The 144,179-nt window shown below is 33.5% G+C and overlaps 5 protein-coding genes across 7 annotated transcripts; 2 read left to right on the forward strand and 3 right to left on the reverse strand.

The window, feature by feature from the left end:
• Positions 1 to 351: 351 nt before the first annotated feature.
• LOC133174127 (leucine-rich repeat-containing protein 15-like) lies at positions 352 to 4,636 on the forward strand. Of its 2 annotated transcripts, none has more exons than XM_061309171.1 (3): positions 352 to 458; positions 937 to 1,015; positions 2,831 to 4,636. In XM_061309171.1, exon 3 carries the CDS (start codon positions 2,865 to 2,867, stop codon positions 4,611 to 4,613), a length of 1,749 nt encoding a protein of 582 aa, XP_061165155.1. In that variant the 5' UTR covers positions 352 to 458; positions 937 to 1,015; positions 2,831 to 2,864; the 3' UTR covers positions 4,614 to 4,636. The 2 variants fall into 2 exon arrangements, with proteins under 2 accessions (XP_061165155.1, XP_061165156.1); XM_061309172.1 differs by lacking the exon at positions 352 to 458 and adding an exon at positions 757 to 811.
• Positions 4,637 to 5,792: 1,156 nt separating this feature from the next.
• LOC133174124 (uncharacterized) lies at positions 5,793 to 78,681 on the reverse strand. Of its 2 annotated transcripts, none has more exons than XM_061309167.1 (63): positions 78,255 to 78,681; positions 77,481 to 77,522; positions 75,875 to 76,058; positions 73,349 to 73,725; positions 73,152 to 73,187; positions 73,030 to 73,068; positions 72,040 to 72,087; positions 71,159 to 71,194; positions 68,431 to 68,994; positions 68,138 to 68,188; positions 66,635 to 67,204; positions 66,099 to 66,140; positions 65,708 to 65,734; positions 57,870 to 58,439; positions 53,775 to 54,353; positions 53,410 to 53,466; positions 52,500 to 53,084; positions 52,198 to 52,293; positions 50,661 to 51,227; positions 49,978 to 50,562; positions 48,812 to 48,868; positions 47,731 to 48,312; positions 47,440 to 47,529; positions 46,191 to 46,757; positions 45,507 to 46,091; positions 45,283 to 45,339; positions 44,476 to 45,060; positions 43,614 to 43,703; positions 40,323 to 40,889; positions 39,640 to 40,224; positions 39,472 to 39,528; positions 38,658 to 39,245; positions 38,378 to 38,452; positions 31,504 to 32,070; positions 30,821 to 31,405; positions 30,567 to 30,623; positions 29,766 to 30,353; positions 28,882 to 28,965; positions 28,065 to 28,631; positions 27,260 to 27,841; positions 27,069 to 27,128; positions 24,919 to 25,485; positions 22,664 to 22,699; positions 21,617 to 22,183; positions 21,478 to 21,504; positions 20,712 to 21,347; positions 19,609 to 20,244; positions 18,614 to 19,243; positions 18,420 to 18,503; positions 17,890 to 18,076; positions 17,551 to 17,681; positions 17,176 to 17,424; positions 16,486 to 16,599; positions 14,225 to 14,782; positions 13,955 to 14,068; positions 13,610 to 13,841; positions 13,319 to 13,509; positions 13,040 to 13,177; positions 12,769 to 12,885; positions 12,204 to 12,536; positions 11,737 to 11,979; positions 10,239 to 10,370; positions 5,793 to 6,885 (listed from the first exon to the last, which is right to left on the reverse strand). In XM_061309167.1, exons 1-63 carry the CDS (start codon positions 78,664 to 78,666, stop codon positions 6,290 to 6,292), a joined length of 19,560 nt encoding a protein of 6,519 aa, XP_061165151.1. In that variant the 5' UTR covers positions 78,667 to 78,681; the 3' UTR covers positions 5,793 to 6,289. The 2 variants fall into 2 exon arrangements, with proteins under 2 accessions (XP_061165151.1, XP_061165150.1); XM_061309166.1 differs by lacking the exon at positions 22,664 to 22,699 and adding an exon at positions 67,435 to 68,001.
• On the forward strand, positions 60,829 to 66,549 carry LOC133174133 (uncharacterized). Its single transcript, XM_061309185.1, has one exon. The coding sequence runs from the start codon at positions 60,831 to 60,833 to the stop codon at positions 61,788 to 61,790; it is 960 nt and encodes a 319-aa protein (XP_061165169.1). The 5' UTR covers positions 60,829 to 60,830; the 3' UTR covers positions 61,791 to 66,549.
• A 2-nt stretch (positions 78,682 to 78,683) lies between the features above and the next one.
• On the reverse strand, positions 78,684 to 104,842 carry LOC133174036 (collagen alpha-6(VI) chain-like). Its single transcript, XM_061309078.1, has 15 exons — positions 104,455 to 104,842; positions 89,375 to 89,443; positions 87,515 to 87,526; positions 86,710 to 87,288; positions 86,469 to 86,528; positions 85,130 to 85,696; positions 84,927 to 84,968; positions 84,789 to 84,830; positions 82,400 to 82,987; positions 82,220 to 82,279; positions 80,667 to 81,239; positions 80,318 to 80,374; positions 79,658 to 80,227; positions 78,818 to 78,935; positions 78,684 to 78,720 (listed from the first exon to the last, which is right to left on the reverse strand). The coding sequence occupies exons 2-15, from the start codon at positions 89,439 to 89,441 to the stop codon at positions 78,684 to 78,686; spliced, it is 3,372 nt and encodes a 1,123-aa protein (XP_061165062.1). The 5' UTR covers positions 89,442 to 89,443; positions 104,455 to 104,842.
• A 27,381-nt stretch (positions 104,843 to 132,223) lies between these two features.
• LOC133174038 (matrilin-2-like) lies at positions 132,224 to 142,789 on the reverse strand. The gene is made up of 3 exons (XM_061309079.1): positions 142,280 to 142,789; positions 133,579 to 133,794; positions 132,224 to 132,354 (listed from the first exon to the last, which is right to left on the reverse strand). The coding sequence occupies exons 1-3, from the start codon at positions 142,767 to 142,769 to the stop codon at positions 132,224 to 132,226; spliced, it is 837 nt and encodes a 278-aa protein (XP_061165063.1). The 5' UTR covers positions 142,770 to 142,789.
• Between the last annotated feature and the right edge of the window lie 1,390 nt (positions 142,790 to 144,179).

Raw genomic sequence — 144,179 nt, forward strand, 5'->3', positions numbered from 1 at the left:
GACCATCCAAAATTTAAGCCTCATTCAGGGTAAGTGCTAGAAGATGTAAAAGTTAATACGTAATCATATTAAAACTTTTATGGGCCCATATAGAGAGATTTACATCACAAAGTCACAGTTAAAGTCAAAAGGATTAGCCAGATTAGTTGATTTGTATATATGTAAATATTGGGCGAAATAGATATTTAAATGAGAGACGTGGATATACTACACACAAAGATGGAAAGTCAAATATTGTTGGATTATAGCAGCGCAAGTGTTTACCATGCTTAAAACCCTGTACAGGTATGATCACTATTTATAGTTCAGTCGGAAATCATCGGCCAGCCTTTGAGGCCGCATTGGATGAAGTTTCTTGATTCACAACACGACTGAATGTAATGTAACATTGTTAAAAGTGTAGGAGGACATTTTTACTGCATAGATCGACAGCCACATTCACCTTACGGCGTTCACAGGTAATTTTTCTAAAACTTTTTTTCCCTTCTCCTTTTTTGTGCATGTTTCCAGGTAAGTTTACAGTTGGGGTACTTTTATGGCATGCAATGACAAACCTATGGTTATAAACAAAGCCATAAAGTATGGACTGGCTTGATTAAAACTTGATTTTTTACCGAACATCTGAGAGTAAAATACCTCCTGAGGTAAAACATAAATTAATACATATCGTCTGCTAGGTACGTGTGCATGTCACACTCTTTCTAAAGGGTGAAGAGACACCATATTTGATATAGATTTTCACACCTAGGAATCATTTTGTCAATAAACTTGTCAGCCGGATCGAAAGAAGGAATAATGACCCAAAGTGATTGTAAATAAACCGTGTTTAATATTGTCTTATCCATTAACCGAATCATAAATTAAAATTTTATTATATATTTGACCAGTTTCTATAGAGGGGGTTAATATTTATATAGTGTGTTTGTTTCATTGCAGTGTACTTCGTGCAACTTGACAAAGCAACTGAAAAATATCTCCAGGAGTCCAGGGGTTTTTCTTCTATGTCACAATCAAGGTTAGTTACAAAAGATTTTATGACTAATTTATACATACTTTAAGGTTTTTAAAAATACTTTGATTTGCATAAAGGAAACATTTGAGTTAAATTATCGAATCTTATTTCGTCATGCATGCACGGCTCCTAGAACACCCCACTTTTGTTGTGCAATGCTCCGCTGCCGCAGTCTTTTACAATTGAAACCATTACACCTCCAAATGTTTTTTTTTTCGTTTTGCTGTATATAAATGGTAATATCGGAATGTGAAAGCCTTGAACACGACCCCCGAAAGCCTAGTCAAAGTTTGACATATGAATATTGTCTAATGCTTCTATCTCAAAATGATATTGAAGGTTGTTATACAAGAGCTGCGATAGAAAAAGACCGCTCTCAGAATTGTTAAAGAGAAGAAATCACAATAGAATTTCCTTTCTTAACGGGATGGAGTGGCCTTTCACTTTAAAGCTAAAATCCTTGCAAAACATAATGAGAGAAAACTCGGTTTGTGAAAATGAATGGTACCATACTAAATCGTACGAATTTGATAAGCAATTGGTGCATCAAACTTGTCAAAATCCGAGATGAAATACCATATTGTTTAAATGTGATCTTTAAAAGTGATATTAATCACGCTGTGGTAGATTGGGATCAAGCGATTATCTTGTCACGCTCGAGTAAATCTTTTTTCTCAGATTTCATTGGCAATTGACACCATCTGATATGACCAAAGATAGTCATCACGAATTTGTTTCCACCAAAATGTCTCTTGTATTTGTGATTTATGACCAGATAAAGATATTGGACCTCTCTGGTTCCATGTCTTGTGTACGGGTAGACGATTTTCGGATTAAATATTTAAACGTATCTGGTAATTAAACCCCTACCTTTGGGTGACCCTCGAGGGCCCATTAACGACATACTTACACCTTTACCCCATTAATCAATAAACTTAATTGTTATTTATTGCACACTGTGTCATCGCCCAATAGCACTTTAAAATTCGAAACATGTTTTTCTCATAATTATAAGGTGGCAGGATCCCAGAACATTTCTGAATTATTCATTATAGTGCAAAATGTTTGTATACAATGGTATACATAAACTATTTCCTCTTATTTGACGAGGCTACAGACTGTTTCCTGATAGGTGGGTCAGGTAAAAACCGTTTGAAACTTCTGTTATTGTCGTCGTTTCTAATACTGCCAATTAATTTTAACCAAAATGTTGTCTCTTGTCTACACAGGTATAAAAACATATGGTCAATTAATTTGAAAATTGAGTAAAGAAAGTTGTTAAAAGATATCAATGGATCCAGTGTTAAATGCTTCGTCTCAAACAGAAAAGGTTTCGCTTTTAGAAGAAATTATCAATTACCTGTGATATTTAGCAGATTTTTTCTTGATGAAAGACCCTGTTTTGTCATGTCCTTTGTCACCTCGTAAATCTGTAATCTTATTATCTGTTAATGTTCTGTAGAAAAAAGTTAGGAGGGTTTATTTTATCTTGCCATTTTTTGTTCTTAATGGGAAGATTCCAGTCGAACATTGTTCGTGCAGCATTATACAACCTAAACCTCTTGAATTGTAAGTTAACACTAATATTTAACTATTATTCGCCAGGATGTCCCTATGAAACAAATTTTTGCATTATTTTTCGATTAAGATTTATGCCTTTAAATACTGAGCTTATCTTACGCCATAAAATCATTTCTTTCATTGCACAAACGTGTCCGCGCATTAATGTTAGTTTTTTAATCTCTATAGCTGTAAAAAAAGACAGGTGTAATTTTGTTTTTTGTATCTATACTAAAGGAAGTTATTCTGTTCTTGTAGGTGAAACGAAAAATGCCCAGACCATCCACAGAAGATGAAGGTGTGCTATTTTGACGTTATTTTTGCTGCTATTTTGTACTGCATTGTTGCCAAGACGGCATCTTGCCCTCCGCCATGCCGATGCCATCAGAAGATGTACACTTATTGTGACAATGCCGCTCTAACCGCCAACCAGTTGGAGGGGGTTTTACAGAGTACCCCAACAACAACGACATACTTAGATTTGAGTCAAAACAGTATTTCATACCTGCCAGACAAAATTTTTGATAACCACCCTCAATTGACCAATGTAAATTTTGCCAGGAATAGCATAGGAAGCATATCCCCAAAGGTTTTCGTGCCGTTAACACACTTGAGAAAGTTGTTTCTAGAAGAGAATAAATTAGTTGTTATCAATTCTGGATTATTTTCGTCACTTAGAGAACTGGAAATTCTTAGACTGGACAAGAATAAAATTGAGGATATTCATAATACCAGCTTTGAAAATCTCACTTATCTGGAGGAAGTTTATCTCAATGACAACCATTTGTTTGAAATCCCTTCATTGTTATTCTCAAAGACGACGAAATTACGGGTATTAGATCTATCTAATAATCTCATAGAATACATTCACGATGGAACTTTTACGTATCTGAATAATTTGGAAGTTTTAACTCTAACAAGTAACAGAATTCGCACGTTACAGTCCTTCACTTTACGTGGACTAGTAAATCTCAAACAGCTGAGTGTTCGTGACAACAGACTCTCACTTTTGCGGGCATCTGATCTGGATCCTGTGCGAAGCAGTTTAAAGGAATTGGATTTATCATCTAATTTACTCTCAGCTCTGAAGAGCAATGTGTTCAGGGATATGGCACACTTACTAAATTTGAACGTCAGCGAAAATAATATTGAGTTTATCAACGACAGTGCGTTTTTTGGGTTATCTCTAGACAAGTTGCTTCTGAATGGCAACAAGTTAACCCAACTCTGGAGGTCTTCCTTTCGTGGAGTGCAGAGGATTGCTTATTTGGATTTAAGCGCTAATGAAATAGCACGCATAGAAACGGGAGCATTTGATAGTTTCAATGAATTTATATTTGTACTGGATCTTTCCAAAAATAAACTTACAAAAGTACAACATGGTATGGTGCGAGACATGATATATCTACAAGTATTAAACTTAGCCCAGAATCAAATAGACGAAATAGTTAATACTGCAATGAAAGACCTAACAAACCTACAGGAACTCGATATTAGTGAAAATAAATTTACTGTAGTTGATTCAAAGGATTTCATAGGACCTCTCAATTCTTTAAGACGTTTTTCTTTAGAGTGTAATAAATTGTCAAAATTTAAGAATTTTAATTTCAACAGGGAAATTTATGTTTCAATGAATCTAACACTCTCTCAAGTTCAGTCACGGTCTGTGAATGTTTCTTGGCCGTATGAAAAGGGACTTCAAATGTACTGGTCTTTGATTATTAAGTGTGTTGATTCGAATACATGTTCGTTCGACTCACAGCCCATATTTTTACCAGCCTATCAGGAAAGTCATGTAATAGACAACCTACAGCCAATATCGCAGTACTATGTGTGTATTAACCCAGTATTTGTTGAGAAAAACGTCCATGTTGAACAGTGTCTCTTCATCATGACGTCAGAGGAAATAGTGACCACTACAAAGACGCCCTCAACGGTGATAAATTCACTGGCCACGTCTGGTGCTTCATCAAGGACTAAATTTTGTGCAATTTTGTCATTGACATATTTAATGATTTTTTTGTATGAATCAATAATGTAAATATACAGGAACTATAATATCTTGTCATCTTTAGTTTCTTTTCACAAAATGTTTACGAAAGTTCATGCGAAGGTCTCATATAAAAAGTAAGTCTTTCTTTGCTGTGGTGTCCTAAATATTCTCTACATTGAACTTGAAATGCATCTAAATCAAAACATCTAGGCAATAAATACGGGCTTATTTTCCTGGTAACACTCATAATGTTTTTCAATTCAGAAATAATTTTATGAGATGAACCACGTCAATAGGATTTGTTGGTAAAAGGCCTTCAGAATTTCCAATGATAAGAAAATTCGTGTTAAATTTACGAAATGTTTAGGTGCTGTACTTTACATCGGCCTAGGCAAGCTCGTAAAATACTTTCTGTATTGATTTTGGGATATCATTTTAAAGATGGAACCAGAGTCCACGGCAGTAAGCTTTTCTCCAGATCTAAACACACAACGTGCACAAGGGGCGGATGTCGCGGGGGTTCTGAACTTCAAGTTTTGTTTTAAGCATTTGTCTTCTCTGCGCCATTGCAAATATTTACCATTGAATGACGACCAAAATATTGGCCCTTTCTTGTTTCACATTATGGCCCAACTGTTAATGCATAATCGTGTTTGGATAAATTCAAGAATGAAAAGTTATGATTTAAGTGGTCTATTCAAGTGACAGCTAAGGAATTTTAAGTAAACATCACAGGCCTGAGGTATAGGTAAGCAATTTACCTCCCAATAATCGAAAGTGCACGTTGCATTAAAACAAACAGAAACTTCTGTTTAGTGACAGGGTTTTCTATTGATATAGAGAGCAAAACGTGCAAATTATTGAAGATTTTGACAAATTGTGCCAATTTATAACTCCGGATGCAGTTGCAGGCAAATGTTCAAAAACGGATTAGAAAAGGTTTTAATCATGGTTCATCTAACGGCTATAACAGGACATCCCACCTCTTTAACGGCATAGAGTCTGTCAAATTCCAGCCACCAATTAGAACTTTTTCTACTTTGATGTACCTTAATTGACGCTTTGATGTGCCGACAGGTCTTTGTCACCTTTTGTTGGCCCGATCCAGGTGACCAACCGTTCAGGCGACTATTCATGCCCAACAGGGTCTAAATCGTTTCCTGATTTTCAAATATAAAGCAGTCTTTTATTCTAGACACTAAAGCGAATTTAAATGGAAAATACAAGTCATAAAAAATATTTTTTATTACAAAGCTATATAGTGCAAAGTTGAACACTTTTGCAAAACTTGATTTCTCTATCATTCGTTAGACTCAAAAACATTTTTCTTTATGATACAAAACAATAAACAAAAATCCCACTCTTATATCATGCATTCTTTAATACTGTTTGTTAGTCAGTAAATAAAAAAATATATATATGTGACAATATTAAAAGAATATATTTGATGTAACCAAACCACTGTCCACAAACACTTGTTAACCACTAAAAAGACTACCAAATGGCACTTCAGATAAATACAACTAGGTATATATAAAGAGTTCATTGATATAAATATGAGTTGAAATACATGTACACTGTATATTTTGACTTGGTATGGTACATTATATTACAACCACGTAAAATATGCTGCAAAACATCTGCTGCTTAGATTCATATTTTACAAAACATATGTAATTTGTTAAAGTTACCCTACATGGAATGAAATTAAACAATTTATAATGCTAGTTTCCATCATCTTCACCGAATTCGCACATTTGATTAATGACGTCACTCTCGATTCCTCTCAAGGCACTGTAACTGTTCAGTTTTATCAGATCTTTATCGTCTGCGGACGCGATGTCCTTGATTTCTTGTGCTGCCAGCTGTCCAGCTGTGTCCAAACCGATTCCTATAGCGATGACGTGGGTGCCGTCATCCTTTAATTCCCTCGCTGCCGGGAGGGTCTCAGTTGCGTTAATATTTGACCCTTCGTCCGTTATTAGGATCACCACGTTCTTTGCTGACCGTCTGGCGCCAAAGTCATTCTGCAGCAGACCGTGAGCGGTCCTTAAAGCCAGCGCCGTATTGGTACCTCCGGGTTTGTACCTCACACCTTCTATCGCAGTAGTCATCGCAGACAGAGCAGAATAACGACTAAAACTGAACACAATCTTGACCTCCTGATTAAAGGTAATCATGGCGAACCTGTTGTTTCTGGAAATTTTGTGCATCTTTTCCACGACAGAACTGGTGAAATTCTTGATCAGTCGGAAGTTTTCTGGCCCAACACTCGAAGAGGAATCAACAACAATGGCAATATCGAAGCTGTTTGAGCATGCTACAAAAGACAACATACCCAATATTAGGAAATACATAGTATGCAAAACAGAATGTAATTAAAAAAATACATTTAACATGCATATTTAGAATGAGCAACAAATGAAATACGCGCTTTTATAATTAGTAGACATGGATGCAACACAAAACACATTTCCCAGATAAGTTAGAAAAAATACGTTAAAAGTTTGTTTTAATTTATAGATATTGAGACAACTTCTTTTTATGTATATAATTTTTGCAACTTAACATTACACCTCACATGGACACCTGTAAAGAATTTTGAAATTGATATAACACAATCACATTGATTACACGTGCCATAAAGGTATTTTATATATAAAACTTGATTAAAATAAAATTTAAAAAAAAACTTCCTACGTCTATTTAAACGATAGAATCTGAGAAAATGTGCAAACACCTGCATCAGGTTATTTTGAACATAAAACCTCTTGGTATTTATTACACGATTCTGTAAGCAGATACACTATACAAACTGGTACGAATAGTTGCCAAGGTATTTAGTACCCAAGATGTAAAATACATTCCTTCATAATCCAGGTATTGTTATAAAAATATAAAAATATTAAGAGTATATATATATATATATATATATATATATATATATATATATATATATATATATATATATATATATATATATATATATTCTTCGTTTCTTAGTGATTAATACTGCAAGGTAAAAATATTAAACGTTCTTGAAGACATATTACATATCTTACAAGGAAATAATATTATTATGAACGATTAGTGAAAAAAAAAAATCACGACATAATAGAGAAATAATTCAGGCGATTCTGAAAACTGTATAAACTCGACAGATTAGAAACATACAATTTAAGATAACCAAAACCCCTTTTAATTCGACTTCATAGCCGCATTAAACCCGTTTATCACATTTTCCGGACCATTGAATAAAGGGAAAAAATTAAACAGCAAGGTACTCTCTATATACGGTGTCTTAATGTGTTCATTCCCAATATGTTTTTGTGAGAAAGAAATCGATTTATTTGTTAGATATAGAATGGTCGACATTGCGCACCTTAAGAATGGAAATATCTTAAACATTTTAATGAGAAAAATTATTACATATAAAAATTTGAAAGTGTGACTTCCTTTGAAACGAGAAATTGGATATTTGAGCTTGAATGAATTTTAAATGGTGACACAAATTGATTTTGTTTGTTGAAGATATTTTAAAGGAATCTAGATAAAGGGAAATAATGCATTTTAATTTTTAATTCACAATAGTATATTTAAAAAAAAAAAATGTTTACTTATTGGATATATTTATATTTATAACAACGTAATGTCATCTTTTTAGGTTGTTTTATAAATGCCAGTTTGCATCATTCATATTACGGTATATTAAGTCCTATAGAGGATATGCAATTTAAGTTGGGCATGTAATAATTTCAGAGGGGGATCAATAGAATTTTTGTATGCGTGCGAAGCACATGTGAAATATGTAAAAAAAAAAAATCCCGTCTCATTCGTGGAATGGATTATATATTCAACTAAAATACAGAATTTTTCTGTTTATTAGATTTTCTTCGGTTTTCCTTTTGGTTTTCCTTTTGCCCCTATTAGCTCTCTTTTCTGGAATTCAAAACAATATTTCGTTGTGAATATATATAGGTCCATATGAAAAAGGTTGATACATTTTATTATCAATAATAAGGTAAGTTTAATTCTCTCCTGAGTAAAGTAGAATTAGTGTTTGATAAGTAACCCCCCCCCCATCCGTTGCCAAAAGTCATTTTTCATATAATTTTGATTTTTCCCTCTTTTACCACTAGAGTGATTTCAGCCAACTTATTAAAAAGCATATTTGGATTAGGGGATCCAACTTGGGTCATTAATAAAATGATACTCCCCCCTTTCCAAGGTAAAAATGAAATAAGAGGAGATAAAAGATGTGGTCATTAAAAGTTTTTGGAAACAAAATTAATGATAACTGTATTAAGGTCTCACGACACGTTTTCAAATATCTGTTTTGTTTCTCCTTGAAATATATAAGAAATATATAAGATATTAACATTATCTTGTGATTTCTAAACTGTTTTCAAAATGTCTCAGAAAAATAAATACAAAAACATTGTGGTTGACCATTTAAGTGATTTCAAATAGGATTATATAGGAAACATGATCCTTTGGTATCTTACACAAATGCCTGGTAAGGTACCTCAATTTTCTGTGGGGAAACTTGTTAAAATAGAAGTACTTCAATGGCACATTCTTGTGAAAATTATACGTATTATTGAGGAACGTGTCATCTGACCTTAAGACTAGTACCTTAGGTTCAAGGCTTTTACGTCATGACCATCTTGCCATATAACTCCAAATTATAGCATGAAAGATGTTTTAAGGTTAACATTTTCATAATGACTGTTTTGAGATGAGAGTGTGTAAGAGGTTGGGGTTTGAAGAGGGTGCTTAAGACATGTTCCATCAGGGGTCCGTTTTACAAATTTTGCCAAATACATGTAAATGTTTCTGTTAAAAATTGCAAACATATAAAAACATTGCTCTAAATTTTGAAGGTTTTGTAAGGGTAATGTAAATTCAAAATATTTAAAAAAAAAAAAAAAAAAAAAAAAAATTCATTTTATAAAATCAAAAACCTGTGACCTTTGATGCAGGACAGGTTTCGCTTCAAAGATTACTAGAGATACTGAGAGTGAGCTTATACTAAATGATGCATCCCAATACTCTTCATTTTCTGTTCATGTACAATATTATCAACCGGACAAGTTAGCACAGACCACGGAAATTAGGTCATTATTGTCAAACACTAGTCGTTATTTCCAGAGATGTATCAGAGTGTGACATAAAATTTAATCCGAACGTCATCTTTGACGGCGAGCAACGCAGATGGATTCCCTTCAATCGCATTCTGAAAAAAAAAAGCTGCCGTGTCACTACACTAGTTGAACTCGAGGGGTCCTAACAAAATATTCTGAATCATGCACAGGTACCAAGTATCGAGAAGGGGGGAGGTAGGGGGGGGGGCTGTCCCTTCAAAGGCCGGTTGCCCCCTTTTTTGTTTCAGTATCATGAGTAAGGTCCGTCAAATAGTTCCATGCTATTAAATGTATCTAAATTTTTTTTGTCGAAATAATTGTAACCGCCCCATTTTTTTACTTGACATTTCTTTAGGTAAGTTAGAAGTTCTTTATCCGGAAGGCCCTTACTTTCAAAAACGATGCTACGTGCCTGATGCATGCAGTAATTTAATTTGTGATATTTTATCCCCCTCCCCCATATACAAATCTAATTTGTAGGGCGTAAGAAATTGGTAGAATATCTCTCAATAAGAGAATCAGTACTCACCAATCTCACAAAGAGCTCCAGTGAATCCTGGGATGCATTCACACCTGTAAGTTCCGGTTACAGCAGCAGACACACAACGACCGCCATGTTTACATTTTATTTCATTGGTGTCACATATGTCTTTGTTCATGTCTAAAAGTACATAAAACGATATTAATTTATTTTTCCATGCTACAGAATTGAGTACATAGAGTGATCTAGTAGAAGACATGAAGTTAGACTATGAAAAATGAATTGTGAAAGTTCAGTTTTTCTATTGATTCTGCATTTATTTATCAACAATGCCGATATCGATCAAAACTTGAAAATAGTTTTCATCTCCAAAGTACATTATACGGTATATATTTTATAAAATTAATTTGAATTGAATAAATCCGAATCTGCTTATTGCGTCCGTACAAATATTATCAAAATGTGGAAAACTGAATTTAGTTGTAAGCAACCATGCCATTTCAAGACACATATGTATATGTACAAGAATCGAATTACTTGGTGCTAACTATTATGGTGTCCGGATAGGGCCATTTGCAAAAGCTCAACAGCGCGTTCAGAAAAAACACGCCATCGCCCTAACACACAACACGCTAACATGCTTTCAAGCAACACGCCGTCGCTAACACACAACACGCCGTCGCCCCAACACGCTTTCAAACAACACCCTGTTGCGCTAACACAACTTTACACAACACGCCGTCGCGCTGTCACACAACTCGCTAACACAACTTTGTGACAGCGCGACGGCGAGTTGTGTGTTAGCGCAACGGAGTGTTGTGCGAACTTGTGTTGGTGTGACGGCGTGTTGTTCAATGAAGTGTTAGCGCGATGGCGTGTTGTGTGTTAGCGCGACGGCGTGTTTTTTCTGAACGCGCTGTTGAGCATTTGCAAATGGCCCTATCCGGACACCATAAACTATTGATAAAACTTTGTCATGGAAAAGTCCTACTGAAACAATTGTGAACAAGATATTCAAGAGAAATGGCATTTTAAGAAGAATAAGATATTTCATGTCAAAGGATGCGCTGTTGAAGATTTTTAACACTATGAATTTTCCTCATTTTTCAATTTTGATATTACTGTTGTTGTACTATATGGAGCAATCCAAGAAATGCTGAAAATGTGAAGAAAAAAACTTTTTAATATTACAAAAACGTGCTACCAAGGTCATTCTGAACATCAGAAATTTTCAAATTTCATCAGATCTTCTGTCATGTTTACACAACAAAACTGTACCTGCCTCTATCAGATTACAATATCTATAGTAAATTCATTTTATTTATAAAGTATTACATGGGTTAATGCCAGATTATTCAAATGTTTAAATATGTATCAGAAATTAACCAGAGGTAAACAATTAAGATGTACTTATGTACACAGGACAAAGAACTGAGTATTATAAAAGATCTTTCAGTGTTTCAGGAATGCCTTGAGTGAAAGCATATCATTATATTTTGTTATATTCATTGAAAACTTCAAGAAAAAGAAAACAAAAATAATCTACCTGGTGAACACATTTTGTTGAAAATAGCGCCCCCTACACCCGGAAGTGCAGAATAATCATTGACCCAAAAAACGTTTTCAGACGCAGGCTGAGAGGCAATGTCGTCAATTTCCTGTCTCTCCATATCTCCAGAAAAGTCGACGGCGACAACAAATACATGAACTCCTTGTTCCCTCAATCGAAGAGCCTCAGGTACAGTGTCGTCAGCATTAATATTAGAGTTACCGTCCGTGATCAAAATTACTGACAAATAAATAAATAAATAAATCTATTTATCGTAAACAATTTTAAATCACACAACAGGTCTTGGAAGAAATAATTTTGCTACTAAAATATATCTTATATTAATGATCTTACTGGTGATTGGCGAACGTTCAGAATCAGCCACAATTGGCAAATTATGTACTGTGAAATGTAATTTGCTTTTAATAATATGACAAGTTTGAAAGCATACGCAATATACATACAAGTGTTTGGAGCGCTAGGTCTGTCACCATTGTTAAGGTTAAATATTTCTTGTCGAATCATTCTCAGTCCAGCGGCTGTATTTGTACTCCCGTATCTGTACTGCATGGCCGATATTGCGTTCATAACTTCCTTTTTGGTGAAGAAGCTGTTAAGATAGAATCCCATTTGAGGCTCTGAGCTGTAGGAGACAAGGGCAACATGATTGTCTGTTTGACCGATAGATATTTTTTCCACCAATGAGTAAACGAATTCTTTCATTCGGTCAACATTGTCTATTCCAACGCTCCCGGAAGCATCCACGAGGAAGGCGATATCGGCAACATTATCATTAACTAAAGCAAGAAAATTATACAGTGCATAAAAGTAAGAAATTGCTGATCAATCTGACAGTGAGTGCATTCTCTATTAGATATTAATTACCATCTTGTGCGAAATGTTTTCCATACAAAAAAAAAAAAAAAAAAAAAAAAACTGATTTATTTACTTAAATTATCATAAGCCTTGATTACGTGCTATTTCCCAGCTCCTTATTAAGAAATATACATTCATATTTACTGAACTTACTTTCTTCACAGTTCTTTCCAGCGAATCCTTTGGTACATGTACATGTGTATTCCGTACTCGATAAACTTGTACATGTTCCATTGTTCTGACAAGGATTGTCACTACAGGCAGTGTTCTCTTTTAAGTGAATTGAAAAGAAATATACATATGCAATTATATATACTAGTATTATAAACTTCTAAAGATTATTTAATATAGCATTAACATCTAGGGAATAAACCCCAAATATCTGTGTTTAAAAGTTGCATTTAATTAAGAATCTTAGAAGTACCATTGCAAAGATACGTCATAATAGTATCAGTAAGACTTGTCAAGCTATCGCCATTTGAAAGGAAATGTGCGTTGGCCAGCATCGGTGGCGATACAGCAGTCTTAAGGAACTTTTTATCCGATTCTGAAAGGTCAATTCCTAGAAAGGAAAATACACAATAAATGCATATATTTCCGGATATTCCAAAAATGAAGAACAGGAAAAAAAATAGTTACTCAGCATCAGCTAATTTTAAAATATTCAAAGTTAACTCTAGTTAGTCTTATGTATCCTCCATACCAATTCCAATAATATTAGTTCCCTCCATTTTTAGTTTTCCAGCCTCTCTAATGAGTTCATTCTCTTTGCGCATGCTCTTTGTAATAAAGATAATGGTATTTTGTACATTGGAACGGTCAGAAGGTGTTCCGAAAATCCTTATTCGTGCTTTACGAAGAGCTTCCATTGGCACAGGGTCTGAACCTTGACGTCTTCAAACGAAAGAGATTTGTATTATTTGAGAATATTGGATGTAAATTGAATTTTAATACCATTATGCAAATGGCAAATGTACAACGGAACACAACCTACCGTATTCCAGATACTGCTGAATTTACATTTCTCTTCTTCAAACCCTCCCTTAAATCAACTCGCACCATAGCACTTCCGGCGAACTGCACAATTCCGACGCGGAAACCAGTTCTACGGAAAGCCATTCTTCTTACGAGCTGCTTAATGAACTTTTTCATATCCCTGAGCTCTTTTCGACTTACATATCTAGATGCATCAACAGCAAAAACAATGTCTCCCGTAGATGGACATCCTTAAATAGAAAAAAATTAATTACATAGCTGAACTAAAAATTTTATGGAAATAATAAAATTATGCGCGATAAGAAAACTACATATTATATAAGGTAATAATGTTTATTCATACTCTTTTGGCAGAGATCTCCGGAAAAGCCAGGTTTACATTCACAAAGAAATCCTCCATTGTTGTTTCTGCATTGTCCTCCGTTTCTGCAAGGACTGTCAGCGCAGTAGTCATTGCCTTTGATTAAAAACTCCAAAGTAAGTGACAGTTTTGGTACATATATAATTTGACAAGTCATTCCTATCTGTGTGTACTAGCATTAAAGTTTACGCGAAAGTGAAAAAAATACATGGCATGAAATGAAATAGCTAAAAATAAAAAAAAATATCTTACTATCGTAGATTGGATCCAAAACCTCATCTCGCATTTCATAAAGCTTGGCATCGTCTTCAATTTCCATCGCTTTTATCCCTTGAGCCAGCGCGATGCTTTCCACCTCATCTCGCCTCTGCATGTCTACTGTTAAGGGAACAATCTGAATATCAGATCCAATGGTCAATTCTGCCTCCTGCATTGTTGTATCCTCGTTAACTTCTACAGACCCGTCTGTTATGAGATAGGCAACGTTCTTCACATTTGGTCGGTCTCCGTTACCATTGAACATATTCGTGCGGAGGCTTCTCAATGCACCCGCCATGTTTGCTTTTCCTCTGGTGTAACCAATATGGTCGACCATTCTTGTAATAGTGTTGGTGTCTCTATACTGACCAATGCCAAATTGTATCATGGGGGACGAACTGTATTTCATGGCACCGACCCTAATGTCACATTCTTCAATGTTCATTTCTCGAACAAGGTAGTCAACATACCCTTTAATACGCCTAAAAGTATATTCTCCGATACCATCCGAAGAATCCATGACAAACACGACATCTGCTGGATTTCCACATTCTTAGAAGGAAAAAAAATGAAAAAAAATTACGGATTTTTAAGCAGAAATTTAATTTTTAAAAAGTTTCTTTTGAACAATTAAACAATAAATGCACCAATTTAGTTTTTAAACAGCTTCTTGAGAACATAAGAAGAGTAATTAAAAATATTAGTATTAACAACTGTAGTTTAAAATTCAAAATAGTTACAAAATATTCATCTTTGTGCAAGTACTTTGGTTTGTCAGCTTGAATATGGAAATAACGAACAGTATTCAAGTTCAAAGTCCATTTAGACAATACAAATTGGAAGCAGAGCAAACACGGACCTCCAAAAGCATTAGAGGTGGGATCAGGTGCCATAAAGTAGTGAGCATCCCCTGCCGACCGGTTACATCCGCCGTGTGCTCCTTGTCATGATCGGGAAAACGGAAAAAAAATCCGTAGATAATTCAATTGTTTAAATAATGGCCTAACAATAGGACATGAAAAACGTCAGTCCGCATTTGACATAATGATAGGTTGTATTTGCTGACAAGGTCATTGTATCGACCATAAAATTTGCAAAATGATGACTTAAAACAAGACTGTTGATATCCTTGTTTCATGAACTTCTTGTCAATAGCTTGCCTCGTTTTAGAAATTGTTCATACGAGGGGTGATCAAAAAGTTCGCGAACCATCTCTATTTTTACAAAACCACAATTCAAATCAGAATGAAATTTGGCACACATATAGTCATACACATATTCTATAAATAGCAGGTGTTATATAATGTTTTGCTCGTGTTTGTGACGTCACAAAGTGAAAATGACGTCAATATGTAGGTGACTTGTGACAAAAAATGGTTGACTCAGTCGTACTCGAGCAACGAACGGCTGTAAAGTTTATAAACAATAACTTGCATGGTAAGAAATATAGGACTCGGAAAAAATCTTTTAGCTTCTGTGAACAGAACGTCACGGAGCATGTCACGTGACCGCCTGGATCACGTGATTCGCTAATGGGCAGAACAATGGCAGATGTGCATTATAATCGGAGAGGACTACTTTAACAAAATAATGAGCACTGAAACCTCATTTTATATCTTTTAAGGAAGTAATTCAATTAGTTTGCGAACTTTTTTATCACCCCTCGTAGAGCATGCTCTTGCGTATCGAATGTGCAGAACTGTATTGTTATGGATTTATAATTTAGTCTTTGACCATAACGCTACAGATCCCGTAAAGCAAATATGGTGCAATTTACGGCACAAAATTTTCTGCGTACTTTGGGGATGTATTTCGCCACTTTCCAGCATTGGTCAATCAATTGCCTTTCATTCCCTAATTCTAGCCATATTCTATAACCAAACTGTATATTTTATCCACCTCCTTACCCTTTCTAGTCGTCTTTACAGACCAATAAACTCGCTTGTTGTGAATTTGTTGTCGGAATAAAATTTACAACAAGCGAGTTTTTGGTCTGTAGTTCTGCAGCTAGTATCGAATCAACTGGGGAACATAAACCTCATATATGCAGGTGATAAGGGTATATTGCTACATTAGTAAAAGAAGCTGACGATTGAAAAATTGAAGTCATTACTTTATCATAAAACTTTGTTGTTAGGTAACCATTAAAGTCTTTTTCTAGTATAATATCCAAATATGAAACAGATGTGTCAGACTATGTAATATTGTGATTTTTATGGTCTGTTTAAGTGTTATTAATATAGAATAATCCTTACTTTGGTCACAGTTTTTCCCATGGTAGCCATTTGTACACACACACTGATACGATCCAATGCCGTCTATACAGAAGGCGCCGTTTTGACAAGGCTTAGTGGCACAAGTGTTTGCATCTATAAGTAAGTGTTACAATTATGCACAATATCTTACAATGCATCAATTAAAAGAGAAAAAAAAAGATTGGAGACCTACCTGTTATATTTTTAAAAGAAATAGTTACAGGAAATAAACTGGAAAGGAAAGGAAACGAAAGATCCATGTTCACGATACGACATAACGGAAAATGCCCTATCAAATTGTGTTCTTTTAAACATTACACGTGATATAACAGTTGCAATATTGCAGAAAAAAATACATAACATGCGTTAGCAGATTATGTAATTTTTTCTATTGTGATTAAATTGAACAGCTATACCCTGTAAAACACCAAAAAAAAAAAGACATTTATTGTTGATAAATTATTGTATTATCGATCCATATATGACATAGAAGGAAGAGGCATAAAACAGTTGATCTGTTACATTTCTTCCATATTTGGAGTTAACGATGACTTTAAAGAGACTGGATTTGTTATTGTTGCTATTGATAACAGCCAGATGCTTTTCAGGAAAAAGGAGAAAATATACAGTGAATGTAAAAATAATTTTGTAAAACTACTGAAAACAATTTCACATTTTCCCGTCACCTACCATTGCACAGTGGGTTGACCAGTGTAGAACTGAAACTATGCAGGGCATCAAAGTTTTCTACACGGAGTAGGTTTTCTTTAACAGGAGGTGTTGTCAGACCTATCAGTTCTTCTTCACGGTGTGTGTATCCAACTGCCACCGTTAACAAGGTGGCTCCGGTTCTCTTTAACAGTAAGGCCTCTGGGATCGTATCCTCGGGATTAATATTAGATTCACCATCAGTAATGGTGATTACAACATTCGGAACATCTGTAACAAAATCAAAGATTACATTTGGAGAAAAAAAATGGGTGTATTCAGTTAAGCTTGATCTCTTCCAATACCAAGTATTTTTCTAAACCATTGAAACGTTTGAAGGAACTGAGATCCACATACCAACTCGGTCTCCTGCTGTCGATATAAATACCCGTTCCCTGGCAAGGCGGAGAGCAGAGGAGGTGTGTGTTGACCCATAGACGTAATCCACTCGTTGTAACGCACTTTCTACCTCTGCCCTTGTACTATACCTGGAAGACATCAAAATATGGTATCAAACTTTTTTTCATGTCTAACCAATTTAATACCCTTATTTCATTATAATTTATTATTAATACTTCATTTAAAAATTTTTAAGACTGAACGAAGAAAGCCAAGGGATGAGACACTTTCATGCTACGAACGTACAAATGAAATATTTATTACGTTTAAAGTATTTGTAATAAATTATATTCGTACTCAGAGAGGTCAAACTCCAAGTTTGGCCAATCGCTAAATGTTATAACAGCTACCCGGAAATTTCCACTGTCAATGTCAAGGTCAGAAATAACTGTATAGGTAAAGTTCAAAACTTTCTGGAATCCGTCTTGGCCAACACTACCGGAAGTGTCCAGAATAAAAACAATATCTCCCTGTCCTCTGCAATCTAAGTAAATTATGTATTAATGTGTATTAAAAACAACCTGTATAATCTGTTTGAAGATCATATTTGAGAGCATTAATGTGAATATTTCAATCGTCTAAAGTCATGAATAGAACAAAGTAAATATTTCTATTAAACATACAAATGAAAGCTAAAGAAATTTTCTTAAAGACAATTTTGCTTAAATATGGAAACATACTTTTGAAAAATCACAATAATCAAATTATTGCCATTAAGTCTGAATTTGGACGAAAGCTACATGGATGAGCTAAAATTCTTTATTAAAAGAGTATTTTTCGATTTCCTTTAAGCATTTACATGTATTAAATTATGTAAATATTCTTACCACCAGGTCTTCTTGTTGTAGTGGGTGGGGGCAAAGTAGTAGGTCTTTGAGGTCGTCTGCGTGCGCGTTCTGGGGCGTCTCCCACTAAAAGTTTAAAACAACAAATCAGGTTTGCAAACACTATAGGATCAGAATGTTTGGTCATATAACAGTATGTTTTGCAGCTTAAAAGTTGAAAAAATTCAAGAACTTACTGTCTTTCAGTGCAAATTGTAATATTCCAGGAACTTCCAGAAGATCGCTCTCTCGAGTTGCCAAATGACGGTATGTTCGTAGAGGATAGGTAGCAATTTCGCTTACTTCTGTGGTATCATCCAGATAATACCCGACTGTAAATAAGTTGATACCATCTCTTTCTGCCTGATATGCGGCTTCGTAAGCATCGTATCGATCGGTGCTCTCTTTTTCACCAGTTAGAAGAATGATGAAGTTTCTTGCGAAACTTCGGTCTCCATTCCTCCTGGTGAACATGTAGTTTTTGGCTTCGTTTATTGCCCTAGCAGTGTTTCTATCCCCGGCTCTGTAACCTATTCTATCCACTGCGCGAATAATTTTGTCTTTTTTATCGTAAGCATTTAACTGCCATTGAACACTTGGTCGCGTGCTGTAGCTCATAACTCCAATACGAACTTCACCGCTATCAACGTTTACATTTTCCGCCAGATATTTGACAAAGTTTTTGAATGACCGGAACTGCTCGGGTTTTACAGAGGAATCCATGATAACCACGATATCTTGTCCTCTCTTCAGTGGCTCTGGAGTAGTTACTGGTGGTGGTGTTGTCGGTTTTGGTCGAGGTCTTGGTGGTTCGATATCCTCATCAACTGAAGCGTGAAATAGACACAATCCACATTTACTTCGTGCATTAAAGGGGAAGCAAACTTAAACCAAACTTCATTGTTTTCTTTAAGAACGGTAGAAATTTGTAATGACAAATATTCTTAAATTGCAAAACTAATAACGTAGCCTATTTTTCCAATTAGCTTTATGAAAACCTCAGTTAACCCTACTTTTATTTCTTGTTTAGATGTTGTATGTTACCTCATGTATCATTCATATGGTTCTGAGTGAATAACCTGAACGCATTTCTTAGAGTCCTTTTTCAGTGACCATGCTTTGAAACAAAACTGTCATTTTGTTTAAAGTTACGTATTACTCTAAACTACAAACTTTCCTCGAACTATCTTACCTAGTCCCAAAACTCTGTTAACGGAATCGTTCACCTGTCTGTCATTCATATCAGTGTTAACGAGATGCCTGTATGTCGACAAAGGATGCGTGGATAGCTCGTCAATTTCTGTGGTGTCATTTAAGTTAATGCCGACAGTAAAAAAATTGATCCCTGATTTCTCCGCCGTCTCTGCTGCGGCCCAGGTACGATACGTATCAGCACTCTTGTCGTTTGATGTGAGTAGTACAACAATATTTCTAGCAAAGTTTCGATCGCCTCTATAAGGTACAAACATACTTTGGCGGACATAATTAATGGCTCTATCTGTATTTGTTCTTCCTGGGGTGTATCCAATACGTTTCACTGCTCTCAACACACTATCCTTATCCTTATATCGGTTAAGATGCGCTTCTAGGCTAGGATTGGTACCGAATTTCATCAACCCTACTCTGTATTCTTCATTGTCTATATTCATGTCCTGAACCATATTAGCCACATATGATTGCATCCACTTAAAGATCTCTGGAGGGACCGAGGAGTCTAACATAAAAATCAAGTCTTTTCCTGTGGTCCTTGGAGTTGTTGTTGTGGTAGTTGTAGAGGTTGTTGTTGTCGGTTTGGGTCGCGGTCTCCAGGGTTCGACATCTTCATCGACTGTAAAGGTAATAAATATAGGATCTCCCATGATTTGTAGTTGGATATGATTTTTATCCAACGAGTTGTGTGTTTTTTTTTATCCCCGAGCCTTGGCAAGGGGATAAAAACACACAACGAGTTGGATAAAAGTCATATCTAACTACAAATCATGGGAGATTCTTTTTATCCCATGTTTAATAGGACTCCACTTTCTTTTACTTCATCACTCTAACGCAAAAACCATTGTGACGTCACAACTGCACTTAACTGTGGGTTATGATAAAAAATATCCAATGAGTCATATCCGCGGGATAAAGGGGTAAACATGGGATAAATGTTAATATATAAGGTTTTCATATTTTAGTATACGACAATAGAAAATGTAAGTACTCTGTTGACATTTGGAAACCTCATTTTACTTGAAGCATGGAATTTAATGAACATGTAAATTTATATTAAATAAAAATTAAAAATAAGCGTCATACTTGTTCGAATAAGACTAGTAAGTGATCTATCCACTTGAGGCTGGTCCATGCTGGTGTCTATCAGTGTTCTATATGTGTCTAACGGATAGGAGGATAATTCATTTATTTCCGTCAAGTCCTGAAGGTTGATGCCAACAGTATAAATGTTGATGTCGTCTTTCTCTGCACGCTCTGCTGCAGCCCAAGTGTCATATATATCAGAACTTCTATCATTGCCTGTTATATGAACTATCAAATTTCTAGCAAAACCCCTGTCTCCATTTCTGGGCGTAAACATCCTCTGCCTTGCTGCATCAAATGCTCTGTCCGTGTTTGTGCGACCGCGCCGATATTGGATTCTGTTAATACGATTCTTGATGGAAGCTTTATTATCATATCTGTTAAGCTCAAACTGTACATCGGGGTTAGTGCTATATCTCAGAACACCAACTTTGTATTCTTCATCATCAACGCTTAGTTTATCTACAAGATTACTAGCATATTTTTTCATGAAATCGAATGTGCGTCGATCGACAGAAGAATCAAGCAATATTACAACATCATATCCGGTGGATCTCTCTGTTGTTGTTGGAATCGGAGTTGTTGTTGTTCTTCTAGTAAAAGTTGTAGTGGGTTCGATGGTGGTGACCTTTGTGGCTAAAACAAGGACTTGTATATATGTGAAAAATGTTTATGAAACCAAGATATTATTCGCTAGTTCTGAACTTTACTGAATTTTAAATATTATTAAAATGTTAGAAAAAGCAATATATTGTTTTAATCTTACTTCTTCTGGTTGGCCTAGGTGATGATACTGGAAAAATATAAAGCAAATTATTAAACTAAAATTTCGTCAATTGGTGAATATCAATAGTCGTTTTAAACGTTGGTATTTAATGAAAATCTATTGCAACCTTTATACTAACCAGGGCACAAAGATCTAAAGATCCGCTCATCCAAGTCTTTCAGTTCATCAAAGTTATTTACAATAAATGTGTTTTCAGAGGCAGGTACGGACGCTATTTGATTTAATTCAGTTACATCACTCAATCCAATGCCTATTGCATAAATATGTATGCCATCGTCCCTGGCCTGTGAAGCCTCATCTTGCAATCTATACGCATTGATATTAGATACACCATCAGTAAGAATAACAGCAATGTTTCGCGCGTCCCATCTATCACCATTTGCGAATGAGAAATACTTCAGTCTCATATCTCTGATTGCGTCAGCTGTATTAGTACTTCCAAAAATCCAAGGAATATTGTCAATAGCATTGAAAATGTCTGTAGAAGTGTTATAAGCATTTAAAAAGAAGTGATCGTGCACCGCTGTGCTGTAGCTAAGAATTCCTACTCGAACACTCCCAGAATCGATGTCAGAATTTTTCAGGAAATCTTTGCAGAAATCCAGCATTTTCTGGAAGTTGTCTTGACCGACACTCGTTGAGGAATCCAGAATGATGACCAAATCCACCTTCTCAAAGCCACAAGCTGATGTAGAAAACAAATGGTAACGTCATCTTTGGAGTTAAAATACTAGTGCATTGTACTTGAAACAATTAAAAATTGACGTAGAATTTTTGTAAATTTTTGTAAATTAATTTTCTTCAAATGAATTCAGATGTGGCCAGGAGTAAGTGAATGACTATCCACATATCTCTTGTGAAAAATTAAATTTGTTTATATATTCTCCAGGATGTTCCCCCCCCCCCCCACCACACACACACAAACACCAATACATAATAAAAAAAAATAATAAAATGCCCGCCGTGTCATGGTCCCATTGAATATTCTAGGGGGAAATATGATTTGATAGAGCTATGAAATTCACGAACCATTAGATGTAAAAGAGAGATCGATGAACAAATTGCTATGCACGGAATAGACACTTGCACGTCAAGAATATACATCAATTTGAAGGTTTTTTTTAAAGATAATTTATTAGTAACATAAGTTTAAACAAGTACTTACAAGTTAAAGTCGTCGAAGGCGTAGCAACAGTTGTAACTTTGAAAATAAAAACAATTCAGATAAGAAAAAATAAATCTTATAAAGCATAAAATTTATGAGCAGTTAGATGAAAAAAATGACGATCAAATGGCTACACACGGGTTAGAAAATGTTAAACGTGAAGTTCAAGTATTGTATCTAGGTGATAAATTCTGAGATATCTATTCAACAATTACACATACTTACCAAATCTTCTGTTTTATACTTTTTAAAGAAATAGACAACTGTTAATATATAAGCTATATTAGTGATATACAAGACACTAGAATAAATGACACACAGAAAAATTAATTAAACTTTTCGTTGGGTAGCTTTTTCCATCCTTTTAACCTATATATTCAAACAAGTTACACTTATAAACATCAGTTCACCAATATCTCTCATGATTCTTCTATTAAAGAGTTAAGTAAATGAACCTTAGAATTCCATGTATTATCAAATCTAATAACTCTGATCAGAAACAAGAGACATCCAGGTACCATTATTGCTCACCTGGCTATAGCCAATGTATAACAGATATCGCTGACATCGATCGCCATAAGCTCACCGGCCCCATGGGCCAGGTGAGCTAAAAAGATCAAGAAAATATTCCGGTATTCCTATACCTTTTTTTCAAGTTAAATCGACATGATTTAAGATGTAAACATGTTATTATATAACTGCATGGCTAGAATTAAATTAAAAATTAAAACACTACAAACCATGCCGTTTTGATTATCACTTCGTTAGTAATGTTAGGTTGTCTGAAAACGTTAAATACAGTCTACAAGATAAAATGTACAAGATAAGTTTAAAAACTAAAAATGCAGGTTTGAAAGGAATTCTTAAAGTTTAAATCTTGACCAGTGTATTTTGAAATATGTTAGATGAGACACATACAGAGCTTTAAAACTGATACGAATAATGAAGTAATACATACCTGTAGATGTTGAGTTTGTCAAAAATGAAGAAAAACGAATAAATAATATAACAGGCGGAATGCTCAGCATTTTACATAGTAAACAGATAGTAAGCTTTTACACCAAATTTTTTTGTAATGCGAATTAGTTTCCAGTCAATGATTTGAAGAAAAAACACTAGTTTTCTAATTCTTCATGTCCTTCCATTTGCATTTCCCTCTCTTATTTTAGATCTTTCCCTTTTTAAAAACTAATTCTTAAAAACTTAATGAGGGATTCGAAAAAGTAGACTTTCAAAGAAAAACTTTGTCTTAAAATATCCCCTAAGATGAATTGAATGTCCATAAATTCCTATGTAATTGGCAGGAACTTCCCAATAAATGTCGGTTATGTTAAGATACAAACAAATGCTAAAGCTTTATTGTAGTACAAGTTTACAGACAATGCAACTTTTCGTTATATATAATTCAAAATTTATCTTTAGATTATCACTACCAGCATGGTTTAGGAATGAATAATATCGAAATGCTAATATTACACCATAGTTTACTTAAAATAATACCAGGTTATGCATTAATTGAAAAAACCACACCCTTATTTTCCTGTTCAAAACGATAGGATATATATACATGATTCGAAGCAGCTGTAATTATTATCTCGGCTAACAAAGTTATTTTATAGCTTAAGATAAAACTTCTTCTAAAGAAACACAATCTCCATAGTGAAAATAAATGTACAATACAGAACAATATATCTTATTTCTCATACATTAACTTAATCACCTCTATTCAAGACCACAACTTCCTTCTGCTAATTCAATAGCTTTAATATGTAATCCTAATTTTTAATTATTGAAATTTTGTTGATGATAATTCAGACTTATTTGTTATTTATTACGTAGACAATTTTCTTTTAAGGACATGCGCAACATAGTTTTGAACTTCATTTCTCATTCCCTGTGTAATTTAAATGTTCCAATAATTGAAAGTCTTCTGTGATGCGTGTCGATGCTGCATACCTCCTCTGAATTAAATGATAAGTAAACAACAGCTAAAACTATATTTTTGTTAATCTTTTTAAAACAAAAACACAAGAATTATCATCATTTGATTTCTGTTAAAAGGTCTGGTGATGTCTGCGGATTTTTATTGTGTAGGAACATCTGATAGTACTGTGATTTTATGCATGTATTAGGATTATCTTGAAAAATTATCAACGGAAAAGGTACATTGTACAGTATATGTACGTTGCGCATGACCTTAAAAAGGGATTACCTAAGAATAGAGCTTCTTTCTATAAATCTTTAAACATACAAACCTGTGCAGGCTGCTTCAAATATTGTTTCATCTAGACCTTCTAATTCATCAAAGTTGTTTACAGAGAAGGCATTTTCACTGGATGGCTTATTTGCGATACCGTTAACTTCATTTAAATCTTGTAGACCGATACCAACAGCATAGATATGAATACCCTTCTTGCGGGCAGCTTCAGCTTCGGGTATGGTTCTACCGTAGTTAATGTTTGACACACCGTCAGTGATAACAATGCAGATGTTTGGTACATCTGCTCTGTCGCCATTTATGGCTGTGAACATGGTATCATGCATCATGAGTAGTGCATCGGCTGTATTTGTGCTGCCGTACTGCCAGGAAATATTATCAACAGCTTTAAACAAATCATTTTTATTAGTGTAGTCTTTCAAATTAAATTCTATTCTGGCCCCGGTACTATACGTCGCAATGCCAACTCTAACTTCACCTCCGTCTATGTTGGCAGCTTGTAGGAAGTTTTTCACAAAATCCAGCATTTTCCCAAAGTTCTCGTTTCCCACACTTGTAGATGAATCCAAAACAAACACTAAGTCTACTCTCTGGAAGCACTCTCCTAAAATGGATTTTTTCAGCGTTAAATAAAAAAAAAAATTAAAATTTTGTTTTTAGCTCACCCAAGTTTTTTTTTAAACTTGGCGTCCATTCATTTGTCTGCCAATCTGTAACTTGGCACTATTCATCTTTAGTTGCATGGATTTAAAATTATTTAGTGAAGGACCAAGAACCCTTCAATAGGAGAAAATCAAGAAAAAGGAAAATAACGTCGTGTCATTAAAAAAATATTTGTTATAAAGGACCACTGGGTCAGAAAAGATCAAACTTATTTGTGAGGTTTCTGACATAGTATAAATTCTAGTTTTTTTTTCAAATCCTGGCACCCGGGGTTAGGATGGAGTCACAATAAGGGGTCAAAGTTTAAGTTGGAATATTTAGGAACAAATCTTTAAAAATCTTTTCAAGAATTACGGGACGAGAGAAAATGAAACGTGTTAGCTTCCTGACATGTGTAGAATAATTACAATTCAAATCATGAACCCCAGGAAGTAAAATGGGGCCACATTAGGAGATCAAAGTTTTACATAGCAATATGAAGAGGAAAAATGAAAAATTCTCATCTCAAGAGCATTTGGTCAAAGAAGATAAAACTTATGTGTAATCTATCTAACATAGTATAGTTTTAAAATTTTCAAATCATGGTTTCCGATGCTGAGGCCACAGTAGAAGATTAAAGTTTTCCTTGAAAGTCTAAAGAAAAAAAAATATCGTCTCAAGAACCACTGGACCAGAAAAGAAGGAAAAATGGTGTCCCTGTAATAGAAAAAAATTTATATGGGAATATCATAGGAAAAATCAATTAATAAACTCTCTCAAGTTTGTTGATTCATTTTTTCTTCATATTATTATTGACCCTAGGGTTTAGGATTGGGTTAAAATCAGGGATCAAATATGTATGACGCATGTAAACAAGAAAAAAATCTCCACTATGGTAAGGCTATGTTAGTCATTTTGATATTGAATTACATCCCATTGTTGTGTGGATACAAAAACCCATAGAGTTAGGGTGGGACCACAATATGGGATCACAATTTTCATTGCAATAAAGAGGGGATATGTTTTAAAATCTGATGAAGAACGTATAGCAGGGCTGATCTAATTCTAGTGAACGTTGTGGTTCATGGGACTTTCGTTGTTATGTTATCGACAGTGCATGTTCATTCACACTTGATGAAATGATTTACTAATAAAGAGGTCGCTCGCGTGGTGTAGTGGTTAGAGTGTTGGCTGTAGAGTCGCAGAGTAAGAAGTTGATCCTTACGTCGCGGGTTCGAATCCCACTGCGGGACGTCCAGACTGGTCCTTCGGATGAGACCGTATAAATCGAGGTCCCGTGTCGCGGTAGGTGCAGGCACGAAAAAATTCCTCACTGCTTAAAGGCCGTAAGTGCCGAGTACAGGTCTAAATTTGTAAAATGCTTCTTCTTCCTAACCGTTAAGTGGTGGTGTCTCAATATGAGTGAAATTTCTCAAAGGGACATTAAGCAAACAGCAATCAATGAAACAAAAACAAACTAACAAAGAGCTCTGCTATATATAAGGTATTGTTAACTCATTAAAAAGGAATTCTAAATATTCTAACCCGGAGCTGGAGGCGTTGTTGGTTTTGGTCTCGGTCTTTCGGGTTGCACCTCGTCATCAACTTCAATGCATAAAAAATTAAGAATGAAGTAATTTCATTGATATTGTGTAAAGCATTAGAAATACACCTTGACCAAAATTTTGTTTAATTTTGTCACAAGTACAAATGAACAGATTGATGCTTCTACTTACTAACTCCAAGAATGTCATTGGCAGTTCGGTTAATTTGGGCAGGAGGTGAGTAGGTGTTTATGAGATGTCTGTAAGTCTTTAGAGGATGAGTTGACAATTCGTCTATTTCGGTTGTATCGTTCAGATTAATACCAACGGTGAACAAATTAATTCCCTCCGCCTCCGCCTTTTCTGCAGCAGCCCAAGCACCATAAGTGTCTTTACTCTGATCCTGGCCGGTAAGTAAAACTATTAGGTTCCTTGCAAAATCTCTATCACCACTGGATTTGCGAAACATACCTTCGCGAACGGAATCGATAGCTTTTGCGGTGTCTGTTTCCCCTGGTTTATATGATGCTTTGTCAATAGCAAGTTTGATGTCCTCTTTCGTATTGTAATCATTTAAGTCAAATTGAACATCTGCGTCTCTGCTGTAACTCATAAAGCCGACTCGATACTCTTGGTCTTCGACACTAAATCCATTTACTAAATCTTTTGCATAATCTTTCATGAACTGATAAGTTTGAGGCGGGACTGAAGAGTCTAGCAGTAGAACAACGTCATAACCAGACTGATGAAGTAACAGTGCTGTGGTAGTTGGAACTGCAAGATAAATGAATGCAAACTAAAAAAAAATACAAAAAAATATGACGGTTATGTTTTTAGTGGTCTGGGAAAGCGCCAATTGGAAATTGAATAATCTGTGTAGATACTACTAGCTCGGGTCTCCTTACATCGAGAAATGAACCTTTTAAAAGCAAAACCACATACATCTTCAATATAAAGATATACAGTACTAGTATGCAACTTAAAGCTTTTTTTATACCTGGACATGAAGATTCGAAGATTTTTTCGTCAAGACCTTCCAGTTCATCAAAAGTATCTACAGAAAATACGTTCAAACTTGCAGGCTCACTGGCTATTCCATTGACTTCCTTTAGATCTTTAAGAGCAATCCCAACTGCATAAATATGAATTCCCTTTTCCCGTGCTGCTTCTGCCTCAGGAATGGTTCTTTGGTAATTGATATTAGAAACACCGTCTGTCATTATGATGCAGATATTTGGAACACCGGGTCTGTCACCATTAACCTCTGTAAACATTTCCTCATGCATCATTTTCAGGCCATCAGCAGTGTTGGTACTTCCATATCTCCAAGGTACATTATCCACAGCTTCAAACAAATCAGATTTGGTCGAGAAGGAGTTCAGCTGAAATTCCACCGTGACATCAGTACTGTAGGACACAAGACCAACTCGTACCTCTCCACCGTCAATATTAGCTTCATGGAGAAATTTCTTGACAAAATCTTTCATTTTGTCGTAATTGTCATTCCCCACACTTGTAGAAGAGTCCAATACAAAGATCAAGTCTACCTTAGCAAAACACTGGTCTGGAAAACATAAAATGAACAATTTTATAATGCATTGATTTCCAGAGTCTGACTAAACAATAATTCTAACAAATGCTGAAAAAAATTTTCTTCATTATATTTGGTTCCTAAACGAAGTTTGGAAAATATTGTATTTACTTTGTTTCTCCGTTACAATTAGAACTAGTTTGAAAACTGTTGATGTCATATAAGAACGCATGAAAGATTTTCACTGAAAAATTATGTTCCTAGTCAATACAAAGAAACATACTTATTGTTGTTGTAGGTATAAGGGTTGTGGTAGTTGTGGTTGTTGGCTTGGGTCGTGGCCTTGGTGGCTCCACGACCTCATCAACTGCATAAGAGAAATATAGATTTGATAAAAAATTATCAAGTTTCTGAATGTAAATTTCATGCGATATCAGATAAATTTCACGATCAATATGTACTGGTCCCAGCTGACAAAGCAGGTAACAACATTGTCTTTGTCTGTAAGACTCATTATTTTGATTGTATTTTAGAGGAACTGGGATTTCATTCTGCAAGTGGTAATTCAACTTATAGCTCAATTTGTAAGGAGGAAATTCTTCACAATCATATGACAGTTATTAATATTTTTAATATTCCCAAAACTCAAAATGAATTTGAATGATCTTACTCTGTTTACTGTTCCCGATTTGTATTCTTTCAATGGACTTTTGAGCTTGATTACTGTTCGTTTCATATTAACAGTTTTATGTAAATTCATTGTATAACATCGATGAAAGATAAAAGGATAATGATAAAACGATTCATACCCATCCTGCCCCTTACCATGCAGAGTAACAAAGCAACTAAATAAGGGACTTTTTAAAAATAGCTTAAAAAGAATTCTGCAATCTTGCATGAAATCTATATTGCAAATTTTTGTTGAAATCAATGTAATATCTCTGGTCACGAGCAAACTGTGTTGGAGGGGGGATTTTCACAAATCAATCCAAAAAATTCACCTGCACATGTTAAAATGTCTTCTTAGAAAAGATGAAAGACAGAAAAAACGATACCAATATATTCCGATTCCCCTAAACCTCTTTTGAATGAGGCATAAAACGAAATGAAAAATTCGAAAGAAATTAGAAAAAAACAGTTGTATGGATTTAAAAACAAATCACTTACTCGAGCCGAGAATACCACTAGTGGATGAGTCAATAGCATCATCACCCTCCTCTGTATTAATGAGATGACGATAAATGGAAAGAGGGTGGGTTGAAGTCTCATTAATTTCCGTTGTATCGTCTAAGTCAAAACCTACAGTATATAAGTTAATATTTTCTTTTTCAGCTTGTTCTGCTTCATTCCATGTGGCATAAATATCATCACTCCTCTCATTTGCTGTCATAAGGAAAATGAGATTTCTTGCAAAGTCTCGATCGCCATTTCCTTCATTGAACATTCTACGTCGTACCATACGAATGGCACTTGCTGCATCAGATGATGTTCCCATTTTATGACCCACGCGATCTACAGCAGAAACAATGTCCTTTTTCGAAGTATAGTCATTCAGATCCCATTGCTTATCGTTTGATTCTCCATATCTCATAAGGCCAACAGTGTATTCTTTGTCATCGATGTTGAATCGATTGACCAGAGATTTGGCATATTTTTTCATGGAGTCAAAGATTTTCTGAGGAACTGAAGAATCCATCATGATAACAACATCATATCCAGAATCTCGTGGTGGGGTTGTGGTGGTGGTTGTTGTTGCTGTAAATGATAAAATATAGTGATTTTCTGTTCAAATCTAAGCCGGAAGAAAATGACTGGATAGGCATTAAATCTGCTCTCAAATTTAAAGATATGGATTACTTTTAGGTTAACCTTCGTCAATAATAATCTATTTGCTCCTTTGAAATATATAGTATCAATATCTAATAATTATTGAATATTTAAAATAAAGAAGATACATTCAATACTTACTCGTAGTTGTAGTCGTAGGTAAAAGTCTGTCTCTTCTAGAGCGAAGTACATTATCAACTGGAAACATAGTTGAAACAATATTTTATAAACTTGAGAAGAAAAGTATGAATGCTTTTGTAGTAGAATAATTTTTACCATTTTTGCAAAAATATATACGTAAAACTAAAGAATTTCTCATCAAAACAATCCTATAAATAGCTATGTCATCAACATGTCTGGAAAGAGAATCAATAGTTGTTAAATTTCATGGATACCCGAATTAGCTAGCCTTCTTGGAACTGCTTTGATGTCCTCTTTTCTTGTAATCAAATATCTATATGTACTGAGTGGATGTGTGGGAACCTCATCGACCTCAAATGTGTCGTTTATGTAAAATCCTACGGTATAAATGTTTATCCCCTCATCTTCAGCACGTTCTGCTGCCCGGAACGCCTCATAAGGATCCGTACTCTGTTCTACACCAGTCAGTAAAACAATTAAGTTTCGTGCAAAGTCTCTGTCTCCATTGTCCTCCTGGAAGTTCTCAAAGTTCACAATGTCTAGAGCATCTTGTAGATTACTTTCACCGGGTTTGTATGAAATGTCTTTAATTTTATCCATTACTTTTTGTTTGGTATCGAGGTCCTTTAAATATGCAAATGTATCTGAATCTCCGCTGTAACGTACGAGACCTATGCGATACTCTTCATCATCAATACTGAGATTATCCACAAGATTTGTGGCAAAGTCTTTCATTTGATTAAATACTCTTCTATCATCTACGGAAGAATCTAACAAGACTACAACATCATATCCAGTGTCCCGAGGTTTTGTTGTGGTAGGCATGACTGTAGTTGTTACTGAAATAATGCACAAGAGAAATGTAGAATCATACTATTTACCGTAAAGTCATTAGAAATAGAGAAAATACGATTGAAAAGTGAAATATAATAGGTACCTGGACAGACAGATTCAAAGATCTTCTCATCTAAACCTTCTAGTTCATCAAAGGAATCAACTGCAAACGCATTCACACTTGCAGGCTGGCTAGCAATTCCATTTACTTCCTTCAAATCCTTAAGTGCAATACCAATGGCATAAATATGTATGCCCTTTTCTCTGGCTTTTTCTGCCTCAGGAATCGTTCTTTGATAATTGATATTGGATACACCATCAGTCATGATGATGCATATGTTGGGAACACCTGGTCTATCACCATTGGCTTCCGAGAACATTTCTTCGTGCATTGTTTTCAGTCCATCGGCGGTGTTTGTGCTTCCATATCTCCAAGGAACATTGTCAACGGCCTCAAACAACTCTGATTTTGTGTTATAAGTGTTGAGCTGGAATTCTACAGTAACTTGGGTACTGTAAGACACAAAACCGACTCTCACCTCCCCACCATCTATGTTTGCAGAGTGAAGGAACTTTTTGAGGAATACTTTCATTTTGTCGTAGTTATCGTTGCCTACGCTTGTAGACGAATCCAGAATGAAAACCAAATCCACTTTTGCGAAACATTGATCTAAAACAAGCAATCATTTTGTATGTGTGTGTTTCATGTGACCCTAAAGATTTGTAACCAGTCTTCAATCAGATTGTGAAGCGTTTGCTGTTATTAATGATTATCATTTTCATTTTAAAATGAGATTTTAGAGTTTGGAAAGGTTGAGGTATGAAGGAGAAAATATGAAGATAAGCATGATACTCTGGTTGTGTGTTGTATTAAACATTGGCACCCAGTTTGCATTTATAAAATTGTGAATAGGTATCCAAAAGTAATTGGTTCAGCAGTCACAATCGAGTCAAATTGCAGAATGCAAAGTGAGAGGGGGCGCTAAGATTTTGTTCCATAATTCGAGCTAGTTGAATTTATTGTTAAAACAGCAAAAGTAGTAATACGTATTGTTTTAATGCATATCGATTGAATTTTAGATGCCAAAATGACAACTTCAGAAATGATCGAATTGTGTAACCTTTAATCAGTTTTTGGGTAGGAAAACCCCTTTCCAAACCCTCATCCAATCAACTAAAATCAACCCCAACCCAAAATTTACCTGCTTTCCTGCAATACTTGAAATAGAAAGCACAAAGTAACGTAAACAACACCAATTCATAATTATAATATAAATCTTCTACATGTACACCTCTGGAAAGTTTCTAGACCCGCGCTTGGACTTGCATCACCCTATCAGCACTAGTTTAACCGCATCATTATTGGATTGCAGATGATGTCTAGTACACATCAGTAGGAATTCACAGCATGTTTTAAACAGATTATTATTCAATGAACTTATAATATCTTTAACTCGCGGTAAGTACATTATAATTGGGGTGCCATTAAAAGGTTAAGTATAGAACGGGATGAAATATAATCTGAAATACAAATGGTTAGTATAAGCTTGAAAAAGGTAAAAGATTATTGGATGCCACATGCAGGTTAAACATTGAAGCAAGTCCCTGTGGGTCATTCCCACTCCCCGGAACCGGGAACAATAAGATAGCTTTAATTAAAATCGAAAGCCCCTTGGCCATCTTTGTATTATGACACATTAAATGGTATATGAGGTCATGAACCCCCTCCCCCTAAAACTACAAATGATCATATGCCTCGAAAATGGTTGAAAACTTTTCCCTCAACCATATATAATCTGGTTTCTTGTGTCACTAAATGATATAAAAGTCGACCCCTGGAAGGTCATCCCCCCCTCCCCCCCCCCCCGAAACTGGAAATGATCACAATATGACCTGCGTCAAAAATGCATCAATCCGTTTGACGTTTATTCATGATCCCCCTTGAATCAGCCTCCCTCCTAGAATTAGAAATGATAACCATTTAGAGCCCTGTCACTGAACTATGTGTACATTTTTGTACATATTCACAATTTGTTAATGTCAAAACAATGCTTTGGTTTGTAAACATGTACCACACAGAAGGGCTGGAAAGGAGGGAAAGAGGAATTAGAAGTTATTTCTGCATACATGGTCATAAATGTTGAAAACTACTAAAATTTGTGAATGTTTACCCCACTTCCCACCTGTCATCATTAATTACTCGATCCTTCTCACAACATATATGTTTATTAGTCAATAGATCATGGACTTTTTGGTCATGTTCCTACAGTCCCTGAAACGTTCTACTTTCCCATTTTTCCGTTCGCTAACCGTTCGTTCACCGTTCGTTCAGCGTGCGTTCACCGTTCGTTCACCGTGCGTTCAGCGTTCGCTCTCCGTTCACAGTTTTGCGTTCACCGTTCACCGTGCGCTCGCGTTCACCGTTCACATAGCGTTCAGCGTTCGCTCTTCGTTCCGTTCACTTTGCGTTCACCTTGCGTTCAGCGTTCACCTATCGTTCAGTTTTCATTGCCATTCGGAACTCCCAAGTGAAAGGACTTATCTTTTTGTAGGTAAGGAGTTACAGATTTTTTAATTTAATAACTAACATATCGTGTTTGAAGAATCATTATTTCATGGGGGAAAATATCTAGGATATATATTTTTATTATTCTAACTTAGCTATTAGGTTATTTATTAAATTACTCTGGAAAATAAATGTTGTTCTGTACCTATGTAGAACGATGCTGAAATATTAAATTTAACTAAGGGCAATGTGCAAATACTTCAAGAATTGCAACATTTTGTTTTGTTAAAGACGACAAATCGTTAATGGAGATATAATTATCCAAGTCAAATAATTACGCAGCAAAATTACGAAAATATTTATTTCTAACGCGTTTTTTTATTCAGTTACTACAGAAAATATGATAGAACTAGTTCTGAGAGTTATACATAGTACTGCGGATATCCCGTTAATTTATTATCTTTGGAGCGAATTAAATTGATAGTGTGTTTAAAGGAAATATTTATTTAAAATGAAATGCACTACAGAATTTTCGCTACTATAATACATGTATGTAAAGTCTATAGTTATAGAGAAAAAAAATTCTTTCTTCACCGTAACTTTATATGTTTGCCATTCGATATGATTAATACCCCCCCCCCCTTTTCCCCTAAATCGGTTACTTAGTCAGTACTGTATTTCCAGAAAATTTTAATTAACCTGTTAAAAAAAGTTAAGGTCTTTTTTAGAACAAAAATTTCAGTCTCAAAACAAACATGCATCTAAAAAAGTCACAAAACAATAGTAGTTCAAAATGTACACGTGTCGGCGGTGGTATTTGAAATTGGCAGAGAGTATGTTTCAAATTCAAGTGTTAATGCCCAATATATTTTATTCATTTATTATTCAAATGTTGGTATCAAATCTAGAAATGATAAAAATAAATGTTATAACTTGTTGGAAATACTCGCACTTCGTCTTCGATGTGACGAAACTTTCACACCTGCACAGTGTCGAATGATTTTGATTGACAGGACAAGCACGTGGACTTCGTGTGAACTTGAAGCAGGAAAATAAAAACGAGTAATACTGTCAAACAGATAGATATGATTTGTTGATAAAAAAAAGAAGAAGTTACTTTCACTGTCTAATATATTTAGAAAAAAATTTCAGAGTTATTGTTTGATATAGGTACAAACATTTAGTGAAGCCTGAAAGGAAGGGGGGGGGCTGAAACGGAATCTCTCTCTCTCTCTCTCTCTCTCTCATTTGTCTGTTTAATAAAAATTATAACAGCATATTACTTAAATATCAAGTTCTGAAAATTGAATTTATAACAAATAATATGAATATGTATCTTTGTATTATCTTGTCCGAGTATAATCACGGCCATCTACAGATACATGCAGAAGTCTGCTCAATAAATCATTATGAAAAATAGAAATGACACATAATATATTATTGTATTAAATATTTAAAATACGAGCGTATAAATGCAAAACGTCCACTGACCATTGTAATTATTTTTTTTTTCATTACTTTACATGAAATCGCCTTGACACGGAGATATATGAATGGGTGTTACAATCGCTTTAATTCATTCTATAAGTCAGAAGTTTTCTCTGATTTGTTATCAAATAAGAATAAACATTTTTATTTTCCAACTAAAAAAATATCTTTTATACTTCAGCGTTCGGCAACAATTGCAATGTTTTAATGCGTTAAAAATCGTATTATTAAAAACTTAATGTGCATGAATCGTCTTTCTTAGGACAATTTTGGAGAATTTATTTTATTTACTTATTTATTCATTCATTTATTGGTTTACTTATTTATTTATTTATTTTTTTTTTTTGGCACCTGACATTATAATACAATAAAATAGTTTCAATGCAAGGAAAAGATCAGAGGCATTCCGAATATATCGTTCATCTTGCGTTCACCGTTCGTTCACCGTTCACTTTGCGTTCGCGTTTGCGCTCCGTTCGCGTTCTGCGTTCGCTCACCGTTCACCGTTCACACATCGTTCACCAAGTTGCGTTCAGCGTTCACACATCGTTCACTCACCGTTCGCTCTGCGTTCGTTCAGCGTTCGTTCAGCGTTCGCTCACCGTTCAAGTGGGAAAGTAGAACGTTTCAGGGACTGTAGCTCTCACTTAAATCAGGAATGGTGATATATTTTAAGAATGGTTAAGAGTTACACAGGTCTTGTTCAATCTCTTGATTAAGCTCTGTAGTTGAATTAGACTAAGCTGTACCGGTGTTGTAGCATTTTTTTCAGAAACCAGTTTGACCAGATGAAAAGAATAAAATTTTAATGCTCCAAAAATTGGTTCGACGGTTACTCGAAAAAAAAATGAAATTTCAATTTTTCATTTTTTATACTTCGTAAGTTTCAATGAAACTGATTGTCATTTTGAAGAAAGGACAATTGTAACAATGTGTTGCCCCACTTTCCCCTCATACATAAGTGCATCCATGATGTTTTAATGAGGGAAAATTGGCTCTGAGGGAAATCGCACTCTATAACTATAACACAGAGTAGGGTTTCCGACAGGAAAATTGAATCTGATGTGGGATATCCGTATTGGAAGTCATTCTCTAGAGTCATTTTTTCCTTGGAGGAAATCCTACTCTAGAGAATATTTTCAGCGGGAAATCATACTCTAGAGCCAGTTTTCCGGTTGGGGGGGGGGGGGTAGAGGGGATAGCCTTCTCTACAAGAAGGGTATATCTTGATTTCGCTATACAAAACACTTTGATTTAGCTATTTAATCATACTTTTTCCCTAAAATGTGCATTTTTTTAAACATGGATAAAAGTCACACTATGGTGACATAGTATTTTTTTAATTTTTCGGCTTTCAGCTGTTCTAAATAGAATACATGAAAAAATTGATTATTATGTCTCCTTCTTTAATATTGATTGCTTTTTTGAGCTTTTATACTGTGTAATTAGGTCCCTACTCTGCGGGTACACTGTAGTGATCAGTCTGTCCGTTTGATTTCATTTGTCCGTAGTAAATGTTTTTCAACCTGGCCCACTCAGACACAAATTTCACCCATAAATTAATTGTCCTTGGGAAGAGGTTGCGCAGAAACTTTGAAAATTCCTCCTACAATTTTGGTCTGATTTCAATAAGACTCGGAATACATGGAATACTAAGATAGATTATTCTTTTTAACAGTTTTTCATTTTGACCAACAGTGTTCCCTTGGTTACCAAAAAAAAAAAAGAATTTACTTTGAAAGTCTTTCAAAATACTACACCTCAAATGAAATATGGAGATAAGGTACAATATTCAAGCTCAAAGTCCATTTAAACAATACAAATCGGGAGCAAAGCAAACACGGACCTCTTAAGACATCAGAGGTATAATAAGGCGCCATGGAGGACTGAACATCCCCTGCCGAACGGTCACACCCGCCGTATCATCATCCCGGAAAAACGGAAAACCCGTAGACAATTTATTGTATAAATAATGGTCTAACAATTAGTATTAGTAAACATAAAACTCGCAAATAATGACTTTAAACGAGATGTTGATATTCTTGTTTCATCAATTTGTTTGTCAATAGCTTGCCTCGTTTTAGAAATTTTTCATGAGTATGCTCTTGCGTATCGCATCAACTGGGAGACATAAACCATATATGCAGATGATAAGGGTATATTGCTATATAAGAAGGAGAAGTTGACGAATGAAAAATTAAGTCCATATGTTCATCATTAAGCTTTGTTATTAGGTTACCATTAAATTCTTTTTCTAGTAAAATATCCAAATATGAAACAGATGTGTTAGACTCTGTGGTGTCTTATTTCAAGTTCACTGGGATATATCAAAGCGACATATGAATGGAGGTAACTATTGTTAATTGATAATACGTCGTCGATATATTCAAATGTCGAGTTGAAAGCCATGCACAGCAAGGCAAGTGTTCTCTTCTTCTCATGTAGAAGTTTTTGAATACATTCTGTTTCATATGAGTACAAAAATAGGTCTGCTAATAAGGGGGCATAATTGGTAGCCATGTAAGGGGAATTTGGGAACTAGGTTTTGACCCCTGTTTGGCCCCTAGAGTAAAAGCGATAATTTGAAAACCTTATGCACATCTACAGTACACCAGCTTTCATATTCGAAAAGATTAAATGGGTACTGCGTAAATTGTTAGCAGTGTTTGATTAAGAAGAAAGTGTGACAGACGGACGGACGGACGGATCAGGGTAATAACAATATACCTGAATTTTCATTAGAAAGTGCGGGTATAATGCTGAGTTAAGAAAAAATATACATGTATAGTATGAAATTTTTTTCATAAGTTCTAAGAATGATTTATGCTATAATACAATAGAATGAAAGAAATGGTTATAAAAAAGACAGGCAAATTCTTTTATCTTTCATCTCAGACATATTTTGAAGACACATGCATATTTAAATTTAGCCTATACGAGTTCATTTTAACATGCTTTAATCTGTAGTTTTTATCAAGCTTACTTATTGTTGTAGTTGGCATCATGGTGGTAGTTGTAGGTTTTGGTCTCGGTCTTGGTGGTTCGACATCTTCATCAACTATGTTAGACCACAATGAACACAGTTATGAGTTCTTCATTTTTTAAAAATGCGAAATTAAGGAAAAAGAATTAGATAATTTAAACTCTTTTCACTGAAGATTTTGCAACGTCACAGGAAAAGTTTATGTTGACGTTCCCGTGTATATTCAGAAATAAATCTTTTTGATAAAAAGTTGTTTTCATTATCAGTACACAATACTTACTCAAACCGAGAATATCTCTGGTTGATGAGTCAATAGCATCATCACCTTCCTCTGTATTAATGAGATGACGATAAATGGAAAGAGGGTGGGTTGAAGTCTCGTTAATTTCCGTTGTATCGTCTAAGTCAAAACCAACAGTATACAAGTTGATATTTTCTTTTTCTGCTTGTTCTGCTTCATTCCATGTGGCATAAATATCATCACTCCTCTCATTTGCTGTCATAAGGAAAATGAGATTTCTTGCGAAGTCTCGATCGCCATTTCTTTCATTGAACATTCTACGTCGTACCATACGAATGGCACTTGCTGCATCAGATGATGTTCCCATTTTATGACCCACGCGATCTACAGCAGAAACAATGTCCTTTTTCGAAGTATAGTCATTCAGATCCCATTGCTTATCGTTTGATTCTCCATATCTCATAAGGCCAACAGTGTATTCTTTGTCATCGATGTTGAATCGATTGACCAGAGATTTGGCATATTTTTTCATGGAGTCAAAGATTTTCTGAGGAACTGAAGAATCCATCATGATGACAACATCATATCCAGAATCGCGTGGTGGGGTTGTCGTGGTGGTTGTTGTTGCTGTAAATGGTAAAGTAGTGTTTTTCTGTTCAAATCTTAGCCAGAAAAAAATGATCCGACAAACATTAAATCTATGAGACACTAAAGATATAATGTATTACCTTCGTGAATAATAATCTATCTGTCCTTTTAAAATACATATCATTGTTTAATAATTTTTGAATATTAGAAATATAGAAGATGTGTTGAAATTCTTAAAGGAAAGACATTTGTTACAAATACTAACTTGTAGTTGTAGTCGTAGGTAATAGTCTGTCTCTTCTAGGGCGAAGTACATTATCAACTGGAATTCATAATTGAAAAATACTTTAAGAACTTTAGAAGAAAAGAATGAATACTTTTAGCATTTTTACAGTGTAAAAAAGAATCAATATTTGTTAAAACGCATGGATACCCGAATTAGCTAGCCTTCTTGGAACTGCTTTGATGTCCTCTTTTCTTGTAATCAAATATCTATATGTACTGAGTGGATGTGTGGGAACCTCATCGACCTCAAATGTGTCGTTTATGTAAAATCCTACGGTATAAATGTTTATCCCCTCATCTTCAGCACGTTCTGCTGCCCGGAACGCCTCATAAGGATCCGTACTCTGATCTACACCAGTCAGTAAAACAATTAAGTTTCGTGCAAAGTCTCTGTCTCCATTGTCCTCCTGGAAGTTCTCTAAGTTCACAATGTCTAGAGCATCTTGTAGGTTACTTTCGCCGGGTTTGTATGAAATGTCTTTAATTTTTTCCACTACTTTTTGTTTGGTATCGAGGTCCTTTAAATGAGCAAATGTATCTGAATCCCCGCTGTAACGTACGAGACCAATGCGATACTCTTCATCATCAATACTGAGATTATCCACAAGATTTGTGGCAAAGTCTTTCATTTGATTAAATACTCTTCTATCATCTACGGAAGAATCTAGCAAGACTACAACATCATATCCAGTGTCCCGAGGTTTTGTTGTGGTAGGCATGACTGTAGTTGTTACTGAAATAATGCACAAGAGAAATGTAGAATCATACTATTTACCGTAAAGTCATTAGAAATAGAGAAAATACGATTGAAAAGTGAAATATAATAGGTACCTGGACAGACAGATTCAAAGATCTTCTCATCTAAACCTTCTAGTTCATCAAAGGAATCAACTGCAAACGCATTCACACTTGCAGGCTGGCTAGCAATTCCATTTACTTCCTTCAAATCCTTAAGTGCAATACCAATGGCATAAATATGTATGCCCTTTTCTCTGGCTTTTTCTGCCTCAGGAATCGTTCTTTGATAATTGATATTGGATACACCATCAGTCATGATGATGCATATGTTGGGAACACCTGGCCTATCACCATTGGCTTCCGAGAACATTTCTTCGTGCATTGTTTTCAGTCCATCAGCGGTGTTTGTGCTTCCATATCTCCAAGGAACATTATCAACGGCCTCAAACAACTCTGCTTTTGTATTATAAGTGTTGAGCTGGAATTCTACAGTAACTTGGGTACTGTAAGACACAAGACCGACTCTCACCTCCCCACCATCTATGTTTGCAGAGTGAAGGAACTTTTTGAGGAATACTTTCATTTTGTCGTAGTTATCGTTGCCCACGCTAGTAGACGAATCCAGAATGAATACCAAATCCACCTTTGCGAAACATTGATCTTAAACAAGATTGAAACTGTGCAATCATTCTGTGTTTGTTTGTGTTTCATTGTGAAGCGTTTGCTTATATTAATTGACTTATATTAAAATTAAATTTCAGAGAGTTTGGAAGGGTTAAGGCATGAAGGAGAAAATAGGAAGATAAGCTAAATTTTGTTTGGTGGTATGAGAGGACTGGGTATCGCTGTCATTGTACAGCGTAATTATCTCTATACAAAAAAGATTTTTTTACTTTGTAGTCTTGTAACTCTTCTGTAGTCCTTGAAGAGTTAATAGTAATTTCTTTAAGGAGGGATTCTTCTCGTGTTTATCATATTAAAAAATTAATGAAATTTTCATAGATTCAAGAAGACAATATAACTAAGTGATGACAGCAATTACATTATATTTGACCATTTAATTAAAAGGTCACGGTCATTATCTTTTCCTTGTCATTCAGAATCAAAAATTATTGTTGCCAATCATGTAATGCTTATTTTTTTTTAAAAAAAAGGTTTAATCTCTTTCTTTTTTCATAAAAAGTTGATACAAAAAAGGTCTACCAGATGATGATATCAAATTGAAATAAACAGTTAAGCTAAATAGATATTGGGTAAGCCGAATTTCCTCTATTCTTCTTAATGTTTTAGGGAATATTCGTTATTTTTATGTGCTTTGCATATTTAAAATTTTATTATTTTTACCTATGGTAAAGTAGTCTTGTAAAGGTGTAAAATGATACAAAAACCAAAAGTTTTGACCGTTTAACAAGAGAAAAAAATTTTTACTGAATTTTTAGTCGAATCTGTTCTTTGATTCCTTAGCTTTCAAAGGCTATAAGATTGCCATTTGTCATATTTATTTGATATATTTTAAAACTTTATTCCATTATGATTAATTTCACTTACTACAAAAATTTCCTTACACCTTTGATTGTTTAAAACTGCCTATTAGATTCATTGTTCTCTAATAATTTTGAGAAGCAGAAAAGGCGATATTTTCATACGCCGGCATTCCGCCAAAAATATAGTCCCTGCTAGATTTCAAAGTCAGTTTACCATTACTATTTCAAATTGTACAATTATGAAAAAGAAAGAAAAATATTACCTGTAAAACCCTTCACATCCAAATAAAAAAGACATATTAGCCAATTTACTTTGAGTACTTCATTTAGTTAGAAACCAGACAAGAATCCCTCCTTAAATGAACTCTTCATATATATAAGGAAATAAAAGGCCATAAAAACAATCGTCAATATAAACTGTCAGAAAGTTCAAGACAAGAATAGGCAGTTTATTATTAGGAAATAACCGAAGATTTATCCGTATTTGTAAACAACAATACCAGCGGCAACAGTAATTGTTTATCAATTTACTGTCAGAGTACAAGTATTGCAAAATCATGCATACGTCTCCAAAGAGTAAACATGTGTCCAAGTATACGAGTTTTTCAGTGTTTGTCATCGATACTGTTTTTTAAAACCCTGTCTTCAGTTTCAGATAAATTTCCTTCATAATTTATCAATTATAAACATGTTTGAACAGACAAAATGACTTCCTCTCACATTTAGTTCTGCAGAAGTTTTGTCTGAATTTATGGTTGAAAAAATTACAGTTACCTGGGGTGCGTTCAACAGCGTAGCTGCTGCGTAGCCTCTACGTGATGCTACTCTCTTGAATGGAGAGCTAGCCTAGCCGCTACGTAGGGAGAACTAGCATAAATATTTGATGCTAAGTACCAAATCCAAGATGGCCTCCTTAGTTACAACCTCGCAGCATATATGATTTTAACAAAATGGGCAATAATTTTGGTGCATCTTAGCATATTAAATGTATATATACATATATATTTTCGCTTGAAATAAACTTTTTTGCTCCAAAAATAAGTTTAAACTGATATATTTATATTCGAAATTTAACACTTAGCTGCTAGATTAGCTGTCCGTTCAGTAGAGATAGATATCTACAACCTAGCTGCTAGGTTAGCCACTACGATCTTGAACGCAGCCCTGTTGTGGTCTGTTTTCAACATTTGAAAAAATCGTGAGAAATGAATGGGTATCAGGACATTGAAACATAATTCAAAAAGCAAATTAATGGCAAATCTGAGGTAACAAAACTAAAAAAAATATTTCAGCTGTTTTGAACATTTTTCTGAATCTGGAAAGGAATGTAAATAGTAATATACCAATATTTTGTTGGAATTTGACAGTTTTCATTTCCATTTATCAAAATTCACCTACAGAAGTTTTTGTACGCTTGATTTACATATAACATATATTGATCAATATTATGTAACAAGTAAAACATAATGCAACATTTCATAACGTAATGTGGTTACTTTTTTTTAAAATTCGAATAACTGTATTGATGTTAAGTCTGTATTTTTACTAGATTGTCATGTTTATCTAACATTTTCATTATTTTAGATTTTTTTTTTATAAATCACTTCATCATATGTAATTGTAATGGTTTTAGCCACTTTCCGCGTGTTTTATATTGCTTTTGTTATGTGTTTTTATCTGAACATGATGTGCAGTATACCAAGATGCAATACATTCTAAAATTAAGGTTTATTGTGATGTTCTCCTTAAAATTAAAATGAAACTGATGATTATATGAAGCATTTCTGCTAATTTGATGAATTTCAAGAAATTTTTATTTGGACCCCCAGCCTCCTTCAACATTCTCACCCATTTTGACATATTTTCCACTATGATTTAGTGTACTGTTTATCAATCTTACTTATTGTTGTAGTTGGCATCATGGTGGTAGTGGTGGTGGTGGTAGTTGTAGGTTTTGGTCTCGGTCTTGGTGGTTCTACATCTTCATCAACTACATAATAAAAAAATGGGCATAGTTATGAGTTCTTTATTTTTTAGAATGCAAAATTAACGAGAACAGAGTTAGACAAAGTAACCTGTTTTCATTGCTTGTATTTTTCAACGTCACAAGATGTTATATAGCTGAATCCATTATATATATATATATATATATATATATATATCTATATCTATATCTATATATATATATATATATATATAGTGAAACGGTAGTAAATGTCCATAGTATGTATGTTTGTTTGTTGTTTAACGTCTCAAGAATTTTTCACTCATATCGAGACTCCAATGTCCATAGTATAAAATATTAGTAAATAATGAACAATTTAGGAGGCCAAGTAAGATTACTTTTTAAAATTATTTAAAAATAAACCATATGCAAATGGAAGATTATAGCTAGAAAGAAGCTGTCTATTTCATTTATATGTACAAGTTCAATTATCTACTTCTTGGTGCCAAATTGACATTTACCTGCGACAATATATAATGCTTCCTTAGTGATGTCATAATAACGTTATAACAACGAAGTTGTATTATTTTTATAAACTTTTTAACACTCTGAAGAGCTGCATGGCGAAGCGCTTAGTGTATTAAATGTTGACTTGTTTTTTTTTATCTTGGATTTAATGGGACATATATAATATCTTGTGACGTTGCAAATTCATGCAATGAAAGCAAGTTCAAAGTAGACTGTATAAAGATGTTCCCATGTATATAAAGAGGTGAATCTTTCTGCTGAAAAGTATAGATTACCGCAAAATACTCACTTGACCCGAGAATATCACCAGTGGACTTGTCTATAGCATTATCACCCTCCTTTGTATTAATGAGATGACGATAAATGGAGAGAGGGTGGGTTGAAGTCTCGTTAATTTCCGTTGTATCGTCTAAGTCAAAACCTACAGTGTATAAGTTAATATTTTCTTTTTCAGCTTGTTCTGCTTCATTCCATGTGGCATAAATATCATCACTTCTCTCATTTGCTGTCATAAGGAAAATGAGATTTCTTGCGAAGTCTCGATCGCCATTTCTTTCATTGAACATTCTACGTCGTACCATACGAATGGCACTTGCTGCATCAGATGATGTTCCTATTTTATGACCCACACGATCAACAGCAGAAACAATGTCCTTTTTCGAAGTATAGTCATTCAGATCCCATTGCTTATCGTTTGATTCTCCATATCTCATAAGGCCCACCGTGTATTCTTTATCATCAATGTTGAATCGATTGACCAGAGATTTGGCATATTTTTTCATGGAGTCGAAAATTCTCTGTGGAACTGAAGAATCCATCATGATGACAACATCATATCCAGAATCGCGTGGTGGGGTTGTCGTGGTTGTTGTTGCTAAAAGTTGTAAAATAGTGATTTTCTGTTCACAGTTAGCAAGAAGAAAATTTGACGAACATAAAATCTATGAGGCATTAAAGATATAATGGATTACCTTCGTCAATAATAATCTATTTGTCATTTTAAGATATATATCAATATCTAATAATTATTGAAAATTAGAAATATAGAAGCTATGTTCAAATTCTAAAAAGAAAGACGTCTGTTAGAAATACTTACTCGTAGTTGTAGTCGTAGGTAAAAGTCTGTCTCTTCTACGGCGAAGTACATTATCAACTGAAAATCATAATTCAAAATATATTTCATGAACTTTAAAACATTGAATTCTTTTTGCATCTTTACAAAACTAGATACATAAAATTAAAGAATTTTCCATCAAAACAATCGTATGAATAGCTATCTCATGAGAATATGTAAAAAAAAAAAATCAAACGTATGGATACCCGAATTTGCTAGCCTTCTTGGAACTGCTTTGATGTCCTCTTTTCTTGTAATCAAATATCTATATGTACTGAGTGGATGTGTGGGAACCTCATCGACCTCAAATGTGTCGTTTATGTAAAATCCTACGGTATAAATGTTTATCCCCTCATCTTCAGCACGTTCTGCTGCCCGGAACGCCTCATAAGGATCCGTACTCTGATCTACACCAGTCAGTAAAACAATTAAGTTTCGTGCAAAGTCTCTGTCTCCATTGTCCTCCTGGAAGTTCTCGAAGTTCACAATGTCTAGAGCATCTTGTAGGTTACTTTCGCCGGGTTTGTATGAAATGTCTTTAATTTTTTCCACTACTTTTTGTTTGGTATCGAGGTCCTTTAAATGAGCAAATGTATCTGAATCCCCGCTGTAACGTACGAGACCAATGCGATACTCTTCATCATCAATACTGAGATTATCCACAAGATTTGTGGCAAAGTCTTTCATTTGATTAAATATTCTTCTATCATCTACGGAAGAATCTAGCAAGACTACAACATCATATCCAGTGTCCCGAGGTTTTGTTGTGGTAGGCATGACTGTAGTTGTTACTGAAATAATGCACCAGAGAAATGTTGAATCACACTAATTACCATAAAATCATTAGAAATAGAGAAAATACGATTGAAAAGTGAAAATATAATAGGTACCTGGACAGACAGATTCAAAGATCTTCTCATCTAAACCTTCTAGTTCATCAAAGGAATCAACTGCAAACGCATTCACACTTGCAGGCTGGCTAGCAATTCCATTTACTTCCTTCAAATCCTTAAGTGCAATACCAATGGCATAAATATGTATGCCCTTTTCTCTGGCTTTTTCTGCCTCAGGAATCGTTCTTTGATAATTGATATTGGATACACCATCAGTCATGATGATGCATATGTTGGGAACACCTGGCCTATCACCATTGGCTTCCGAGAACATTTCTTCGTGCATTGTTTTCAGTCCATCAGCGGTGTTTGTGCTTCCATATCTCCAAGGAACATTATCAACGGCCTCAAACAACTCTGCCTTTGTGTTATAAGTGTTGAGCTGGAATTCTACAGTAACTTGGGTACTGTAAGACACAAGACCGACTCTCACCTCCCCACCATCTATGTTTGCAGAGTGAAGGAACTTTTTGAGGAATACTTTCATTTTGTCGTAGTTATCGTTGCCCACGCTTGTAGACGAATCCAGAATGAAAACCAAATCCACTTTTGCGAAACATTGATCTAAAACACGGTTGAACAAAAATGCAATTTGCTTTGTGTTAGGGTGATTGTGTGTGTGTTTTATAACACCCATAACAAATGGAATTAGTGCTTTATTATATTATGAAGTGTTTGCTGATATTAACTTACGTTTAGAATGAAATTTCAGAGTTTGGAAAGGCTGAGGCATGAAGGAGAAAACAAGAATATAAGCAGGATATTTTGGTTGTTTTTGGTATTAAACATTAGCACTCAATTTGCTTTTATAAAATTTTGAATAGGTATCCAAATGTAATTGTAAGGCAAATTTCAAAATTCAAAGTGAACACTCTTGAGATAGATAAATATCGTCAAGTCAAGTAATCGCCGAGATCAATGTTTATATTTAGGCAAGTACGGCAAGTTGGTCGCTACTACATATTTCAAAGCCCATAAGACGTGTGATTTCAAAATACTGGATTTACCACTAGAAATTATGATGAGTTTGGAAGAAGTATACAGGTATAGTATTAAAGCTTTGTCATACGTTCTACGAATTATTTAAATTACAGACATAAGAATGAAAAATATTGTTATAAAAAGCAGGTAAAATTTTTAATCTTTCGTCTCGAGATGATTTTGAGGACACATATTTTCATTCAGTCTATAAGAATATATTTGACAATTTTTAAATCTGATTTAATGTAGTGGTTATCAATCTTACTTATTGTTGTAGTTGGCATCATGGTGGTAGTTGTGGTGGTGGTAGTTGTAGGTTTTGGTCTCGGTCTTGGTGGTTCTACATCTTCATCAACTACGTTAGAAAAAAATGGACATAAATATGACTTTTTCAATTTTCAAAAATACAAAATTAACGAGAGAAAAGAATTAAATAGTTTAAACTCTTTTGGCTGTAAATTTTGCATCGTCACAGGAAGACTTTATGTATTCCCATGTATATTTAGGAATAAATGTTTCTGAATACAATAGTTATAAATTTCCACAAAATACATACTCAAACCGAGAATATCACCAGTGGACTTGTCTATAGCATCATCACCCTCCTTTGTATTAATGAGATGACGATAAATGGAGAGAGGGTGGGTTGAAGTCTCGTTAATTTCTGTTGTATCGTCTAAGTCAAAACCTACAGTGTATAAGTTAATATTTTCTTTTTCAGCTTGTTCTGCTTCATTCCATGTGGCATAAATATCATCACTCCTCTCATTTGCTGTCATAAGGAAAATGAGATTTCTTGCGAAGTCTCGATCGCCATTTCTTTCATTGAACATTCTACGTCGTACCATACGAATGGCACTTGCCGCATCAGATGATCTTCCTATTTTATGACCCACGCGATCAACAGCAGAAACAATGTCCTTTTTCGAAGTATAGTCATTCAGATCCCATTGCTTATCGTTTGATTCTCCATATCTCATAAAGCCCACCGTGTATTCTTTGTCATCGATGTTGAATCGATTGACCAGAGATTTGGCATATTTTTTCATGGAGTTAAAGATTTTCTGTGGAACTGAAGAATCCATCATGATGACAACATCATATCCAGAGTCGCGTGGTGGGGTTGTAGTTGTTGTTGCTATAAATAGTAAAATATAATTTTTTCCTGTAAATCTTAGCAAGAAAATGGTTGGACGGACATTAAATCTGTCCTTACAATAAAAGACGTGGATTACCTTTAGCTTTAAAATTTGGTTAAAAATCAAAACATATATTATGAAGTTCGAAATGAATACTGCCTGTTCAAAAAATATTTTTAATCTAAAACTCTCAAAAATGGCGCATTACCCACTATTTTTGTAAGGAAAAATATTGATTAAAATGTTTTAAAAAGTAATCGTCAAAATGTTTTAATTTTGTAATATTATTTCTCTTGACATTATAAAACTGTAAAATATTCGTATTTGAGTGATTTTTTTCAAAGTTATATTGATTAGTTTATGACATGATATTTTCCTCAAGACTAATCTACATGTCTTTGCTCTTTTGAAATATATTTTAACAACTGATAATTGTTGAATGTTTGAAATATAGGAGATATGTTCAATTTAAAAAAACCTTCTTTTACAAATACTTACTCGTAGTTGTAGTCGTAGGTAAAAGTCTGTCTCTTCTCGGGCGAAGTATATTATCAACTGGAAACATAATTCCAAAAATATTTATGAATTTAAGATAAAAAACATAAATAATTTTTGTACCACAATAAATTTTCATATCTTTTGCAGCACTGTGTAGGCTACAAAAAGGAGGTAGAGCCTAATTTATAGGGGATTTATTAACTATGGCATAGAGTTCTTAAAAATATAATGATATGAAAGTTAATAAAATGATGTGCGATTTTTAACTGTAGGAGAACCTTAAACTACATCAAAACGTATTATTACCTGCTGGTTTGTCGTTAACTTACATTTTCTAGCAAGATCGCAGTGACCTGTCGATGTAACGTCATTCCGTAAAATAAACGTAGTTTGTTTGCAGTTTGATACGGATCAAGTTATATTGTCACAACGAGCTAGTTAACTGATTCTGCTGTATATTTGTGTGCAGGTACATTCGGGGGTAATGTAAGTGTCTTAAAAAATCGATCTAATGCAAGGGCATACACGTAATACATCATAGTAAGCTTTTATACAATTATATAATCTAGGGGTATTGAATTACAGAAAAGTGCTGCGATCCTGGTGAAATTTTGAATATGAATTATTTCTATATTGAATGAAGCTGACAAGAAAAATTTCAGCATGTGGTCTTACAAATATAATCTTAATGAAACAGAAGAATCTATATAGCTTTTCACAAACTACAATCAGTGTTAAAAATATTTCTATACTAAACTTTGAATTTTAAGATTGGTTATGTCTTTGCACTGTTGAAATTTATAGGAGATCTACATACTGCAAGTATATTTGCTAAAATCACATGACTGCCACATAACGTAACAAGTCAAAAAAAATTCTAATCCTCTTCAATATGTATCCGATATTGTAGAGTACTAAAACGAATCGCCATCCTGATTTAGAATGTATTTCTATCACAAAAAAATGGTCGATATTTCCATTGAGCACCTCAACAATACTGCGCTAAAAGAAGTTAGAATTATAAAAATTCACTACTTTTCAATTAAAATAATCCTCTCAGCTAAAGATAAATGGTTATATCATTAAGCTATTTAAAAAAAAATAGGATCAAACGTTTTTAAAACGCGTGGATTGAATACTGTTCATTATCTCCATATATTTCATACCCGAATAAGCTAGCCTTCTTGGAACTGCTTTGATGTCCTCTTTTCTTGTAATCAAATATCTATATGTACTGAGTGGATGTGTGGGAACCTCATCGACCTCAAATGTGTCGTTTATGTAAAATCCTACGGTATAAATGTTTATCCCCTCATCTTCAGCACGTTCTGCTGCCCGGAACGCCTCATAAGGATCCGTACTCTGATCTACACCAGTCAGTAAAACAATTAAGTTTCGTGCAAAGTCTCTGTCTCCATTGTCCTCCTGGAAGTTCTCGAAGTTCACAATGTCTAGAGCATCTTGTAGGTTACTTTCGCCGGGTTTGTATGAAATGTCTTTAATTTTTTCCACTACTTTTTGTTTGGTATCGAGGTCCTTTAAATGAACAAATGTATCTGAATCCCCGCTGTAACGTACGAGACCAATGCGATACTCTTCATCATCAATACTGAGATTATCCACAAGATTTGTGGCAAAGTCTTTCATTTGATTAAATATTCTTCTATCATCTACGGAAGAATCTAGCAAGACTACAACATCATATCCAGTGTCCCGAGGTTTTGTTGTGGTAGGCATGACTGTAGTTGTTACTGAAATAATGCACAAGAGAAATGTTGAATCATACTTATTACCATAAAGTCATTAGAAATAGAGAAAATACGATTGAAAAGTGAAATATAATAGGTACCTGGACAGACAGATTCAAAGATCTTCTCATCTAAACCTTCTAGTTCATCAAAGGAATCAACTGCAAACGCATTCACACTTGCAGGCTGGCTAGCAATTCCATTTACTTCCTTCAAATCCTTAAGTGCAATACCAATGGCATAAATATGTATGCCCTTTTCTCTGGCTTTTTCTGCCTCAGGAATCGTTCTTTGATAATTGATATTGGATACACCATCAGTCATGATGATGCATATGTTGGGAACACCTGGTCTGTCACCATTGGCTTCCGAGAACATTTCTTCGTGCATTGTTTTCAGTCCATCGGCGGTGTTTGTGCTTCCATATCTCCAAGGAACATTATCAACGGCCTCAAACAACTCTGCTTTTGTATTATAAGTGTTGAGCTGGAATTCTACAGTAACTTGGGTACTGTAAGACACAAGACCGACTCTCACCTCCCCACCATCTATGTTTGCAGAGTGAAGGAACTTTTTGAGGAATACTTTCATTTTGTCGTAGTTATCGTTGCCCACGCTAGTAGACGAATCCAGAATGAAAACCAAATCCACTTTTGCGAAACATTGATCTAAAACAAGATTGAACAAAATTACAATCGCTTTGTGTGTGTGTGTGTTTCAAATGACCATAACAAATGCAATTAGTGCTTTATTAAATTATGAAGCGTTTGTTGATATCAATTGACCTATTTTAAAAGGAAAATTTGAAGTTTGGAAAGGCCTAGGAATTAAGGAGAAAATAAGATAAGCAGCATACTCTATTGTTTTTTTGGTAATAAACATTAGCATTCAGTTTGCATTAATAAAAAAATTAATATATATCTACACGTAATTGTCACAGCAAGCAAAAACAAGTCAAATTTAGGAATTGAAGGTGATCATTTTTTAGCTGGATATCTACACCGCGAAGCGGTTTATAAAAAAGCATAAACTGCCCAAGTTATGTTATATCGTATAACACAGGTTAAAATAAGCTTCATTCCTTATAATTTAATTTCAGTGTAGACAATAAGACAATTATTTTCCAAAAATGGCTTCAAATTGAGCATATTTTCAAAGTAACGTCAAACGGAGTAATACGTTTTTGACGTAACTCATTGTGAAGTAGGCAACTTATGTTATATATACGATATAAACGAAAGCTTTTATCCAATCAAATGACGTGTTACAACTGAAATTAAATTTTATATATATATATATATATATATATATATATATATATATATATATATATATATATATATATAAGCACCGCAGGTTGGACTTTTTTTAAGCCCTTGGGAAGTCTCGGGAATTCAAAATATTGAAACTATTTCTAGAAATAACTAAGAGTTTGAAAGAAATATAGAGTTACATCATTAAAACTTTTACTGCAGTTTTTTGTTTCAAAATTAGGATGAAACATAATTGTTATAATAGACACAGTAAATTCTCTTTTTCTTCACCTCAAACTGAATTTTGAAGACACATATTCTAATGCAGCCTATAATATGATTCTTCATATTTAAATCTGATTTGCTTAATGTAAATCAAACATACTTATTGTCGTTGGCATCATTGTAGTAGTAGTTGTGGTGGTGGTAGTAGTAGTTGTAGGTTTTGGTCTCGGTCTTGGTGGTTCTACATCTTCGTCAACTACGTTAGATGAAAAAGGAAATATATTGAGTTCTTAATTTGTTTAAGAATGCAAAATTAACGAGAACAGAATTATATAATTTAACTCGTTTCCAATGCCAGATTTTGCGACGTCAAAGGAACACTTTATAGATGTCCCCATCCAGAGATGGAAGTACATCTTTCTGATAACGAAGTTGCATAGATAAAAAGCAAGATATACTTACTTAACCCGAGAATATCACCAGTGGACTTGTCTATAGCATCATCACCTTCCTTTGTATTAATGAGATGACGATAAATGGAGAGAGGGTGGGTTGAAGTCTCGTTAATTTCCGTTGTATCGTCTAAGTCAAAACCAACAGTATACAAGTTAATATTTTCTTTTTCTGCTTGTTCTGCTTCATTCCATGTGGCATAAATATCATCACTCCTCTCATTTGCTGTCATAAGGAAAATGAGATTTCTTGCGAAGTCTCGATCGCCATTTCTTTCATTGAACATTCTACGTCGTACCATACGGATGGCACTTGCTGCATCAGATGATGTTCCCATTTTATGACCCACGCGATCAACAGCAGAAACAATGTCCTTTTTCGAAGTATAGTCATTCAGATCCCATTGCTTATCGTTTGATTCTCCATATCTCATAAAGCCCACCGTGTATTCTTTATCATCAATGTTAAATCGATTGACCAGAGATTTGGCATATTTTTTCATGGAGTCGAAAATTCTCTGTGGAACTGAAGAATCCATCATGATGACAACATCATATCCAGAGTCGCGTGGTGGAGTTGTGGTGGTTGTAGTTGCTACAATATGTAATTTATATTTTGAAGCTCTTGTTCTATTCAATTGTAGCTGCATTGTCCCTTTAATTTGTAAAGTGACAAATTATTCTGATTTTCATGTGGTATTTTCCAGTTATGAAATTAATTTTAATGAGAGATGGGAATGTTCATTATCTTTGAATTAAATAGATAGAGAATTGGTTTTGAGCGCTGTTATGCATGTTCTTTAACATAACTTTTTCAATACTTTTATATAGATACATATAATAATGTTTATTCAGTTGATGTTGACTCATATTTGTTGAAATGAGTAAATATTTAACCAATTTTTTCATAAATCACTTACTAGTAGTCGTTGTCGTTGGATACGGCCTTCCTCTTCGTGGTTGTATGTTCTTATCAACTAGTTAAATATAATAATTTAAAGTGTCAAGTTTTACAATGTTCATTGATCATTATGTAAATAAAAAAGATATATTATAAATGTGAAAATTTCTGCACGGGTTTTCATTTACACCAATCTATCAGATAAACTTTACAAGTCGCGAATATTTAAGGGGACATTAACATTTTTCAAGGAAATGTATCTAAAAAAGAATTGCAAGATTTGTGTATATTTTATTAGAAAGTTCTTTTTTCGCATAGGCAATGTCAATTACGAATACTAGTAAGCATATATTTCTACTGTTAGAACATTGCTTATATTCTTACTAGATCTGGATAAAGAATTCATAGTGCTTTGGAGGTCTCTTCTATTTTTTATTAAGTATCGGTATTTGGAAAGAGGATGTGTTGATACTTCATTAATTTCAAACGTATCATTCAGGTAAAACCCTACAGTATACAGGTTTATTCCTAGAGCTTCAGCTCTTTCTGCAGCCCGGAAAGCGTCATATGGATTCGAACTTTGGTCCACACCCGTTAGTAAAACAATTAAGTTTCTAGCAAAATTTCGGTCTCCATTGTCGTCTCTGAACATGTTGAGAGTGACTGTGTCGAGTGCATTTTGTAGATTACTTTCGCCAGGTCTGTAGTTCATTGCTAACATGCTACGAATTAAATCGTCTGTTTTCTTATACTTGTTCAGCTGTGTGAGGGCTTCTGCGTCTGTACTATATCTCATGAAGCCGATTCGATATTCCTGATCATCGATATTCAGTTTGCTTGTCAATTGAATCGCCCAATTTTTCATTTCTTCAAACAGTGCTTGACTGGATACTGATGAATCAAACATGAATATAACGTCATATCCTGATTCAACTTTTGTTGTAGTTGGGATGATTGTGGTAACTGAAATGAAATGAAATGAAATATTCTTTTTATTTTGTTCTTTATTTAAAAGCTTTAATAAAGTATGTAAATTAGGAAACAATCATATTCAATGATGAACATTTCCTGTTGAAACTATAAAATTGATTTTGATCAATATTTATTTCTAAATTATTCTTCTTTCTCACAACAAAGAAAGTAAAAACTAAAGTACGATTGTATATTGATATATTTAAATCAAAATTCTATGATAAATATCAATATTTTTGTATATATAACAGAAAATGAGTAGTTGACTCAAGTATCAGAAGTTTAATGATAACATCCATTGAACCTAGAATTATATTTTTATCATAGCTATAATAATAAAATAATGAAATGCACAAAATTTAATGTAATTCAAGTGATCCCTGTAAAAATATATCATTTCTAAACCAATTATCTAGCCTTGTCCCCAGTTGACATATCATCGAATCAAAATAGCTCTAATTTCTTAATGTGTCGATTAAATAGACTGGTACGAAATTAAAAAATCTTCAATTTTTGATTTAAACATATTCATATTTCCCCGCTCCATGCAATATTATTACAGAATAAAATTGAAAATAAACAGAGAATAATACATGGCATAATCTGTATCACACCTCGTATCAACCCGAGACTCCATTATCAGCCCGAGGGCAGAAGGCCAGAGGGCTGATATTGGTCGAAGGTTGATATGGGGTGTGATACAGATTTTGTCATGTATTGTTGTTTTTATTATATATTTGAAAATAGTGTCTAAAAATCATATATAAACTTGAAAATTAATTACCAAATGTTTAATAATCGAATTTGTTCTGTTTTTGTTGAATTTCCGTTTCTCATTATTTTTCCAAAGGCAACGCATTCAGCGATAAGAAATGAATTAATTATGATTTAAACAAATAATTATTTTGATTAGCATAAAATATCTGATGAAGTAAAATTCAATTTAAATAAATTTCATAAACAAGTATAAAAAAAAATCCGAGGTACTCAGAATGGAAAATACAGAGATCTTTCGGAAAGGTGCAATAAAGGCTGTGATAAAGGGTGAAAAAAGGGTGCTGATACAGGTTGTGTAATACAGGGCGCGTGCCTGTGTTCATATCAGGGATGCAAAAATCCTGTATTATATAACAAATATATAATAATTGTTTTTATCACCTCTTGGAAGAAGATAGATGCGCTATTGTTACCGTTCAGTAAGTTGCCTAAGGGATGTGCGTGTGTGTGTGTTTTAGTGTATGGTTGTGTTCTCGTGAGAGCTTGTGTGCTAGATTAAAAGAGAACACTAGTACTTCACCAATCTTTCCCATTCTCTAGCATTGTTATATAAATTATAAAGATTATTGGTGAATTGTTTCTGAAGATTTCGGTGATTAAAAAAATAAAAGTTATTGTGCGCTTACAATGAAATATGGAGATAACGAACAATATTCAAGGTCATAGTCCTTTACACAATAAAAATCGGGAGCAGAGCAAACATGGACCTCCAGGTGCCCTGGAGGAGTAAGCATTCCCTATCGACAAGTCACATCCGCCGTGTGCTCCTTGTCATAATCGGATAAACGGAAAATCCGTAGTAAATACAGTGTGTAAATTATGGCCTAACAATTAGTATGAAAAACTTCTGTCAGCATTTTACCTAATGATAAATTGTATTGGCCGACAACTTCATTGTATCGACCATTGAACTTGAGAAATGATGACTTCAAACAGACTGTTCATATGCTTTGTTTCATCAACTTGCTGGTAAATAGCTTGCCCCGTTTTAAAAACTGATCGTACTTACAGCATGTTCTTCCGTATCGAATCAACTTGGAGACATAAATCCCATATGCAGGAGATAAGGGTTTATTGTTACATAAGTAAGGGAAGTTGATAGAAAAGTAGAAGTCATCATGTTTATCATAAAGTTTTGTTGTTAGGTTACCATTAATGATTTTTTTCTAGTAAAATATCAAAATATAAAACATGTACCAGACTCTGTAGTGTCTTATTTCAAATTCACTGGGATATATCGAAGCGACATATATGAATAGAAGTAACTATTGATAATTGATACCGGTAATATGTCGTCAATATATCTAAATGTTAAGTTGAAGGCTACAGCAAGCGTTTTCTTCTTCTCATAAAGAGGTTTTTGAATAAATTCTAAATCAGTATCAATATTGTGTTCACATGTGAATATTCTGTTTATGTTTATTATCTTATTGTTTTAGATAAAATAAAGGCATTAATATGTAATTTTTGAAACCGTTAGGTCTTTCCGAGCTTTGAGCATTCAAAGCTTTTTGATGAAATCTCTCAGAACATTCTTGTAGTACACATAAATTTTCAAAGCAAAAATATAAAAAAAAAATTATAAAGAATATATCATTTCCAAATATAAATATTTGCAAATGTTTCCCAAATAAAACATTGTTTAAACAATCCGTATTTAAACCTGTTTAAATTTTGGCTTATTGCATGACCACCAATTCATTGTTAAGGTCATAAACGATTGACGTAATGTCACAAAGATGAGTGGTTGACGTGTTTAACAAATTCAATTTAAACGGTTGAAGTTTGAAAAAAAAAAATCATTTCATGGGTTTTAAACAATAATACGCAAATATTTGTTATAATTTATTTACAAATGTAAATATAAGAAATAATGTGTCATTTTATCCATTCATAAACCCCAAAGCATTAGTTAATGTGACCAACCCGTAAGTAGTAATATTCTAAAACTATTTGTTGTCGCGATAGGATAATCCTCTATGCGGTGCTCTTGTTAAATTTTAATTTAAATTAAAAATTAGATTTGATTGAACAAGTGTACAAGACTTGTTTTACATCTTGTAAACTATTATTTAAAAATGACTGAATTTTTTTGTATGGAATTTTTATCTAGAAATGTTCATAAAATTGTTCCTGAAATGTTTGTGCAATTGCTAGGCTGAGTATTGTTTTTGTTGTTCGATCATTAGGGCCCATTTTGAGCATATATTAGATCCTTGCATGATTTCGATTTTTGTCTTGGTTTGAAATGGAAACTCTGGTAAGATAATATATTTTCTGTAAACTATATTACACAGGTAGACTCGATAGTTAAATAGCAATTTTTGAATCCTTTGGAAAGACATAATTCATAGATTGTATTCGTACCCTTTTTCCGCCGAAATATGGCTGAAATATTGCCGACTCGGCGTTAAACAATAATAATCATTCAATCAATCGTACCCCTCTTATTGTGTCAAAAATTATGGCATTTCTTAAAATCGTTCATTTAGTATAGTGTTTAAATATATTCTCTATTTCAGGGAAAAGGTGTAAAATTTTGAAGAAAAAAAAGATAACAGGGATTAAAAGAAAATGGGGATTCAAAGATAAATTTAGACAAAACATATACTCATTAGCTGATTTTATAATTGCATGAAAAGATAAAATTTCGTATGAAATCTCCAACTACACTTATTATAGTAACACATATATATAAACATGATAGACAATATTCTGTTGATGACAAACCTGGGCACACGGATTCAAAAATTTTCTCGTCTAAGCCCTCTAATTCATCAAATGTGTTCACAGCAAATGCATTGACGCTGGCTGGTTGACTGGCTATTCCATTCAGTTCTACCACATCTTTCAAGTTAATACCAATAGCATAGATATGAATACCCTTCTGGCGTGCAGCCTCAGCTTCGGGGATGGTTCTTTGGTAATTGATGTTAGAGACGCCGTCAGTCATTATCACACATATATTTGGAACATCGGGCCTATCACCATTGCGTGCTGTGAACATTTCATTGTGCATGATCTGAAGACCGTCTGCCGTGTTTGTGCTTCCATATCGCCACGGAATTTTGTCTACAGCCTCAAATACGGCAACTTTGGTGTTGTAAGTGTTGAGTTGGAATTCCACTGTTGTTGTAGTGCTATAGGAGACTACACCGACACGTACTTCACCCCCGTCAATGTTGGCGGTGTGCAAAAACTTCTTAATAAATAGTTTCATCTTATCATAATTGTCTTGTCCAACGCTTGTGGAAGAGTCCAAAATAAATATCAAATCCACTTTTGCAAAGCATGAGCTCCCTGTAAAGAGTATATATATATATATATATATATATATATATATATATATATATATATATATATATATATATATATATATATATATATATATATATATATATATATATATAAGAATTTTAAGGTTTCTTAAAATACCTTATGTATATTGATAATTTATTTGGTCACATTTGCTGGAGTTATCGCGCTTGCAATTTACGCCGGCATCTTCTTATATGGTCAGTTAAGGCAGTGTCGCAAGGCAGAACCAATAGAATCGTTTCGCGGGAAAACTGTGGGTGTGTCTTTTTAGATGTAGCGTGGGTTCTCACTTTCTTACAGGACGCCGGCGATTTTATACACGGAAAATTTTTAAGCGATTTTAAGCGGTAAGATCATTTTGTCGTTATATTCATTCATGGATTCTAACAAAGTACTCATATTGGGTCATTCTATTGTTCGCCGCTTCCATCAATTTCTTCAAAGTGAAGCGGATGATAGATATAACGAAGATCTTGGCCTCCAAGCCACACACCAAATAATTTTTAGAGGTGTTGGAGGTCGCACTGTATCTGGCATTCTCCGTGAGGATGCCCATTTCATTGAACGGGTTAAACCCGATAAAATAATCATGATGGTTGGGGGTAATGACGTTCGACGCGTCAGTTCTCCTGAAGAATTAGCTGGGAACTTAGAATCTATTGTCTCGGTACTCCATCGTAGATATGGAGTTTCCCAAATTCATGTGTGCAAACTATTGCCACGTTTCAACCAAAGTTTTCATTACAATGATATTGTAGACGAAGTGAATGCTCTGCTTAAGACTTCTCTTCAAGACATCAAATTCGCTTCTTTTTGGGAGCATAATGACCTTTTCCCATCGTCGAATTGCAAGGCGTGTAGCCATAAATTCCTTCCAGACGGCGTCCATCTGAATAAACAGGGTAATGTCCATCTCTATCGGAGTTTGCGTGGTCTTATTTTATCTAGAATGCGATGAATGTGCTGACGATTAAGATTTCATTCGGTTAACAAACAGTTAAAATCTTAAAAAAAAAAAAAAAAAAAAAAAAAAAAGGTGTAATAAGGAAAAGAAAATAAGAAATTTATTCATAAAATATATATATATATACATATTATAGATCTAAAAACGTTATATGTATAAATTAATATGAAATGATATGGATTAAAAAATAATGATAATAAAAACAGTCCCTAAACACACGGCTATTTCTTTTATTTCGGCTTTAGGGCTTAATTGACGGGAGTGACACAATTTATTAAATGGTTCATGAGAATTTAATTATTTATTTAGCCTCCCTATCACTCATGTCATTGCACTGAATCATCGGAGTTGAATTAATACAATTTGTGTGTTTTTAATTCTTTCCTCATTTAGGCAAATGCTATTTAACTAGAATCACAATAATTTACTTGTATTTGCCTGAGAGAATTTTAATTATTTATTTATTTAGTTATCTTTCACGCCTCCTGCAGGCTCACCTCATTGCACCGGAATTAACACAATTTACTTGTGTGTTTCCTGACATGGTTTTATTTATGTATGCCTCCCTGAGGCTCATCTCATTGCACTGGAATTAACACAATTTACTTGTGTTTTTCCTGAGATGGTTTTAGTTATGTATGCCTCCCTGAGGCTCATCTCGTTGCAATGGAATTAACACAATTTACCTGTGTGTTTCCTGAGATGGTTTTATTTTTGTATGCCTCCCTGAGGCTCATCTCATTGCACTGGAATTGACACAATTTACTTGAGTGTTTCCTGAGATGGTTTTATTTTTGTATGCCTCCCCGAGGCTCATCTCATTGCACTGGAATTAACACAATTTACTTGTGTGTTTCCTGAGATGGTGTTATTTTTGTATGCCTCCCCGAGGCTCATCTCATTGCACTGGAATTAACACAATTTACTTGTGTGTATCCGGAGATTGTTTTATTTTTGTATGCCTCCCTGAGGCTCATCTCATTGCACTGGAATTAACACAATTTACTTGTTTTTTCCTGAGATGTCATTTATTTTGTATGCCTCCCCGAGGCTTAACCTACTCTATTTTCGTTAACGCATTTTACCGAATATTCAGAATATAATAAGTAAATAAATTAATTTTAAAAAAAAAGGATAAAATTAAAAAAAAAAAAAATCCTCGCTTATGGTTCGCTGAGGATCATTTTACTGCACCCAATCAGTAATCAAATAAATTACTGGCTTGTTCCTGTGAATCTCTCTGTTATGCCATCGGAGGCTCGTAATCAATTCAGTGTACAGTAGTGAGTTAAAGATCAGTATTCCGGAATTTCAACGGTTGATAATATCCCATTTTTCTGTTTATAGCGACCGGATGTTGATATACTATGCATTCTATTTATAGTGATCAATAGAAGAGAACAATTTCTATGAATATGTACACTAACCAAATGCAGTTTATTGAACTTTCAGTTACCTATTCAACAAATATAATCATGCCACCAAAGAGAATATCTAGCAAATCTCGGAGAGTGCCAACTCCTGCCTATCAACAAAACAAGAGACGACGGGTATCAACAAATATGGAAGCGGTCGCGACATCTACGCCCCTATCCCCTGATGTCCTGGAAACCATTACCAGAGAAGTAACCGAGCGGGTCACTGCTACAATCAGAGAGGAGTTGACAACGCTAATAAGTAATGTGACCAGCAGCACCACAGCCACTAGTCAGGGGAGTATTAGTAATAATACTTCGGGGGTTTCTGTCAATAATGATCAAGGCTTAACTAATTCTGTTATTTGTGGGTCAGAATCGACTGCCCCAAGTACATCCAATGACCAAGCTATTCAACAATCTGTTGAAGCCTTGGTAATTAACCATACTGAAAAAATAGCAGGTAAGAGTCCCAGTGGTTTTGTTAGTACAGCAATCCCAATAGATGCTAGGGTGTCAGACCAACTCAAGTCCAAAATAAGGTCAAACCAGTATGTTGACTTCATAAAACTTCTTTCAAAAGATAAGCAGAAGAAAGGTAAGTTTTCTTTACAAGTTGAGGATGGCGACAGTCCTGGTAAGTTGACAATCCACCAGGTGGAGAATGATTCATCAAATGACGCATCTGTCTCCTCCATGCATGACTGGCTTACTGCATGGAACAGATTTTCTGCAATTTATTGCATGAAATACACTGATCAACAGGCAAAACTAGCAAAGCATTTAGAAGCAGTCAGGGAGATAGCAGATGCAAAGGGCAATTGGAAAGGGTATGATACAGACTTTAGAATGCTCGTGGCTCAGGGACAAGTTGCCTGGGGGGGATGTCCACATGGAGTTGTATGTCAATGCCAGACTGACAACAACCCAGACAATGAAACCAAGCAAAGGTAGTAAAGACCTACAGTATAGATCAATTCCCAAGGGTGCCTGCTTCCAATATCATTCAGGTAAACACTGTCAGGCAGGAATGTCCTGTCGTTTTCAGCATAGATGCTATAACTGTGCAGGGGTTCACCCATTTATTCACTGTACAAAACCAACTAAGCACCCCTTTCGTGTCATGCAAAAATATCAAAACCAAACAGGCAACACAAGTAAACAGTCTACCCAAACAAAAACAAACTCTACTGCCAAGCAAGGGCCCAACTCCAATCAAAGTAAATAGACTTGCTCACTGGTTATCTGGTTATGATAAAGATGAAACTAAATATTTAATTGATGGTTTTTCGAATGGGTTCTGCTTAGGATTCGAAGGAGAATGTCCGGGAATAGAGTCTAAGAATTTGAATTCTGCTCTTGCAAAACCTGAAATTATTGATCAAAAAATACAAAAAGAAATTTTGGCTGGTAGAATCCAGGGCCCTTTTGAAAGTAAGCCAATCCCTAATTTACAATGTTCACCATTAGGTTTAGTTGAAAAGAAAGAGCCGGGTGAATATAGAATGATTCATCACTTATCATACCCAGAAAACCAATCTGTCAATGATGGCATACCACCAGATGAGTCATTTGTTCAATACTCATCAATTTTAGATGCGATTCATTTTATAAAACAATGTGGGAAAGGTGCATTCTGTTGTAAAATAGACATTAAGTCGGCATTTAGAATAATTATTCTACACCACACACAGTTTAAGTTTGTCGGGTTTAAATGGGAAAGCAAATACTATTTTGATACCTGTCTGCAGTTTGGTCTAAGTTCATCTTGTAAAATATTCGAACGATTCTCAACAGCTTTGCAATGGATTGCACAAAATAAATTGGGTATATCTTGCATTTCACATGTGCTGGATGACTTTATTATTGTAGACAAATCACCGACACAATGTGTTTACAAGCTCAAAATTTTTTTGGCTATGTGTACAGAAATTGGGGTACCTATTTCACTTGAAAAAACGTGTGGTCCCAAACAGGTGATAACCTATCTGGGTTATGAATTGGATTCAATTAAAATGGAATGTAGACTTCCAAAAGACAAAATTTTAAAGTGTGTCAAGAAAATTCAATTTGCCTTGGAACAAACTAAGTTAACTTTAAAAGAACTGCAGTCAATTATAGGTTTACTGAATTTTGCTTGTAATGTAGTATTGCCAGGCAGAGCCTTTTTAAGAAGACTAATCGATTTGACCATTGGAATCAAAAAGCACTTTTACAGAATTAGGATGACAAAGGAAGTTAAGGAGGATTTGAATGTTTGGTTGGATTTTCTTTGCCATTTCAATGGTTCTTCAATGTTTCTCCCTGATAAATGGATAAGTTCAAATGAATTAAAGTTATATACTGATGCCTCAGGTGTCATTGGATATGCTGCAGTTTTTGGTAGTCAGTGGTTTAAAGGAGAATGAAATATTAGTTGGCAGTACCAAAACATAGCAGTCTTAGAATTGTATCCCATTGTCCTGGCAGTACAAGTCTGGTCTAAATTTATGACAAATAAGTGCATTTTGTTTAACACTGACAATCAAGCATTGGTTCATGTCATTAATAAGCAAACGTCTAAAGATAAACATATCATGTTTCTTTTGCGAAAACTAGTATTGACATGCTTACAATATAACATTTATTTCAGAGCAAAGCATTTGACTTCAAAAGAAAATTTACTATGTGATTGTCTTTCTCGTTCTAAGGTAAATCAGTTCTTACAACTGGCGCCATGGGCAGACAGAAACCCAGTCAACGTGCCTCCACTTCCAAAATTTCCGAATTAACAAGTGACATCCAGAGACTCCTGGATTCCAGTCTCACAAGTTCCTCAACAGCTTCGTACTCCCATGCATGGACAGTTTTTCAAAACTTTGCAAAGAAATATGGGTTTTTGGTTGAACTTCCAGTTAAACAACATATATTAGTATATTATGTTGCATACCTCTTTTCGAGGGACTATGCTGCATCGACCATTACATCTTACCTCTCAGCTATTAGTTACATTCATAAGATTAACAATTTTGGGGATCCATGCTCATCCTTTTTAATACAAAAATTACTGTTATCAACCCGCAAACTGAAACCTTCACAAGATGTTAGGATACCTATTACCAAAAATATTTTACATCAAATATGCGACGTTTTACCATTTACAGTTTCTAATGCATTTGAATCGGCCATGGTCAAAGCAATGTTTTTGTTGGCATTCTACGGGTTTTTAAGGGTTGGAGAAATAACATCTTACCAGAAAGTAATCAATAAGAATTTACTTCACATCAATCAGATTTGTGTGGAACAAGACAAAATTATTATCAAATTTATTACATATAAACATCACATGGGTAAACCATTTTTTCTTACGATACATTCAGCAAGTAGCAAAAACCAATGTCCAGTTCAATGCCTCAAAAGTTACTTAAGTTTAAGAGGGATACAAAATGGGCCACTCTTTTGCTATGTGCCAAATATTCCAGTTACTAGGTGTAAATTTTCCACAATACTTAAAAACTGTCTCTCATTTGCAAACATGGACATGAGTAGAATAACAAGTCATTCTTTCCGGATAGGCATGGCATCTCATTGCGCGGATATTGGCATGAGCGACAGCAAAATAAGACTCTTAGGTCGATGGAAATCGGATGCATTCAAAAGTTATATTAGGCCAATTAACCCTTCCTAAGAACAATGTCCATAGGCTATTTGTTAATGTCTAGTTGGACATGCTCTATCGAGTGAGCAAGCGAATGGAGAACTTAATAGTGCCCGTGACATTGGTGATTGGTATGTGGACTCTAAAAGTGCGAGCTCAGGAACATATGTATATTTCCTGATAACGTTGAAACTAGGTGGGACATATGTTTATTCCTACTTATTTTACCTATAGTTAGGGTTACTATATTTTGATTTCATTTGTGTGATTAATACAAAATCGAATTCATCAGGAACATATGTATATTTCCTGATAACATTGCATCAAGGTGGGACATATGTTTATTCCTACCATACATGTTCTACCTATAAAGTTAAGATGACATTTTATGTTAAACTGGTGAAGTATACATAGCATGTATGTTTTGGGTGGGGCATATGTGTATCCTCACCTACCATGAATAGTAGTTGCATTTGTTGAGATAAGGCTAAGGTTTGCAGAGCATATGTCTTTCTCTGCAAAGGTTGGTCTTATTGGGTGTATCTGCACTTTGCCACTTTCATTTTTTTTTATGGTGCTGTTTTTCTTCTCTCCTTGGGGTCTGAACTTGATTAATTGGATTTAATCAAGTACATGGCGGTTTCAGACCACAAGGAATAGATGTTTTGGAAATTATGTAATCACATCATTAATTAGATAATTAATGGGAATTATTGATTAATATTGATTTAAAATATTAATTGGGTAGATAATCAAATATTTATAATTGTATATCAATTTTTAATAAGGTTATTATTACATAACCATTTAATGTGATCTACGTAATTATATGTAATCTAAATTTGGGATAATTAATAAAGTCACAGTGGTGGCAAAGTGCAACATAACCTTTTCTTTCTGTGTTATGTATTAATATGTATAAGATGGAGGGCTCAGGTGGTTTAAGGACATTAAGTTACGCGAGTGGAGGAAAATCATACTATTCGAATATGCATCGAATTATGCTTTACTGAGAGTCTGGGGAATTCGAACATTATCAATTATGGATAAATATATATATATATATATATATATATATTCATAGAACAAATGAAGTAAGCAAAATGCTCTTTATTTACACTAACCGCAAATTTTCATCCTTCGTACTCTAGAATTACGTCTAGATTATTTCAGATTAGAAAAAAGTTAGTACATTGGTGTTTTTATGTTTACTTGAAACATCGCAAATTCTTACCAGTTAAAGCTGCAGTTGATGTGGCAGCTGAAAAAGTGTAATAAATCATACAATTAGAAGAAGTTTTCTACAATATCACTATTTCCACTTCTCAGCAAAATAGTATAGTATGCTTAATTTTTAACATAGTATAAGGTTTACTCACCACAATTCCCCTAGGGTATTTCGAATCATTGCACATAAAAATCATTGATCGATTTATACACGGAGACATTAATATTACATTATATAACATTATATATATATTTATTACATATATAAGCATTTTATAAACTTGTATATTCGTAAAGTATCTATGTTTGACAAAAAATTTTAAGTAATTGTAAATAGATTTGCAAGATATTGCAATATGCTAGAATGATAGGAAGAAAAGTAATATAATAACTCGTACGTGGTAAAGGTCTCTGCCGACGAGGTTCACTTTGTTCTTGAACTGTAGATAAAAAAATTAGAAAAATAATAGGAAGAATATAATTAAGACTTTGTAATCCTCTTTTGGAACCAGTGATGACCAACTCCTTCATTTATTCTTTTCAAATCAACAGTAGAATGAAAACACCGTTTTCTAAGAAAGCACATGAACCATTGATTGTTATTGATTATACAAACCCACTTGATTAGTATCCACACGGTCATAGTTTAAAATTATTTTAAAACAACGTTATTTTCGTTCATTGTAAATGATTCTAAACTCAGTTTGTTACGTTTGTATTCAATTATATTAATTAATTAAACAATATATATGAAGTGAAAATATCCTTAAATCCTTGTGAAATTACGGAAAACATTAAGATTATGCATGTAGCTATCTATTGGTTCAATAAAACTTGACAAACAGACCATCTACGAAGAGTATTTTGAGCCATTGTGTTTCTATTCCAGATTTTACTGGATCTTACTTTACAACAGTAATGTGCCAAGACTTACTTGAATTGAATAAGCTTGCTGGAGAGGTAGCAATATCTCTCGCAGAATTCACCATATAGTTATATGTTTGCAGGGGCCACGTACTAATTTGTTTTAATTCCTGTGTTTCACCAACATAAAATCCAACGGTATACAAATTTATTCCAGCATCTTCAGCGCGCTCAGCTGCCCGATAAGATTCATATACGTTATCACTTTTATTTGCACCGGTGAGCAATATAATAAGGTTTCTGCCAATGACTCTGTCTCCATTTTGCTCTGTGAACATATTCTGTCTGACATAATCTATTCCATTTCCAATCTGTCGCTCTCCGGATCCTTGAACAAATGGAATACTGAAGGCGGCAGAAAGAATATCACTTTTTGTATTGTATCTGTTCAGATGCCATTTGGTTGAAAAGTTGTTTCTTTGTATGTATTGAGCAAGACCAGTTCTGTATTCTCCATCATTGATGCTGAACATGTCAATTATTTGATAAAGATAAGTTTTCATGTCTTCAAAAATCTTCCTTGATACTCCGAAAGAATCCACAAGGAAAACAATATCATAGCCCACTTCAAAAGTGGGCTCTGTAAAAAAAAAAGACGAGAAAGTAATACCATGTATGTCTGTAATAAAACAAAAAGAATTGAATGATGTGTAAAATATTCCTTTTGAAAAGATAAATAAATTAAGCAATGTACTGGTCAAAACAAATTTTCTCAAACACATTGAAGCTTGCATGCACATATAGCTATCAAATTAGTAAAATAAGGTATAAGTTAAAATCAAAATCACTACCACATGCGCCAAACGATACCTGGACATGTAGAGGACGCAACTATTTCATCGTCCAGTCCATCTAATTGAGAAAATGAAGAAACGAAAAATGCATTCTTCCCAAAAGGTTCAGACGCTATAGTATTAAGCTCTGCATAAATATCATCTGAACCTAAACCGACTGCATAAATATGTATTCCTTTTGACTTGGCAATCATTGCCTCTTGACTTGTACTCTTTGGGTTGATAGATGGGCCGTATGTTATAACGATGGCTATATTCGGGACATTAGGTCTATCCCCTTTTGCAGGAGTAAACATATCTTGATGCATAGTGCGGATTCCTGCAGCTGTATTTATCGGTCCATAACGCCAAGGTATATTATCAATAGCTTGCTCCAGTTCTTCTTTTGTACGATAATCGTTAAGGTGAAATTCTACCCAAGATTTTGAGCTGAATGTTAATAATCCAACGTGTACATCACCACTGTTAATATTCAGTTGATTTAAAAGTTTTTTGCAGAAGTAAAGCACCTTTTCAAAATCTTCCGGCTTCACACTCTCTGAAGAATCCAGGACAAACACAACATCCGCCATGTCAAAGCACACTAAAAGAGTAATTCATCTGAACTAAACATTTACAAACAGCTAAAGGAGAGATGCACGCTACAAGGAGCAGTAACTAACACCACAGACATTGGGAAATTAATTGCACATTCATAAAATTGTATGAACTTGACAAACCTGGAATAGTCGTTGTTGGAGCAGGTGTTGTTTGTGGCCGTGTAACTACACCTGAAGAAAAGTCTCAATATAAAAAACTGGCGTACTCTACCCTGATCTATATTTTAATTGACTTATGCATTATAGACATTTAAATTTTAAAATATATATATATATATATATATATATATATATATATATATATATATATATATATATATATATATATATGCATTTTTCATTTCATCTACTTTTTTTTTCAATTCAGGAATTCGTTTTAGTTTAAAACAGAGGAGGGAAAACTCATTACTTACTTTCGCAAATAGACTGGAAAATAGTCTCGTCAAGTCCTTCAAGTTCGTCGAAGTTTTTCACAGCAAAAGCGTTAGAAGCAGGTGGAAATGATGCTATTCCGTTAACCTCCTGCATATCTGTTAGCCCAATTCCAATGGCGTAGATATGAATGTTTTTCTCTTTGGCATCCTTTGCTTCTGACAGAGTTCTTCGACTGTTGATATTCGAAACTCCATCTGTGATCACGATAGCGACATTTGTAACACCTATTCTATCTCCATGCAAAGCAGTGAACATTGTTTCGTGCATTGTCTGCAAAGCATCAGCAGTATTGGTGCTTCCATATCTCCATGGAATCTCATCAATAGCATCAAGCACGCTCTGCTTGGTTTTGTATTCATCTAAATGGAATTCAATGGTGACAACAGTGCTATACGACAATATCCCAATTCGAACATCTCCTGCATCTATTTCCGCTGAATGCAAAAATGTCTTGACAAATGTTTTCATCTTGTCGAAGTTGTCCTGTCCAACACTGGTTGAAGAGTCGAGAACGAAAATAAGATCCACCTTTTCACTGCAAACTGAAAATATAGATAATAAAACGCATAATTAATCTTAAAGTCTTAATATCGCTTTCTGATTTGATGCTTTTCTTCCCATTTAAAATTAATTATTCGGAAAAGATATGATTAAATTAGGGATGTTGAATTTTATTTTTTCTATTACTCTCATTTTATGAAGATTTGTAACGAATGAGTTAAGAGTAAAATCGTTAGTTTTAGATATACGAAACAGATAAGAAAAGTTTAAGATAATTATAAACTCAGTTATCATTTCTTGACTAAAATTTTACTCACAGTGCATATTTACACTATGTATGTTTTTGCAAGAATAATTACAGTTAATGTGAGAATGCTGGTTTTTTTCTGAAGAAGAAATTAATATTTGAAATATTTCCTTTTCCGAGGTCTTTATGTCAAATAGGAATGCATTGACAAAACGTAATTTGAAGACCTTGATCCAGTACTGAAACTCTTGGTAACAGTTACTAAACAGGCAATCCTGTCAATCCTATAGTAAAATTTCATATTTTGAGTAGCTGCAGTGAAACGTCAGGAATTGATTACCACAACGATGAATTTACAATGGTGAGTTTTCACAAAAAAGGAGTTGCTACCGCTCTTGGTGTATACCAAAGAACAAATCACCTTGATCTTTAATACATGAGGCACATACAAGAAGCCAAGAAGTTCGTGAAGCCTCTGTTAACAGATTTAACATTTCATAAAAAGCAAATATGCAGTCAACCTTAAAAGCAAACTTAGAATACATTTGGTATCTGAGTATTTGAATTTTGGGCAAAATATTCTTTATTTAAAAATTTGCATATAACTTTTTAAGAGTGTAGAAACAGTTCTTAAAGGATTTCTTTTTATGAGCGAGGTTTTCTATTCTTTTGTACAGAGCAGATGGTCAGACAAGCGTTTTTATTGGTTTGCAGATTGTTGCTATATTGAGTTCAATGGTTTGAGGCAGAAGTACCACGATAAAGAGCGGGTTCTGCCTTCATCTGTAATGCTGCGTAATCTTAATTCTTTTAAATATTCAAAGTGAATTCATCCTCTCTTGCACATTATGCATTGAAGTAGTCACATTTAGCAATAATAAGCAAACGCCACTCAGAGGGGAAATAGTGTCAAGTATCTGCTTTTGTCAGCATATTTCATTTAAATCTGAGAGATTAACGCATACGATGTTTGATATTTTAGACAGACAGGTTGGGCAGCACCACAATTCGCCAGTATCCTTACCGGAACTTTATCAACCCATAAACACGATAATTTTTTTTCCATATGTAGATAGCTCTCTCCGAGTTTTAGCTGATCAAGGGGGAAACTTGATATTTGAAGTATCTATTGCAATAATTAGCAAAACAGTATATTTGGGTATTTCCATCGTGTAATGGTATGTTATTGCTATTGGTTGGTTGGTTGTTTATTGTTTTACGTCTTTCAAGAGAATTTTTCACTCATATGGAGACGCCACCACTTACCGATGGAGAACTGCAAATTTTGACCTATACTCGGCACTCAGGGCCACTGAGCAGTCAGGAATCTTTTTCGTGGCAGCACCTATTGCGACACGGGACCTCGGTTTATACGGTCTCATCCGATGGACCGGTCTCCAAGTCCCACAGTGGGATTCGAACCCGCGACGTAAGGATCAACTCATTACTCCGAACGCTCTAATCACTGCGCCACGCGGGCGACTATTGCTATTGCTATTTGTAAGCAAGGAGATCTTTTTTATCAATCCAACACTAAAGTGATATATATCACTTATTGTCACACTTCATTTTGATAAGAAAATATTTGCCATAGATAATATTGTGGGAGGGGTTATATCAGAGATGTCTTATTTTTGTAGAACTTCTCACTGCAGTCAAAAACAAAATATTCCATTCTAATAATTTTAGCATTAAAAATTGTGAAGAAACTTTAAATAAAAAAATATTTAAGGCTCGAAATGGATTACTAAAATTACCTGTTATATGTTATGTGATAAATTACTTTTTAATGTGTATTGGCATTGTTAGATACCACTTTTATATTTCGTCCCAGGAGGATCACAAATCGTTCATTAGATCTTTTAACAATAAATGGAAGTACACAACAGAAATAAATCACTTGTTGAAAACATTTTCATGATCATTAAATTCATAGATTAAAAACGTTTTCGTATTACCTTTCTGTTTTGAAGGTCCAGTAGGTGCAGAAATTTCTAAAAGGAAAAAAAATCATGATCAGAATTATATTATACAGTTCTTTATATAACGATTCAAGTTGCTTGCTTCATTCATTTTTTTTTCAAATAAAAAGATTGAATACTTATTTCGATACCATTAAAAAGGCATTTCCTTATAAATTTAAAATTCTTAGAGAATATATACAGGAAACAAAATTATTGGTTAAGTTACGTAGTAAAATGTGTTCTTAAATGTCTTAAGAAATAATCACAAAACGCATAATAAATAGTGAAAATGTAATATTTATACAGGACTACAGGTTTTAAAATATTGCACTTTGTGCTTTCTTAAAGCTTTTTTCTTCACATAATAAAATTTCATAACAATATATAAAATCACAGATATTTCACTAAATACTAAGACAGAAAATGTAAAAAAAAAAAAAACAAACTTCCTAAGTACTTTATTGTAGAAAACAGAAATGAATGGATTATGATTTTGTATTAGGATACGTAAATCTTTTAATATAAAATGTCAGTAAAATTGCGTGTTTATGTTAACATTTACTGAAAGAACTAACAAAACAGTAATACAGTCCTTAGGTATGAATACGTCTATTATGTCAATTATAGACGCTTTGATACGCTATATACTGTTACGTCATACTCCTGAGTACGTGGTAAATCATGAGGTATTTAAAAATTTTATAATTCATGACGGGCTCCAACTTCATCCAAATAAATATGTGCTCCATTAAAAATACATTTTTACCTTCATTAACCTTGAATGAGTCCATAGTAACTTTTGAAAATCTTTTTTTTATTAGGGGTCGTAGATAAATGTTTTGAAGTCAAGGTATAATTTGAGTGCGCATGCTTACTTGAAGATGTGAAGATTGTAGGAGGCGGAGGAGGTGGTGAGGTGATAACTGAAACAAATCAACCGTGAAAATAAGACACCATTGTGCTTTAGTGCCTGTCTGTGCTCGAAATCATTATTCTTTATATATATAACATTCATTATGAGAACACACATCTTAGCTAACATTACTGTTAAAAGTTTTTCTGTAAAAATAAGTGAATTCTGATTCAAAGAAAATTGTTTCGTAACATTATCGTTTTAAGCATTTAAATTTTAAGAGCTTTGAAAAATATTACTTACCATATTAAAGTAATGAGGTGATCAAACCAAGCTGATATTGTGTTAGTACAAAGTACAACAAAAATGTCATAGTAACAGAAAACATAAAAATTGATGCAAACCAATTCATTTTGCTTCGTCATACACGTATCTTAGTCTCATAGAACTTGTAATTTTTCTAGGAAATTTTTAGGTCGACTCCATTATAAAGCAACTCAGACCAAATAAATTTTAATGTATTTTTTCGTCCAGCATAGATCGAATTTGAAGTTTTTAAGGAAAATGCAAGATAACTTTATGGCTTGCAAAATGGTTGGTTTGTATTCATAGCAAAAACAAAAGACGGAATCATAATCAGAACTGTAGGTCATTCAGTGCTCACATCAATACAATACAACCTGAAATATTGTCAAAATTTTAGAAGTACATGTACAAAAGTGAAGAAACAAGATCACAATATCACTAGGCTACTACAAACAGTTAAACACATATAGAGAATTGTTGATATTTAGATAGTTTATACGCGATAATATTTACAAATTAGAACATAGAGAGGTGGCAAGTTTGTAAATCTGTTATTCTTAATTATAAAATGAAGTGTAGAAATTTAAATTATTTTCTAAAAACTATGTACTAAGCAAAGTGCCCGATTAGTGTAGCCATTTGTTATCAACACAGGGTATTTGACAGTGCAAAAAATGAAAGAAAAAAAATCACACCCTATACATACCATACTCTTGTTGTGGTGGTGTTGTAGATATCATCTGATCTAAAGAACAATTAGAATATGACGACTATGCATGCTATTTGAACTATTTTTAATTTTAATTAAATCAAAAAGCAAATATGTACCTTTTAAATCAGGAGTCACATCAGACAAAGCCCGGACTAAAATTGAAGAAAAAGATAATTTTAAGTAAATGAAGTTAACACCAGAAACTTGTAATAGATGATGAGATATAGATAATTAAACAAAGAGATTGTAGTGTTTGAATCGTCATTGGTATCATATCAAATGTATTTTTTACCAAGTCATCACAATCACTCACATATTCTGAGTCTTCGAACTATGTCCTCACTAACTCGTGGTAAGCGTGAGTATTCGGAAACACTCAAAACATTATCGGCAGTTGAAGCCAGGGCGGCTGGTTCATCCTTAGAGTAAGTCCCAACAGCAACACTGAAAATCTCCATTAGATTAACATCTTCTAGTTTTCTTTTCATTCGATTTTCCATCAGGTTATCAGCATTAACAGTTGACTGTTGGTCTGTTATGAAAAACAATGCTTTGGGAGTTTCGTCTTGTGGAAGAATTCTAGATACTGCGTCAAATACCGAAGCAGCATTAACTGTCCTTCCCGCAAAAGCCCTCTCTCTGTCGACTGCATAATCAATGGAAGATAACAAATCGCTTTTTGACATCGATCTGCATAATAATAATAAAAACAGTATTTTTTAAATTATAGTTACAGCTGAACACTGGCTCTATAAAAATATCCCCTGTAAAAAAAAAGATGTGAACTTCAATTTGATAAAAAAAAAAAAAAAAAAAAAAAAAAAAAAAAAAAAAAAATTGTTGCTATTGCAACAATTAGGTTTCCCGCTCTTATATGAAATTGCATGAATTGGTTTTTTTGGTATGTACAGAAACATGTACAGTATTTACTATTAGTAGTAGAAGTAGTGATTATCTAGAAAATGTCCAGTCAGTACTTACGGTAATTTGATTTTTACTGCAAAAATGAGAGGAGCTTTCGTAACTTAGATATTATATATATTCATTATTGTGTCTAGGAAAAAAAATGCATGTATAGACTAGTTAAGAAAAAGTGGAAGTATCAAGAAAAATGTTGTTTCAGTACTTATTGTACTTTAATTTTATTGGAATCGAAGGTAGCCTCCGTCTTTATATATGATATTGTATGCATATTGTAATTTTTTCTAGTAGTTAAACATGTATATACTAACTAAATGCAAGTAAATGCAGGGAATATCTGGAAAATGACCTTTCAGGCAAAACAACGAGTAGGTTTTCCGTCCGATTTTCAGTATCACTGCTGGTAAAATTGATAAAGGTTAAGTATTGGTTCCAGACCAAAAATGATGTTGATCTGTATTTCGTATACTTTATGAATAAAATCTAAAACAAATTGACATGATTCATTGACAGTCTCGGTGTAGTATCGACAGAATTCATGAGAATTCCTCACGTATTACTTTTGCTTAACACCTTAAATAAAATGTACCGAGCATATCTGCAGGGATCAGTATATTTTTGTGTTGAAAATGTGAAGGATATTCTTCCTATTTGTGGTGTTATATCTGAAATCTCAGAAATACCAGAGGCCAAACGTCTGTTCCCTGACCGATATGAATGATAGAATGATAGTAATGCGTATTGTAGAGTGTTTATGTTTACTGGCTACGTAGATCACTTGCAAACTGATTGAACTGTAGGTTATGCTACTGATCTTACCTATGATTGATTGATTGTATGTTGTTTTACGTCCTATCCGAGAATTTTTCACTCAAAAAAAGACATCATCATATACCAGTGAAGGGCTTCAAATATTTACACTTGACTCCGCACTCATAGCCATTGAGCAATGAGGGATTTTTAGCGGTCCAACGCCTACAGTGACCTATCAGTTTCTTATGTCTCATCCGAAGGACTTGCAATTATCAATTCAAAGTACCGACCGCTTGGCGAAGGAACAGTTGCTATTTATTGCAGCCCGGAGGACCGGGCTGCTCTATACATATAAGTTTAAGTGTTGGTATATGGGGATTGAGGTGGGAGAAGTTATTCAGAATTAAAGGTTTTCTAAACATTAAAAAGATTGTTAATCAGAATGTTCTTTCCCTTTATACATTGTAAATTACGAGATACACAATATATTTACTTCCATAAAGTGAATCTGTAAAAATATATATGTTTTTCATATTTAATATATAAAGTTGCTTATCATTTACTATCGAAAAAACGACAGGTCCCTTTTTTTAGAACATCGAATTTCACTTATCGCATAAAAAATTAAAAAGGTACTTGACACAGCTCGTGTTTTATAGTCTTAAGGTGAAAGACATTTTTGAAAATAAGTGATGCGTGTGTCTGGTTTCAAATTATATTTTATGCAGCCAGAATTTACTTGAGGAATTGATAAAGTTTAAAAGGGTATCGTTTTTGTTCGATTTTCATCCGACTATAAGTTTTCAAAATATTCTCGACTATCGTCTCCATCATTTAGACGCATGCCTTTTTCACACATATCAAAGCGGTTTGATGATCAAGACTCATTTCCATTGTTTACTTTATTTATTTCCCGGGCGACAATTGATGGTTACATCAATGTTTTCTTGTTTTTTATCGACTTAGGTCTGGCCTGAACCCACTGTCTTCCGATCAGGGAGCGAGACCTCTAACGACTGAGCTAGGGTGACGGTTGGTCTAATGTTGGAATTTTTCCGATTTTGATGCTATATCATTAAAAGATATTGGTCCATTGACTGTTTCTTTTTGAGTATTCGCTTTTTAGCATTTGCATTTGAAAATTTCCAGAATCTTCAAAAATTACCTTGAAAAGTTGACATAAGTTGTCGCTTGATCGCTGTATCCTATAATAGCAACCTTTAGTTTTCCGCTTTCAATATCCGCCCTGCGCAGTACATCATTGAAAAACTGTTTCAGTAAATTTGCCTCGTCCGTCTGTATTGTTGATGACACATGGAAGGCAAAAACAATCTGTGCCTCATCACCATCTAAAATGAAAATCATATTTTTGGAAGAATCATACAAAATATTATCGTGTTGCACTGCATCCGAAATTATTGAAAGAGAAAGGAACCATTCTCCTTACGCTAATAGACCATCAGCGGCTCCTAAGTTCAAAATCTCTGACCAAAACATAAAAAGAGTTTAAAAAATTCTACGAAATTATCATATTTTATGGATTTAGTTTTTGTGAAAACCCCTCTGCAAGGAATATACATATAATTATATAATTATAAATATAATTCAGTACAAGGCTTGCGCCCACGTAATTTTGTCCCCAAGGAACCTGCAATATTTTTGGAATGCAAGAAAATTGTTCATAAGTGAAAAGGTGAAAATAAAGAACAGTAATCGATCTAAAAAAAAAAAAAAAAAAAAAAAAACATCTCCCATCGACCGATCAGACCCGCCGCGAGCCCTATGTATTGATCAGGTAGATAAAATATTTCGTAGTCGTTTAGTATGAAACACGTCAGCCAAAATATGACCCAATGATATGTAATATGTACTAACTAGGTCATTATCACTACCATAGAATTTACGAAATGATGACATTAAATGAGGTTGTTGAAATCCCTGTAACATCAACTAATCTCTCAGTAGTCCGCCTTGATTTAAAAATTGATCGTACTCAGAGCTTGAGTAACGAATACTGGTATGTTTGAGAGACATTAATCCAATATGCAGGTGATAGCAGAATAATACTACATAAATAAGGAAAATTAACGAAGGAAAAGCTGTTCATCTCGTTTGTCATATAAAAAAAAACTCAGTCGCCAGTTTGTCCCCATCGGCTATAGCCAGCAAAACATCCAAATATGAAACAGATGTGGCAGACTCCGTGGTATCTTTTATTCTGAGTTCACCTGGATATATCGAGTCGACAAATGAGTGGAAGTAACTATTATTAATTGATAAAACGTCGTTGATATAATAGTATCTGAATGTGGAGTCGAAGGCCACAGCAAGTATTCCCCCTCCTCCCATGTAGAAGCCCCTGAACAAACTCTGCTTCATAGGAATATAAGAACAGGTCGGTTAATAAAAGAGCACATTTATTGCCAATCTGAATTCCAACAGTTTGTTGGAAGACCTGGTCTCCGATACTACATAGATGTTGTCAATTATGAACTCCAGTATCCTCTTTCTATCAACTTCACAGTCCTTGTGTATAGAATCAGAGTTGTTTTTTTTTTTTTTAAAAAAAAATCATTAATTTTGTTGATGACCAATCACCTTATTATTGAAGAACCTGTTGTCTATGTTATCAAAAAGCCTTGTTTTTAATACAAGTTCTTCTCAATGAAAAAAATGACCCAAAGATTGCATAGTGTATAGAAACAAATACTATAAAACATAGATGTAAATACCAATTAATTACCGTAGAACACTTAGAAAAAATGCCTTACTTCTTAAAAGGTTTCGTTTCTGGGCTTTTTGCTGTTCTAAATCTGAAAAAAAGATAATTATAGACAAAGAAATAGTCAACGGTTGATGTTACTTTGAAAAATTAGTACTTCACAAGCGGTGAAACAATGTGAGTAGTATTAGTACACAAAATGTGCGAACCTTTGCAACGAAATGGAAAGAAAAGTACCGATGGCTTGCTGATGTTGTACAATGAATGATTATTGCTAAGTATAGGACGATATATTTGTTGAAAGCGCTTGTGAAGATGATTCGTGGTATCACTATTCATGACGGGCCCCGTCATTTTAAAAGAAAAACGTCCGCTCCTTATCAGCTTTCGACTGTCTGTCCCATTGATATTGTTTACGAACTTCGCGTCCATTTTAGCGGTATAATTGAACATATTCGATTGAATATTGCATAGAGTACGCACAATGTTTATCAATATTCCTGACGCATCATCTTTCATAGGATCTAATAAACCAAATTTAAGTTTTGATGTCGAGCTGTTGGAAAACGTTTCCAAAGTATTATTAACTGTTTTTAGTAATTCACAAATATTTCCATCCTCAACAGTTTGCTCTATTGATGCGACTAGTTTTTCGGTAAGGTTATGAAATGTAATTTTCGCATTTTGACGGTCAGTGCCAGAAGGGAGAGAAAATTCAGTCCCAAAGATAAAACAAGCTGAAAATTAGGAGAACATTGTAAAGAAACCGATTGAAAGTGCGTCCTGATATGAAGAAGTAAATACGAGTTGTTGATATACTTACCAGTACGTTCTAGTGCACTACCACCTGTTCTTGTGTGTATCTCCCTTTCTAATTGCGGAGAAACTGCTCTTTCTAACAAAGGATCAAACCTGTTTTCTGTGGTATTATCATATTCACTACTTTTTGTTGTTATAATATTAAATATAGTATCAGTAGTAGTGGTGAAAGTAGTAGTTTTAAAAGAAGGAGAATGTATAGGGGTTTTAGTTGAAGTCTCCCTGGAGGGGGTTTGTTTTGTATTGTCACGTATCTTGTTATCCAATATTTCGTTAGTATAATTCACTGTCTTTTCTTTCGAGACTTCATCACTACCACTGATGACATTCCATTTCGCTGACGTTTTATTTCTTTCTTTTTGAAATTCAGTCGTGGCGTGGTCTTCTGGAAAAGCTGATGTAGTTGTGTCATCCATATCTGGTGAAACTGTAGTCAAAGCATGTGAAACATCGGTTGATGAGGATAGACGCTGCAGTGTTCTTTGAGAGGTGTACTCAAAGTTTTCTCTTCTTTCGCTTTCAGGACTTTCAGTTGTCACAGAAATAGTTTCATTGCCAGAAACTTGCAAAGTTGATGTTTGAGCTTGAATACGTTTACTAGATAGAATTGTTATTGCCGTTGGCCATGGGGTAGCAACTGTTGTTGTAATTATGGAGTTTCTCTTTCCTTTTTTCTTTTTTTGAACTAAAAAACACAAGCAGAAAAAACCCATGAAAACAAATCACACATTTCATCAATCAAATTTTTAAACATAGATGATGAAAGTAAAAAAATATTTCTTTTTTACGAGTATAATCAATTTTACTACATTCTCAACAGTTAAATACTGTAATTTATTATTCAATAAAAGTGATATTTTGTCACAGTTTTGAAGAGCATCAAAGTATATTTTGTCACAGTGTGAAAGAAAATCAAAATATATTTTGTCACAGTGTGAAAGAAAATCAAAATATAATTTGTCACAGTGTGAAAGAATTTAATTGCAGCAAAAATCTCGATTTTCCTTCCCTCCATCAGGAGTGTTGTAAAACATAACTGGAACTTCTTCGTCTGTTATAAGATAAAGAGAGAAAATAAACCATCCTGAAAGAGACTAAAACTTCCAAAGTTTTTCCAAGTATGTTGTTGAAAATCCTTGTTTACAGTGTTTTCATTCTTACATTCGCTTAGATATGACGTCTGAATTGTTCATCTAAGACGTCACAGCCTATGACACAGTGTTAAGAAAAGGCGGTGGGGAAGGGAAAATAAAAAAAAATCTAATAAACAAAAAAATCAATATTTTGCAGTTGAATATGGAATTTATTTCACTTGTCACTCTGAAAATATCGAAAAATCCTGTCTCACTCGTGAAATAAACTTCAATAAACTACTATATATTGAATATCCTTTATATATATACTTACAGAATCGAATATTTTGCACGACAGGTTTTCCGCTTTTTTTGTAGACCTGTAAATCTTTATATGATTTCACATGGTAAAAATGCTTTTCAAGCGGTCTACTTGCAATGCTTTCAAGTACTGTCTTATTAGTGAGAGCAACTGGAATAATGTTGACTTTGATTCCTTCATGTTTCGCCTGACTTATCTCCGATTGAAGGACAAAATGATCACCTGTGGGATTCATGTCTGTTAATATAATCAGGATCTTTTCGCCTACCCTTGCTTTTTCCTGAAGGAAAAGTTCCCTTGCTTTTGCAACAGCATTTCCTAAGTTGGCAGAGTCAAACCTCAGTCTTTTTGGAGTTCTTTTGATTCCCTTTATGAGACTTTTCTTACCAAGGTGGTCCTTGAAGTTAAATACTACTGTCGGTGTCTCTCCGTAGACAATTAAAGCCACTCGCACGCCGCTCGGACTAATTTTTGCTCTTTTAACAAGTTTGATAACGTATTTCAAAAACTGCCTTTTAAAATTCCGTTTGCTAACTCTGGTTGATGCATGCAAAACGAATGCAATATCTGCCAAGGAGTCATCTAGAGGATAATAAAATAAAAATTTAATTCAAATCAAGATTTAAATTATAGATAAATCAAAAATATAAAAATGAACAAAGTGATAATTACCTTTCTTTTGACCGATTTTATTCAAAGCTTTTAATCGATGCTCTTTAGAGTCCGCGTCTAAAATTTAAAAAAATAGTAATTGACGCCTTTATATCAATTCCTTGTACAGAATAAAACAAATAAACTCGATAACCTGTTGGTTTTTGACATGACAAAGAGTTGTTAAGAGGAACTTTTTTCCAAATCTTCAAACTAATCCCTAAAATGACTAACGTATGGAAAATTCTAATGAAGATCTCTACGGTGTTTCCCTTACATCATCTTACATTAAATTAGAATTCAAAATCATTTTCTATAACGTCCACCACAGCCATTATTTTCTGTTGTATTTTGAAAAAAATATACTCACTATGTATGATGTTCTGTGCAACAACATCCAAAATATGAGATTTTGAAAGCAAATCTTGATACGATCCAACTTTGAGAAGGGATCCACTTTCCCTTTGTTCTGTAAGAGACTTTATCTGGCCGTCATTAGAAACTCCTACTGTGACTGCCTGAACGTCCACCTCAGAGCTCTGTAACTTATCTTTTACTGATGTACAGTTGTCTGATGCCATAGTGTCTGTAATTATTAGAATCTGATTACTAGCTGTTTTAACATTTTCTAAATTTTGAATCGACTTCAGCGCTTCTTCCATGGCTTGGCACAAAACAGCAGATTTGCTTCGCAGTGTCTTTGATAATCCAATGATTGTGTTTCTTGTTTCATTCAAACTAATGCTTCCTTTAAACTGCTTAATGATGTTGACGCTTTTTCCATAGTTGATAACAGCAACGTCAGTTCTGTGTTTGGGCAGGTCTGGGTATTGTACAATGCTTGCCATGAAAGGTAACAGGTGTTTATAAAAGTCCTTTGGCTTGGTGGTCCCATACGATTGGAACAAAATTGCTAAATTTATGTTCGGTGATGGCCATGGCTCTAAAAAGCAATTGTTGTATTTGAAACTTTATTCAAGCACATCAGTTCAAAATAATCGACTCAATGTCCTTTTCACATAAGAAATCTGTAAAATTTTCTTTTAATTTTTCTGACTTACCATAACAATGCTAGAGCAATATAGTAAGAAGGACTGGAAGGATTCCGATACTAGGGGCAGGCGCAGACACCTAGTTCATTCTCTCCATTCGCCTATTCATATTCTATTTGCATCGTTCCTACTATCCTTTGTTACGAAAAGCATACTTTAAGCAAAGGCTATTTACGGAAGTACTTATATTTCTATGAAAGTATCGTTCGCAAAGGTTCTATTCCTTAAAATATATAGTGCAATTTTCCATGCAAATATTATAGATTGTATATATATATATTTAATTTGAGTGTGCACACACAGCTATGAAATTAAATTCATTAAAAATATAATTTAGATAATTTCAATGCCATGATTGGTTAAATTTGTGCATTTCATTGTTAGGTAACGTATACATGTTAAACAGAACTAGGAACTATATGATCTTTTGTGGTAAAGCAATGGACAATACGAACATGCCACAAACCATGCCCTTGTGCACACGAGCTTTCAAAACGAAGCAATTGGAGAACTCTTCATTCATACGTACTAATCTTATTTGACATGTGCTTATAACTTTATACAACGAAATCTTCAATAGCTCTAAATTCCTTTAACAATTTAGCAGTAAGTTGGGCCACATAAAATTAATAGTTTGATTCTCATTGCAAGCTGGTCTTCTATTTAACTTTAAACTGCTCATAGACTGAGGATAACGTTATAGATGCAGTAAAAGGTGCAAAAACTTTAAATTTCAATGAATTTTACTTGCATTTCTTCATCCACATTCCAATAAAAAATTTAATTTCCAGCTCCCCTGTCCATTTTTTATGGGAGGAATATGAGAATCTGATAATTAATTTTATGTGGACTTACAAATTCACGTACAAACCTGTGTTTAGTCCTGGTGCAGAAGTTGCATGAGTTGTCTTCTTGGACTTACGACCTTGAACTGTATTTAAGTAATTTCATCAAATTACGCTGATTAAATTGACAGACATATCTGTTTTAAGAAATTTTGATTGCCTTTTCCTTTCCTTTGATTTATATTTAGATTTTAATTTAAACTTACGTGCCCTAATTCCGTTTACTACATTTGTCAAAATATCTCTATTTGAAATGAGGTCTTTATACTGTGTCACTGACTGGAAATGATTTCCTGTTGGAGTACTCGAAATTTTCTGCAGTTCTTTCAAGTCTGCTTTTTCCACCCCAATCGTGAAAATCGGGGTTTTGAAATCTGTTTTTAATCTACTAACTTCATCTTGGACAGAATATGCTGATCTTGATGACGGCCAATCAGTTATTAATATAATGGCAGAGGGAACCCCTTCTTCGGTTCTCGCTCCCTCTTGCTTGGTAAACAGTTGTGTTCTTACCAAGTGTATGGCATCACCTAAGTTAGCGTTACTGTTTCTAACTTTTGGACTGCTTTTTCTAATGGCTTTGCGCAAGTCTGACTTTTTGGAGTATTTGTTAAAGTTAAATAGTATCTTTCCCGACGCACCATAATTAACTAAGGCCACTCGGACTTCTCCAGAATCTATTCGAGCTTTTGCAAAGAGGCTTGATATAAAGTTAAGCAAGTTGTTTTTAAAATCCTTTGCTTTCGTCTTATGACTCGCGTGAAATACCACAGCTATATCTGCTTTCACATTACCTGAAAGAGAGAAAAAATCAAACATTACAATTCGCAATAAAATTCAACAACAAATATTTATTAAGAATTAAACCTGCGTACCAGTATGAATTTCACAAACACTATCATATATGGTATATGTTGCTTTTATATTTGTATTTATTTAAGAGAAACGACTCATACAAATGAATTCATGTATTTACTTGTTACGGTTTCTATCCTATGGCTGAATAATAATTTGAAAAATTGAAATGCTTTACAGGTGTAGAATTAAAGAATATGTTTTAATGATCTCAAGAATGAATACTCATCATATTTCTTTTCAATGTGAATTTTAAGGAATTTGGAATGGACAGCGTATTTTAAAGCAGGAAAAAAATTAAAACGTTTAAATTTGAACGCATCAAAAGAAAATAGGAATATTATCAAAGAAATACCTTATAATTGCCTTCCTTGTCCGTGACGTCTCCGCTTTCTAACTACTGATTCTCAAACACTCCATGCCGTGATAAAGAATACTTCATAGAAATATGGAAGGTGATAGTCATCATTACAGAAAGAAGTTATGAGTGGCAAATAGGTTAAATCATTCATTGTTTTAATTAAAGGTGTATACGACTCATGATCATAATCATTTAATAAAGTTAAAACTGAGTACAACTCATGATCATAATCAATTAATGATTTGAACATTAATTGATGGTATTATTTTTATTTTGCTGGTGCTACAAGTATTTCTAGTATTCTGCTAGTATTCTTTTCCTCTTTTTTCGGATTGAGATTTCTAGACATCATTTGCCACTCATGAAAGAAATGGTATAAATCTAGGAATCAACACCATAACCATGCAATATCTATGTTTCAGTCTAATATGTTTTTCACTTTATGTAAAAAAGATAGGAATTCAGCAATATATTTGAACTATTATTGTACTAGATACTTGACAAAAATAAAATATAAAAAAAATTCGTTGTAAGATATTGTGAATTTCTCATGAAAGATTTAGTTACTGAACAATGAAGGCAAAGTTATTACATTGCTTATTTATTATCTTACTTCGCAAATTAATGAATAAGCAAACGATTTGTTATTTAATTAACTTCGCAAAGCTTTATCTTTTTTTAAAGCAAGACGAGTTTTAATTTTGTTCACAATTGTAACGAAGCACATTAAAAGACGAACCACTTTCACAATTAACATAGATGGTTCATTAGATCATGTTAAATTTATACATAGTGTAGGTATACATTGACTTTTATTTTTCATCAAATTAAACCAACGACATGAACCATAGAAGCTGAGAAGTTGATAGAAGTACAGATCATGCATGGATGCAATTCAGAGAAACATGCAATACAGTTTAAGAATTCAGTACAAATCATGAATGAAGATTTGACATATGATATTATACTATTTTTTTCTATAGACTGTCAACAATAATCAGGTTTAACTGAAAGACAGGCAACGGAGATGAAACTAGAACAGCTCAGAAAGTTAATTTTTAACCACTGTTGTATCAACGTCTCAAACATATTAGAAGTTAAAACACGCAAACCTCATTATCACCAACATCAATCTACCAAAGTCGTTGTGAATGTCTAGTCGTCTAGACGCATTAGACAGTTTTTGCAGTATTATACTAGTATGCCTTATAATCATGTCAAATCTGACAACTATGATACAGAATAATAGAAATTCTCAGGAGAGATTTTATAAAGAGGAAATGACAGGAGGACAGGTTTCTTCTCCGTTACATTGTTTTTTAATATTCATATCTAACATCTACAAGCAAATTTCTCATAACCTGTTCTTTTATACTTACTATCAATACCGTTTGTGAAATCTGTAGTGTCTAGAGTTGATTCTGAAAGATCAGAATAAAACACACGATAATTACAAAAAAATCTTTCTGGCGTGTACATATTAACAATATTAAATTTATAATCTGCATTTTGCTTACCTTCGAAAACAATGCTTGGTGTCGTGCTTAAAATTTTATTCACTAAAAAAGAAACAGTTCTGATGAAATGATACAATTATCGAAGACAAAAGTATTCAAATCAAATAACAAATTAAAAAGCGAGTCAATCTTATCAAGATTGTCTATGAAGATGGCAAAACAGGAATGAAAAAGCTGAAAAAATATTACAAAAAAGCACGCACGTGAAGGAAGTCTATTTTGGATATCTTGCAAGACAACAGAGAGCTGAGAAGCATCGTTCAAAATGAAACTAAATGTATGAGAATCAGAAAGCGCATTCACTTCATCCTTATTGTAGAGATTCAAGCCCACTCCTATCATCGTCACTCCAGTATTCTTCATCTCCGCTACACTTTTGGGAAATGCAGGAACATATTTGCTATCAGAGTTATCGTTTGTGATTACCAAAAGCGTATTTGGAACATCCAAGCGATCACCGGAAGCTTCCACAAAAATTGACGTGCGAACTACATCTAAAGCACCAGCTAAATTCGCTTCTTCAGAACCCCAGCTGCTAAAATCTATATTCAGTGCATTCAAAAGCTTTTTCTTGTTTTGTTTGTAATCATTGAAATCAAATATGGTGGTTGTTCCCATGCCGTAAACGAGGAAAGCTACTCTGACGTCATCATTATCAACGTCTGCATTAGCTATCAGACTTTGCAAGAACTGTACCATTAAATTGAAATCACGTTCAGCTGTTGTGTCAGAGTAATGGAGAAGTAGAGTTAAATCCGTTTTATTACTTCCTAAAATGGGATATAAGTTAAATTTGAGTAACCTTTTTCTAATATAAATGCAAGTGAAATTACACCTTCGTCTTAAATACTTAAAGGAAGAAAACAATTAAATTCATGTAATGATAATTTTAAAAGTTTACAAATTGATTAGCGTCTAAACCAAAAGAATGCGATATTATCAATCCGATAATGTACCACTAAGCGTTATATACATAGATATAGACATCAGCTTTGTAAGTAAACTAACTATTAGATTTGTTTTTATTCTTTAGAAAAACATGTATTAATATATATATTAATGGTTATCGAAGTTTGTTTATTTTTTCCAGAGTTTTTTTTAACATTCTAAACACATGCTAATACAGTTTTTATGTTTTTCTAAGTTTATATTAGATCTTAGATGAGAAGAATTTCTTGGTCTTTCAAAAATAGGTTATTTTGGGAATCGTTAATTATCACACGTTTCAACTCAATGTGCGGATACATGTAAGTACTTCACTGGAGGCGGAATAAAAGTCAAAATAAGTTATATAAAAATTATGATTATAACGGTTAGGAACTAACCTTCTATAGGAGATACAAACGCCAAATGGGTTCCTGAAAATCATCCAAAACATGCAAATTAGATTTCTCTAAGGGCAAATATCAGTTGAGAAAAATAGGGAAATGGTAAAACAACCATGAGAAAGCACAAGGAAGAATAGGAATAATCTACAAAGGGAATCTAGCTAAAATCCAGCACTCGGTCACATGCCAAAAATTTGCTTTTTTCAAAATATACCTGTGGCAGTTACTGCAGAGCCTTCTATTTCCTCATTATCATAAATATAAGTAGTAGTTACTATAAAATAGAAACACGCTCATTGTCAAATAATCACGCTCATTGTCAACTTATCATTTTCAGAATGCGTTTGGAAAATAAAATATTTCTTGGGACATATTTGACATCCACAGTAAGAACAGTATGCTTAGAAACTTTGAAATGTAAAAAAAAAATAACTGACGATATATACAAAACTCACTTGAGCAAATTCCAACATAAGCCAGATCTTTGATTAAACTAATATTTTCCGATGGTGCAAGTTCGTATGTATTCTCCAGATATGGGTCGCTGGCAAAAGAATGTATTTCTGTCATGTCTTTTACGCCTTTCGATATCACCAGTATGCTGACTTGGTCTTTCAGGAACTGTACTTGTTGTGATGCTTCATATTTTTTTCTCTCAGAGTTTCCTGTTGTTATTAAAAGGATTACATTTGGTGCATCCGGCCTATCCCCATAAGGCTCGAAGAATACCTGCCTTCGAAGCAAATCGAATGCATCTGCAAAGTTTCTCTCTCCTGGAGTAAAAATTGCAGATTCTATGGCCGACTTGATGTCCGATTTTGAGGAGTATTTATCCAGTCTAAAATGGAGTACTGGGCTGGAACTAAATGTCACAAAGGCTACCCTGGCAATCCCAGAGTCAATTTGGAAATCTTCAACTAAGTCTAATAGAAACTTCTTGAACTCGTCATTTTGTGTTGAATTGTTTATAGTGGTGTCAAGTAAAATCACAATATCCATAGATTCACTACAACCTAAGTCAAAAGGAAGTCCTTCTGTTGAGAGAAAAAAAAGTTTAGTCATTTTTCTTATTAATACATCCATCTTCTATACGTATTAAGATATTTGCTTTTGATATTCAAACAAATAATAAAAGGATTTATAAAACTTCACTAAATTTAAAATTAAGAATGAAGGAGTTTCGGGAAACTTCACTTAATAACGTTAAGCTGACATTAAAAAGTCAAAACGTAAAAGAAGCTCAATTTCACAAGGACTTACCTTCATAATCAGCTGAAAAAGGAAAATGAAACAATATTAATTTACTATACAAACTTTCGATGTTTATCAGACAGTCTACGAATAAGTTATAAATCATCTTTTTTCGTTGAAGAATTAGACTTTCTTTTATTTGCCACATCATTAAGTGATTAATCATAATGTACGTTTTTCCTAATTAATTCCTCTTTGCATAAAATCTATTTTGGCACTAAAATTGTAAAATGTTTGTTAAAGAGTTATTTCCCTTGGTTCGTAACTTACTTGTAATTCTAATAGACTTAGTAACAATCTGGTATCTGTGACCAAAACTCTTTTACAAACTGAAGGTTGGTTCTTTTATTAAACCTTGATAAGGTGTTACTTAACAGAAGTAGTTACCATTTCCACAACTCGTAAATATTCAGTAAAATTTATTTCTTTGGTAAAGTTTGCAACTCATTCTATTCCGACGACAGAGATTAGTCATCTAGATTAGATTTTTAAAGATGAAAATTATCTTTTTAACCAATCCTCATATTTTATAGATAAATTTTACAAACATTAACTGTACTGTTAGGTTCTGATTGGTCTTAAGTATGTTCAAATGCTGTATTCTTTTGAAAAGTTTAATTTTGTAATAATGATTCTTTGAAGTTGATACGTGAATTGCAAAGATATACACTTTAACTAATTTTTGAGAGAAGATATGAATGTTTATAAAACTTAATCTTGCGCCACCCAGCAAAATCTTATAATGAGATATTTTGATGTAGATTTATATTCTTTTATCGACGCGATGTTGTAATCATACGCTTTACTTATCTCTTGGCTACTCGCAGGTTTGTAAATATTTCTAATCAGCTGTTACCGACTTTAACCATATCTTTATAGCCAAGATGAAGCAATTACAAACACAAAAATAAATAAATTGTCAGGAATACGAAAAGAAAATATCGAGTAAAAAACAGTTGCTGCTAAAATGATAAATGGAATTTTTCACCGAGATCAGGGTCACTCGATCCCAAACGTGTCTCGAAAACGGTGTACTAACTAACTATGAATCCTTTCTGAGATTGACTGAGATTGACGATTTAATTAATTTGCAATGAGATTAGGAACTGTAATATTTAATTTTATAAATAATGAAGTAAGCCATCTTTGACAGTGTATTGTTTTTCCTGTGTTGAACAATTTAGATGATGTGATTACTTGTAAATTCTACGGTAATCGAACATTTTTTTTTTTTTTTTTTTTTTTGTAAAACTGAAAAAAGTATTTGCAAGCGATGTCTTTATGAAGATTGATCACGTAATTTCTATCTTACCAGGAGATAAAAAAAGTGCACATGCCAACATTTGAAATACATTTATGTACACAACTGCGCAAATCAAAAGACTGTAAAATGCTTTGCCTAAACAGTTTTCTTGAAAAATGTTTAGATTTAGAAATCTTTTCGTAGCATGAATAACATCATTTCTAGACGCTTATGTAAAAGAACAAAAAATGAATATATATATCAAATATCTTTGAAATGTATGAAGTTAAGTAGAAGTCTGTAAGATATTAAATTATTGTAGATTAAATGCGGTTGAAATAAATGTTTAGATTATGCAACAAGCTTGAGATTCAAGATATGCCATTGAAGTGTTATGAAATGTAAAAGAAAAGATAAGCCCAGAAAACCGAGATTAGCAGGACATGAATAGTTTCATGGTTAAAAAAGACCTTAAGTATTCAGTTTGATAGAGAAGAGTCTGCTGTCAGGTGTGGTTGTGTAAAACAAATAACGATTCTGGGGAAAAATAGGTTTCACATTGTCTATATGCTTCTCTGCAACACCATTTATCATGTCACAGTTGGATTAAAAAAAACAATACTTACAAATGGAATGTGAAGACTTGAGTAATACACAAGTAGCAATTAACGTCAACCAAAGCGAACTCTCCATCGCTGAAAGAGAGAGAAAATAAATAAAGCATTACAAATCAAAGTTTTATGATACAGATGAGTTGACGTGATTCAAGTGCTTGCAATTAAACCGCATTCCGAATTATAAAACACTACTAAGTCAATATGTTTCAAAGACATTAAATTACTCTATTAAGCCAAGAAATTTAGACATTTCCATTAGGGAGTATTTTTGACGCCGTGGGAATATGTTGAAAGATTCAAAAAGTCTACATTTTTTGTATTGCAAAGTTTTAAGTTATCGACACAAATTTTTTTATTGGACATCTAGATTATATGACGAGGCTGAATTATGACATTACAAAAACTATTTTATATGTACGTAGACATAATGCCTCTCTTCGACAAAGAAAATTTTCCAGTCAAGTTTTCCAGTCAGCGAGCAGAGTCTTGACGTTGTTTACGGAGATAAACGAAAATAAGACAAGCATGCCATATATGGTTGTGTAGATAAATCATCGCAGAAGACAATGGTAATAAACAGATTGAAAGTGCATTTTCATGAAATATAACATCAGACATTATTATTGAGGGTACACAAGCATATGGAAGATATGTCACCTATGTTTTCTATAGTATTCTATATATCAGGAAAATTAGTGGGGGAGGAGGGGGGTGTGTGCCCCCTGTTCCTATGGCCATGCACTAGTGTGCTGTTCTTGAAAAGATTTTAAATATTGTTCCTATAGATTTCTATGTAAAAAATTAATCGCATATTGTGACTCCTTAATTCTCAATTTTCTCCCCCTTGAAAAAAGGACGTGGCCTTCATTGATTAAACTTAAATTCCCTTTATCCAAGGATGCTTTGCGGCAAGTTTGGTTGCAATTGGCCCTGTAGTTCTTGTGAAGAAGTCGAAAATGTGAAAAGTATACAGATGATACACGACAAGCAAAAGACGGACGCCAGACACTCTTCGATCAGAAAAGTTCACTTGAGCCTTCTGGTCAGGTGAGCTAAACATTGTATTAGCCTTATATTTTCTTTAAAGAAGTTTGTTCCATTCCATATCTATTTCTAAGGTGTTAAAATATAATAAAAAGTTGCAGAGTAGTTAATAACTTCCTGGCTAATATTTCTCTAGTTAAGAAAAATTACCCTATCTTTTCATATATTGTATACCATAATGAACCATATGTTATCGTATGAAAATCCTAGTTAGCTTAAAAAGTTAATTATTCTTGAAAGGTCTTAAATTATAATATCCACTAATATATCAATATAACTGATATATCAAATAAAAATATACTCTCCACTGGCTAATGTTGTAATTGGGGTATTTTTTCTGTTGCCAATACTGACAAGCATTATCAGTCAACTTGCATCCTATAATACACATTATAATGAGGCACAGTGACCCTCAAAAAAGAGAATTATTGCATGATTCATGCAATCATGCGATTTTTTTAATACTTGAAAGTATTATTATTATTTTTAAGGATGCTCTAAACACTGCACACTAAAGAGTTCTACTTGTAGGGTAGTTTTATGCAGTTAGAGTGATCTGCCCTTAGAAGTAAGATAGAAAAAATGGTTATTTACTGTTAATTACACAATTTATAATAGATTGAAATATTCTTAGCATTATATTAGAACAAGAATAAGTAATTAAATTCATTATTTCCATTGATTTTCCCACTGTAAGTAAACAACAGTGATTTCTGTCCATTGTCTTTGAACATTTTTCCTGCGGAAATAAGGCAGGTACCCTATGTTGAAAATGAACTAAATAGTCTCAATATGCACACCTTTATATGATATATTTATCTCCAAGCCCAAAAAGCACTTTTTGTTAGTGTTTAGAGCTTCCTTAAGGTTACAGAGAAATAAACTTTTATGGAGAGAAAGTTATGCCATGGGTCTCAAGTTCCAAGAACTGGAAGGGTCGGTAGACACAGGATTTTCAAACAATATTCGAAAAATATAACACAAACGAATTTTCTACATTTCCATGCTTCTATTAATGAATTTTACGCTATTTAATCTAGAAACGAAAGAGAATTACCCGTTGAAAACCAACCCTTTACATCAATCACCTCTTTTAAACTTTGTTTTACTCTGTTTGGGATGGGGTCATTTTTCAACGGGGGCCAATTTCTTATAAGTTGCACGGGTAGAAAACTGCCCCTAGGATTCTTTTTATACAAAAACTAACATTTTTTCTACGGCTGAGGGGTCATTTGTCAACGTCGAAAAATGGTCCCCGGTCATTTTTCTATGGGTTCATTATTCGTCTTTACACCGGCACTTATATTTCGCACTCTTTGATCGCTTAAGAGTGCAGTTTATCAAAACATTGCTAAACTGACATTTTTGATAAGTATTACGATTGATAAAACATAAATCAAAAAGAAAATATCGAATATGACTCAATATGTCTCTTTAAATTTAATGAATATCCGATGCACCGATTAGCTCAAAATTCAATATTTTATTACAGTATTTTTTAAAATCGATATTTTTGACATCGAAGATCTTATCATATGCCTTACAGTTAATAGTTACTAAATCTTCAGTTTGGATTCAAATAAAAAAGATTTGAAGTCATTACTTTTACTGAAGAATCATCATTGTTCTTGGGGAACAATGTTCGTGGATTTCGTTAATCATCCGAAGTTACGACCTTACATCCTTGTCGATATGGTCGATACAATGAACTTGTCAGCAAATACAATCTATCATTAAGTCAAATGCTGACTGACTTTTTCATACTAATTGTTTGGCCATTATTTACACTGAATTGTCGACGAATTTTTCCGCTATTTCCCGATCATGACAAGGAGCACACGGCGGACGTGACCGGTCAGCAGGGGATGCTCACTCCTCCATGGCACCTGATCCCACCTCTGATGTCTTAAAGGTCCGTGTTTGCTCTGTTCCTATTTTGTAACGTTTTATGGACTTTTGAGCTCGAATACTGTTCGTTATCTCCACATATTTCATCCTCACGATTAATGTATCAATTCATTGAATCTTTTTTATGTACTTGTACGATTTCCCACGAAATTACGTCCCCATGAACTACTGTGGAATCATCATTGTTTGTGGGGGATCAATGTTCGTGGATTTCGTGGGTCACCCTTACCCACGAATTTACATCCCCACGAACAATTTTTTTGTCAACGCATGGATTAATTAAATATACCAAATAAACGAGCTGCCCACGAAATTACATCCCAACGAACCAATAAAATTTTGCTTGCCCAAGAACATTGACCCCCACGAATTTAAATGATTCCACAGTAGTTAAGTTTTGGTTGCCAACGAACATTAACCCCCACAAATTTAAAAAAAAAATATTCCACAGTATTTATACTTTGTATTGATGTACACATGGTTCCTGATCCCACTTTAGATGTTTGTGTTTGCTCTGCTTTCAGTTTGAATTGTTTAATGGACTTTTGAGCCTGATAACTACTAATATTCGTTATTTTCACATATCATGCATTAGGAATGAATGTTTAAAATGGTCAGAGCTCCATTTGAATTTTGAGATTTTATACACTTTCATGCACTTCATTAATTTGGTTTAAGTTTGATAGGAATGAAAAAATTAGATCAGGAAAATTCGATAATTTAAAACATTAATTAATTAATTTTTTCCAAAAAGAAAGAACGTCGTTTAAAGTCAACACCTTTAGTTTTTCCCGTCATACACTACATTAAATATATAAAAAGAAATTTAACTGATGGAAAGTCATAATATATAACGGACATTAACAGATATCACATCGCCATCATTAATTGTAAGGATGTATAGACGTTGTATGAGACTCATTTTTTAGTCATTAGAAACGGTTTTTTCTCTGCAGTTATAAAAAAGCGGCTCGGGGATAGTTTCGCTGATGGTTATTTTTGTGGGCTGTAAATTTCCAATGGTTTGTCTTTTTTTCATATTCGCCTAGGTCAAGTCCTATTTGGGTATATTTACTATCGGGTAGGTAGAGTTTACATGTACTTAAGTTCGAGATTCAGTTCATCAAGACAATGATTGGTGTAGACGGGTTTAGTCTCATTGTATATTTTGTAACCTCGTACAGATATGTCTTACATAATATTCTATGTTATTTTTGGAATAAGCCAAGTAACGCGAAGTTATTCCTGATGTCTGTCACAAAATCGTGCCATAACTGTCGAAAACCCTGTTAAATAGACTCACACTTGAGTATATTATTGACCTTGACCTAAACGTGTGCCGTTTTCTTGAATGCCATCTTGCTAAGGAGGTCAATCAACGAGAAAGTAATTTGGTCGCTGAAATTTAACTCTTTTACAATTAAGAGAATAAATTACAGTTTATATTGTTACTGATTGGCTAAAGGTGTGTCATTACTTCATTCAACGTTCAACGTGTGACCTTGAGTGAGGACCACGAAACACCTTAAGTACATGGTCAACAAAATTTCTAAAATTCTAAATTTGATTTCGATCAATAATTTTATGGTTAAAGAGCCTTTTCGGTATCTCATTGTCCAATGACTAAATCAAAGTATCAAGGTATCTATTATTTTGACTAAATCAAAGTATCAAAGTATTTATTTTCTTTCGGAAATCAAAGTATTTTTACTATGAAATTTTCAATTCTTCCATTCTCAAATGAAAGTTTTTTTTTTATCTAAAGGAAATATTTCGTCTAAATTCAAAAGTGATTTCTAAACGTAAGTGTCATTGATATGACATTTGAGAGATATAATGCTCAGAATCTCATGAAAAAGATTCATTTATAATCAAAGTTTCATAGTAAATTTTCAAAGTATTAAAGAAAATCAACGTAACATTAAGTATTAAAGTAAGTACATGTACAGAGTAATGAAATATGAAAATAACAATGATCATGCTAAAAAATCTAATGAAACAATACAAAGTATGAATGAGGAGAGCAAATACAAATCTCTGAGGTGGGATCAGGTGCCATTGAGGAGTAAGCATCCCCTGTTGACTGGTCACACCAACTGAGTGTCCTTTGTCATGATCGGATAAACGGAAAAATGAATATGAAACCAAAGGCGTAATAATTTTGCATAAAGGACGTCAGTCAACAATTCATCTAACGACAGATTGTATTTTACAAACAAGTTCATTGTATCAACTATAGAATTTACGAAATGTTGACCTTAGATGAGATTGCAGATACCGTTGTATCAACTTGGTTATCAGTAGCCTTCCTCGTTTTAGAAATTATTCGTACGAAGAACATGTCCTTGAGTATCGCATCAACTGTGAGACATAAACCCCATATGCTGAATAGTGGTACATTGCTACATGAACAAGCATTCTGAGAGTATTGCATTAGCAATACTAGTCCCCTACCGGCAAGTGTAATCTGGTTCCCCTTAAGAATTGAAAATGTCATATCTCCGTCAAAAATCAATGATGCGGAACGAAATGCAAACTTGATCTATAACTAATCAAGGTAAAGTCACATACCAAAAATCAGCTCAATATCTGAAAGCGTTCAGAAGAAAATTGCGGAAAACCCTTAAAAATTGAAAAGGCCATAATTCCGTCAAAAATCAATGAAGCGGAACGAAATGCAAACTTGATCTGTAACTCATCAAGATACACTCACATGCCAAAAATCAGCTCAATATCTGCAAGCGTTTAGGAAAAAAGTGCGGAAAACCAAGTGGGACAGACAGACAGACAGACAGAGGGACAGACAGACAGACAGACAGACGGACAGACAGACAGACAGACAGACGGATGGACAGACGGACGGACAGACTCAGAGGAAACCTATAGTCCCCTCCGGTTTCACCGGTAGGGGACTAATAAGGGGAGTTGACAATAGCAAAGTTAGTCATCACGTTTATCATTAAGTTAAGTTGTTAGTTTGCCATCAATGTCTTTCTCTAAAAAAATATCCAAATATGAAGTAGATGTATCATATTCCGTCATGTTTTTTTTTTCGAGCTCAATGGAATAAATGGAATCAACGTATGGATGAAAATAGATATTAATAATAGATTAAATGTCCTCGGTATCTGTAAATGTGAAATTGAAGGTCATAGCAAGAAACTTATACTTTTCATGTGGAAGTTTTTGAATAAATTCTGCTTCATAAGAACAAGTATGCAAATAAACTATAGATAAATATAGTAATTATTAGTAAGGGCTAAAATATTTCATCAAGTGTTCGAGAATTATGATCCAGACACGCCTTTGCTACAGTCAGACACCTAATTATGCAGAAACTAATATGTCTCCACCTTTGTGGGAGACATAACTGCGTAATACTTGGCAGGTCACAGAAATAAATAAGAAACTTGTGCATTTTGTAAACATTGTTACATACAATGACCGAAAGATGAAATCAAATAGAGAAGAATTAGAGAATTTGCACAAATGTGTCGAAGTGTCCGTAACAATTATCAACAATGTCTATCAGATGTTCAGAAATGCATTCATACAATTTATGATGGAATGTAAAAAGAATGTATATGTATTGGTGAGCATTCATCATCTACATAAAGTTTGTATTCTACGTAACAAAAGCAAATTATCTAAACTGATAACACATTTCTGAATATCTGATGGATTTTAAAGAAGGATTAAAAATCGGTTCAGTAATCTTAGGGAACTTTAAGCTGGTTTGCAGTAACACGTTTCGGACGGATTTTGAATCGTTGAAATATAATATATTCACAAAGAGAGTAATTAATTAATTATACAGAGACTTGATGTTTTGACATAATTCAAGTGACCCACACGCTACACGCGTTTTGACAAAACCCTCATTCCGATTACAGAGTGAAAATATTAAAAGGGAAGACATGATTCACATATATTTGATATCTTTCAGTTGATTCGATACGCAAGAGTACGGTCTACGTACGAACAATTTTTAGAACAAGCTATTGACAAATTAGTTGATGGTACAAGGATAACAACTGTCTCGTTTAAAGTCAACATTTAGCAAATTCTATGGTGGAATCAATGACCTTGTCACAAAATAATTTGTCGTCAAATATTGACTGACGATTTTCATGTAAATTGTTAGGCCATTATTTTCCCATTGAATTGTCTATGGATTTTTCCGTTTGCCCCATCATGACAAGAAGCACATGGTGGGTGTGACCGGTCGACAAGAGTTGGTTACTCCTCCATGGCACCTGATCCCACTTTAATGCGTGTAGAGGTCCATGTTTGCTCTGCTCCCAATGTGTATTGTTTCAATGAACTTTTGAGCTTGATTACTGTTCGTTATCTTTATATTTCATTCATGTCAAAAGCTTGTTTACTTGCAGTTTACTGGCGTATGTCAGTTTTATATTTGCATGTAAGAAATAGTAACATAATCATTTCACTTCTGAAACGTTTGTTTTGTGTTCCTTTTGGTAATATAAACCATATAGTGTTACGATCTTTGATACTTAGAACGTTCGGAAAATGATTTGTAGACTTTGAGTACAATGGTGAATGTGACCGTTAAGAGGCATATTGATGACCCCTTATGGAAAATTTGGGTCAACATAATGAGCTAAAATATATTATTTGAAATGATTTTCATAACTCTGTGTTTAATTTATGAATTAATTTCAAATCAAAAAATCGCATTTGCAGTTTTATCCTCACGTTGATTATGAAAATCAAAACTCGGGACATTGTAGATGATAAAAAAAGATAGTTTGACTGCTATTCAAGGGATTGAACTTAAGAAATAAAAAATAGGAAGTTCTTAACCTACGCCAAACAGCTGGTGAAACTCGCTTCCCAGTGCGTAAGTACCTCTTATGTCTAATTGAGGAAATATGGAATTACCTAAGAGAGGCTTTATTGTAAACACACTTAAGCAATAAACACCTCTTTTACGTATATGTATGTTTTAATCGAAAAAATGCATTGATAAATTCCCCCGAAAAATCACCTCTTAATCGATTTCACTAGAATTTGTACATCGTTTTCTTCTATTGTCTACAAGAGTGAGTCTATAATATATTTTGATGTGTGTATAGTAGCAATGTCAGAAGATTTAATTGCTTTTTTAGATAAGGCCATTTTCCCCAGCAGTAACCAGGGTGGTGATATGGTCAAAATTATCAGTTCCATTTGATTGCATCAATATTTCTCTAGAAAATTACATTATTAAATGTTTCGCAACGTAAAGCTATTTAAACATTGGTCAGCTGAATTCATGGTAGTATAATTACATTTCCAAATATTTTTCCTTAAGATTCTTTGAAAATTGGAAAAAGTTCATGTTCTCATGAACTACCGCGGGATGAGTAAGAATATATTTCCATTGTGATGTGACTGAAGTCAAAAAATTGTGCGAACTTTTTTTCCCCCTAAAATGATCTTTGAATGACAAAAATATGTGACAAGTCATCAGAAAAATAATGTAAATATAAGATATGAATTTAATTTTTGAGAATTCATGGGGTACATGAGATACATGAACTACAACTCTTCATGCCTGCATATTTATCACGAAGCGCTAACGTGCTTCATGAAATATGCAGGCGTGAAGCGTCGTAGTTCATATCCTCATGAATTCTCAAAAATTAAATTCATCTCTTAAATATTCTGAGTTTTTCTAAGTTTATGTCCGTTGTAAACCCTGGACGCAGGATAAATCGTAATTGTAGAAAAAACAGGAAATCAGTGAATTTTATAGTAAAATGATGTATTATATATAGTGAATATATACATGTTCTTAGATATCTTGAAATAAAATTAAATAAACTTTTTGTTACACTCAATGCACTTTTGACAAATAATTTATGTAAGACTTGTTTTCTCTCAACCATAGAAGGTACAGACAATATATGTTATAATATCTCTAGAAAAAAAATCCATCGTAAATGTTTTCCATGAAACTGTAATTTACAATACAGTTTTTATATTCCTATCATTTTCTCGGTTTGAACCACTTTTTATCTCCAAGGCAGCTTACACCTGTTTGCACAAAAAAGATACCAGAACCCTGCTTTAGTTATACTCCTTGCAAATATGCTGCTGCTAAAACAGACCTCCCCCGCACAAGAGTGCTTCACAGAGATGGCTTTAAACCTAATCACTTGCTGTCAAGCATTTTAACCCAAACCCTTCCGTTCCAGGGAGGACCCGTGTTTTTGAGTGTAAAACTTTAATAACGTTAACTGAAATCATAAAAGTATTAGAAACATTTTAGAAAGTTCACTCCACCAGAAGGGGTTAAACACTGACATTCACTTCGTTTGACCTTTGTGAAGTAAATATAGAGCCTTAAACCATGCAACCCCCCCCCCCCCCTAATATTTTTCATTGATTTTATTACCATGTCAATACTTTATGCTTTAAAGGTCTACGACAGGATATATATACCGGCGACATTTTAAGAATTACACTTCTTGAACTCAGATAAGAATAATAATCAGAATCCTAAACCTATTGTACATCCTGTAACAAAAGATGATATATATGAATTGATATATACTCTCTATATTCTATATATATATTCCTAGTTTTATGATTTTTATTAAACAATTGTCGATTTTTAATCATGCTGTTATAATTATTTGAATCTTTATTTTTTGTGCAAAATTAATCTCAAAATATTTACATCCACTGAATATTTTTTCCTTTTTATAAAAAACAAATCCTCTTAGTCATCCCATTAACTCTAAACTACATGAAGTTAGAACTGCTTTTATAGCAACCTAGATGAAAGATTTCTTAAAAAGTGGGCTCTTCGATCCATTAATGACATGTACCATGATGTAAGGATCCATAACACAATATTTTCACGTACTAACACCTACTATCTACGATTATACTTGTACAGATATTAAAATAAACAATAAAATTAATTACTTTGGTCTTTCTTTGATTGTTTCTAGGGAAATTTTAAAACAGTTAACGTTGCCATCGATGTAGAAAAAATACGTAATCCGGGTTCTGTATTTTTCTGCAATGGTTGCAACCCTTAATTCCAGAATTCAAGAAGAAAGAAATCATTCAAATAAGAAAATGTAGAATGACAAAATGAAGGTATTGAATAGGATTAAGTTATGTGTTGTTCTGTGTCTCTTCTACTTGAACTACTTCAAGATAACCTCTACTGTCATTCGAATTTGCAATGAGCCTTTCTATAGCAAGAATGTAATTGCAAATGATACCCACTATTTAATCTTTGCCAGAGTTTTCGTATACTATTTTGATGGGATATTGCACTAGCAGTTTAAATGAAAAACAATTATATACAGTTTATCTATTTAGTTTCTCTTCAGCGAGGTTAATGCTGTTTGAGAGGGGTAGAGGGGTATTTGAATGCTTTGATAATTGACTTCCAGTACTAAGTGCGTTATCTATAACTATAACTATATATAATTATATATTATACAGTTATGGAATGGGTACGAGGGAAATAGCAAATTTATGGTTCCCCGAGGGAGGAAACTATTTAAACAAGTTCACATTTAATTATTACACTAAGCGCTTTCGCTGTGAGGCTCTTCAGAGTGTAACAAAGTTTATAAAAACAATACAACTTGGTTTTTCAAATTTTCGTCAAGTGAAGACATACGCACAGTGGCCAAATGTATGGACCCCTATGTGGAACCTGTCCTTATTTAAAAACAGGAGAGACGTTTACTTTTAAATGTGGTAAAACATTTACCGTAAATGCGAATATGTCATGCAAATCTAAAAAATTAATATACTGTATGACTTGTACTTCATGCGGGGAAAACTACATTGGACAGACCGGTAACAAACTAGCTGACCCCGTAAGAGTCCATAAACAACAAATACGGGACCCTTCTGTCAGGAATACGCCATGCAGTGTACATTTTGATTCATGTGCGAATGGAAACTTTTTAATATTTCCATTTTATAAAGTTCTAGAAAATAATGAACAATTACGGAGAGCCAAGGAAGATTACTTTGTAAAATTATTTAAACCTAAACTGAATTTAAATTGAACATTATAGCTTAAAATTAGCAGTCTATTTCATCACAATGTACATATGTTCAATTCTCTACTTTTGGCGCCCTAATGACATTTACCTGCGCCAATATATAATGCTGCCTTTATGACGTCACAATAACGACATCATAACAACCAAGTTGTATTGTTTTTATAAACTTTGTTACACTCTGAAGAGCCTCACGGCGAAAGCACTTAGTGTAATAATTAAATGTGAACTTGTTTGTTTATCTTGGATTTTATTTTAATATCTATCTATCTATCTATCTATCTATCTATCTATCTATCTATCTATCTATCTATCTATCTATACACCAGTCAGCAGAAAAATAACTCGCTGTGTTGAATATCTATACTTTACATAACCATGGTGTAATAGCAGGAGCTTATAGATCAAATCCATTGTTGATCTTTTTATCAGGAAACATTGCAGTGTTTATCTTTAGGCTCCAGAATTTTGAAATGAATACCTTTTATCATGACCTTGCTGCTGTATCGCTTCATCTGGTTTTATTTCTTATATTTTTTTTTTACATCCTACAGAGAGATTTTTTTGAAGGCCTATAATATGGAACTTTAAAATGTTGTATTAATTCTTGGATCAAACATAAGACTTCAAAGATTTTATATTTACATTTCATCTTGTGTTTTCCTTTCTTTCCCTGATTTGTATTTTGTGTCTTATAATGATAGTTTAAAGTAATACTATCTATATACTGTTAAAAACAACACATGTAAACTTTTATAGCCACCTGAACAACAACAGTAAAGATAAACACTCCTCCTATCGTTAGTTTGTTAAGTTTTTAGAGTTAAACACTGTAATGATGAATGTTTCTAAAATATTTGTACAGTTGGCATTTAAGGTAGTACAAAACACCCATGAAATCTGTATTAACTAACATCTTATAAGTACACTAGAAAAAATTAAATAATATCACTATAATATCAGTAATCAGTGATCTCTGTAAGGAAATTAATAATCTGGGACATATTTCTGCAATATTTTACAAAAATGAGAGAATCCTATATATTGGTCATTTTAGAGACTACATTTTAGATAAAGAAAGACTTTGTATCCTAGAACAAATGTTCAAATTTTAAAAAATATTGAATTTAAGGAAAAAAAAATTGGCCTATCTATTGTGTACTACCTTAACTTTGTAATATACCAAGTAACGGCAGACGTTGCAGTGATAAAATTTGGTGTGTTCCAGACTAATGACCATTGACTAGTAGATTGGGTAGGTTGACATGGGGGATGGGGGTATGTAGTTAACACTGACCTGTAGATAGGGTTGTGTGGGCTTGGTGGGTATCCTGTTATCACTGACATGTAGATAGGGTTGGGTGGACATAGGAACTATCCTGTTACCACTGACATGTAGATACGGTTGGGTGGACATAGGAGGTATCCTATTACCACTGACATGTAGATAGGGTTGGGTGGACATAGGAACTATCCTGTTACCACCGACATGTAGATAGGGTTGGGTGGATATAGGAGCTATTCTGTTACCACTGACTTGTAGATAGGGTTGGATGGACATAGGAGCTATCCTGTTACAACTGACGTGTAGATACGGTTGGGTGGACATGAGGGTTCCTGTTTTCCATCCTCACAGTCCTTTCTCCTAAACTTCTTTCGTTTTCTCCCTTTTAACATTTCCGAAATCTCGCTACCTACTGTCCTCTTCATTCTTCTATCATCTTTTTAAATTAAGCTAAACCTAGTTACAACTAAGATTTCTTTTGTTTTCTTCATCTTGTCCATCCAATAAAAATAGGAGGTGTGTAAATTTCATGTTTTAAAATCAAATAATTGTAAAATAAATATGAATAAAGGACCGAATATGATATATGAGATGTATGTTTCAAAGCTTACTGTATTTAAGTTTATGGGGTAATAAACAATGCCTTAAATGGTTGTTTGATAAGCTTTAATTGTCACCCAGTATAAACATTGCAGATCATAAAAGACCCTTCAATCAGATAACCTTCTATGAACAATCTTTGAATTCGAGCTGCCGGTTGTGTAGAACAAGAGTGTTTTTATTTATTACAGCTGGGCAATATGTTTTATTGTTATCTTATATACATCTTATATAAATTGTTAGATATTTCCTGCGCTGTTGCAGAGTAATGGATTTAAACCGGTAATAAAAGATCTGGAATGCTTAATAAATAATATCGATGTAGAAAATCTCTTCATCTCACTTCTACTCTTTTAATTGATAGAATTATCTCTCCATTCAGCATTTCGTACCCCATTAGTATTACTTGTTTTCTGAATTCATGAGTTATGCAGAATGTTTTAAATTTATTTGAAAATTAGATTTTATCTCTCAGTTGAAGCATCCCTTTCAGGTGTGAGAATTTTATTTATGACGAAATATATAATGGTTTTGAATGTTTCTGAAGTAAAATATTTGAAAGAGGAAAAAAAGAAAATAAATGTTACTAAAACCAATTGACATTATAAGAAAAAGCTGAAAAAGAGTAAATATCTGCCTTGTTGCCAACCACATTCAAACAGCACTTAACTAGATTCAGTTTGATACCAAAAAAAAAACAACAACTTGGGAATCAAGCGTACGCGGTGATTTCTAAATAATGTGATAAATATTGAATTTCAGAAGAAGTGGAAAGGCTGATTTCCATTTTTAACGTATCACAGCGCACATTATGAACAAATTTTATAATGTTTAACCCAGGTGTTTCGAGACAAGTCAATATCTATTTTAAAAATGTCAGAAGGTATTCTATTTCACTTGAATTTAATTTTTTTAGAAAGATATATGAGAAGTATTACTTAAAATTGATGGAAAATGCGTTCACTATCATAATATAATAGAGCATAGTGAGAATTACGTAACAACAATGTATATTTCTTGGTTAATTACGTAACATGCATGCTGGGGTACCGGGCATGCATCCACAGAGTAAAATGTTGTTCAATATTCCAATACCAAAGTGACAAACTTAATTTCAGAACAGATAACTAAGGTGTTATTGGCATGAATACTTCTCAGAATAAATGTTTTGCCATTCCAGTTTCAAGTACCAGTATGCTTGTTAGGTTATTTCTAATTTGTAGCGAGTAAGCATTCTGAAGTATGGCCGAGGACTTGGTTAACAAAGAAAACATGTCTCATGTAAAACTTGTATTCTTAAAGTGTATGAAATAAAAATGTTGTTTTATATTCCTACTTGTCAATCAACTCAAAGCTTACCTGGGCCCTGGTAATTATATAAACAGTAAGTTGCCTTCTTTGTTTGTTGACAAGGGGAGGAACGGTTGCAACATTTTCTGACAAAAATACGTAATACAGATAATGTAATTCTATCTAATGATTGCAACCGTTTATCCCCGTTGTAACAACCAAAGGAAGGGATGTTATTGTTCTATCTATTTGTATATAATTAATTCTTAAGTGGGTTAAAGTACATAAAACATTCTATTATTGATCCGTACATTACTTTGGTGAAATAGCCATGAAAAGTTAACTTCTGACATTTTTTGAGATATTTCTGAAGCACATGGCTTTAAAAACACAACTAACTAGTTTTGAAGATTATTGTGCTTATTGACTAATCAACAAACAATCGGTTTTCATAAGATATAAAGGAAAAAAGTCAGTGGTTAACTGATTAACAACAATCGGCGTTTGTAAAAAAAAAAAAAAAAATGGAGAAAATATTCAGTGGATGTAGATATTTCCCTTTAAACTCGTTGTTGCTTCAAAGAACCAAAATTTTATACCTGTATGTTTTGAAATTCTTTTTATTTCAAAATTAGAATCAATGTTAAATTAGTTAGTCACAAGATCAAAAACATTCGACAAAATTTTCTATAAAAAACATTTGGACATGAAAAGCTAAAAGCCTTGTATAAGTGGGTTGTGATAAGTAAGCTTTTTATTGGAAACTCAGATCAAATTATACATGTATTTTTGATTTTTATCACTTTGATGAAAAAATACCAATTTTTTTAATATGGTCTAATGCAACCTTGCAAAAGTACACTAATCTAAGGGATTACATCAAAATTTAAAAAAAAATAGTTTTAATAAACGTATCCTACCTCCTGGTGACTTCCTGCTTTTTTCAGACGTCAACTAGTATTCCTTAAGCTGTAAATGTTCCGAGTCAGTAGAATAACATTCTACCTCTACTTCAGCAAACATGGGATATAGAATTAAAGAAGGATCTTTAATCCAGAATTATATCATGTGCTTAATGTTTAGTAAGACTCCTCCGAGTTCTTGTTTCTAGAAGGACGTCTGTTCCCTCCGACAGTCTCGCCAGAAGCTCAGAGAACTTCAACTCTTGGTGTGTTTCTACGTAATAGGAACCACACGATGCCTCGACATCTCAAGATCCTTCACAGCGTATAGAATGAAATTAAAAGTCTTAAGATTTTTGATGTATGGAGATGATAGCTTGTGAAGCCGTAATTATTAGCCTTCTACTTGTAAATGGAGAAGCTGTTGAAGATTTTTTATGCCACTGTGTCAAAATTTTACTTAATTCGCATGACTAGTTTTGAGAACTTTATCTTTCGGCTTTTGATTATTTTTTGCACACTAAGCTATTATTGATGGACCCACTAAATCTTAGCAAAATTCTGATCAACAGTGATAAACATACATGTATATATCAATCCCGTGTCCCTAGTCACCATATTTCTGTTAACTATTTTTTCCCTCTGAATCTTTAGAATAACATCTTATGTAATTAAAAAGCCTAAAACAATACTCATCTTAACAGGTGACGTTTCTGACCAGAAACTCCAGAAGACGTATACCCCCTTCTCTCATCACTTGATCTTAACTGAAAAGTATTTGGTTAATATAAACATAACATTGGAGCAAATAACTTCATAAATCTATTTATCTGTTATCATGTTAGTATTGCACATTAAAGGTTACTTTCATCTATACATTAACAAATAAGAAAGTTTGTGGGGAAAGTATATCAAATGGAAAATATGAAATTATTACAAAATTTGACATATCTGGACATATTTTCATAATGTCATGGTTAAACACCTTATTTTTCTGTTTAACATATCAGATTTACATCTATTGCATTTAAAAAGCTAAAAAAAAAAAAGATGTACTTCGCATGCTGTTTTTCTTTCTACAACTTCTAGTGCATGTATACCCCTATAAATCAATCTTCAACTTGGAAAATGTCAATAAATCATATTTCTTCAGAAAAGGGTAAATTATTTCATTTGTTTATATTGAAAAACAGTAAAAAGTCCTTGTTTTTAAGGATGACGTTTACTCAAGGTTTTAGTTGTTAGAAACGGATTGCTAAAAAGTACAAAATCTTAAAACAAGAATTGCTTTAAATAGAAAAATAACAATGTAATAAAATATGGCAATGTTTAAATTTAATTTCTTACTATTTGAAGAAAATATGCAACATCATAGGTTTGTTTATAGTGATGCAGAGGAATTTCGGACTAAATTTCATTTTTTTCCCCATATATTTAATTGCGCCCCGTTATTAGCAGACCTTTTTTTGTATTCTTTGTCCAAAATCTTGTTCGTGAAAAGAAGAAAACACTTCCTGTGGCCTTCAACTCGACATTTAGATATATCGACGATGTATTGTCAATTAACAATGGCTATTTCCATTCTTATTTCGATACGATATATCCTGGTGAGCTTGAGATAAAAGATACCACAGAGTCTGACACATCTGTTTCATATTTGGATATTCTACTTGAAAAAGACGTTAATGGTAATCTAACAACCAAGCTTTATGATAAACGTGATGACTTTAACTTTTCAATCGTCAACTTCCCTTACTTATGCAGCAATATACCTTCATCACGTGCATACGGGGTATATATCTCTCAGTTGATTCGATACGCAAGAGCATGCTCTACGTATGTACAATTTCTAAAACGAGGTAAATTATTGACAAACAAGTTGATGAAACAAGAATATCAGCTGTCTCGTTTAAAGTCATCATTTCGTAAGTTCTATGGTCGATACAATGACCTTGTCAGCGAATACAATTTATCATTGAGTCAAATGCTGACTGACGTTTTTCATACTAATTGTTAGGCCATTATTTACACACTGAATTGTCGACGGATTTTTCCGTTATTTCCCGATCATGACAAGGAGCACATGGCAGGTGTGACCGGTCGGCAGGGGATGCTCACTCCTCCATGGCACCTGATCCCGCCTCTGATGTTTAGAGGTCCGTGTTTGTTCTGCTCCTATTTTGTATTGTTTAATGAACTTTTGAGCTTGAATACTGTTCATTATCTCCATATATTTCATTCTTACAATATTGTTCTGCACGTGTTGAATCTTTGTGTTTTTTCACATCGTTTTGCAAATATTAGGTGTGTTATAGCTCATGTATTCTCTCAAATGATTATGACATGCAATAAAGAATATCAAAAATACAAACAAAACCCATTCAAGATAACATATCTCAAGAATTTAATCATTGATCTCATATATTTTTCATACAAACAGAATGAGGAAGATGCTAAAAATGGTTTATAGTTCCTATCATTGAAATTTTCGTAATAATAGATTAAAAATGGGTAAAAATTAGAAAATTGAGAGATGGAATTCGGACTGGAATATTTCAGAAGTTTATGGTTCAAACTCTTGTTGTTAATGAATATTTAACAACACTTGTCCAATTTGTAAAAAGTGTGAAAAAAAAAGAAAGAAAAAAAGAGGTATTTCCTGATAAATACCCAGGGGTCACTAGCAAAAAAGTAGGTTATTGACCTAGCTATTTGAAAGTGAATAATATCACTACAATCATTGGTCTACAATAAAATAAATACGGGTTGGTCAAGTGATCAAATTCCATAAAGCCAAAAGGGCTTCATGGTAGATTTGATCACGTACCAACCTCTATTTAGAGATGTTTTAAAAGATTCCATATTACTTATATTTACATTTTTGACTAATTTATAATATATCTGTGTGCTTATAATCATTAATGCGTTAATGTTTTATTTTTCAAAACTCGTCGGCAAAACTTTGTTTCATTGAACGCGAATTGACTCTTCATGACATCAATGATAAAAACTTACGTCAAACTTTTATGACGTGAGAAACCCGTGTTTATACAGTAATAGATATGAGTTTTGAAAATGGTGTTCAAAAAGTAAAAACATTTGCAATTGTATAAATGGGTACAGTCCACTAATACATTTCACATAGGCGACAATGTTAACGTTTTCTCATACAGCTCCTCCCCTAATTTTCGCTGAAGGATGGGACACCCCTCAAATGAAAGCTCGTCAAATTCTCTCTCACTGGTTAAAATTTCGAGGTGGCATGTCAGATTCGTTTTCCTGCAAAATGTTTGCAAAAACATCTGAAAATGACAATAAAAGTAGAGTAATTCCTAAAGTCGGGGTATGCACATTTAAAACAATTCAATTCCTTTTCTTTCAAAGTTAACACAAAAATGAAAATGGTTTTGAACATGGAATTTTCTCTTCTTTCATGTATATCAAGCATATTTAGTTCAGATGACCTTCTTCTCGTATGTTAAGGAACTATTTCGTTTTAGTGAACTACTTTCTACCCCTACTGATTCTAAAAATAATTAGAGGTATGTACCCAAATATAGTAGTATAAGTGTCTTAATAGATATATATTTTATTTATAAAAGAAATATAGTAAAGTACAAAACACAAAAAAAGTTAATGGTGTAATGTGTCTCTTAACAATAATATGTCTACATGTTTTTATTAATAAGACACTTCGAGTAGCTACAGTCACATCACTTTACGTATCACAAGAAGGTCTGGCATGTCTTATATATTGCACATGTTTGCACTAGCTGTGAAGATTTTGAGTTGTAGTCATCTGATAAAAACTCCTCGTTCTGAGGATCATTTCAGAAATTTGTCAGGTCACGTGTCTTTATCCTAAGATCTTGTGATTAATGGAGTGACTGAGTACTTTGAACAGAAACTTGAACAGATACTACAGTATTTAGTTAGTTTAGACACAATATATTGTAAGCTGAAGCTTGTGTTGCATCAATTTATCATTTTATGTTTTTATAACTATATCACTTCCAGAAATAAAAAATAATTGGATGATTTGTAATATTCATTCTGTTCTCAGCTTAATAAAAAAACAGAGAACATACAAACCATTCATTCTGTTCTGAGCTTAATAAAAAAAATATAACAGCATACAAACCATTTTTTCAAAAGTAAACCCATACCTAGAATGTTAATGTGTATTTGTGAAGTGAAATCAGTCGGACTTTACCATGTTGTCACTATGTTGTGGTTTGCATTCTTTGTTAATTAACTAGATAGAGGCTACTGGTGAGATGTTCATAACTAAAAGTTCTTTTTTCTCTTTGATCTCTGATAGAATGGCAAAACTCTTTGGTATTGTACATGAAAAATTGCATTCTTAAGTCTCAGTATGGTAACTTACAAAGGGTAGGATGATAATGGTCTTCGCTTTGTTCGTTGCCACATGTAGATATTTAATTAACTTCTCAGAACTGCTTTAAACGTCTCAGATAATGGATTTGCTACTGGGGATGTTGTGACAATTCGACAAAGTAGTTGAATAAAAGTTGTTTAACGTTTTAAACATTTAGTTTAACTAAAACAACCTCGAGCAAGTGCGAGTTTGTTATGGTATATCAGATAGGTTTTATACACAAATTAATTGCATCAGAGGGGGATAAATACACTCGTTTTATATACAGGTTCTATGCTTTATGTCTGCTATAGGAATTGAAAGGTTGCAATGACATGCCTGTAGACATTTATTTCTTTCGTCTGCAGGCACTGTGTAATTTATCGACTGGAGAATTAGAGCTGAGTAATGGAAGAGCGGGTTTTGGAGTCGGAATATGGAGTCTGAACTTTGAATTTTTTAAAGAACTGACATGCAAATATTTGTTTTGTAAGCAGCATTAGGGTACTATGTAACATGTTCATTGGCCATTGTTTGTTTGTACAAGATACACACTAAAATCCAATACTAGAGTTCACTTCAAGTCTCCAGTCCATGATTTACACGATATCTCATTTGAATGATGTTACACCGTATCAGTAACTAAAGTGCGCGTGCGCCTCGTAACATTTAGAATTTTTCATGGCACTATCCAGATGGCTAGTGAGACGGTCGGCTTTACATCTTATCTCACCTTCGATACAGTCAGTGTCTTTAAATCTTAAGACAATTTGAGTTTCTTAAATTTGACAACGTTATACTGCTTTGTCTAACGTTTTCAATTAGAATGAATAATTCAATTTTTTACTTGAGTTTAATTTTATGAACTTCTCGTTAAAAATTGTCGCATAGATCGATCGATAGATAGATAGAAAGATAAAGAGGCAACAAAAAGGATCTCCCTTTATTAAAACAAACTGAAAACATATACTGAATTTAAACATTAAGGTTTTGCCAAAGGTCAACAAGTTCAAAAAAATATTTTTGCAATAGCTCCAAAACTATGTGGTTTATAAAGTTAAAACGTTTACAGTTTATAAATGTATCATTGATTAATTTTTGGAAATTTTGACTTTTGGCAAAACCTTAAACGCATTTAACTTATACTCTCATATATACTATTTTAAAATCTAACTAGTTCAATAGTTTTAAAAGAGAGTGCATTTTTCTAAGCAAAAACATGACAGATATTGTTGAAGAAATCAATGAAGTTCGTACAAGTTTAAAAATGAGATTACAAAAAGCACTGAATAGTTAACACTATAAAATTCTTTATATATTTAGTGTGTCAAATATAAGAAAAAGGAAGCAGATAATTGAGATCTACTGTTAGAGAGGGGGTCAGTGCCTTATTAAGTACATCTGTGTCCTCCATTGATATCAGTATTTAACAGGGGGTCAATGATCCTATAATCATAATAGGAACCAGATATTTGGTGGATGGTGTATAAAAGTCCTTACTCTATCTATTAGACTGAAGATGTATAACAACTTTGTGGTAAACTGAAGGTTATAGCTTTAATATTTGAAATTAAAGCATTTCCAAAATATGTTACATGTCTGCACCGTCAAATTGCGACGTGGTTTTTTTTCTTCTCTTATTACATCTCTCAAGTCTAGATCAGTTCTGAGATTATACTGCAAAGACGGAGATTAAATATTCGTGTCTAACATGCAGACACGGAGGTCCGAAAAAAGAACAAATTCATTTACATATAACAATTTGATTCTTTCATCTTTTTGCGGTATTAATTATAATAATACTACGATTTTTGAAATGTGAAAATGCTTTCTTATGAGAGAGAGAGAGAGTCATTTATTTCAGAGTATGAAAATGAATTACAGATTTCATGTAAATTTTTAGTTTTCTGAATTCAAGTACTTTCAGCATTGATAAATAATGTCAGGACTTTTCAACAAGATGTAGTAAAATAATGCATACTTTCACATAAATAAGAGTGAGAAAAAAGGAGAAAGAAAAACTATTTAAAGGCTTGGATTAATTAGGAATAGGAATTCTTAAAATTAGGATATACAAAAATTATTACGTCATGAAAACCATCCTTTAAACAAGAAAAAGTTTATCTTTATTTTTTTTTTTACATACCTACAGAGGAAGCAATGCAGGTTTAATAGTAATAGTGTGTAACTTATACATTAAAATATCATATTTTTAGCAATCGGCTATGCTCCTGTATCAAGAGGTAAATACTGCAGAAGTTAGGTGTGATCTTCCAGACATGAAGAACTGTCTCGAGATTCGATGAAAGCATCAGTCTAAACACCAAGTTAGCTGAATCTCAGTCGAGATTAGTTTAAGAATGTATTCAGATTTTAATTTCAAATAAACTGCATGAACAGTTATCATATAACGTTTCGCACGATTTTTTTTGCGGTAATTTAAAAGGGAAAGACAATAAATGTGTATATATATTGTTACAACGCACTTTGAAAAATTACGCACGTTGAAAAATGTTTTCAAAGAATATTAAATTTGGGACCAAGTTAACGGACTTTGAAAAAAAAAAGATTTCTTTTCAAAGTGCATTTATATCGACCATATTGACGCACTTTGAAAAAAAAATGTGCACGGCTTGGTGAATATTCTTGTAAATTTTAGGTATGATAAATAATTATTTGAACCTGGTTGGATAACTTTTCGGTGATGATGTCAGTTCAGGATCTGGGATATAGACGTTTTAAAGACTTGTACCCAAAGGTTCTCGTAAATGTTATAACAGGGAAATGGGTCTTTTAGAAATAATGGAAAAATAATTGTTTAATAGCACAATTTCTTCTTCTTCTTCTTCTTTTTCTTTCTTTCTTTCTTTCTTTTTTTCTTTTCTTTTTTTTTTTTTTTGATTTTATCCAGTCTAGATCTATAATAACTTCGGTCGATGTAGGGGTAGGTATGTGACTTAAAGCATCGCATTCATTTTTCGTAGGGAAAAGGGAGCATGATGATTTTACAATACCATGAAAATTCTCTTTCTTTCTCTCCTTCTATCTCTAATCAATCTATCTATCAAATCTATCATAGCCATATATCTATCATATATTTGGGAGGGAAGGATAAAGAATTGGTCTGAGGAATCTTCTACCTGTCTTCTCTTCGTTAACGTTCTCGATGAGGGTACATGTAGATCAATTCATCAGTTTTCGAAAGAAATATAACAAAATAATTAATGCTGTCTATCACTAAAACTAAGTCCAGAATTTTTGTGTTATACTGATTTTTTCAAAGTGCGTTAAGTGTCTCCATGGTAAAAAGAAATGTTGATGTACACTGAATTTTTTTTTCAAAGTGCGTTTATTTTGTCCCAAATTTAAAGGCACTTTGAAGGTTTTTTTTTTCAAAGTGCGTTGATTTTTTCCACATATAAACACACTTTGATTTTTTTTTCAAAGCGTGTAATTTTTTCAAAGTGTGTTGGCATATGTATTCATTTACTTCTTTGCAGAAAGAAATATCACATCTACGAAATAATATTCTCCTTTCAAATTACCTGCACTAACTTTGTTATTACTTTGAATAAAAAAGATTTAAAAAAAATACAGATATCAAAATAAATGCTTACTTCTAGTGAAGAAAGAGAGGATAAATAGACATTACCTGGCATGACTGTAATGCTGTCTTGATTCTGTAAAAAATAAATCAATGTCAAAAATTCAAGAAATTAGTATGTGTACCTTAATGACTTTATCCTAAGAATTAATTACGAAAATACAAGTAATAATTTTTTTTGGAAAATGTCACATTATTGCTTTATTATAGATAAGAGATACATCATATATATAACAAGACTTATAAAGATTCACTATCTATGAAATCATACATTATTTCATATATTAAATGGAATCACTCACATGCTTTGATGAAAGCCATGTAGCAAATCGGAACTGAGTTCGTATTTCTTATGTGCATTAAATTTAGGACAAAATCAACACACTTTGAAAGAAAAGCATGTGTCTGATGTCACATTCTGTTTTATGGACCTTTCATACAATGATGATGATCTAGGAGGTAACTAGCCAAGAAAATATTATACTGAGACAAAGTAATTTTATAGATAAATGTTAATTTAAAGAGAGTAACAGGTACGCAACGTACGGATAGAAAATATAACAGATTTTTTGAATGGCTGGTGTAATTTTTTTCAGTTCTTGAAAGGAATAGTTGAAAATTCTCCCTCTTTCTCTCCATCTCTCTCTAATCAATCTATCTATCAATCTATCATAGTCACCTATCCATCATATATTTGCGTGGGAAAGATAAAGAATTGGGCTACAGGACCTTCTACCCATCTTCTCCTCGTTCTCGATGAGGGTAGATCAATTCTTCAGTTTTTCGAAAGAAATATGACAAAATAATGCTGTCTATTACTAAAAATCTAAGTTCAGAATTTTTGTTGTTTTATCCATAATTTTTCAAAGTGTCTCCATTGTAAAAAAAAAAAAAAATGTTGATGTACACTCTTAACGCACTTTGATTTTTTTTTTCAAAGTGCGTTGATTTTGTCCTAAATTTAAAACGCTTTTAATTTTTTTTTTCAAAATGCGTTGATTTTCCCCAATTTTAACGTACTTTGAATATTTTTTTCAAAATGCGTTGCCACATGTATTCATCTGCTTCTTTACAAAACGAATATCACGTCTATGAAATAATATTCTCTTTTCAAATTACGTGCAAGAACTCTCTTATTACTTTGAATATAAAAGATAGAAAAATACAGTCATCAACATAAATGCTTACTTCTAGTGAAAAAAAGGATGAATAGACAGTACATTTTAGGAATTTGATATTTACTAAAATATATCTCAATCCTGGCATCCATTTTTTTTTTGTATCATCTGTCCTTAGTTCCTACAAGTCACTGACATATAACATAAAGTAGGTGTAAAAATAAAACATTGGCTTTCTAAACATAACAAGCATTGTGAGAGTATGACATAAGCAATACTAGACCCCTACAGGCAAGTGAAATCTGGTTCCCATTAAAAATTGAAAATGCCGAAATTCCATCAAAAAATTATTGAAGTGGAACAAAATGCAAACTTGATCAATAACTCAAGATACACTCACATACCAAAAATCAGCTAAATATCTACAAGCGTTAACGAAAAAGTGTGGAAAACAAGTGGGACAGACTGAAAAACTGAAAGACAGACAGAGAGAAAGACAGACAACTAGACAAACCGACAGACGAGGAGGAGGAAACCTATGTCCCCTCTGGTTAATTTCACAGGTAGGGGACTAATAAATGCAGTAACATGAAAAAAGGGCATAAAGACCGGTGAGCTATTAAACGATTGTGAGCTGCGATTTCCGATATCTCAGACAGGCATGAGCATAAAATAATTACAATCCAGAAGCTCTTTTTTGTACTTGTAAAGCTTGATTTCTTGCATATGTCTCTTTCAATTCTCATTGCGAAGGAAAAAGTTACAATGCCATCCTTTGAAGCACCCACGTGTTAGTGTGAAAGCCTTTTTTGAATTTTGTTGCTATTGCGTCATTGAGATTTTCCAGAACCTGTCTTCAATGACAGACACAAACCAATTGAATAATAATATCTGCTTTACGTACATAAAAGAAAATCAGAGATGACATTGTCAATTTTTGAATCAAGTCTTTTAATCATTTTATTTTTAGAAAGAACCAATACACTCTTTTCATGTTATGTTGCGATCCTACATTTATATCCACCAACTCATCAGAACAGTAATGAAAAAATAACCATTTACTTGAGCACATTGCAGAACAAACACAGTTAATCTCTAAATCGAGTTAGTAGTACTTAAAATAACTGAGATTTCTGACTGCAATTAAAACCAGTGGTTCCCTATTTTTATTTGCTATATATTATTTAAATCGTGACATTGAATCTTAACATCAACAGATCTGGATCTAAGAAATTAATGATTACATTTCACAAACACCAGGAGTCTCAGTGATATTCTAGTATAATAGTTTTATATAATGTTTACATAATACTCGAGATTAAATAGTGTTTTAAATGATTTTTTGTACAAACCTAACTACGAATTCACTTACCAAAAGATGATGCTAAATTATGATTAATTTTTTTTTTAATTACATCTTATACCTTAGGTTGCACCGTGCACGGTAGCTCAGTCGGTAGAGCGCTAGCTTCGAGATCGGGAGGTCGTGAGTTCTAATCTCGGCCGCGACTGACCTAAGTCGATAAAAAATGGGTAGCAACTGTTCCTTTGCAGTGAAAGTTGCGGGTCCTTCGGATGAGACCTTAAAAACCGAGGACCGTGTCACGGCAGGCGTTGGCACGATAAAGATCCCTCACTGCTCAATGGCCCTGAGTCCCGAGTAAAGGTAAAAATTTGAAGCCCTTCACCGGTATATGGCGACGTCTCTATATGAGTGAAAAATTCTCGAATGGGACCTACGACAATATACAATCAATCATCAATCATATACCTTAGGTTGCACAAATTTTCTGTGTCCGAGTTGTAAAATCTGGATATTTCCCCTCGAGTTGAAGAATATGAATCTTCTCTCTAAAAGAAATGTGATCACTTAACCTTTAAAAACAAAAAACAAAAAATAAATAAATAAATAAATAGATAAATAAAATATATTTAAAAAACCGATATCATTAAAACTATTTTTATGTCTTTAGCATACGCTACCAGTTTTTGTTTTTGTTATTTTGACAAGAGGGAAAGGATAACCTATTGTCAAAAATCATGCACTTTAAAACCACCAGTTGAACTTTGTCAAATCCGTTTATTTTATCAGGATATCAGGATAAATATAATGTGCCAACGCCGTTATACTTTTACCTGAATTTAAAACATTCTTAAATTGACAACTTGACAATCACATACCCCTGTTCTGTATAACGCACTATTGTATTGTTAACAAACTAAATGATCAATCCCTTGATCTTGTGAAAGATTTTGATGTCTAGTTCACATTTTATATATTTTGTGCATTGGTACTTTTTTCCTCATAGGGCTCCATTGTAATAATTTAATTCTCCTAAACACCAACTGATGAGCAGTAAAATGTTTTTTTTTCTGCTGTTATAAATATATGACGTCACAAACAATAAACACATTTTCTCTGTAAAGACGTAGAAGTAAATTCCAAATATGACATTTACACATCTTAAACTTCACTGTGAAAATAAACTTTCTCTAAGTTTTCAATAAAGGTAGATCAGACCAGGAAAAAAATATCATTTGAATATTATTTGCATAAGTGATGTATTTCATTTTTGAAAAATGTTAAATTGTGTGTTAAATTACATTCTCAAAAAAGTGTTAAGAAATGAGATATATTCCGTATAAGGTACTTGTATATGACTTTATATGACTTTTGAGTTTCATGACTTGTTCTGAGATAAGAAGGCGTTGCTTATATATTTAGACTAACACTTCACCCCCTTCCCCATACAAACACATACACACAAAAAAGAAATGTAATTGACTCATACCATCTTTGCAATTTTTACAGATTTATAGTATTTATGAAAAAGAAAATAACAACAGTGATCAATCTCATAAACAAATCGTGAACAGTACACACACAAAAACAATCATGAACCTCTGAACAAAAAATCACCACAGGCTGGATCAGTAGCCTAGAAGAAGTATACATTCCCTCTCAATCACACATGCCCAACGTGAGCCCTTTGTATTGATCAAATAAACGAGAAATAATTACTTTAAATTTAGTATGAACACAATGATTTAACAATTCTTTTGGAAGATGTCAGTCAAACTTCGATCGTAAAACAGGTAATATTTACAAGCAATGTCATTATACATTACAACAGGCACAGATTTTACAGAATGCTGACTTTGAAAGAGACTGTTGAACGCCATTTAACCTCAACCTCTTTGGCGATAGTCTGTCTCGGTCGCACTCAGAACATACTTTTTGGTCACTGAGTCAGTTGGGAGACTTTGACATTATATGCAGGCGATAACGGATTATTGCTACATAGACACGAGAAGTTGACGATGTCACCATACAGTTTAGTAGTTGCCATTAATGTATATAACAAATAAAAGATCCAAAAAGAATAAAAATGACCATTATTTATTGTTAAGACGTCCTCGATATATTTACGCAGATGTCGAGTTGAAGTCCAAAGTAGTCATTTTCGTTTCTAATGTAGAGGTTTTTGAATAAATTTTGCTTTAGAAGAAAACAGAACCTAATAAAGGAACACACTTTGTGCCAAAAGGAATTCTTACAGATTATTGGAAGACCTGTAGATCTTTTCACAAAAAATCTTACGACATATTTTATCTTAAGTGAAAACTTATGATAAAAATCGTTTTCACAAAAATTCTTAAGAAATTCTTAAGTGCAAAACCGGTCGTAACTTTACGAGAGCCCCAACCCTCTCTTAAGTATTTTAAAACAGATATAATTGTAAAAATATAACCACAAAAACCAAAATACACATTAAATTGAACTTTTTTAAGCAACTTCCATTAATATTTTATTTTTTTTATCACAATCAATGTCGAAAAATTAAATTAAATACACTACAAATTATATACGATTTAAGTTTCAATTAAGATTTTCGTATGACCTACTTTTACGTCAGACTTGTGATTGTGACGTCAGATTTTAAACTTCCCTGCTTCACAAACGATTGCATTCGATATTTATTGTCAGTATTGTTTGTTATGCTGACATATGTTGAAAACTAAGTTTTATTTTTATTTTCACCCATTGATTTAAGGATAATAAAGCTTATTGAAGTCGTTTCTAGGGATGAAGTCTGTCGTAGGTAAAATCAATCTGCCACGAATGCGTTCGTGAAACGCACTTAAGATTTGTCGTAAGAGATTCTTAAGTTAAAATCCTTTGCAAAAACTTAAGATTTTTTGTGAAAAGGTCTACTGATCTTTAAACACTACAAAGATCAACTTAAGAGTATCTGTGTGTAGAATCAAAATAATTTTTAAGTAATTTTGTAGATGACAAATCACAAGCTATTGAAAATAATCGAATTCCATTTTTTGTTAGACAAGTTTTTCTATATAATCAAAAAGCCTTATGATTCATCCATCCTGAGGAATATAAAGTGTTGAAAAGCAATACTTTTTGATGCTGATGATTTTAGGGAAAATGTGATTTCTGATTTTACTAAAACTTCTTTAGAGGTTTTGAGAATCCATTAATATTAGATATGTTGTTGCACAACATGTCAAAAGTTTTTTACGTTTTCTCCACAACAAAAATATTTTGTGAGTATTATAAAAGGATGGTTGATAAACATTGTGAATATTAGATATTACAAGAATTTTAAGTTTTGACAAGTGGATCCATTGTAATTTGTTCAATGAGTCTATCTAATTCTTTATGATTTTCAGTCTTCTTGAGACAGAAGGATAGATGGAACATAAGTTTCCTGTTTAATTTCTTACACGATGCTTTTTATGCATCTCACAATTTATGTTTTATGCATTCTGTCAAAGTGTCTAGGTCTTTCTCTTCATATTAAACTATCTGCGCATGTATACCTTTATTGGCAAATTCATCTTCTTCTGATACACGTGGAGCTTTCAATAGTCCGTGATAGTATCATCCAAAATCACAAAAACCACCCTGTAGTCTGGTGCTGAAATGTCGAAGTTCTGACTTGCCTATCTTCTTTGAGTAGTTTATTTAAAGCCTTTCTAGTTCACTGAGTAGGAGTTTGTACGAATTTCCCAACGTTTTGTTTAAAAAAAATTTAATGAAGTTGCTATTAAATGAATTTTTCGGGTCATCAAACTACCATAGGTTAACAATTTGTTGTAGACCATTTGGAAATAGAACATATGAATTCTGAAAAGAAATCGTCAAAAATATCTCTGAAACAAATTTGTCTAGTTTTGAAGGAAGGAGTGTGTAATATTTACTAGAATTCCTGATAAAGCTTTTCAAATAAAAGAGCTGATATATTTTATGTAGTCAAGTAAAATTAATGAGACTTAGCATTTCATAATACAAATCAAAAACATTATGCTATGACGTAAGTTGAAGAAATCAAAGTGATTTACAATTTAATACAAAGAGTATGCAATGCAAAAAATAGTCTAATTAACAGTAAGTAAGGAAAAATTATGGCTATTAAGTTTTCTTTAAACTTCTTTCATTCTCATAAAATGTGAAGATAATGAACAGTGATCAATCTCATAAATCCAGTAAACAAAACGAATCGTGAACAGGTAAAAATCAAAGCCCCTTTGAAACACCAGAGGTGGGATCAGTTGCCTAAGAGGAATAAACAACCCATGTTGACAGGTCACACCGCCGTAAGCCTTATGTATTGACATTTGGAGCACTACGTAGTTTAAATCAGTACAAAAGCAATGACTTGACAAATGGTATCAAACATGTCAAACAAAACATGACGCAAGCCAAGTCCTTTTTACAACCAAGATCATTACAACGAATGGGATTTGTCGAAAAAGTGACCTTAAATTGGGTCGTTGCTTCAGTTTAAAAATTACTGGTACTCAGAGCATGCTCTTGCGTTTCGAATCATTTTGGAGAAATAAATACCATATTCAGGTGATATTGGAATATAACAACATAGATAAGGGAAGTTGACGATTAAAAAGCTGAAATCATCCTGTTTTTCATACAGTTTAGTTGTAAGTTGGCCATTGTTGTCTATAGTCCGTAAAACATCCAAAATTGAAAGAGATGTATCAAACTCTGTAGTCTTTTTTATTTCAAGTTCACTGAAATATATCGGGTCGACAATTGAATGAAGTACCCATTGTTAATTGTACACACAAGTACTCTGAAGTAGATATTAAAAAGATGCTTGAGTTTCTGATTGACAATGTCTAAGTAATTTTTTGAGATCAGGTCCTACAACAAGCTGTCGGAATTGGTAACAATTGCACCCCATTATAAGCTGACCTATCTTTGTATTCATATGAAGCAGGTTTTATTCATAAACTTATGCATGAAAAGAAGAAGACAACTGCTTGGCCTTCAACTCGACATTTAGATTTATCCACGACGTATTATTAATTAACAATGATTACTTTCATTTATATGTCGACTCGATATATCCCTGTGAACTTGAAATAAAAGATACCACAAAGTCTGGCACATCTGTTTCATTTTTGGATATTTTAATAGAAAAAGACTTTAATAGTAACATAACAACAAAACTTTATGATAAACGTGATGACTTCAACTTTTCTAACGTCAACTTCCCTTACTTATGTAGCAATATTCGTTTATCACCTGCACATGGAGTTTATATCTCCCAGTTGATTCGGTACACAAGAGCATGCTCCACTATGCACAATTTCTGAAACGAGGCAAGTTATAGACATACAAGTTGATGAAATAAGGATTTCAACGATTTCGTTTAAAGTCATCATTTTCGCAATTCTATGGTCGATACAATGATTTTGTCATTAAATACAATCTATCATTAAGTCGAATGCTGATTGACGTTTTCCACACTTACTGTTAGGTCATTATTCATACATTGAATTGTCTACAGATTTTCCGTTTACGCGATCATCACGATGAACACACGGCGAGTGTGATCGCTCGACAGGGGTGCTTACTCCTCCATAGCATCTGATCCCACCTATGATGGTTTTTAGAGGTTCGTGTTTGCACTGCTCCCTATTTGTATTGTTTCAATGGACTTTTGAGCTTGATTACTGTTCGTTATCTCCAAATTTCATTGATAAAACGTTGTCAACATATCTAATTGTCGAGTTGAAAACAGCAAGAGTTTTCTTCTTCTGAAGTAGAAGTTTTTGAATAAATTCTGCTTCATAGAAATATAAAAACAGGTGGCAAATAAAGGAATCAATTAGTTCCTATCAGTATCTAAATAGATTGTTGGAAAACCTGGTCTCCAATGACTTCATAAATCATGAATTAGAAACTATATATTTATATATATGGGATATTACAATAATGTATACATTCATCTGGAATTTGATATTTACTCTTGGAAGCGATATTGATAGTTAGTAATTACAAAAAGGTGGTCTGTCACATTTTTTGTCTGAAAATAAAAACAATAAACAGAGGTTGGGATATGTAGTTGAACCTGAAGTTAACACTGAATGGACATGTGTACAATGAAAGTTTCACGAGGGAACGTAAGGCAGCAGACACCGAATACTTAATTACAAAAATATAAAGTTCTAAAGCGCTTAAAAACGACAGTGAGGGTAAGTGAATTTATCACAGAATCTCTGCCTGGTAATATGCAGCACACAATTTTCGGAATTCTAAATTACGTAATATTTTGGGGAAAAAGTTGCTAATAAAGTGAGAAATTTTTCGGTAAACTGAATTCCAGATAGTGTAGGTGGGAAGAAGTAGTGAGTAACATGATGGCTGCGGAATGATATTGAGGAGTGGGTGGAGATTTATGGATCTGTGGTTTACTTGTCTATTTTTCTATCTAGCTGACCGTCCGTCTGTCTCACTGTATATCCCAGAATCTTGTTCGAGTCACTGCATTGGAACCCTTGACTAGAATTCATTCAAATTTAAGTGTGTTGTTTTCTTGACTTTTGAGCTTGAATACTGTTCGTTATCTCCATATATTTCATTTCTATGACCCAAAGGTATATCATCACGTGACCTTGACTCTCAAATTTCAAATAGAGAGATACTCGTTCTTTTTTAAAGGATCCGTTTTATAAGGAGATATGAAATTATGAAAACTAAAATCTAAAATCGCATTAAAATATTAATAATTTCTTAACACCAGCGATCCTTTTTAATTAAAGTACATACAAGGGTCATAAAAAAATACCTAGCAAATATTTCTCGTCGTCATATTAAAGATCAACATATTTGTATGTAAAAAATTTATTTTGTTGATGTGTGCAGTTTCATTTTATCTTATCAAATTGAACTTATGCTACATTATTTTAAATCAAGATGTTTTGTCACCACGGAACATTCTTATCATCGTAACATCAAAACATAACGTCCTGACAGTTTCTCAACCTCATCATTCAGTGATGCCTTACCCATTTATTTAAAAAAGTGTTTCTTTACCATTTTATACTTAGTATGCTAACAATTACATGTTTTTATGTTTCAAGATAATTTGTCAATGTCTACAATATTTTACTGCGCACATGCAACTCTGCTTTTACTAGTTCCACAACTGTGAGCGTACATCCCTTAACGGTTTTGACCAGATTTGAGGAGCTTATGAACGCAAGTAATGTGGGTATACAAAAATTATTTTCGAAATTTATTTAGAAAATTTTCAAAACTGTCTGTCCTTCTTGAACCCTCCAACTCTTCACAATTTCATCTTCTTCTCCAGAACTACTGGGCCAATTTCAACTAAACTTGGCACAGAGTATTCTTGGGTGAAAAAGGGATACAAGTTTGTTCAAATGAAGGGCCACACTCACCTCCAAGAGGAGATATTTACGAAATAACGAAAAATTTATGACATCATTGAAAAATCTTCTTCTCAAGAACCACTGGGCCAGGAAAGATGAAACTCATGTGGAATCATTGTCTGGAAGTTTAGATTCAAATTTGTTTAAATCATGACCCCCAGGGGTAGGGCGGGGCCACAATGGACGATCAAAGTTTTACATAGGAATATACATGATATATAGGAAAAATCTTGAAAAATCTCCTTCTCAAGAACAGCAAAGCAATGATTAGTCATATTTATCTGAAAGCATCTTCAGATAGTGTACATTCAAGTATGAACAAATCATGACCCCCGGGGTAGGGTAGAGCCAAAATGGATGATCAAAGTTTAACATAGGAGTATATAGGAAAAATCTTCTCAAGAATAGCAAAGCTATGATGTCATATTTATACATGTATGGAAGCAATTTCAGGTGGTGTAGATTCAAATTTGTTCAAATCATGACCCCCGTGGTAGGGTGGGGCCAAAATTGACAATCAAAGTTTAACATAGGAGTATATAGGAAAAATCTTTAAAAAATCTTCTTCTCAAAAACAGCAAAGCTATGATTGGTCTTATTTATATGGAAGCAATTTCAGGTGGTGTGGATACAAATTTGTTCAAATCATGACCCCCGGGGATAGGGTGAGGCCACAAAGAAAGATCAAACTTGTAGGAAAAAAGTCACAGTAAGTCAATTAGTCAAAAAGTATGCAAACATCCTTAGTTAGTAAAGATTCAATTTTGTTCAAATCAAACCCCCTCCCCTTTCCCTTTTAGGGTTAGGTCGGGACCACTTATGCATTTAAGCTTTTTAATACTAAACTGGTTTTTGCCTTTTCCCTTGCCACAGTGCTCAAGTGAGCGATGTGGCCCCTGGGCCTCTTGTTCTTTTTATATTTGTCTAATTTTTTACCCTTGACTGTTATTTTTATTTCTATATATGTACCTCTTGTACCAGTGATCTGTTTTAGAGAGAATAAGGAATTGAGAATTGAGAACAAGATTTTTAGTGATAATTTATTTCCATGGAGGCCGTTCATCATCCAATTCAGAGTCTCTCAAACTCAAAAAGTATCTTGTGTCATATATACACACATGCACAGCTATAACTTATATTTTCTGCTTCCTTCAGTTTTTTTCTGAGTTTGTTATACATGTAGACATTTCCCGAGTGCAACACAATATTGTATCGCTATTCGCTGGTCCCAGACGTCCAGCGACGACATCTTCTTTGTTCTTTTCAATGAGCAATACATTTCTTCTGCAATTGATTTCTGTCCAACAAAACAATGTATAACATTACCGGTTTAACATATGAAATGATGTAACCATACTTTTCAAAAACAGTGAATTTAATGGTCTCTTAGTCAGGGGTTCTGGTGTTAGGGTTGGGTTCCATTGATTATAGTAAAGAATTTATTATGGATAATAAAACAAATTGAAACTTAAAATTTATTTTAAGATCTCAAAAACATAATTATAGTAATGTGTTCTGTAATTAGATATTTTAATTTTAGTTTTCAAGCCATTTTAAAGAGATATAACTACAGACATTTTATAGTGTATTGCCATTACATGACTAAGTTTTGACATGCTTCTTGACCCCATTTTACAGTTTTATATTATAAATAATTTTAAACTTTATCTTAATATTTTTATTCTTTTTAATTCATATTATTTGGATTTTTGGTTGAAATATTTCTACCATATCTGGTCATTGTATGACGTTAAATAAAAAAGTGATGACAAAAGTCTACGTAATTTTTGAATTACCCTCGTCTCTATAGTAATCATTTGAGCGATCCTTTAGCTCGTTGAAACATATGTCTTTTGCAGGAACCAGACATATCTTTTGTGATGTATGACTGCTGTTATGTCATGGAAGAGGAAAAACTTTACGTAGCCAGTAATTTATTTTATGTCTCTAAGGATTTATCGTGTTTAGAGCAATAAAAGAGTCACGTGAACCATTTACTCATCAAAACAAACTTGAATTTACTTAATTCCTTGTTCTTGGATTTTGGTTCCTCACATTTAGAGAATTTTGTTTTAGGTAACGAAACAAATAGAAACAGAGATTTTGCCCCGTATATTCTAATGAAACATTATATGCATATGCTAGTACTAGTTATAGAATTCAATTAATGAAATTGCCATAGACATGATAAAATTGATTTTGTTTTGTGAACTTTATTGTTTGTAGCTAAGAAAATCATATCGAATATTAACATGTCTATAAGATGTTTAGTGAACAAATGAAAAATAACAGAGTAACTTTACAAGGTTCACGAGGGTTCACAAAGCTGTAAATAATGTGATCGTCATTAATCGTTGCTGCGTTGATGATTGACAAAGACGTCTGACTGATTAATGTAATTAGTTGAATGTCAATTTAAAACTGGAACACAAGGCAAGTCAGTGTTTATTTCGTCAGTTTCGTACATGAACTCCATTTTGATCCCATACATATTAATTCAATGAGTGAAATATTGAAAGAAACATCATTTGCTTTCCTTTGTCTAAGCAGGTCAAAAAGAGCTCGTTAAACACAAGATCTTGCTTTGTATCGATGTCGTCCACAATTCTGGATGAAAGGCAAGACATAGAAAGTACTTAAATAAACGAACATACCAGATAAGATTGGGTTGCTGGCATGACGTCACAAAAAGGCGTCTAATGCAGGGACTGCCTTGCTTGTTTTCAAATTAATGGTGTTAAATATGTAGTGCCTCCAGAGGAATAGTGTTACAGGTCCAATAAGAATAAGACTGTTGTATGGGTTTACTTGTTTATCTGATTGACTGATTGGTTGATTGATTGAGCCCTAAAATTGAAAATATATTATAGATATATGTAAATCTACAAAACAAATAATTACAAACACAAACAATCATATATATCACATGAAATACAATGGTATGACATTATGCTCAACATTATACATTCCTTCATGATAAATACAGTATGTACAGCAATCTGAATAAAGGGCAATAACTCTTAATTTCAACTGAACAGATTCATAAGGCTTTACAGATAAAACACAAAAAATAGAGGTAAAATGGATTTTGGTAATTAAACTTGGTAGATCAAAAATATTTGCCAAACATACTTATAACCAATAGCTTCATTAACTAATTCAAAGTAATAAAAAAATATCTAAAATAAAAAATACATGTTCTTACTAAAGACAATGTGTCTGGAGGCTTATTAATTTACCATACATCAAAATCACATGGTAACCCAGCATCTAGTCATAAAAATAATATAAAACAGTTCAAGGTGCTACATACACACTTAAATGTTGATTTTAACATTCAGATTATTTAAAACCAATAAGTCTTTTAATCAAGCAAAATAATTAACTTATTCAAATTTTTAAGCTTTAGATAAACTTTACATTAACTTTAAATGTCATAGTCAAAAGTATAGAAAATTAATTAAACAACAAAATTAGTAAAAGAAATCTAACCTGCTGCTATATGTATCAGGACCAAGGCCTGGCTTAAAAGTGAGAAGCATGAACTGCTTGGAATACTGACCAGTTAAGCTATACAAAAATGACCTAAGCAATAGCAAGACAGGGCAAGACCTCAATTACCATAAGAATGCATCACATGACACTTCCAAACTGTATAAAACAACACAACCACATGGCTAGGTAAACATTGAAATAAACAAACAAACACGTTTAATATTTTAATAAATTTTATTAATGTGACCTTACTACAATAGCAATGTATTTTGTTGCACTCATAAGTATTCTTTAACCATGGCTGGGGCTATTCCGATCTCTATCGTGCCAATGACAAAAGGTAGAGCAGCTTCCTTATGCTAAGGCAGTACATTTAGTAAGAATTCAACAAATGAAATTGTTTTTATCAGTTTCAAATGCAGAAGGTGAAAATAACGATCGGTGATCAATCTAATAAAAACAGAAAATAAAATTTCTATACTGATTCAAAGCAAAACATTTAATAATAAAACAGTCAATTAAGAATACATCAAAGAAACAAAATTGTTATAGTATTGTAAAAATTTCATCCAATTTAACCGGATAGGGTTAGTTGGCCCCCCGTTTTTTTAATGAGAGAACTACAACTCCTTAGGATCTCTATAATGGTGCATTCACTCCACACAGATTTTGGCTCAAATTATTAGTAAATGGCTATTTTATAAACATTTTATAGACAAGTTTCCTCAGGAACAGATTGTCCACCATCAAAGATACTCAGTGGAAGAAGATATTGAATAGTTATCGATCTCATAAAAATCCAAAAAAGTACAAATCTTTGAACAGGGCATTAAGCACAGACCTCCGGAAATTTCAGAGGAGGGATCAGGTGCCTATGAGGAGTAAGCATACCCTTTTGAACGGTCACACAAATTAATCGTTCTCAAAGTATGCTCCTGAGTATCGATTAAGTTTGGAAACACTATATGCAGATTATAGCGGGATATTACTACATAAATAGGGCAAGTTAATGATGGAAAAGCTGAAGATAACTCATTTGTCATAAATTTGATTTTGTTAAGGAATAGACATAGTGTCAGATTAAAATTAAGATTTAGGAAATGTGTTTATTTTTCAGTGTTTAAGAAATGTGTTAATTTGATTTCGTAATTAGTATTGCCGAGGCTACTCAGATGGAATGTACTTTGGCTTAACGTTTAACATTGGGTTAAACGTCATTTTCAATATTTTTTCTTCGCTATTTAAGTACCAAGACCTCCTAATTCAATAAAATTATATCATAACTGAAAGAATTGTTTTATAGGTTATAGCTCAGTGAGAAATGACTATTTCATATATACACATGGAAATCATTTATACACACCCAGATATATGTACATAAAAAGCATTTCAGTTGTGGTTGGAATTTATATTATTTAAATTCAAATCTTAAAAATGATTTCTAGGTAAATAAATTTAATATTCATTATTTTCCGTGTTACTCACCATTTCTTATACTCTATATTTAACATTTTTCAAAGAGCACATCAAAAAAAGCATTTGCTACTTGTATAGTTACATAAGACAGGGCTCTCTTCACAACGCTTTCTCTTGAACAAGTCCTGTCTTATAAAGAAATGTGTACTGTTCTTTTACACTGTCATATATAATGATTAATATACATGTACAGCGAATTACAAAAGAACGGAAGTGTTTACAATGTTTCGCTGGATAGTATTTATCTCACAGAGAATTACGAAAGATTGGAATTGTTTACAATGTTTCACTAAAAAGAAATTATTTTACAGCGAATTGAAAAAAAAAGGCTGGTGGTGTTTTCAGTATCACACAAGATAGTATACAATTTGCCCTGATAAGGATTAATAAAGTTTGAATCTAAGTAACATGGTTTGTAAATTCATTTACATGCGTCTACGTAAATCAGCATGCTGTTGTTCGGTGTTATGGTACGGAATAGGTAACTGATTGACGGAAAACAGGATTTTAGAGATAAACACAGTCTTACAGGGAGAGGTTGTTTGTTTGATATTTTCTATAAAGGGTTTCATTTTTACGTCATTTGTTCTTCAGTTTATTTGCTAAACACTTTTTGCACGTACATGGAATATTTTGGCGTTATACTTTCCGCTACAAGTATTTTTTTTTTAATTTTGCATCTCATTTCACATAAATTTACATTAGTAATCATTAATTATAAATCCCTAAATTCTATGTCCAATCGTTATCAAAGTGATACCAATTCTTTCCAAAAAATCAAAAATTACTACATTTTATATTAATTGCAGAATATTTGACATAATATTAGTAAGCATGGAAAGCATTTAAGTCTTAATACTTTTATTGAGACTATGGAATCCAGGTTGTTGGTTTTCTAACTTTATCTACAAAGAGAAAAAAAATTTGATTTTTCATTTAACATGTAATGATAATATGAAAAACACAATGAAACTACATGTAGGTGAAAGTCGGTAAAACCTTTTCGTCACTTAATAAACTTTTAGAGGAATATTAGACATTCATATCTTAGAATCATCTCTCTTATCAGAGGATCGATGTACCTTAATAAGTGAAGGATACCACGACTAATAAGAAGAAGCCCACACGCATTATAAAGTGAAAACAATATTTGTTTTCTTTAGTAAAAAAAATTAAAGAATTGAAAATCTTTAAAAAAAAATCTATAAATAATCTTTTGAAGTAAAAAATCATAAGCATATGTAACTCTTTGATTTAGTACAATCTATATAAAAACATGTACATCGAACAAAGAAAAGCATATTGTTCTTACACTTTGTCCTCGGTCAATATGCTTACTCCTAGATCGATATACATGTATCTGCAAAAGTATCTAGAAATTAACATCTAAAGTAAATCAAACATCGGTAGTAGAGGCTACAAATTGATTAAAATAGCAAACAAATTTGATTTGGCTCATAAATTTTGAAATTCAAGCTGGAATCGCTTTAACGAAGCCCAATTTGGGTTTTCACGCAGACTTGTTTCAGACGCGTCACAGTACCCTTGGTTGCCATCACAATTGAATACAATAAAGGCACATTTTTGAAAAATGACATTAAATTGCGATAAAATAAATCACTATTTTTGAATACCCCCAAAGGTCTGGACTGTGCATTTTTAAAGCTCACTCATTCAGGCATTTCTAAGAAGTTTTGATTAATAAAAACTTTGCAACATAATTTATTTTAAGATATTCCCAATTTCTAAGTAGAGATTCATCAGTTGTGTCTAACTTTAATTTTTATACCCTCATAATCGAAGATTCGGGGCATATAGTTTTTGTCCTGTCCGTTCGTCTGTCTGTTTGTCTGTTAATCTGTTTGTCCGCAAAAACTTTAACCTTGCCCATAACTTATGATTGCTTGGAACTATGGCTTTCATATTTCACAAGTGTTTTCCTTGTGACAAGATCTTTCTTTGGGTACCAACATATTTGACCTCTTGATCTTGAACTATGAGTTTGACCCACTTTTGCAAAATTTTATCAAATTTTAACCTTGGCTGTAACTTTTGAACAGTTGGTGCTAGTGCTTTCCTACATCACAGGTGTACTAGTATTCCTTGTTACAAGACCTTCCATGGGATATCAACAGTTTTGATTTTTAGACCTTGGCCATGATGTATTATCCACTTTTAAAAAGACTTTATTCTTGTCCAAAACTTATGAATAGTTGATTAGGCTTTCATGTTTCACAGGTGTATTCCTTGCCATTGGATACCAATAATTATGACCATATGACCTTTACCTTGGAGTTCGACCTACTTTTGAAAAACGTTAACCTTGTCCACAACTTTTGAATGGTTGGTGATAAGGCTTTCATATTTCCCAAGTGTATTTCTTGTAACAAGACCTTTCCTTGGGCACCAATAATTTTGACCATGTCGTCTTAATTACCTTGACATTTAAATTACTTTTCAAAAAAATCTGACCTTCTTTAAACCTTGCCATAACTTTTCAATGTTTGGTGCTAGGTCTTTCATATTTCACAGTTATATTCCCTGAAACAAGACTTTTCTTTCGTTTACAACATTTTTCCATCTCTTGACTTTGACCTTGGATTTTTACTTGCATTTGAGAAACTTTAACCTCGAGCTCTTCCATAAGCTGACATATGGGGGCTTCAGTCTTCTACAAACACATCTTGCAGAGTTTGAAAATCCACTGCAACTAAATGTAAACGCATTTAGACTCCTTGAAAATTTTAATTTACCCTTTTTATTGATAACTTAAATACATGCATGCATGGAGTAGATTGTTTTTTATGCCCCCATAATCGAAGATTTGGGGGTACATAGTTTTTGCCCTGTCCGTCCGACTGTCTGTTTGTCCGCAAAAAACAATACCCTTGCCCATAACTTTTGATTGGTTGGAACTATGACTTTCATATTTAACAAGTTTATTCCTTTTGACAAGATCTTCCTTTGGGTACCAACATATTTGACCTCTTGACTTGTCCTTTGAGTTTGGCCCACTTTTGCAATAATTTTCCCAACTTTAATCTTGGTCATAACTTTTGAAAACTTTGTGCTGGGGCTTTCATATTTCACGTGTGTATTCATCGGGACAACATCTAGACCTCTTCATTGGTGTAAATATTTTTATCTTTGAACTTGACCTTAGAGTTTGAGCCACTTTTAAAAAAATCTAACCTTGGTCATAACTTTTAAACAGTTAGAACAAGGGTTTTCAAATTTCACAGGTATATTTCTTTTGACAAGACCTTTCTTCGAATACAAACAATTTTACCCTTTTGACCTTTACCTTGGAGTTTGACCTACTTTAGAAAAACTATTACCTTCGCCATAACTTTTGAACAGTTGGTGCTAGGGCTTTTATATTTTGCATGTGTATTTCTTATGACAAGGTCTTCTCTTCCGTACCATTAATTTTTACCCTTTGACTTTGACCGAGAGTAAGAGTTTAACCCACATTTAGAAAAAATTAACCTTAATCTTGACCATAACTTTTGAATGCCTGGTGCTTGGCCTTCATATTTACCAGGTATATCCATTGACACAAGTCATTTCTTTGGGTAACAACATTTTTTTCACTTGACCTTGGAGTTTGAGTTGCATTTGAGAAACTAACTTCGTATTAGCTGCCATTCGGGGGCATCAGTGTTTCAAATCTTGTTTTTAACAAACATTCTATGAGTCAAGAAGAAATAATTTACTTTTTTACATGTAACTTAGTTTTGTTATTAAGCGCCTTTTTAAACCTCCATTTCCTTTCCACGTACAACAATGTTGTGTGTTAAATAAAATAAAGAATGGAGAGAAAATTCTTTTATAATGTTAGAAGCATTTAATTTTCAGAAAAAAATATACAGCATTACAATCATTTGTTGATATGCTAACCTACTGCGACTTATGAAGTAATGTATCTTAGATAAAATTTGTAGTCTTAATTTTGTGATTGATATGCCCCTTTTCACTATAATGGAGGCCATCCCAATTTTCTTTTCATTTTTAAATGACTAAAGGATATTGCATGAAATATTTGAAAAGCAAAACATTTTGCCCCTCAGTTTTATATTCTTCAATTTCTTGGTTTATTGGGTAGCATATTATTGTATGTAAAACTTCGAAAAATGGTCCATAGTTTAAAATTGCATTGGAAGTTGATTTGTTAAATTACTTACACTTTCTCATTTTATTATTAAAATGAATCCGGCCTTTCTAAAACTCTGAAGACGTCCCTAGGTCTACTGCAGTATGGTTGACCCCTCCAGGTGCATTCCTATATTCATTTGACATAGAGTATTAATAGATGGATAAATAAATAAACTTGCCATTTTGAGAATGTTTCTAATGTTTAGTGACAATGACTTTAATTGGTTCTCGATGAAATATGGAGATAGCGAGCAGTATCCAACCTGAAAGTCCATTAAAACAATACCAATCGGGAGCAGAGGGAAAACGGACCTCCAAAAACAGAGGTGGGATCAGGTGCCATGGAGGAGTAAGCAACCCTGCCGACTAGTCACACCCGCCGTGTACTCCTTGACATGACCGGTAAATAACGTAAAAATCCGTCGACAATTCAGTGTTTAAATAATAGCCTAACAATTTGTATGAAAAACGTCAGTCAGCACATGACCCAATGAAAGAATGCTCTCGCTGACAAGACCACTGCACCGAGCACAGAACTTACAGAGTGATGACTTCAAACGAGACAACTGACACTCTTGTTCCATCAACCTGCTTGTCAATAACCTACCTCGTTTTAGAAACTGCCTACATGCAGAGCAAAATTCAAATAATATTTCAGTCATTTCACGCATAAAATTTTAAATTTTTAATACTTACAACGCATGTTTCTCGAGAACTCTTCTTACAACATCCTCTGTAAATAAATAAAGTGTAAGAATTGCAAATTACTCCTATTACCCTTACTCAACAACCTCATGGTTCTGGAAGCAAAAGAATCAATTTCTCACATAGCTCCCAGGTCAATTACATATGTTGTTTTACGGTTTTGTAGAACAAGAACACAGCTACACCAATAACTACGGCACTGAGTACGAGAAATGTAGATCCAACAGCCACTAGCGCAGTTCCTGTTTCCCTTAAAAGCTTCTCTTGTACTACAAAGAAAACAATATTGAATTAATCCTCCCCATGATTAAGACAAAATACTGGTATACTTTATTCAATGATTTATTCTTTTTTTGAAGGGGGGGGGGGAGGGTTTAAAGTAAGCGTGTGATTGTAAAGTACTTAGGTAAAATCCATTTGCATGCAATCAATTTTTCAAATTCTTATTTTTGGGGCACCTGGATACCATGATTCAATTTATTTTCACTCATTGTCTTTACATAAAACAAGACAAAGATGATATTGAAATAAATATAAATTTTGTTTCTCAAGTTTCATTACTAGAAATTATCATTACTAGTACTTGATTTAGATAATGTTTGAGTACATTGTAATCTTTGATTGTCACTCAGTTGTTATGAGGACTCTGAGTAAACTAGAACTGTTCTTACTATACAGGCAAGCACATAAAAGAAAACGTTGCATTTATGAAATAAAAGATCCGAGTGTCTAAACTGTAAATTTTTGTGACCTTCCGAGTAGTTGAGTTGTTTGTGGGCGAAAGTATACAAAATTGACTCTGACAATTCCTTGGATTGAGCTGCGTTTGTGTTAATTAAGACCTCATCTAATTTTTGCCATTGCAATATTGTGAAACTAAAAATTTTCTTTCTTGTTCCCCACCTATCTATGTCTGTGAACATTTACAGGAAAGACGCTGATATAGTAGTTTTAATATGAATACCGATACTGAGAAATTGTCACTAATTTTGAATTATTTAATTGAGTTGATTTAAATAAATCAATCAATGGGAAAAGTTTTAGCTATTATAATATGATAACGAAGTTATTGAACTTATATTGGGAAATATAGGCACTCGAAGGCTGTAAAAATGCACTCGAAAGCTCGTGCATTTGTACAGCCAACTCAATGATAATATAATATATAAATATATTGAAGTTCAAAGTGGTTCAAATACAGGTTCAAAGTAAATTTTCTTTATGATTAAGATTCTAAAGACTCAATATTGAATCTCTATGAAAAGTATCGAAATCATATGTAGAGAGCAAGATATTTTTGATGTATCCAGTTATATATTTTCAGTGGGGTTTTTTACAGTTAGGTGTAATCCCTCACAATCACTAATTTGCTAAAGATCTACTTTGGATTTCAAAAATCGCATTGCTTTAAAATAAATATTTCACAATACAGAGTTTTTTTTAAACACGAAAAGAATTCTTTATAAAAATATTTTTTTAGTACAAAATCATACTTATTGTCAAAGGAAGCAAAGTGGTAGTGGTTTTGGTGGAGATTCCAGGGGGAAGCATAATAGCGGTGGTGGTCAATTTGGTGGAGATTGAAGGTGGAGGTAAAGTAGTGGTGGCTAATTTGGTGGAGACTGTGGCAGCAAGCGTAGTGGTGTTGGTCGGTTTGATGGGGATTGTAGGTTTAGGTCGTGACCTAGTTGTTACTTTATCTTCGTCAGCTTTGTAAAGTAGACACAAAATAATCTGTTATATGATAATTGTGTTAGTGTTCCAGTTTTATTTTGAATGCAACATTCTATAGCTCCAAAAATCAAAAACAAAAGGCTAGGAGTATAAGACAATTACCGACGCTTTTGTATTTATTTTGTACATATAGGCTACATATATACTGTAAATCACTTTTGTTCGCGAGAACTTTATTTTTGCTTAATTACGCGAGACTCTGCTCGCAAAAATTTCATTCTCGCGTATATTTAAATTACAAAAGATTATATAGAACAAGGACAGAAATTCGTGGAAATTTTGTTTCTCGCTTATAAATACCAAATAACAATCTCGCGAAAATAAGGTATCGCGTAAATTAAGTGATCTTCAGTGCGTTGATACATGCTATTCATAAAGTTCATAATCAAATGTGGATATTTGTAATAAATAATAATATTGATGCTTAAAATAAGGAGATTACTTTATAAATCCGCTCCTTAGATCCCGAATTCTTATTGGCCATCCCGAAATAAAATCGATCAAGGCCAGTAAACATATGGCGGATAAATTCAAGTTGTGATGCTGACATACACAAAAAATAACTGATATATGAACTATTCATTATATTTTGGGGCCAATTTATGTCTTTTGTTTGTTTCTTTGTATGTTGTTTAACGTCTCTCTCGAGAATTTTTCACTCATATGGAGACGCCACCACTTGCCGGTGGAGAGCTGCAAACTTTTGTCCTATACTCGGCACTTACGGCCATTGAGCAGTGAGGGATCTTTTGTCCTAAAAAAAAAAAGACGCGACACGGGGCCTCGGTTTATACGGTTATGTCTTTTAAAACCATTTTTGGACTTCAGGTAAGAAATATTAAAAAATAAGTTTTAGCTCTCTCCCACCAAAGAAGTGGAGAGGGCTACATTATTGCAGCTAACAACTGGGGCGTTCGCTTCTTGATCATGAGGACCCGGTTTGATTTTCGTTTGCCGTGCTGCGTCAAACCTAAGACGTAAACATAGGTAGTGACTTCCTTTGCCGAGCGGCCGGTGTAAAAACGAATAATGACCCCCTGCCCCCAGCATTAGAGGTGAAATTCACGGGTCTTTGAGATGAGACCTTAAAAACCGAGACCCCGTGTTATGGACTTATGGTAGGCATTGGCAAGATAAAGTGAAAAATTCTCGAATGGGACGTGAAACAACACATAATCAATCAAACATACAACTGGCGTTTTGAGCAATCTAGGAGAACCGTATGCGCATAAACTACACACATATGACATAATCGTTGTGTTACCCATTGCAAAGTGTGTTGTGAATGCTTAGGAAAAATAACAAGTAAGTCATCCAAACACTAAAATTTTAGTATTTAACAGGAAAGTATTATCTTTCTGTTAGCCGTTGCAATGTATGTTGCTTACGCTGAGGGCAACATTATATAGAAACGGTATGTTGTTGAGGGTAACATGAAAAATGTTCATCCCAAGAAAATCATTGTCAACCGAGGCGCAGCCAAGGCTGACAATGGTTTTCGAGGGGTGAAAATTTTCCATATTATCCTCAACTGCATGCAGTATTTATTATATTATACTGAATGTTTTATACAAATACAAGTGAAAGCAAAGCGCGCGTGCATAATTTCACGCAGTCAGTGTTTTTGAAATATTACTCGTCGCCAGGCAATGTTAAGGGTTGGTAAGTTATATCGCGCCGGAGGGTGTGGTTTCATCATTTAGACGGTAACAGTGTTGTTGAACAACTTTTTTCTGACAAATCAAATCAATTTATTTACACGAACCACTGCAGAACGAAGAGACCGGTCCGGAAACCGTATAAACTGAGGTCCGTCGCAGGAGGTGCTGGCATGAAAAAGATCCCTCACTGCTTAATGGCCCTGAGTGCCGAGTATAGGTCTAAATTTGCTGCCCTCAATTGGTGGCGTCTCCATAAGAGTGAAAAATGTTCGAGAGGGACGTTAAATTACAAACAAACAATTTACACAACAAGAGGCCCAAGGGCCTTATCGGTCACCTGAGTATAATACAACAATTTAGAAGTTAAATACACTGATAAATGAAGCTTTGTTGCCCTAAAGCAAGAGAAGTAGGAAGATCAAAATCAACAAAATAATTAGTCTAGTATTCAGTATCAACTCATAAATTAAGGTCTAATCTATCCCCCACTTAACACCATGCAGACTATTAACAAACTATTAGTGCTTCTGTACTATTTTAAACCCATATTAAGACCTCTACCATTGACCTCTCTTATGGTCTTTGAAGAACTTTTAATAAGATAAGTTATTTTGTCTCATTTTTATTTATCTATTACTTACAGGTCTACCTGATTATTAAAACTAAGAAAGTACTTTTTGAATTATACGATAAACATTCTTGCATAATTATCTTATTCTATTAACCTTTCAAATACATTATTTTCAGTGATTAATTATGATATGATATAATTATAGAGCCCTGCCCAGGACCAGAATGCTTAGACAAATGGTTCAGATGTTCAAAAATCTGGTAGAAATAAGCTTACTTATATCATTTAAACTATTACTCAGTTCGCTTCCGATATGCCCAGAAGCAGAGAAGAATTTCACAGGTACAATGCATTTTCACTACAGATTCAACAAAGCCTTACCCTAACACCAGAACCCAAGACCAAATCATCATAACTATGGACTTCAAAGAATTAACACTTTTCCACTATATTATCAAAAGCCCCCCCCCCCCCCCCTCGTTATGCCAGAACCCCTGACCCTAGGACCACAAGATTTTAAAAATTCTGTTCGAAGCTCCTATTTTCATCATAGCTAAGCAATTTATTTATCAGCTCAACACTAAGGAGCAGAAAGGATTAATTAATGATTAATTAATAAAATTAATGCTTTTTCACTATATAATCAATAGAGCCCCCCCCCCCCTTCAAGAACCCCAAAAACTGAGACCATATATTTAAATATTTTGGAAGAGGCATCTTTGCCTATCATAATCATGCACTTAGTTTGTTTAAATAATCTCCAGTAGCAGAGAAGAAGATTTTCAAAGAATCAATGCATTTTCACTATATAATCAATAGAGCCCCGCCCTAGCACCAGAACCCCTGACCCTTGGGCCATGAATTTCACAATTTTTAAAAAGGCATCCTTATGCATCATAACCATGCACTTAGTTTGTTTAAATAATCTCCAGTAGCAGAGAAGAAGATTTTCAAAGAATTAATGCATTTTCACTATATAGTCGATAGAGCCCCGCCCTAACACCAGAACCCCTGACCCTGGGGCCATGAAATTCACAATTTTGGAAGAGGTGCTCTTGCTCATCATAACTATGTACTAAGTTACTTTATTAAATATCCAGGAGCAGAGAAGAAGATTTTCAAAGAATTAATGCATTTTCACTATATAATCTATAGAGCCCCGCCCTAACACCAGAACCCCTGACCCTGGGGCCATGAAATTCAAAATTTTTGAAAAGGCACTTTTGCTCATCATAACTATGTACTTAGTTACTTTATTTAATACCCAGGAGCAGAGAAGAAGATTTTCAAAGAATAAATGCTTTTTCACTATATAATCTATAGAGCCCCGCCCTAACACCAGAACCCCTGACCCTGGGGCCATGAAATTCAAAATTTTTGAAAAGGCACTTTTGCTCATCATAACTATGTACTTAGTTACTTTATTTAATACCCAGGAGCAGAGAAGAAGATTTTCAAAGAATAAATGCTTTTTCACTATATAATCTATAGAGCCCCGCCCTAACACCAGAACCCCTGATCCTGGGGCCATGAAATTCAAAATTTTTGAAGAGGCACTCTTGCTCATCATAACTATGTACTTAGTTACTTTATGTAATACCCAGGAGCAGAGAAGAAGATTTTCAAAGAATTAATGCATTTTCACTATATATTCAATAGAGCCCCGCCCAAACACCAGAACCCCTGACCCTGGGGCCATGAATTTCACAATTTCGGAAGACCCTCTCTTGCTCATCCTAACTATGTACTTAGTTACTTTATTTAATACCCAGGAGCAGAGAAGAAGATTTTCAAAGAATAAATGCACTTTCACTATATGATCAATAGAGCCCCACCCTGGGACCAGAACCCCTGACCCTGGGGCCATGAATTTCACAATTTTGATAGAGGGCTCAATGTTTATTACAATGATGCCAACAGTTTGACTGCTTGATGTCCAGGAGTAAAGAAGAAGAAGATTTTTAAAGATTGCATTATTTTTGGTGGTTTTAGCCCCACCCCTCAGGCCCCAGGGGGGCAGGGGCCATAAAATTCACAATTTTTTTTCCCTTTACCCATACATGCTATATGTCAAATTTGGTTGAAATTGGTTAAGCGGTTTCGGAGAAGAAGCTAAAAATTTTCAAATGTTAACGCACGACGCACGCCGACGGACGAGAACGGATAGCAATAGGTCACCTGAGTGACTCAGGTGACCTAAAAATATAATAATGAAAATCATTAAATGCAATGAGATTTTAGTATTTAACATGAAAGTATTACAATGAAATAGGTGACGCCAATGAGCAGTCTCAAAAAATCTATAAACAATACAAATCTGTGTTCAGGGCATCGGAATTTCCATAGGTGTGATCAGGTTACTAGAAGGAGTAAATATACCCTATCAACCTGTTACAGCCGTCTTGAGCCCTTTGTATTGATCTGGTAGACAGAATATTCCGTAGTCAAATTTAGTATTTAAAAAAAAAGGCCTAAAAAGTTTTATGAAACCTGACAGCCAAAACACTCCAGCCTAAATACGACCCTTGATATGTTTTATTCTAACAAGGTCATTATAACAGACGATCAATTTTTAAACCAATGTAGGCGTCTTCCAAATAAGTTGATGTTTCAGAGATTTCAGCAATCTCATTATGAGTCAGCATTTTGCAAATCCTAGCGTCGTGATAATGAATTTGTTTGCAAATAAAAACCTCTAATGGGTCGTACTTTGATTATTATATTTCATATCATTTTGTTAGACAAGACATTGTTTTTATATTAGATATGAGTTCAGATTATTCGGACAATGATCAATGCATATGGCTCCGGTCGACAGAGGATGCTTTCACCTTCTAGGCACCTGATACCACCTCTGAATTTCAAGTGGTACGTTTTTATGTCCAGATTTGTATTGCATGTAGGTATTTTTTAGATTGATCATTGTTTGGAAGTTGTATTGACCAACACTCGTTGAGGAATCCAGGATAATTACCAAATCCACCTTCTCAAAGCCACAAGCTGATGTAGAAACAAATAGTAACGTTATCTTTGGAGTTAAAACACTAGTGCATTGTACTTGTAAACAATTAAAACGTTTTTGACGTAGAATGTTTGTATATTGATCTTCTTCAAATGTCTTAGATGTGGCCATGAGAAGTGAATGTTTATCCACATCTCTCTTGTGAAAAATTAATATTGTTTTGATTTTCTCCAGGATGCCCCCCCCCCCAAAAAAAAAAAAAAACAAAACAAAACAAAACAAAACAAAAAACGCTTTGTTTCATGGTCCAAATGAATATTCTTAGTGGAAAGATTTATAATTTGATAACGCTATGAAAGTCATGAACCATTAGATGTAAAATGAGAGAATGATGAGCATTAATGGCTATGTACGGAATACATACTCAGTACGTGCATGTCAAAAATATATATCAATTTGAAGTTTTGTTTAAGATATTTTACTCGTAACATAAACAAGTACTTACAATTCAAAGTCATCGAAGGCGTAGCAACTGTTGTTACTTTAAGGAAAAAAGCAGATAAGAAAAAAAAAATTGAATAAAGCATACCAGGTAAAATTTATGAGCACTTAGATGAAAAATGAGAGAATGACGATCAGATGGCTACACCCGGGTTAAAAAATATTAAACGTGATGTTCCTTGATGATAAGCTCTGAAATATCAACAATTTCTCCTGATTTGTACTTTACAAAGAAATAGCGACTGTTAAAGGTGCTTAGACACAGATTAGAACTTAATATTTTCTCCGATTTTCTGTATAATATCACGACTTATATATTGCAATAACATTTCACACGAAAATATAATTAAAAACTTATTTTATCTGAAAATTATTGGAACTACGAATTCCGGGACGCGTTTGATTAACACATCTTTGCACTTACACAAATTTTAACTTTATCCTTAACATTTGAGAAAAGAAGCGATTTTGTTGTGCATAAATGAAAAATATTACATCTATAATCCAGAAAATTCAGAGTAGAAATGTTCGAAAGCAAAACCATCTCACCAGTATTGTCAGTCCGTGCTCTATGATGTGTACAGAGTTTAACAAATTGAACACACCCGTGAAACGTAAACTGTTTTTGTAAACAGGACACGAGCTGTTATTGTTAATGTATACGATTCACCGGTTGTGTTCAATAGTTAAACTCTGCACACACCACTGAGCACGGACTTACAATACTGTGAGTGGATTTTGCTTTCGAACATTTCTACTCTGAATTTTCTGGGTTATAGTTTTAATATTTTTCATTAATACGCAATAAAATTCCAACTTTTCTTAAGTATTAAGAATAAAATTAAAATATGTGAAAGCACAAGGATGTGTCAATCAAACGCGTCCAGAAAATAGAAGTTTTATTAACTTCGAGATGAAATAAGATTTTTATTATATTTTAGTATGAAATGCTATAGCAACATACAAGTCATGAAATTATACAGAAAATTTGAAAAAAATATTAACTTCAAATCTGTGTCCAAGCACCTTTAAGCTTTATTAGTGATATACAAGACAAAAGTAAAGTAAAATAACACAGAAAAATTGAGTTAAATTTTTTTGTTGGATAGCTTTTTTATCCTTTTATCCTATTTTCAATCAAACTTAAAAACATCAGTTCATCTACATCCTCTCCCATGATTCTCCTGTTACAGAGTTAAACAAATGAACCTTAGAATTTCAAGTTAAATCGACATAATTTAAGATGTAAACACGTAAGAATATTACATATTCTTAATTGCATGGCTAGAATTAAAATACTATAGACTATGCCATTTTGATTATCACTTCGTTAGTAATGTCAGGTTGTCTGAAAAAGTTATATACAATCTACAAAGATAAGTTTGAAATATTAAAAATACAGGCTTGCAAGGAATTCTTGACCAGTGTATTTTGAAATATGTTAGATGAGACAAATACAGAGCTTTAATACAGATACGAATGTGGAAGAAATACATACCTGTAGATGTCGAGTTTGTTAAAAAGGAAAACGAATAAATTACAGAAGGAATGTTCAACATTTTACATAGTAAACAGATAGTAAGCAATAACACCGAATTGTCTTTAATGGGAATTAGTATTCAGTCAATGATTTGAAGAAAAAAAAAAGTTTTCTAACTCTCCGAGTCCTTCCATTTGAATTTACCTCGCTTGTTTTAGATCCCTCACTCTTTAAAAACTTAATGAGGGATTCGAAAAAAGTAGACTTTCAAAGAAAAACTTTGTCTTAAAATATTCCCTAAGATGAATTGAATGTCCATAGATTCTTGTGTAATTGGCAGGAACTTCTAAATAAATGCTATAGCTTTATTGTAGTACAAGTTTTTAGACAATGCAACTTTTCGTTATATATAATTCAAAATTTATCTTTAGATTATCACTACCAGCATGGTTAAGGAATGAATAATATCAAAATGCTAATATTACGCCATTGTTTACTTAAAATAATAATAGGTTATCCATTAATTGAAAAAAATCCTTTACTTTCCTGTCCAAAACGATAGGATATATATACATGATTCGAAGCAGCTGTAATTATTATCTCGGCTAACAAAGTTATTTTATAGCTTAAGATAAAACTTCTAAAGAAACACAATCTCCATAGTGAAAATAAATAAATGTACAATACAGAACAATAAATATTATTTCTCGTACATTAACTTAATCACCTCTTTTTAAGACGACAACTTCCTTCTGCTAATTCAACAGCTTTTATAGGTAATCCTAATTTTGATCATTGAATAAATTTGGTGGTAATTCAGACTAAGCTGGTATTTATTACGTAGACAACAGTTAAGATTTTTTTTCTTTTAAGGACATTCGCAACATAGTTTTGAACTTTATTTTTTATTCCCTGTACAATTTAAATGTTCCAATAATTGAAGGACTTCTGTGATGCGTGTTGATGCTGTACCTCCTCTGATTCAAATTATGAGGAAACACCAGCTAAAACTATATCTTTGTTAATCTTTTTTAAAACAAAAACACCAGAGTTTTCATCATTTGATATCTGTTAAAACGTTCTGGTGATGTCTACTGATTTTTTTTTTGTCTAGGAACATCTGATAGTTCTGTGATTTTAAATTAGGATTATCTTGAAAAATCATCAACGGAAAAGGTACATTGTACAGTATATGTACGTTGCGCATGACCTTAAAAAGAAATTACCTATAAATAGAGCTTCTTTCTATATACTAGTATCTTTAAACATACATAAACATACAAACCTGTGCATGCTGCTTCAAATATTGTTTCATTTAGACCTTCTAATTCATCAAAATTGTTTACAGAGAAGGCATTTTCACTGGATGGCTTATTTGCGATACCGTTAACTTCATTTAAATCTTGTAGACCGATACCAACAGCATAGATATGAATACCCTTCTTGCGGGCAGCTTCAGCTTCGGGTATGGTTCTACCGTAGTTAATGTTTGACACACCGTCAGTGATAACAATGCAAATGTTTGGTACATCTGCCCTGTCGCCATTTATGGCTGTGAACATGGTATCATGCATTATGAGTAACGCATCGGCTGTATTTGTGCTGCCGTACTGCCAGGAAATATTATCAACAGCTTTAAACAAATCATTTTTATTGGTGTAGTCTTTCGAATTAAATTCTATTCTGGCCCATGTACTATACGTCGCAATACCAACTCTAAATTCACCTCTGTCAATGTTGGCAGCTTGTAGGAATTTTTTCACAAAATCCAACATTTTTCTCGTTTCCCACACTTGTAGATGAATCCAAAACAAACACTAAGTCTACTCTCTGGAAGCACTCTCCTAAGATATAGATTTTTTAGAGTTATATTAATAAATTGTAAATTTTGTTTTCTCGCCTGAGCGGATTTTTCTCATAGTTGGTTGTCCGTCTGCCTGACTGTAAGTTTTTTTTTTTTACATTGTTGACTTCTCAAGGTTCGCTGAGCCATATTAAGCTTGTCTTGGCACATGGCACCCTTGGTTGTGGGGGATTCAAAATTGTTAAAATGAAGGTCCAAAAGCCCTCGATGAGGAGGAAAGCAATAAAAGGAGAACTATGGTGAGATTATTTAAAATTTTCTTATGATAGACCACCGGGTCACAAAAGATGAAACTTATTTGCGAGCTTTCTGACATAGTATACATTCTAAATTGTTCAAACCAGCGGGTAGGATGTGGACCAAATAAGGGAACAAAATGTGAAATATTTAGGAAAAAATCTTTTAAAATCTGCTTTAAAAACTACAGGACGAGAAAAAATGAAACACGCGTTAGCTTCCTGACACATTGTACAGTAATTGGCCAAAAGTATGTTCCTATAATATCCGACTTTCTCCAATCGCTTTGAGATTCTGACATGAAAAAAAAAAAACTTCATAGCAATTCCACATTCCTTTTTTTTTCTCCCAGCCATGCACAAATAAAGTATACATACTGATAGAGGTTTGGAAATAAGCGTCCTGAATATATTTCCGTTTTCGCAAATTTTCCTAGAAATTTGATATTTCATTTTCGAAAAAGTAATCTTAATTTTTTTTTTGATACATAGAAAGATAATGATAGCCTGCAAAGTGGAATGAATTATAAGCGATATCAAATTTTAGCGATCTCAACAACCTCGCTTAAAATGCCAAAATTGAATCCTCGCTAAAATTTCTGACGTTTAAGTCGAAAAGACAACTTTAAAGTTGGAATTAAGAACTTTAAAAAATATAACAAGGCACCAATACGCTTCCGTACTATAAATGGAAATATGAACTCAAATGTTTACATTGAAACTCTTACAACAATTTGTGGTCTGTCGTTGCCATAAACTTCGGAAATGGTGCCTGGATTTTTCAGGAGTATACCCCTTGCTATGTTTCTAGGGCATGTAACAACTGGAAAATGGTGAACAGTATTCCAGGACTACCATGGCCTGCTCAGAGCCTAGACATTAATCAGCGGTTAATGTAATAGAAAATGTTTGGAGAGATTTAAGAGACGCTTATCTATACTTATAAATTAATAAATTTTGCCAATAAACTCCGAAGCGGGTGCACCAGAGTTCTTAATTACTCCTCCAACAATACACTACATACAAGATAATGTCCGTAAACTATATTTAGATTTCACTCGCATAGTAAGTATTGTACATTAAAT

The sequence above is a fragment of the Saccostrea echinata genome, unplaced genomic scaffold (genome assembly GCF_033153115.1).
Source record: "Saccostrea echinata isolate AGI-Se365-2 ecotype Australia unplaced genomic scaffold, CSIRO_AGI_Sech_v1 ptg000057l, whole genome shotgun sequence".
In the NCBI taxonomy this organism is placed as follows: Eukaryota; Metazoa; Mollusca; class Bivalvia; order Ostreida; family Ostreidae; genus Saccostrea; species Saccostrea echinata.

Bases quoted from the DNA above. Each gene is read 5' to 3' on its own strand.
- LOC133174127 (XM_061309171.1), top strand. From the start codon at position 2,865: ATGAAGGTGTGCTATTTTGACGTTATTTTTGCTGCTATTTTGTACTGC.
- LOC133174133 (XM_061309185.1), top strand. From the start codon at position 60,831: ATGAATATGTACACTAACCAAATGCAGTTTATTGAACTTTCAGTTACC.
- LOC133174124 (XM_061309166.1), bottom strand. From the start codon at position 78,666: ATGGATGACACAACTACATCAGCTTTTCCAGAAGACCACGCCACGACT. The intron at 51,228-52,197 runs GTATGTTTGATT...ATCTTGTTTTAG, and splicing joins AATGATGCCAACGACAATAA to ATCAATGTTTCGCAAAAGTG. The intron at 6,886-10,238 runs GTGAGTACTGAT...TGTCTTTTGTAG, and splicing joins TGGAGCTCTTTGTGAGATTG to CATGCTCAAACAGCTTCGAT.
- LOC133174036 (XM_061309078.1), bottom strand. From the start codon at position 89,441: ATGGAGAGTTCGCTTTGGTTGACGTTAATTGCTACTTGTGTATTACTC. The intron at 84,969-85,129 runs GTGCGTGCTTTT...TTTCTTTTTTAG, and splicing joins CCAAAATAGACTTCCTTCAC to TGAATAAAATTTTAAGCACG. The intron at 82,988-84,788 runs GTAAGTATAAAA...TCTCTCTTTCAG, and splicing joins TTTCACAAACGGTATTGATA to GTAATGTGAAAGCAGATATA.
- LOC133174038 (XM_061309079.1), bottom strand. From the start codon at position 142,769: ATGTTGGATTTTGTGAAAAAATTCCTACAAGCTGCCAACATTGACAGA. The intron at 133,795-142,279 runs GTTTGTATGTTT...TACTTTACAAAG, and splicing joins ATTTGAAGCAGCATGCACAG to CTGACGAAGATAAAGTAACA. The intron at 132,355-133,578 runs GTATGATTTTGT...TTTTCTTTGTAG, and splicing joins TTTGCTTCCTTTGACAATAA to TACAAGAGAAGCTTTTAAGG.